At 41.4% G+C, this 144,179-nt stretch overlaps 2 protein-coding genes and 1 non-coding gene across 19 annotated transcripts; 1 reads left to right on the top strand and 2 right to left on the bottom strand.

The window, feature by feature from the left end:
* Positions 1-51,181: 51,181 nt before the first annotated feature.
* LOC131250442 (small nucleolar RNA R71) lies at positions 51,182-51,288 on the bottom strand. Its single transcript, XR_009173369.1, has one exon. It is a non-coding gene; the product is annotated as a small nucleolar RNA R71 (small nucleolar RNA).
* Positions 51,289-65,417: 14,129 nt separating this feature from the next.
* LOC131248734 (pentatricopeptide repeat-containing protein At4g01570) lies at positions 65,418-104,451 on the top strand. Of its 12 annotated transcripts, XM_058249160.1 has the most exons (6): positions 65,418-68,553; positions 85,341-85,431; positions 102,526-102,586; positions 102,688-102,752; positions 103,879-103,996; positions 104,099-104,451. In XM_058249160.1, exon 1 carries the CDS (start codon positions 65,582-65,584, stop codon positions 67,943-67,945), a length of 2,364 nt encoding a protein of 787 aa, XP_058105143.1. In that variant the 5' UTR covers positions 65,418-65,581; the 3' UTR covers positions 67,946-68,553; positions 85,341-85,431; positions 102,526-102,586; positions 102,688-102,752; positions 103,879-103,996; positions 104,099-104,451. The 12 variants fall into 12 exon arrangements, with proteins under 12 accessions (XP_058105143.1, XP_058105140.1, XP_058105142.1 ...); XM_058249157.1 differs by lacking the exons at positions 102,526-102,586; positions 102,688-102,752 and adding an exon at positions 85,610-85,728 and having other exon boundaries at positions 85,307-85,431; XM_058249159.1 differs by having other exon boundaries at positions 85,307-85,431; positions 102,526-102,752.
* Positions 104,452-109,822: 5,371 nt separating this feature from the next.
* On the bottom strand, positions 109,823-126,132 carry LOC131248735 (protein MOS2-like). Of its 6 annotated transcripts, none has more exons than XM_058249172.1 (3): positions 124,466-126,131; positions 111,144-111,254; positions 109,823-110,068 (listed from the first exon to the last, which is right to left on the bottom strand). In XM_058249172.1, the coding sequence occupies exons 1-2, from the start codon at positions 125,917-125,919 to the stop codon at positions 111,251-111,253; spliced, it is 1,458 nt and encodes a 485-aa protein (XP_058105155.1). In that variant the 5' UTR covers positions 125,920-126,131; the 3' UTR covers positions 109,823-110,068; positions 111,144-111,250. The 6 variants fall into 6 exon arrangements, with proteins under 6 accessions (XP_058105155.1, XP_058105152.1, XP_058105149.1 ...); XM_058249169.1 differs by having other exon boundaries at positions 124,363-126,131; XM_058249166.1 differs by lacking the exon at positions 111,144-111,254 and having other exon boundaries at positions 124,466-126,132.
* Between the last annotated feature and the right edge of the window lie 18,047 nt (positions 126,133-144,179).

Raw genomic sequence — 144,179 nt, forward strand, 5'->3', positions numbered from 1 at the left:
GGACATTTGCTTCTAGCTACGAATTTAAGCTGTAGCAAATTAGCTATGGGTTATATCTGTAGCCAAAAACTAGAATGGTCTATAGTGGAGGCACTTGGTCCTTCAGATTTTCAAGGGTTGTTGGGGGCGTGTTGGACACCACGTGATGTGAAAGGAATGATGGCACGGAGATTTGCCAAGATCTCTAGGGATTTTTCCAAGTGGGGTCCACGCCACATGTACACACATCATTATGTGTGCCCATCTGAACTTATACAAGGGCACATAACTCCTAAACCGGGTATCGCAATTGGGTGTGCCGCGCGACGTTGGAATCACAGCGCCCGTGTAGAGGTGTAGGTCTTGGGTCGTTGTGGTATTAAAACAAGGTCACGATTGGTGCTCGCCAATTTGGTCTGTCTAGGGTATGTTAGCACCAAAAACCAAGTGCACAAATGGTCTTACAGGAATACGGGTCTTACAAAGACAATGTTGCAAAGTGGCAGCTAGGGTTGCTCAACAACGAGGTGGGTGGTGTCGGTGCTGAGAGTGAGGATGGCGCGATGGCTAGGGCTTTCAACATTGTTGCTCTAGAGATGCGGCTATTGTTTTTTGGGTTGGGCCTTGGGCGTATTTCCTGCCACTATTTTGGGGCCTCTTTGTTTTGGATGGTCTTGGTTTGGGCCAGTTTGTAGAGTTATGGCTTGGGTTAGCAAACCCTCAGTTTAGGTCCATATTTGTTGGCTCGACTAACGTCCAATGCTTGTATGGACACTTCGTACCTTGGTGATATTTGAAACTTTCTTTTGAATTTCTCTGCTCCTTTAACAAGGGCTGGAATCACCAGTCATGGCCTCTTTATAATATGAAACATAAAGGAGGGAATATCAAGACTAAGCAAAAAGGGTCTACAAACCAACAAGTTTGTTCAAAAGGAGATTATCACAAAAGAGTTTGGTGTTCATACATTCATTATGAGGCTGCTCATCTACTAAGTTTTACCTATTTGTTGGTGATAGAGAAAACATATAGTTCAACAACATGCAACATAAGAATGTCAATAAAAGACAAAAGTGATTAAAAATATACATGCACAGTGTCTCTGCTCAACGAAGAAGGAGGAGACGAAAGATATGAAACGTATCAGTGGCGTTCATACCCATTACAAACTTATTCAAAACAATGGCACGGTTTTTTTTCCTGATGAGTTCGAGACATATATATTTGAGGGAACATGAGGGTATAGACACCTCTATGGTTCTCATGAGCACGATGATGGAGAACCATCACATTGGCTGCCAAGCATAATTTCTCCATTATTAAAATAGGATTCAAAATGAAATTACATTCCCATCTCTCATTTCAATTGATTATCAAGTAGTAAAAACACCCGAAAGGAAGGTGTGTTTCTCGCCTTCCAAACAACGACACAGTGCAATAATTACTTCAAAGCATTTATGGTGGAAATTTTGAATCCAAACACTATCTAAGACTAAAAGAATAAACATGAAAATGTATAAATTATGGATCTTAAAAATACCTCCACACTAGTGGTTAAAAGACTATGATCAAAGGGGTTCGGCCTATCTACCTCTTCTCGGGAGCGAGGCCAAAGCCGACTAAATAAGCCTAGGGAAGCACATGCAAATGTAGCTGAACCAACCCAAAGATGAATGGAGGTAGATTCGCCTCCTCATCAAACAGGGCTTGATATGCTATCCATTGGGGCAAACCAAGCGCTTGCACGAAGGAAGAAGCTCCTCATCTTCACGCTTCCTGGTGCGCGGGGGAAGAGTGGGGATGGGTGATGGAAGGTCTTCCCATCACCGGAGTCGCTATCCGGGTTGAATCCAAAGCCCTCGGAGAAGAGAGATCTCTCAAACTGTTGGTGATCAAACAAGGAATTTAGGTTCCATAAGTTCGAAGACACTGTAGCTACAGCAGGGCAGGAAAACTGCAGGTGAAATAACTAGCTGACTACAGCGGGTAGTCGATGCTCCACCGAGCTATAACAACCTCCTGTTGGGACGTCCATGTCTAATCCAAGTGGTGTCTTCAGCTACTGACACGAAAAAGTATGACTTCCCAACTTCTAGAGATCACTATCACACACAACTATGTCTTACTCATTGAACCCGGAGAACGCACGGATTGAATGGAAGCAATCCAATCCTTTGTTTGGATTGATTGGAGGGGTTCTAGTGAAATGTCGAGTATTCCAGCGCCCAACAAAGACCAACAAGGACCCTTAATCACTGTCGAAAGCCTGGCTAAGGCGCACTAGCCCTTGGGAATAGGGTGCAAGGAGGCTATCCATAAAGATAGAAGCATCGGAAAGGGAGAGGATTAATACCAGTTGGCGAGTGTAGTAGCAAAAACTGACGACGCCGATGACGACTCTTTGGTATCACGTGCTGAGTATACATGTGATAACCGGCACCCCTGCACCAATATGAAGAGCTACGTAGATGAGAAGAGAGCAGCAAAATTTATTTGTTCTAATTCAGTTTGCTCCAGAATAATTGAAATCCATAGTTGGTCTTATCCATTAAATTAATGCCTTCAAAGCAACAATAAAAAGAGATAGTAATTAGCTGCCCTAACTCAATAGAGTGTAATCTGAATAGCGAAATAAACAGATTGTCTATGCATTAATAATAGAGATTTCATACTATAATCTTAAATGCATACCTTGTAGGGAAGACACTCACGATGCCGTGATGTCGCCGAGAGGTGATGCTTGGTCTTCCACACCTTACACCCTTAGGGCGTGTTTGATTTTCCAATTCCCTGGGAAATGCCCCCGTAAATGGTAATAATTATTTCCCTCTGTAATTGCCGCACCCTTCCCCATATTTGATTTGACGACCTACTTTTTCGGTGTAAATACGGAGAATACTGTAAAATATTTGTGGGTCCCACCATGATGCATATCATATATCCACATCGTTCATCCATTATGTCAGATGAATTTATGATATAAGCCAAAAAATGAGGCATATCCAAAGCTCAAGTGGACCATGCCACAGAAAAATGTGAATCAAATACTTACCGTTAAAAACTTCCTAGGGCCACTGTTTCTTTTGGTATGGGCCAGTTGAGTGTTAGATCTACCTCATTTTTTATCTCATGTCTCAAAATGATGTGGTAAAATGGTTGGACAGAACAGATATGTCATATACATAAAGGTGGGTCCAAAATTTAAACTACTTCTTTTGAACCGGTTTCTAAGACATAAATTCCCATGAATATTCAAACAGGTGAAACGATGGTAATTATCCATTTCCAAGGTATTTACACCTACACCTAAAAATCAAATGGGCCCTTAGGAAAACCTCTCAATGGGACTAGGGTTTTCTATCTATGTGGGTGAGGGGACCAAGACATATATTTATAGGAAATGGGTCCATAGAAACTTACCCATCATGCTTCTCCCATCTGAAGTCTCCACACTGTAAATTTCCATATCCATCTTAATAACTGCATATAGGGACCACAGTTCAAGTGTCCCACCTCAAACTTATCTATAATGATCACAACTATAGTGAGGCCCACCGAATTGCTCAATCTGAATAATCCAACGATCATATCAAAATTGATGATCACATGTGGCCCACCTAATAAGAGTCTTACATTGTCCCATTTAGGCTACACTAATATTTGAAAGAACTCTTTGGCTTATGAAAAAGCGAACTCAGTTGAGCTTTATCCAACTTCTAGATCAGTTCCCTATTTTGGTCAAGAACTCTTTGGATTTCTCGGTGTTGGGCATGACACCCTGCATGGTCTTATAGATCAAGTTCTTTATGATCTTGAGACACATCTTATCTAACTTGATTAAAGCCCAATTGTAATGTGCTTTATCTGATTATTTACCAGAGTCAGAGGGTTTTAGAGGCTCTGCTTCCTCCATGACAAGATTTAAGTCTTTGTAACTAAGGACTATTTTAAAAGACGACTTTCATTTAGCATAGTTGTTGTAATAGATGTCTTAAATTGAGTATGTTTTTAGGCCTGTCGATGCAATCGACAGACTATTCAATGTCACCTTCAATGAAATCGAACAGTGCTCAATCCCACTGAGATTTTTTGAATTTTCTCTAGTTGGTCACTTACCTATCTGGGCACTTTTTAAATGCCATCAAAGAGTGTTCGATTACACCTTCAATGACATCAAACATGGCCCGATACAATCGAGATATTTTAGAAAATTGGGTTTTGTCTTTGGACTATTTGGGTGTTAGTTCGATGCCATCGAACTGATCAGCATAGGTTTTCGCAAAGTTGCGAATTTGCGGGATTTGTTTTCTTTTCTGATTGGGTTTCCTCCAAAGGCTATATATTGGAGTGCAATTGAAATTAGAAGGGCAAGCAAGTATTCTAGGGTTTCCAAATCATCCAAGGGTTTCAAAGGGCGTAGCAAGAGTGAGATTCGAGGTCGTTTGAATCGGGTAAGCTTTATACTTTCGCTTTGTGCTGTAAAATTTTTTCGAAAGGGTTTTTCCATGTTAAAACGATGTGTTCTTCTCCCTTTTTGCTTGGTGTTTTTGGATTGTTATCCTTAATTCATCTCTGTGTGCATCCGCGGTTCCCCCAACAAGTGGTATCAGAGCTAACATTATGGCACAGGCTTGAATGTAAAGGATTAACATCAATGGGAAACGCTAAGTATGCTATTGAGAAGATAGGAGCAAAGTTGGTAGGGTATGTGGATTTAGACTTTATAGGCAGTATGGATTCCAGAAAGTTGACTTCGTTTGTGCTAATGGGTGGAGTGATCAATTGGATGTTGAAGCTTCAGTCTATGGTGGCTCTTTCCACGACCGAATCTAAGTATAAGGCAGTGACAGAACTGTTCAAGGAAGGTGTTTGATTGAGAGGCATGATAAATGTGTTGGTGCTTCAACAGGAAGCCATGTCGATTAATTGTGACATTGAGAGCGCTATCAATTTGGCTAAAAAATTTATTTATCACTCCTGTACTAAACACATTGATGTTCGTCACCATTTTATCCAACAGGTGCTTGAGGAAGGAGGTGTGACTTTAGAGAAGATTCACACCAGCATGAATCCAGTGGACATGCTCACCAAGGTGGTTCCTACAGATAAGTTCAAGTTCTGTGCAACTTGTCTAAGCTTGGCGATGGCATAAAAGGAAGATGGAGTGCGCATGAGAAATAATGATGGAGTTATAATGCGAGGCAGAGATAAGTGAAAAGGACAAGATGCTACAAGTTTGATGATTGAAGACATGGTGGAGATTGTTGTAATAGATGTCTTAAATCGAGTCTGTTTTTGGGCCTGTCGATGTAATCAACAAATTGTTCGATGACATCAAATAGTGCTCACTCCAATCAAGATTTTTTGAATTTTCTCCAGTTGGTCATTGACCTATCCAGTCACTTTTTCAATGTCATCGAAGGGTATTTGATTGCACCTTCGATGACATCGAACATGGCTCAATGCAATCGAGATATTTTAAAAAATTGATTTGTCTCTGGACTGTTTGGGTGTTAGTTCGATGCCATCGACCTGGCTTCGATGCTATCAAAGGATAAGTTTCGATGACATCGAAGGGCGTTCGATGTCATCGAACTGATCGACGTAAATTTTCGCAGGGTTAAGAATTTGTTGGATTTGTTTCCGTTTCTGATTGGGTTTCCTCCAAAGGCTATCTATTGGGGTGCAATCGAAATTGGGAGGGCATGCAAGTGTTCTAGGGTTTCCAAGGGTGTAGCAAGGGTGAGATTCGAGGTTATTCGAATCGGGTAAGCTCTATACTTTGTAATTATGCTTTCATAGTGATCATCTGTCGCTCTGTGACGTAGTTTTTTCCCGAAAGGGTTTTTTCATGTTAAATTGTTGTGTTCTTCTCCCTTTTGCTTAGTGCTTTTGGATTGTTATCCTTGATTCATCTTTGTGTGCTTCCGCGGTTATCCCAACAATAATTTCACCTAGTAAGTAAAGGTATAACACTAAATTGGATCGGAATGTTGAAAAGATTCATAACTGGACATACTAAGCATAAAACTCACATTGATGAATAAACATGTCCCATTTAACATTACATAAACATAAACCTCAAACATCATGTATGTAGTCACATTTGATTAATTGAAGCCTTTAATCAAATGGCCCAGAATGATGATGGGTCATAATCATCAAATTCTAGTAAGAGCCGGCATATCATCGTAATTCTTTTTTTGGACAAAATCGCGACACATAGGAAGTTCTCATGAACATGAAGTTGATTAATGCTAGTGAAATAAATTTAAGAAACCCGTTGTCACGCCCTGAACTCAGAAACCGGGCTCACAAAATTCCCGATTGCCGAATCCGGCGCCGACAGCCTCCGTAGTACCCCATACTCGGATCCCGGCACCATTCACCAGGTTCCAATCCTGGGATCCTACAAGGAGGATTTATAATTATCAGTCTGATTCATAATGAGCATAACCAAAAGCATAACCCACAAATAATAACCACAAGAACACCACCACAAAATCCACTATGATAAAAAACTTTTGAGTACAAGGCGTCTGAAAGGGGAAAAATACAAGATAATACAAAAGACAGAAACTCCAAAGCTCGTCTGCACGCTCCTGCTACTACTATGCTATGGCTATGTCCTAGCATCACCTGCACGCATTAATCATGCATAAGCTTATAGGAAGCTTAGAGGGTGGTGTAAGTGTATGCGCAATATAAGTGTGCTAGAACACAAGGTCAGAGAAATGCAGAATCATGGTGATGAGTATATGAATGCAATCAGCTGTACCAAGGCTATGCGGTGCAAGATATGAATGACATCGACCATAACACGGCCATGCGATGCGAGATGCAACTCAAGCATGCCAATCCTCAACATGTATCAGTACAGTTCTCATTCTGGATAATCACCGGGGTTCAATACACTCCAAATGGCACTGTCGCTCTCCTAGCCGCACAGTCCAAGTGAGCGTAAGAAACCTCACTATCCGCCTGGCCAATAGTCTGCCAATACCTATCCGGCACGTCGATAGCGGACCCATTCGCGAGCTAGTCAAACTCAGCCTAGTATTGCCCCCTACCCTCGGGCGAGTAAGGCCACACTCCTTTCCAACCAACCACGACACAGTGAGAGACGCGGCCTCCTGATATTTGGCCCTCATACGCACATATATCCACTCGGTCTCGACGTTGGAGCCATTCTCTGGTACCATTGGGTTTAGGAATTTTCACCCAGGGACATCTATGGCGCCCGTATGCTAGAACCAAATATTTCTGATATCCAATCCTGCCATCCACGATGTGTCTGTGGAGGCTATGGCCCTGATGTCGCTAGGGCATACAGTAACTACAATCACACAAATGCAAGTGCATGAATCACCCTGCCAAACATGCAACAATCTTACGCGTATCGAGCGCTCATGTGGGGTGACCCTGCCTATCAGGGAGCCCATAAACGGTCCACCCAAAGGCATATGCTATGATCGGTCACTCCTCACATCAGGCATACATATGATGCGAATGATCATGAATCATGGATCTATACTAAACATGTATAAAGAGATGGGCTCTGTGTATAACGGAGATGGGCCTAAACGGCCTACTTACCACAAGTATGGGCCTATCAGTGGCCCTTAGGGAGAGTTATAATGCAGACATTTAACCAACATTATCCATTCAATGTGGACGTCAAACCAGCATTGCTCCCAAGGCGTGGCCCGTTATGAATGTCAATACATATGCTATAATGGAGTCACACTACAAGGGACATTATGTACGTCCTATTGAGCCTTGACCCATGGGCCTCTAATACATCAAATGGCCTCATACATGGGTCTCACATATACATATCAAGGTGGGCTTCAATGACGGGCCACAAATGCATCAACATGGACCTAGTCGTATGGGCCTTGCATACATCACAATGGGCCTCATAATATGGGCCTTATACAAATCAAGGTGGGCCTTGTATGTATCAAGGTGGGCCTCAATGGGCGGCCCACAAACATACCAAGATGGGCCTTATCACATGGCATTAAAATATTTTCCAAATGATTGGACGGTCTGGATGAAACACATGCATCATGGTGGGGCCCACACTAATGGAGGGTGTGGAATACATACTTAAGTGGGTCCCAAGTGGGCCTACCATAATGTTTATTTTCCATTCGTCCCATTAACAAGGTAACTCAGACCTGGGGCCCAACCTGGGCCCATTGAAATGTTTATTTTCCACTCAACTTGAGCCCACTGTGATGTTTATTTTCCATACAACCTGTTGATAGGGTCGTGTGGACCATGGGAGGGTAGGGCCCACAGTGATGTTTGTTGCCACCCAAACGGACAAGGGTCACGTGGACCATGGGCCCACCGTGATATTCATCTGTCATCCAATCTGTTTATAAGGTAACGTGGACCAGGGCCCATGGCAATGTTTATTTGCCATTTAAACGGTTGATGAGGCCACCCAATCTGGGGCCCACCGTGATGTGGTCCACAGATCCAGCCCACCCATTATGTGTGTCCCACTGGACTAACGGTCCAGACCGAATTTCAGCAACATCCAAAGCTTAGGTAGGCCCCACCAAGTGATTTAATATGTTTTGGCATGTCTTCATATGATTTTAAATGGTATGGCCCACCTGAGTTCCGTATACTGCTGATTTTTGGGATGGACGGCTGGTCCGTGGGGACCCATCAAATGCACGGTGCTGATGGGCGAAACACATTAAGGTGGGGCCCACAGTTGAGCCGTGAGGGCCCTGCTCGGTCCGTCCGTCAGGCAGTCCAGCGCAGGCGCTACCTGCGCCTTCTGTCAGTGGCAGCATTTGTTGCTGCTGCTGTTTTTTTTTTTTTTTGAAATATGGTTTTTCTGTAGTTTTTCACAGGTGGGGCCCGCATCAGCAAGATCCACACCAGCCATTGGCCCCTGTAGCTCGATACAAATCTATCGAGACCAATATTGAATAGTTTTCTGATGTACAGCAACATCGAGGTGTATTTCAATGGTAAGAAACTTGTTCGCTATCCTATGGCCCACCATAAGTTCAAATTGATATCATTTTTTGGCTCAATGCCTAAAATGATCTGAGGAAGAGGATGGATGGCCTGGATTATATAAAAACATTAAGGTGGGGCCTGCATGGGTGGTCCACCCAAAAGCAACCTTCCTTTCCCTTTTTTTCTTTCTTTTACACACCCACGTCAGTGTACACACTCTACTGTTTGCCAACTTCTAGCATCCAGGGACGCTGGACGACTTTCATAAACACATCATTGTGGTGGGTCCCATATGGACGTGGCCCACCAACATATATACATATACATATAATATATATCTTATATTATATATATATATATAATACATATTATATTATATATACTATATATATATATATATATTATATAAAATATAACATATAGAAGGAAGGATGTATTGGACCCATCCAAACAGTGGATGGTGTGGGTCATCACCTACAATAGGGTGGGCCACACCGTCTGATGTAGATGGATGGGTAGATATAACACATATTGGTGGGATCCACACCATCACAAAGAAAGAGAGAGAGAGATAAAGAGAGAGATATACGGTGAGATAGAGGAACCCCGCCACTATGGGCCCTCTTGATTTAAATCACATACATCCAAATGGGTCCTACCAACAAGTGGGCCCTAAAATTTAAAATAATGGTAAATCACCCACCTCGTTGGCCTCCTTCTTGATCTCTTAGACTCCAATGCTCCTTGCCATTGCCTTGGACGGTGGATGATGGGAGATTAATGGTGTGGATGAGAGATGAGAGGGTGGACCACACTTGGGAGGGAGAGGGAAGCTTGGACGTGTGAATTTTTTTTTGCTTGGAAGAAATGAGGGAGAGAGAGAAGTGATGGGTGATATGAGGTGATGGAGTGGTGGGTGTAATTAATGAAGCATGGGTTGGTTTGAAAAATGGGTAAAAGAGGGATGGGTGAAGAGAGAGAGAGTTGACTTTGTGGAGAAAGAGGGATGGGTGAAGAGAGAGAGAGTTGACTTTGTGGAGAAAGAGGGATGGGTTGTTGTACTTGGGTAAGGGATGCATTTATGGTTGATTGATGGGACTAATTGTAGAGATTCCCTCGAAATCCGCAACGAGCGGTGTTTCTTCGAAATAAACGCAAATCGACATCTTCTAGCCTGGGTATCGATTCGGTGCGCAAGTCACGACATTGAAACCGCGACGACGATGCGGTCGCCAAGATATAGGTTTTGGTTCAAGCCGACATCGGTGTGCGGGACCTAGCTTAGGATCTCATGCAAACGTCGGATACAGTACGAAGGTTACTAGAATTCGACCGGAAGGACCGTGGAAGCTAACGAAATGGTACGGACTGGGACACAGGTCTTACACCCATCATCTTTGGGTGAAATGAATATCTCAAATTTATATCACAATCACCAATCACTTCACCCTGCTCGCATCTTGCCAAATGATGATACTTTTTTGTTCTGACCACCACCCGTAATGGACATGAACGCAACTGAATGCAATCACATAATGGAGAGTCACTAAACTCCATGTATAGAAATCTAGAAACAAAGATATTTGCTGATTGAGGTCACTTTGGTGGCTAACACAACCAACTCCAATCCCTGCTCCCAAACTCAAGGATTGTTACATGGTCCTGCCCTCAACAAACCATTCTATAAAAGTTTTGATTCGGCCAAAAATGCGGGTGATGTTGATCACTAATAAACTAAAACATTATTAACTAAATGTTTGTTGGATTTTCACTTAATGATCAATCATGAATATCAACTTAGAATAATAGGTAATGTGTCAGGCCTACGTCCTAGTGAGCATTTTATTTCTTAGGATCCCGCGATCCACCCCGTCAAATTTGGCCAACTTGTGACCAGTAGAAAGAATTTGCACGCGACCCTAAGTCACATCCTGTAAACCTGAGTCAACTCAACCCAAGACTTATGCCATTGCGACCGCACCGTCGCCGCTGTTCTGACGCCGCGTCTCATGCGCCAATCCGACGCTTAGATCATAACATGTGGACCGCGCATTATAATGGTCATGGACTGCATGTTGCGGGACCCACCTATCCCAGATGTCACGCTTCCCTAGCAAGTAATTATGATGGTGACATCATCCTAGCCTACCTAGGGTAGGATATGATGTCACCCTAGCCCATGATTACTTACAAGCAATGATTCCTTTCTCTTCCCCATGACTTACACAAGTCATGATTGCCTTACAACAATCATTTCCTCTCTCTCTCCTTCATCTCTCGCTTTCCCTCTTTCATTCTCTCATTCTCTATTGCTAGAGAATGCTTGGACGTCCCAAGCTATCCCAAAATCTAGCCCCTTACATGGTCCTATACCCCCTCATCCAACCATTCAAAGACAATCCCAACCATTGAAACATCTTCCTTGGCCCACTAAGATCCCATTGGTGGAAGAAGGAGCTTGAGATTTGAAGGTGGGTGCTCTCTAGGGTTAAATCTTACTCTCTCCTTACATCTCCTATATATATATATATATATATATATATATATATGATCATGGCCCATCTGATGTGCTCAGCACATCCAGACCGCCCAACAGGGTGGGACGTCCTTACTGTCCAATTTTCTGGACGCGGGCTGACCCACCTTACTGCCCTGTCTTGCATGCAATGGTCTAATGCATGTGGACCTCGGTCTAAGTGTGTGGCGCCCATCTAGGTGGCCCAATCCTAATGTACATGGTGATATTTATTCTTTTCCAGCAAGCTTATGGCTTAGAATTGGACAGCAACATGTTGTTGTCCATATTTTTCTCCAGGCCCATTTGATGTTTGTAGAGGGGTTTGACTATGATTTTACCTAGGATTTATGTGCTGGGATGATGTATGTGGACCCCACCTTGATGATCATTAGCACCAGGCTCCCCTGATCTGTGTATTTTATATCCTGATCGTCCATCTATGGGCCCAACCATGCTGACCGTCCAGTAGGGCTATCCCGCCTAGACGGTCAATTTTGGGTAGAGAAAATGCAAAGATCAACTGATCTAAGACCTTGGAGGGCCACCCACGTGGACCCCATCCATGTGGCCCGCTTGATGTATGACAGTGGGTCCCACGTGTTGACATCAGTAAGTTCTGTGGTCTGATCACGAGGTATGTGTTATACCCAGCCATCCGTCCATTTGGATGGACATGGGACCCACCCCACGCATGCTACACGTGTAGGGGTGGGGCCCACCTTAATGTATGTATTGTATATTTACACCGTCCATCTCTGAATGGTGCCATGTGGGGCCAACCATGATGTATGGGTCTTATCCACACCTTCCAGCACTCTGGACGGTGGGACCCACCTCTATGTATGTGTTGTATATTCATGCCATCCTTCTATAGGGCCCACCCTGCACGTGTACGGGTCCGGCTCACTTTGATGTATGTATTGTATATTCACACTGTCCATCCTTGGACGATGGTGCGTGGGCCCACCATATTGTACGTGTTTTATCCAAGTTGTCCATTTGGTGGAGCCGATCTGAATTGTGCAGGCCCACCATGATAAATTTGTGATCCAATTGATGCATGTTTTGGCCTCAGCCATCTAGCCCTTGAATGTCTAGATTGACTGGACTACTGCTGGCCCAAAAAGTCTAGCAGCAGGCCCACCTCCTTGTATGATATACACCACCATGTTGAACAGAATTTGGGCCCCTTTAATGCCTTGTTAGGCCCACCTTTCATCTGATTGTACAAGGGCCAAATTACCCAGATTTTCTGGATGTTTAATGGGCTAGATGGGTTGAACATCCAACCTTAGAATTCTCATAGTGAGGTGATATCCATCCATTATGGTGGACTATATGGGCTAATTTGTAAACCACTATGTTGAGTATATTGTACACTTGGCTGAGCTATATTTTTAGAGCCTATGGGCTACTCAAAGAGGCCCACCATGTTGGATATGCTAGACATAGCCTACCTCAACATTTTTCTAGGCTCTAGGCTGCCCCATGTGGCCTACCTTGATGAATGTGGGCTATGGGCTGACCCAAGAGGCCCAATATAGTGAAGCCCATTTATTTTTCAGTCATTATGAGGGTTATGGGTTGCTTCATTAGGCCCTTGTATGAGGCCCATTGTGAAGTATATTAGGACCTTGTGTGAGGCCCATTGTGATGCATATGAGGCCCTTGTACGAGGTCATGGGCCCCACTACATGTTTACCTCTATGTGGACCACTCCTTGGTAGCAATGTTGGTTGAATGTCCATAATGAATGGGCAATGAATGTCCACATTATTACCTTCCCTTAGGCCCATTGTTAGGCCTATTCTCATCCTTATCTAATTGGGTTGACCCAAATCATTGGGCCCCATTGATATTTGCATGATCCTTCTATTCGTAATATTGGGTTAACCCAAAATATTTGGTCCCTATTGGTTGCTAGTAGGATTATTTTAATCTTGGAATCCATCTAGGACTTATTTGGGGCCCCTAGGCAATCTAGCGGGCTATATGATAGTATGAAGAAGGAAGCCCATTTCGGATCCTTAGGAATATAGGTAGGCCACCTAGGCCCAACCTTGATATGAGGAGAGTACAACATCACCATAGACGGAGGGATCTGTGCTATCAGATTTGGTATATCCACTATTGAGGATCGATCTTCGTGTTATGATTAGATTTGTTGTCCTTTTATGGACCCCGCCTTGTGTATAGACCGATTATCGATACCGATTATGAGTATGTGATAGCATAGGACCATGATACATGCCCATACACATCATCTGTATGCTTGTTATAAGGAGTGACTGATCATAGAATTATGTCATTGGGCAAGTTGTTTATGAGACTCTCTGATAGATGGAGTTGTCTCACATAAGCGCACGGTACACACAGGATTGATGCATGACTGGATTGTATGACTCATGCATCTTGCATTGTGTGATATGGTTACTATGTACCTTAGTGGCATCAGGGTTATGACCTCCACAGGCATACTACGGATGGAAGGATTTGATACCAAAAATACTTAGTTCTAAACACTGGGGTGCAATGATGTCCTTGGCTAAAAGTTCCTGAACCCTTATAGTACCAAGAGGATGCTCCAACATCGAGACTGGGTGGATGCACAAGCGCACGAGGGTCGTATACTAGTAGGCCGCGTCTCCCATTGCGTCGTTGTTGGTCAGAAGGGGGTGTGACCTTACTCGCCAGAGTGAGGGGGCAATATCTAGGTCGAGTTTGACCAACTTGAGGAATGGGTCCACTATCGAAGAGTCGGGCCCGATATTGGCAGGCAGATAGTGAGGTCTCTTCCACTTACCCAGTAATGCATTCGGATAGGGCGACAAGTTAGCGTAGAGTGTACTAGACCCCAATGATTATCCATAGTAAGAACTGTGCTGATATATGATGCTTCAGAGATGAGATGGATTGATATGTGATTCAGATGAGGATTGATATACTTGAGTTGCATCTCACATCACATGGCCTTGGTATGGCCGATAGCATTCATGCCTTGTATCACATCATAGCCTTGGTATGACCGATAGCATTCATGCCTTGTATCGCATCATAGCCTTGGTATGGCCGATAGCATTCATGCCTTGCATCCCATAGCCTTAGTACGGCTGATAACATTCACGGACTTACCAGTATTTCTGCATTACTCTAATATTGCATACTTGCGTTTCTACCTTGCGCACACACTTTCACCACCCTCTAAGCTTTCTATAAGCTTATGCATGATAGATGCGTGTAGGTGATGCTAGGACGCAGTCATAGCTAAGCAGGAGCAGGAGCGTACAACCAAGCATTTTGGAGTTTCAATCTTATCATTGTATTTCCCTTATATATTGTACTTTAAAGATTTTGATTATAATGGATTTTATGATGGTGTTTTTATTATTGTTCATGTGTTATGCTTATGGTTATGCTTATTATGAAATAAATTTATATTGAAAATCCTCCTTATAGGATCCCAGGATCAGAACCTGGTATATGGGTGCCTGGAGCCGAGAATGGGGTACTACGGAGGCTATCGGCGCCGAATTCAACGATAAGAAATTTTGTAAGCCTGGTTTCCGAGTTTAGGGCTTAACATAATGGCCCTATTTCGAGCTAAACCAGAACTCAATAATATATAACCATCATTACTAAATTACTTGGTCTGTCTAATAAGTAAAAATCACCAACTATTAATTTATTTAAGTTTTACTCATATCCAAAAGATGGCCATAATATAATTAATAGTTAAGAGCATCCTATATGAATAATAAGCCCAAATAACTAAAGCAGGTCCTAAAAGATCCAAGAAAAAAACAACAACAAATCTAAGGCTAGGCCTAAAAAGAACATCAAGTAGCCATTTGAAATTGGGCTTTGATCAATAGGGTGTGGACAAATAACTCGACTCACGAAAAATTCTTCAAGCAACCCGAATTGGGCCTAATTCCAACATAAAAACAAGCCAAATCCTATTTGAAGTGGGCCCTGGTAGGCCCAAAATTAGGCTACAATAGGTAGGAAAATAGCCCACCAACATATGCAACAAATCTAGGCCCAAAATTAATTAAAGAAGCCCATAGCCCAATTCATCACTTGGCCCAAATGAACAACAAACAAGCTATAAGATTGGGCTTCAATTCAACATGGTATGGGCCCAAGATTTGGCTCTTAGTAACTCAACATTTAGGCACAATGCAGGATCCTAAAATTAGCATCAAACAGGTCTAAGTCAAGGCCCAAATTTGACCTGAAAACTGTGAAATTGTGTAGATGATCTAACATGATACCACGACATGTCAAAGCTTGCGGAGTCTAAAATTATGGCTAAGTCCTAGGGGGGTGAATAAGACCACTTAAAATTATTTACCAATTAATTCGACTAAGTGAATCCAAGTGCATAGACTAGAGATACAACTAATTGAGCCAAGAATTTTAAGGGGTGAGATATGAAATATCAATTATGTTTACTACAAATTAAGTACCTAACATACACTCTAATCATGCATCATATAAATTTAACAAATATAAAGCTAAGCAATAATAGAAATGCATCCACATAAACAATTGTAAACACAATGATGTATAGTGGTTCACTTAAGTACCTACTCCACTCCTAGCGGACGCACTCAAACTTGAGTATATCAAATTTCACTATCTCAATGGTTTTTCATAGGTTCAACAAAAACCTTTACAATAATTTTCAACAAGTTCACCACAAACTTACACATACACACAAGTGACAGTAGTTGTCCTACACAAGGACCTACATATACATACCCATGTTGTGGAACACATACACCCATGTCGGGGGCTCCCTTAAAGACTTAATTGGTTTTTTATAGGCACACCAATAACCTATGCCATCCTACACAAGAACTACACGCACTCACTGTGTCGGTGGAACATGTGCACACCCATGTTGGTGACGGTCCTACATAAGGACCTAATCAAGTTTGAGTCACAACCTCTATACTCTATACCCAATCCTAATACTCAATTCTATACAGGGAATGAGTATATAATGAACTCTAAATTAAAATCTTACACGTTTAGATTGAACCCTGTTGATTCACCTTTCTAGAAATGCTTCTTCACACTTGAATCGGCCTCTCTTATGCTTCCCCGAACTTTTATGTCAATTTTTTCGACTTTAAACGATTGGCTCCTTACTTTGATCTTCCTATTGAGAGTGCCAAAGAACGGAAGATAGTTGGTTAAATCTCCTATAACTAATAACTTAATTGGTTCTAATTTGGGGATTCACCTAAATGGGCATTCTAGAGGATGATATATATGAGGATTTACCTATGGGGTTGTTGTCTAATCTCTAGAGAATGCAAGATATCAAGTTCATCTTCAAATGGAGCTTGAAATGCTCATTGGAGTGATGAATCACAAGGAAGATGACTTGGATCTCTTTGGAATAGAGCCTAGGAGTGATGGGAATGAGTGGGATACACTAGGATCTCTAAAATACCAAATTTAATCAAATTTAGCTAAGGCCTGAGTGCCCATTTTATAAGAAAAAGGATTGTAACAGATATAAAATGGCTAGCTTTGATTGATCGAACGATTCATCGATCGATCAAAGGTTCATTGAATTTGTTTAGATTGCTTGCTGAACTGTTTCGACCATTTTTGATGGGACCTTCAATCAATCAACCATGGTCCTTCGATTGATTTATTAGGGTCTTTTGATCGATTGAATCCGATCAATGGACTGTCAATTCAATTGACAATTCTTAAAAAGTTATTTTTTGGTTTTTCGATTTTCTGATTTCCAACAATTCTAAACCCTTATGAGCCTAACTTATAATGTTCATTTAAAGGCTAAGGCTTGGGATGATCAAACAAGGATTTACCAATGGGAGAATGATCATCTAGAGGTAGTTTGTTTTAAAAAAGGGTCTAGGGCTAAGGTTGCCAAGGCATCTCAATTTATCTATTATCTTCAGGCCTTGATGCTTCAAGTCTTTGAGTCTTTGCTCTTCAATGGCTTCCAATGGAGGCTCAAATGACTCAAGACACCCTATCACATGTCATTGACAAATCGAGCCACTTACAAATTGGTCCTTTAAATGGGTCGTGGATGGGCTAGAAATAGGCCTAGATCGCACTGAAAATAGGTCCAAAACTCGACCCATTCAAATATTTCAAATGGGCCCATCACCAAGCCCAGAATGAACAACAAACATTCACTAAGATTGGGCATGAGATCTACTAAAAGCTAAAACCTATCAATCTTAGAAAACATGCACAAAAATTGGGCCTTTAGTTTAACTTGCAACAGGCCCAAAATCATTGATCTGTCAATATAAATTGGCCCAATCTCGACTGATAGGACTGTCTAGTGAATTTGATGTGCGGAAAATGGCCCATGAATAATAGACCCTATTAGATGGATGCTCCCAATTAATACATCACTCAACCACATGGCTCTCCCATATTCTAGTTCCACTCACATTACCGTATCATTTTCACCACCTTTCTTTGAGGTTTGATACAATACATTCCATATTGGTATGGGATACTTAAATAACTTATTTTACACAATTATGTTCATCTGATCCATGGCAATTAATGCAACAATGAAAAATAAAAACATTTATGAATTTAATAAATTTCAAATATTTTTGTTTTTCACGTACCTACTTACATTAACTTTTCATTAAGCTACGTCATTATTCAAGTTAATTGTTATAACTATCTCTTCTGTTAGTTCTCTAAATTTCAGTGGATTAAGTGTGATCTTTTCATAAGTGACAGAAATGGCCACCATTTGTACGGATTGAACAAAATAATTGGTAACACCATTTGATTTTCATATGTGTGGATTAGCATGGATGTTAGCTCACATTAAAATATAGCAAAAGCATGCACTAAGGCTTATGAATATGGTATGTGGTTTAGCACTTGTTGAGACCTAAATATTGTATATTTATCCATTCAATTACATTAGCTTTCCTTAAATTCAAGTGTTAATCCGACATAATTATGTATGTTTTCATCATGTGAGGTGGTTCTGGACCTAAAGATGAATATGCACTTAAAAGGATAGATTAAAAGCTCAAAAGAAGATAATGAAGAATTAGATATTTGGAGGTCATTAATGAAGAATTCACATTCCAAAGATCCAAGAAAATCAAGTTCAAAGAATGGAAAAAAAACTGGCAAAATCACAAGTCTAATAATAAAATAAACAGACTATTCGGTCCTACCTAAGGCCGATTCGATCCGACTGGTAGTGCGCAAAACAGTCTAGTAAGAAATTGTGATTTTCAGAATTAATTCGTCTCAATACTTCGGTGCGACCAAAGCCAACTTCGGTCCCACCCAAGAAAGCTTAGGTAAGACCTAGCACAGATTCTGCAAATATTTTTCAGATGAAATTTGGTGTGACCGAAGCGTACTGAATTGTGAAAGTTTGAAGTCAGTTTCAAGTTGGTATGAACTTTTACTATTTAAAGGAGTTTTCTTAGTTATTTTATAGACGAATTAGATCTTGGGAGAGAGACCAATGGGTGGCAGAGTCTCTACGAAGTTGTTCTTCTTCTTCAACTTCTCAATTCTAGTTTGTTTTTCTTTTATTTTTCATATACGATATTAGCCATGTTAGGTTAATATCTTAACTAATGTTAAAGGATAAAGCTTATAATTCATTACATTATTTAGTTTATTTGATTTAGCAAATAGTGGTTGGAATTTGATATTAAATTAAATAGATTTGGATTTTACCTTAAAGTCTTGTGTTGTTTCATCTTTATTCCATTTGTTGACTTTGGGCACATTAGATGCTTAAAAGTGCAATTACGATGCTTGATTAGGAAAGAAATCAATATGTAAAATTCCTTAATCTATTGTAGACTCTAGGCACAATGGATGCATGAATTTCCTACGATTGATGTCTGAATGCTTCATGAGAGAATTGTTCAATTGAATTCATATTCTAATATTGTTTATAATTGGTTTAACCGCTCTATCTTCTGATTGGATAAAATAAGACTTCGATTCCAATTGAGTTATAATTGTTGAATCAATAAAATATATATTGTGATTGCTATAAGTGGATTGATGGATCCTTGGTCCTTTTTCTTCTTATTTAAAACCATTTTTATTTCGCTGGATTAAAAACCCAGACAAACCATTAGACTTATATTAGTTTTATGCCATGTTCCCCATTCCCTGTGGATTTGACCTCGGTCTTACCAAGTAAAGCTACATCACAGCTCTATACTTGGGGTTCGTGAATAAGTTTTTGACGTTGTTGTCAAGGAGTGGCATTAAACACAATTAGTTTTAGGTTTTCTAGGTTTAATTTTTGTTTTAGGTTAGATTTTTCTATTTTTCTGAAAATTTCTAACATTAGGTTTTTCTTAGAATTTTCTAAATTGCAGAATTTTTTTAGCGTTTATTATTTTGTTTTAGATTTTCTAACATTACTAACATTATTTATTATTTTTGTTTTATAAAATCTCCACTCTAATTCCTCTCTTCTGGTAACATCCTTCCTTACTCTATCTATTTGCTTTTCTTATTTCTGGAGAATTTTTCTGTAGAATTTGTTATTAGGGTTTCATCATGTTCATGCAAGAGTGGACACGTGAATACTCTAATCAACTTCTAAAAGATGAGAGATTCATTGAAGGGTTGTTAGATGATTATAATCGGAAACGCCATACGTCTTATAAATTAAATGAATCTATGATCGAGAACCGACCATGATATAATGATCCATAGGTTAAGAAATCACCATGTGAATATAGGAAGGAGAACAATTATCATCCACCGTTTAAGAAGGCAATGCGTCATTATTATATGGATGGTAACGCTTACCAATAGCCATCAAATACTCCCACATATGACCCGTATGAATTCAATTAGTGGAAACATCAGAGCTTAAATTGGAGAAGTGAACTAAACATGCATTCTAATGAATATCCCCTTAGATCCACTATTTATGAGATTGAACCAGAAAGAATTCAAGAGGATTCACTTCAGACAATCATGGATGGTCAAAAACAATTCAACCAACACATCATGCAATCATTCGAAGACATTAGAACATCATTACAGTTGCTTGAATCCTCCATTCAAGAAATTCAATCACACCCTATTGATGAGGAAGATGCTAGTTTAGCACAGCCTTAACCCAATCTAGAAACACAATGCGAAGAGAGTAATCCCAACTTGCTTCTGCAGTATATTGAATTTGAGAATGAGGAGTTGGATTATGATCATGAGTTTATGGTCCAGTTTTTCCTAGAGTTGATCTTAATTATAATTCAAGTTAATGATCAAAAAGCACGGGTACTTTTCAAATATAGTGATGTCAATCTACTCCACCCACATGACACGCTTGACCTCAATGTGGAGAATGAGTCCCTTTCAACTAAATGTCCCAACTCTTTAGAAGTTTGCATAGCACACTTTAGGATTCTAATGATAATATGATAAAAGACATAGTGAATGCCTTGCAAGACAATACCTTAGTAGTTGATACTGATTGGGGGAATTATTATTTTAAAATGCCTCTTTCCACAGATCCAGAATGTTTACCATTATAGCTAAAGGAGCTGAAATTTAAACCAAAGTTTAAAAGTTCAAAATTTGTAGAGACTAGATTGCCTAATAATAAGTTTTCATAATTTCACCTAATTGTAGTCTCTAATTCACAGTGATATACTAACATTGAAAATTTTTCTACCATAGGTGAATATTATCCACTTTGGATACCTCAGGTGATTAAACAAAGATTTTATACTGAGGTTCATAAATTTTTCTGGACAACCATGCTTTAGGACATCCAAGCCTACTGCAAAGTAGCCTTTTGAATGATCTTTTTTAGAAGCATATTGAGAAATCTATTGAGATACCGGCCAAAGGAGGAAAACATCTATCAAGAATGAGTAGTTTTTTCTTACTTTCCTAGTTTATGATTAAGAATTTATTACTTTCTTATGATTAGCTTGATTTATATTAGTATAGTTTAGTTGCTGATACATTTTTTTAATAGGAACTTCGCACTTGCTTATCTATCTATCACCTTTCAGGTACTTTTCATCTACTCCTCTTTATTTTTATTGCTCTAAATATTGCCCTTATTGTATATGTTTATGCATTGAGGACAATGTAGAATTTAGGTTGGAGGTAGGTTTCCTACGGAAGTTCTTTAAATTTGTGCTGAATTTTTAAAAATTTTGAGCTATAATTTTTTTTTTTCAAATTTTTTTTATGAATGTAAGTGATTTTGAAATTAATCCAATTATTTACTCTTTGATTTTTAGTTATTTGATAGATTTTAAAGAAATTTAAGTTTGAAGTTTTTAATTTTTGAATTAGAAGTTTTTAAACATTGATTGAGTCATAATTTCACATATCACATCTAGCTTATACACTAAAATTTAAGTTTGATATTGAATTGTTAACTTGATGATTATTAAGAATGATAGGAACCAAACCTGGGGAATTTATTTATCTTGTTCAATGAAAAGATGTGAGATCGGACCCGAGGTCGCATGTGTGTATGTATGTGTGTGAGTATGCATCTCGTTCATTTTGGTCTCGCGGTCCTACCGGTCAAATTTCGGCGACCCGCGACCTTCGGGTAGTGTTTGTGATCATCCTTAAGTTCGGTCACACAGACCCAACTCGAATCGACCTGAGATCTATGCCATTGCGTCCGCATCGTCGTCGTGATTCTAACGCCGCGTCTCATGTATGATTCCGACATGTGCATCTTGAGATATCAACCACACTATTATTAGCCACACATCATGCATGTGAGACCCACCTAGGCCCTTACACATTTTTCAAGAGTGGGCCCAATGTAGCACTCTATCCTTAGCAATCTACGCTACTTTTCCATTATGCCTACTTCCCTAGCTAGCAATGATGGATTTCTTAAAAAGAAAACCCATCATTTCTTTCCTCTTATCTATGTTATCTCCCTCTTCCTAAGCAACCTTCTCCCAAGAAGCAATCATTTCTTTGCTAGAAACTCTCCCTCTCTCTCTCTCCTCCCTCATTTTTCTCATTCCTCTCCTCTCATGGTGGAAAACATCCAGCCCCTTCTCCCCTCTTTTCTAACCCATTTTCTTCCCCATTTCCACTCCATCTCACTATCATAACTCCATCTTGACCATAGGATCATAACCCTTAGAGCTTGAGGTTCTTAATGATGGAAGGAGCTTGAAGATCCAAGAGGTGGATGCTTCTTTATCGTGTAAATCTAATTTTTATAGTGTAGATCCCTTTTTTTTCTTCATGAAGGGAGTGTAGGACCCACCAATCAATGGTGGAGATCCCACACGTCCCCATAGGTGTGGCCAAATGGCCCACCCTATGCATGCATGTCCCATGCATGGAGCTTTCCTTTATGGACCCCATCATGGTGGATCCTTTGATTTCCTTACATGATGAGGTCATATAGACCTTAGGATCATTGTGGGAATGGCATCCCCACCATCAATTTTTTTTTTTGCCATGCATGTGTGAGGTTCATATTGTAGATGTATATTGATGTATGATGTGTGGTTGGATTACTCTTGGGAGGGCTCAATAGTGGCAGAGCTCTTCCCTACGGACGGATTGCCCTTCTTTCTCTTTTTCTCCCTTATTTTCATCCCTAATCATGGTGTGTGGCCCACCTTGTGGGCTAACAAAAATCCAGCCACCCAAACAAGGGAGGATGCCCATGGCATCCCACCCTATGACATGTGGCCCCAAAATCCAACTAATTGGGGAACATGCAAAGGTATTTTAGATGGTGGGATGGGTTGGATATTTATGGGGCCCACTAGTGTGGTCCATCCTCTAATTTCCTGGGATTAAATCCCATTTAATTACTATTTAAAAATATTTTATTCCAATGTATTGTTGTTGTCCAGAAACTGTCTGGACAGATTTTTGGGCCACCTTGGGGCCTGATTTCTTGTAATTTGGTGGAAGATTGATACAAATTAATATGTGATTCTTATATCTGCATGACCCACCTACAACCATACCAAATTTCAGCCAGAATGGGCCCCATTTGGGCATCCAAAAGGGTGGGCCAACATAATGGACTGCCAGAAATTTCTGTTGTGCAGTCCAGCAGCATAGTCCTTTAAAAACTAAAATTTTAAAATACTTTTAATGATCATGGGCCATCTTTATGGGTTACACCTTATTGCAGGCTTGATGAGGGACCTTGGGTCCAAATTTTAGGAATTTTGGAGGTCCAGAACCCACCTATTTGGATGGCCCAAATTCAGGATAGCAACATGTATGTTGCAGAAATTTTTCTAACCTTGCTGCCTTCTTTGCAAATGTGGAATTTATTGGGCCTAGCCCATTGGAGACTTTATGCATGTTTGTAGGACCCATATCATAATGTTCTAGAGGGCCATGGGGCCTAGATTGTGGGCCCATGTATGTGGACCAGCGGGCCATGATGGACGTCCAGCTGGTAGATGCCCATCATGGGCTGACCGCCCATGGTCAAGCCCACCATGATGTATGTTGTTCCTTCATGCCGTCCTCCCATTTTGTGGGGCCCATATGTGTGTGGTCCACCCTAGGTGGACGTCCCATGTGTGGGGCCCACTTGGGATGTGAGGAGCCCACTTTAGTGTATGGTCAAGGTCGTCCATAGCCTTGGACGTCCCACCCTTGGGACGTCCTTGCTTGGGTTGATGGGCCTGCTTTCCGACGGCATGGCCCGCTGGATATATGAGTTGTACATTTCCCCTTCTCATCTAGTGGGACCCACAGTGATGTGTGTGGGTCATCAAAAATTAAATATACTATAAATTAAATTATTTACTGAAATCCAACAAACCCAGAAGGCGGGTGAGCTGGAAATTCAGTAATGGGCCCAATGTTGCTACCCATAAATGTTGTTTGTGGGGCAGCATGGCCACCAGATTTAAGGGTGATTTAATCATTTATCTTCCCTCTTTCCTTCAATATTTTTGGGTGTAATTAGTGCTCATCTGAGGCCCACCCAAGATGGTCTTTTATTAGATCATGGTATGTGGTTAATTGACTAGTTCCTTCGGCTTTTGGACTAGAACCTTCTAAGTAGGCACATTGAATTTTGAGCCTATAGTCTTCTACCTATTGTAATGGGTTTATGGGATATAATATGTAAGTAGTTGGGCCCATGGCTGCCCACCAAATTAACCCTATACTTGGGCTATGATGTGAGGCCCAACTCACTTGTACTAAGTGTAAAATTGCCCATGTGGTTGAACTACTGAGCTGCCCATAAGGCCCACCACAATATGTGGATTTATGACCTTCATGGTTGGGCCCAAACCTTGCTTGAGGGCCCACCATATTGCTTATGAGTTGGGCCTTGTGTATAGCCCATTAGGTCATATATTACTTAGGCCTTAGACCTTACTTTTTATTTGTAGCGGGCTACCTTTTGGGACCCAATTGAGGTTAGATGTCCTCCTTGGTGGCCCTAAGGTAGGCCCATAAGGCTCTTATAGGTGGTTGAAGGCCCACCTTGGACCTGGTTAGGACCGTTCCTCCATTAAGACTTTATGACTCTCTTAGCCTGTGGGTCACCCCAAAGTGTTGGGCCCCCACTAGAGGACTTCACTTCTCCTTAGAGTATCTGTCTATGTATCTGGACCCTGTCCTGCCTTGGGAAGGAGGAATGTATTCTACAGGTAGCGCACTTCCATCATTATGACCCATATGCATCATCTGTATGAATTGATTGCATTGTATGGTGGTCTTAGAGGGATGAAGTTTCTCCCCTCGTGCACATTGAGTGCCTGAAGCTTGTACATGATCTGTATGTGTGACTCATGCATTGGCATCACATTTCATGATGATAACGCCCTTGCTTTATCAAGGCTTCACCTCCACAAGGATATTCATGGATGGATGAATGGATGTGTGGACACCGGAAATGATACTTAAGCATACCGGGTGCATAGGATGCCCATGGGTGAAATTCTCAAAACTTTCATGGTACCAAGGGATTGCCCCAACGCCATGATCGAGTGAAAACTATGAGCGCACAAGGGTCTTATACCGTTAGGCCGCGACTCTCACTGTCGTGTAGTCGGTTGGGTAAGGATGTGGCCTTATCCGCGTGTGAGGGAGAGCATTATTAGGCTGAGTCTGACCAGGTCGTGAAATGGGTCCGCTGTCATTAAGCCTTGTTGGTGATTGGCTATCCACAGGCGGGTAGTGAGGTCTCTTACGCTCGTTTAACTGTGTGGGTCTATAGAGCGGCAGTCATTCCGTAGTGTAATGGACCCCGATGGTTTCCTTATGATTGGAAATATACTTGATATGTGGATTGGTTATGAGCACTGGCATTACTTTGCATCGCATTCACACCGGCTGCATAAGCCCTTTCATGCATTGCCTTGGTATGGCGCCCAGTACTCATTGCATCGTATTCATGATAAGCCTTGGTAAGGCCAGTGATATTGTGATTGAGCATGTTTCCCTTCTTGTACCTCCTTCTATTCTTCTGTGCACCATTGTCATGCACTTTCACCACCCTCTAAGCTTCCATAAGCTTATGAACGATTGATGCGTGCAGGTGACCCTAGGCAGGCGTCGTAGCAGCGGAGACTTGGAGTAGAGTTGAGCTTGAGGACTCCAGTGTTGCTGACTTTTCTCTCCTTTTTCTATTATCTTATGTATGTCCTTTTGGACCTTATGAAGCTTGTAAAAGTTCAAATTCTTAGTAGATTTTGTGGTATGTGCCTTATTATTCTCAGATATACTTGTTGTGATCTTGGGTATGCTCGTATTGAAAATGATTACATTGTTATGGAAACCCTCCTTGTAAGATCCCAGGATCGGAACCTGCCTCAGGAGCCGAAAATGGGGTACTACGGAGGCTGTTGCGGCCAGAACCGGCCATCGGGTTCCTTGTGAGTCCGGTTACCGAGTCTAGGGCGTGAAAAAAGAAAGAAAAAAAAATAGAGAAGTAATACCCAACTAAAAAAATAATTGTCATCGAAAAGGGCTAACTATTAAAGTTACACAAAAGGACTATAAAGAAGAAAAAAAAAGAAAAAAAAAAGTGAAAATAGTGTGAAAGCCATCGATGGAAAAATTAAAATTTGGATGAGTAGAATGTTGAACTGTAGGGCAAGTTTTGGTTATCCTAAATGTTCTTTTGATTATTAATGATATCATAAAAGTAGAAGATTGAACTTTTGGTTGTAATAAGTCTAGACTTCACTATGCATGTAACACCCCGGATTTTCGCTATTTTGGGATTTACCAAAAATCTTTTAAATATTTTTTTAATAACTAGCCACATCATCACTTACAGACCATTGACGCTCGAGGTGAGCTTATATGCGGCTGGTACCGATAAAGAACCATACAAATGAAATTGATCAACCGTAGAAAACCAATGAATCCAACCGATCGCTTAAGCATTGAGTTTAGCCCTATAATTTATTCACATAGGGCCCAAATCTAACCAACCTACCACTGATTAATCAAGATAATCGTAACTAAATTAAAGATATACTCAAAGCCAAGTCAGATTAAACCCAGATCTTGACTAATGGACCAAATCAACCCAGTTACTATTTTAGCCTGAAACCGATAATTTAGAGTGATCATGACCGAATCACCACTTTTGCTAATTTCGAATACGTCATACTGTGAACTTAGTTAATCCATACCTCAACAACTGCGCTTAAAAAATCTCCCTACCCAATTTATTCCAGAAATACCCTGATTACCCGAATAAGATCTCTACTGCTCGTTAGTGGGCCACTAGTCCCAAAATTATAGAGTAATGTCCATCCCACTGGGCTTTTGGTCCATCACGGGTGATGGAATTAAACAATGCCTGGAAACAGACGATCTGCGCCATCCTGTCGGCACTTATAAAATGCAACTCTCCCAAGTATTGGCCAAAAATCTGAATTTTAAAACAAATGGCCCCGCCACTTAGGATAATAAATTAGGACATTTTAGCCGTCGGATTTCACCCAAATTTGCACCATAGGTTGAAGATATTTCCCTACACTCATCCGCTAAATTTGACCCCCGATCGAGAAACAGTGACTGTTGATCGCAAATCGGATCATTGCGGCAAAACCCCGCATCTGTTTACTGTCAAACTTTACCCAGCCTTTCATCGGGCCAAGGGATACCTGTTCCATAAATTAAATGGGCTAGGGGGTCATCAGAGTGGCCTCAATAGCTAGAAATGGGCCCTACATGGCCATTAAAGGCACTTTATGAAACTTAGGGCAAAAGGATTTAATTTCTGGATATTTAATGCCCAAACCCCTCTCATTTCCACCATTTCCAGCAGCTAAAATTTGGGGGAGAGAGAGAGAGAGAGAGAGAGAGAGAGAGGGAGGGTGGAGGAAGGAAGGCGTTTGGTGCTTGGGGATTGGAATTCCCCGCACCCACGTCCTTGTAATTCCGAAAATTCCATTCCTAACGCCATAGAACCAAGCCACGCCCAACCTAAGGTAAGATTTAGACTTCAAACCATCTCCCTTAGCAAATCAGCCACATGTATGTGCCTAACCGTCATGTTTATGCAATGCAGGGCCTCGGCACGTCGAGTTTGCAGACCCGGCGACGCTAGGACGATCTCAGCGACTTTCGGTCAACAATAGGTGCGGATCATTACCTTTAGGTGGCCGATTATCATTCCTAGTGTAGGTCTAGTAAATGTATATGGTGTATTGCTATTGCATGTTGTTGAAATTTCCTTGGGAGTGCATGAATGGGACAATAGACTAAGGATTTCTCAAATTTGTAGAGAAGGGGGTTTGAGCCCCTAATACCCCAACATATGAATTATTGATTGCATGTTCTTATAGGGTATAAGCAATTGATTTTCTCCAAATATTACTGATTTGGGATGAATCACTGTTGCATGTCAAATGTGCTAGAAGAGAAGGCATGAATTGTTGACAACTTGCTGATTTATTGAATTTCTTATACTTGATCCTCTACATGTAACTAGATTGCACGATTTGTGTTGACTCATGAAAGATCGAACTGTTGTATATTGGTGCATGGCTATCCTTATGGCTGTTTGTGTTAGAACATATTGAATGGGATTCATATGGTTTAGCTGAATTTAGTGTATTATTGTCCATGTATTTGAATTACTGATTTATGTTTGCATTGTATGACTTATTCCTGAAATCGATGATACGTGTTGTTTACTAGTGCATAGACCTTTATGGATTGGCCGGTTAATTGAATCATTTGGACAACCTTCCGTTGGACCTACCTTCAAGTAAATCTAGCCTGATCAGTTAATGTATGGATCGGTGGTTGTAGTTGGACTACACGAGATATTGTTCTCAAGCCGTTCAAATTATAGTGTGACTTATGGGGGCATTTTGACTCACAATCAGCCATCCTCATGTGTTAACCATGCTTGCACGCCTATGTAAGAACCCGAGATACCCTGAAACCTTTACGCTCACTGTTAACTATAATATTTAGCCCATAAGACTCATGAGCAGGGGATGGTGGTATGGGACACTATGCCCGTGCTATCAGCATACGCTAGGGTGACGAGCCTCTCCGTAGTGACCAATAAGCACCAAGACTCGTGAGCTGGGGATGATAATATGGGACATTGTGCCCATGTTATTGGCCTATGCTGGGGTGACGACCTCCCCATAGTGACCGCGAGCTGGACTTGAAAGTCCTAATTGACTTCTATAAGCTTAAGAGCTATGGGATTATTGAAACCCATGAGGGCTAAGGATCGCGAGAGCCAATTGGCCATGGCCCTGAGCCGTGTGATCAGGTTAGGACAACGTTTTACTAAGGGTATTACGGTTTTCCTAACCTGCTGGATGAATGAACCTAATTAATCAACTTAACTAACATAATCCATAACATTGCATTGCTTACTTTGGCAATTAGGGAGTCGAGGTCGCACTGAGGGAGTGTTGGTCATTCACGATCATTAGATGTTGTTGCTCGAGGGAGTGTTGGTGGAAAGAGGCATGCATGATATCATAAACCATGTATTTCATTAACAAGAGTATTTACGAATCTATGATGTATGTTAATTGCTAAATCTATTCTATGCATGATTATTTGTAGTGTCTATTGCTATTGGTACCATTGAGTTTATCACTCACTCCTACTCTGGGACAATGTTCTAAAATACCAACTAGAATCTGGCATAGATGCAGGAACACTGGAGCGGAACGCGTTAGAAGATGCTGGTGTGGACGACGAAGAGGAGCAGACATACTATCAAACTTTCGGTGATTTCTTCTAGTTTATGTTTGGATGGTCGTGGGACATGAGCCAGGGCCCTAGTCGTTTTGGGATATTTATCTGGGTGGGTCTAGTTCCCGATTGAATTTTCTTGGTACTGTATTTTGGATATCTTACATGTTTAGCAGCCCGCATTTATATTTTTATGATATTCTCATGCCTATGGTTTACTTAACTCATTGTTTATGAATAAACCTAAATACATTGGAATCTGAATCCCATTAGGGCACACATGGCACCTGAGAATTCGAGAGCCGAATTCCTACTCGGCCCCTGAAAATCTAGGGCGTTATAATGCACCCATGAAAATCAATGTTTAAAATTTTTCTAATTATAGGATTAATGCTTTGAATTTAATTAGGACATTTACAATGTGCTAGAGTTTAGGAGAAAATAATACTTAACATTAATGTATTTTAATTTATATAATCTGGATTATTTTTAGAACTGTTTGAGTTTATGGAAATTTGATCATTTACTTTCAAAATATCTATCATATGTTTTGCTTGGTACTAGAAAAATGCTAATTGGGAGGTGTGTTGAGACTTAAATATTGCATATTTATCCCTTCAATTATAATGTTTTCATCATAAGAGGTGGTTTTGGACATAAAGATGAATTTGTGCTTAAAATGATGGATTTAGAGCTCAAAAGAAGATAATCAAGAATTGAAGGTTTAGAGGTCATTAATGAAAAATTGAAGAATTAACATGTCAAAGATCTAAGAAAATTAAGTACAAAGGATGGAGAAAAGACTGACAAAATCACAAGTCCAACAATAGAATAAACAAATTGTATGGTCCCACCTAAGGTCGGTTCAGTCCAACTGAAAGTGCACAAAACATTCTAGTAAGAAATTGTGATTTTCAAAATTAATTTGAATCAACACTTTAGCCCTACCGAAGCCAACTTTGGTCCTACCTAAGAAAACTTAGGTGAGACCTAAGACAGATTTCACAAAACATTCCAGCAAAAAAATTATGATTTTCAGAATTAATTTTTCTCGACACTTTAGGCCGACAGAAAGCAACTTCGGTCCCACCTAAGAAAGCTTAAGTGGGACCTAAGACAGATTCTATAGATATTTTTCGGATGAGATTTGGAATGACTGAAGGTAACTACGGTGCGACCGAAGCATACTGAATCATGAAAGTTTGAAGTCAGTTTCAAGTCGGTGTGAACTTTTACTACTTAAAGGAGTTTTCTTAGTTGTTTTAGAGACAAATTAGAACCTGGAAGAGAGACCAATGGGTGGCGGAGTCTATATGAAGTCGTTCTTCTTCTTTGACTTCTCAATTCAAGTTTTATCTTTCTTATGTTTTACTTCTATGATATTAGCTATATTAGGCTAATCTCTAAGCTAAGGTTAAGGGATTAAGCTTGTAGTTCATTATATTATTTAGTTTATTTTATTCAACAAATAGTGATGGGAATTATGATATTAGATTGAATAGATTTGAATTTTACTTTAAAGTCTTTATGTTGTTTCATCTTTGAATCATTGTCGACTCCAAGCACATTGGATGCTTGAAAGTGCAATTACAATGCTTGATTAGCAAAGGAATCAATATGTAAAATTCATTGATCTATTGTAGACTCCAGGCACAATGAATGCTTGAATTCCCTACGATTGATGTCTGAATGCTTCATGAGAGAATTGTTCAATTGAATTCATATTCTAATATTGTTTATGATTAGTTTAATCACTCTATCTTCCGATTGGATAGGATAGGACTTCGATTTCAATTGAGTTATAATAAATGAATCAGTAAAATAGATATTATGATTGCTATAAGTGGATTCCTGGATCCTTGGTCCTTTTTTTCTTATTTAAAACTTTTTTTATCTCGCTGGATTAAAAACTTAGACAAATGGTAGACTTAGATTAGTTCTAGTCTGTGTTCCCTACGATGGGGTTTTCCTCCTCAATTCAAAGGAGAAATTGGGCAGCATGGTGTAAATCGAATGTGTTTTACCGTGCTGCTCGACCGGTCGAGTGAGCTGCTCGACCGGTCGAGGTTGGTACTCGACCAGTCGAGTGGTGCTCAACTCAAAGTCCAACGAGCTTTTGGTTTGGAAATTCCGAGGTGCTCAACCAGTCGAGAGAGGTGCTTGACCGGTCGAGTGGGCTGCTTGACCAATTGAGGACCCTGCTCGACTAGTTAAGGTTACGTAAATTCATGTCTGGATTTTGTGCGGACTGCGTAAATTTGAGGCGATTTTCTCAAAGGTGTGAAAGGGAGTTGCCTAAACTATAAATAAGGGTCCCTAAGGCTTTTCTAGGGGATGCAAGAGAGTTTCCTAAAACTTTGCAAGGGTTTACTAAAGGGTTTAGGACTATCAAAGGTGAGAGAGAGAGAGAGAGGAAACTTATGGAAGGGAGGTTCTGCTCGTAGAGGTGATCTACTGTGCACTCGACATCTCAGTGCTTCTACGTCCTCGTTATTAGTGAGATCTCTCCATTTTTTCTTTATTCTCTTATTATTTATCCACTCCTGTACGAGTAAAGAAGGTTTGATCCAAGCGGTGTGTACTTGAGATTGGTTTGAGATTGGTTGTAACGTTCTACTTCATAGTGGATTGTTGATCTGGACGAGGTCCCGTAGTTTTTACCTCTTTGAGGATTTTCCACATAAAAATCTCTTGTGTCGTGTGGTTTATGCTTCGATTTAGTTCATTACTTTATTATCCCATAATTCTAGGGTTTTTAGGAGGTTAGATCCTAAGATTTTGTGTAACAGCCCCCAACAAAGTGGTATAAGAGCGTCCAGTTTTATTAAACGGAGTGGGATTGGTTTTGAATTATGGAAGGTGGCTCATCAAGGATGATCTGTCTCAATGGTTCTAACTGGACCATATGGAAGGCTAAGATGGAGGACTTATTTTATTCCAAGGACTTATATGTTCCAATCTTAGGCATATCAGCAAAGTCAAAGGATATGACAGATGATGATTGGAAGAAATTAGACTGGAAGGCATGGGGTTTATTAGACAATGGTTGGACGATTCTGTATTTCACCATGTGTCTACGGAGACCTCAGCCGCTAGCCTATGGCTATAACTGCAAGGGCTGTATGAGAGGAAGACAGCCGCCAATAAAATTTTTTTGATAAGACGACTTATGAATCTCAAGTTCAAAGATGGTGGTTCTGTGGCTGAGCACATGAATGAAGTCAACAATATATTAAACTAGCTCTCCACTATGAAGATGGTCCTGGACGATGAATTATAGGCTTTACTATTGCTTAGCTCATTGCCTGATAGTCAGGAGACATTAGTGGTGTCTTTAAGTAACTCCGTGCCAGACGGAAAGGTGTCCATAGAACAGGTAACTAGTTGTCTCTTTAATGAGGAGACAAGGAGGAAGTCTCAGGGGTCTACTCAGTAAGAGGCCCTTGTGACACAAGAACAGGGGAGAGGAAAGAACAGAAAGAGCAAGAAGGCCCGAGATAAATCAAGAGACAAGTCGAGTATCAGGAAGGATGTTAAATGTTAGAATTGTGGCAAGAAGGGCCACTATAAGCATGAATGTCTTAAGAAGAAAAACAACAAGAAAGGAAAAGGAAAGGAGAATGGAGATGAATCAGATTTCATTGTGGTCGCTTCAAATGGCGACGTTGTAGTTATTCTTTCAGCAGATCATGATGTTTGTCTCATGGCTACGAGTCAGGACACCGACTGGGTGATAGATTCGGGAGCCTCTTTTCATGCGACTCCACGCACGGATTTCTTCATAAGCTACAAGTCAGGTGACTTCAGGACCGTGAAGATGGAAAATTCTGGCATATCGAAGATCGTAGGGGTCAGTGATATTTATGTGAAGACCGATGTAGGCTGTACATTGGTTCTCAGAGATGTAAGGCATATCCTAGACCTTCGCCTCAACTTGATGTCGACGAGAATGTTTGATAATGATGGCTATGAAAGCCAATTTGTTTGTGGGCGCTGGAAGCTCATCAAGGGTTCATTGATCGCAGCTAAAAGGAAGAAGTATTATACCCTGTACAAGGCAAGTGTCAGTGTGTGCAAGGGTGGGTTGAACGCAACGGAAGATTCAGCTATTGACATGTGAGACAGGCATCTAGGCCACATAAGTTAAAAGGGGCTTCAGCTACTAGCAAAGAAGCGGCTCCTTCCAGACATGACAGGTATTGTAAGACCTGTATCCTAGCCTGTACTATTCTGTAGGCTCCCACAGTCCTCACCATAGAATTCCAGTGACCCACGACGCATAGATAGCATTTGCGCGTGACCCTGAGTCGTATCCCGTATTCCAGAGTTGGCTCAACCTAAGACTTATACCCTAACGACCGCGCCGTCACCGCGGTTCCGATGCCCCATCTTGCGCAGCGAGGCGATACCTGAGTCAGGAGATGTGGGCCCGCGTTCAGTTTAAGGAAAACGCCACACATCTCAACTTTTGAAATTGTTCCCATGGAGCTCTAGCATGCATTGGCGGAAGAAGGAAGAGGAGATCAAAGGTAGGTGTTCATAGCATTTGATCTCGATTCTTGATTTAGGGCCCACTTATGGTGGGACCCATCTTAATGTATGCATTGGATAGAGAGGGGCCCATAGTGGCGGGGTCCCTCCCCTTCTCACATTTATCTCTCTCTCTCTTAATGTGTGGCCCACCAATGATGCATGCGTTTCATCCATGCTGTGGGGCCAATCGTGATGTTTATGCCTTGCATCTGCACCGTCCAGAGATCTGGACGGTGGAAACCCATCTAGATGTATGTGTTGTATTTATACACCATCCATCCACGCTGATGTGGACCCCACTGTGATGTACGGGTTTCATCTATTCCATCCATACCATCCAACCATTTGAAAGATCATTTTATGGCATTGGATCGAGGCAGATCTAAATTTTCTGTGGGACCCACCTTTCATGTATATGTTTCATATCCAAACCGTCCATTTACGGGTCCCACCAGCAGCATACAATTGTTGTAGTGACATCAGGAAGTCCTGTGGGTCCCACATGGATTTATATCCAGACCGTCCATCAATGTATGTCGTATCCAGACCATCCATCAATGGACGTCCAGAGACTGGACGTTTGATTAAAAAAAGAGAGAGAGAGAGAGAAAAATATAATAATAATAATAATCTATTGTATATATACATATATGGGATGGTGGGCCCCACGTGGGAACCCACCTTGCTATATGTAACATGTATCCTCACCGTCCATGTGCTCTAGATGGTGGGACCTCTATCTTGGACGTGTGAAATCCAAATCGTCCGTCCATTTCGTCTTGTGGGCCACACGTGTGGACCCCACCATGAGGTATGTCGTCTATCTATGCCGTCCATCTCTATGGGGCCCGCTGATGCTTGTGTTGCATCCAAACCGTCCATCCAATTGGCAAGCTCGTCTTACAGCCTGAGACTAAAAATAAGACAGATCTAGTTATCAAGTGGACCACACTGCCAAGAACAGTGGAGATTGAACGTCCACCATTGAAACCCTTTTTGGGTGCATAGAAGTTTTGGATCAAAATGATATTTGTTTTTCCTCTTAATCCTGGTCTTTGTGACCTTATGATCAGGTTGGACAGAAAATAAAATGGTGGGCCCATGAATTTAAACGGTGAAAATCATTATCTCCACTGTTATCGTGGTATGACCCAGATGATCTTCTAATGGGATTTATTTTTGGTAATACTCTAAAATAACCTTTAATTGAAATGTGGGCCTTGCCTTGATGTGATCTATGTTGGGCCTATATGAGAGGCCCTTTATAATGTATTTGAGGCCCACATGATGCGGCCCGATATGATGTATTTGAAGCCCACATGATGCGGCCCAATATGATGTATTTGAGGCCCACATGATGTGGCCCGATATGATGTATATGAGGCCCGTCTTAATGCATTTGTGGCCTATAAATGAGACTCAGATGGCGAGGCCCAATGTGATGTATGAGGGACCCATGGGTTGTGGCCCATTGTGATGTATTTTCAGCCCATTTGGTAAGGCCCATTGTGATATATTTTCGGCCCATTCGGTAAGGCCCATTGTGATATATTTTCAGCCCATGTATGCAGCCCATTGCGATGTGTATGGTGATGTATATAAGTGGCTCATTATGATGTAATGGTAGCCCGTGTATGAGGCCCATTGTGATGTATTTCTTGCCCATGTGATGCGGCCCATGTGATGTGTATCAGGCCCATGAGATGCGGCCCATTGCAATGTGTAAGGCTCATGTGATACGGCCCGTTGTAATGTATTTGTGGCCCATTTGGTAAGGCCCATTGAGACGTATTTTCAGCCCATATGTCGTGGCCCATTATAACGTATTTCTGGCCCATGTGAGGTAGCCCATTGTAATGCATATTAGGCCCATGTGAGTGGCCCATGGTGATGTGTATTAGGTCCATGTGATGTAGTTTTGATCATTTAGTAGGGCCCATTGTGGTGTATTCATGGCCTTTGAATTAGGCCCACGTGCACAGCCCACCTGTTGTGTATTTATGACCCTTTTTTATAAGGCCCATTGAGTTGTATTCGAGGCCCATGTGATTCGACCCATCATAATGCATATTAGGCCCATTTGAGCAGCCCATCTTGATGAGAATTAGGCCCATGTGTAGGGCCCACCTATTATGTATTTGAAGCCCATGGGTTATGGCCCATTGTGATGTATTCGAGGCCCATGGGCAAGGCCCGTTGTGATGTATTCGAGGCCCATGGGCAAGGCCTGATGTGATGTATTTATGACCCATGTGCCAAGGCCCATTATGATATATTTCTGGCCCATAGATGCGGCCCATTGTAATGTATTTTTGGCCCATATGATGAGGCCCATTGTGATGTATTTTCGGCCCATGGATGAGGCCCATTGTGATGTGTATTAGGCCCTTATGTAAGGCCATGGGCCCACTATATGTTTGGCTCATGTGGACCACTCCTTGAGAGCAATGTTGGTTAAATGTCCACATTGATGGGCAATGATAGTTAAATGTCCACATTGTGACCTTCCTTTAGGCCCTTTGATAGGCCAATTCTGATTGTCGAGACCGATTTCGATTGTCGAGGCCGATTTCGATTATCGAGGACGATTTCGATTATCGAGGTCAATTCCGATTGTTGAGGTTGATTCCGATTATCGAGGTCGATTTCGATTACCGAAACCGATTGCGATTATCGAGGCCAATTTCGATTGTCGAGGTCGATTTTGATTATCGAGGCTGATTCCGATTATCGAGCCTGATTCTAATTGTCGAGGCCGATTCCGATTTTGATTGTCGAGGCCAATTCTAATTATCGAAGCCGATTGTCGAGGCCGATTTCGATTGTCAAGGCTGATTATCGATGTCGATTATTAGTGCCAGTTGTCGATACCGATTATGAGTATGTGACAGCATAGCATCATGATACATGCCCATACGTATCATCTGCATGTTTGTTATGAGATATGGTTGACTATTACATATGTCATTGGGCAGGTTATTATGGGACTCCCTGATAGGTGGAGTTGCCCTACACGAGCGCTCAGTATGTGCAAGATTGATGCATGGATAGATTGTGTGACTCATGCATCTTGCATTGTGTGATGTAAGCCCTAGCGACATCAGGGTCATAGCCTCCACAGGCATGTCATGGATGGCCAAATAGAACATCAAAAATGTTTGGTTTGAGCACATGGGTACTTTGGATGTCCGTGGGTGAAAGTCCCTAAACTCTCGTGGCTAGGAGATGCTCTAACGTCTAGACCGAGTGGATATACATGAGCGTCCGAGTACCGAAAACCTGTGGGCCGCGTCTCCCACTGTGTCGTGATCAGTTGGAAGGGGGTGTGGCCTTATCCGCCCGATTTGTAGTGGGCAAAACTAGTCTGAGTTTGACTAGCTCATAAATAGGTCCGCAATCATCGTGCTAAGTAGATATTGGCTGACTACTGGCCAGGCGGATAGTAAGGTCTCTTCCACTCACCTTGTTCCACGCGATGGGGCGGCATTCTGGTCTGGAGTGTACTAAACCCCAGTGATGATCTCAGAGATGTATAGTATTGATACGTGGACTTATTGAGCAGGAGTTGCATACTCATTCATTCACTCATTATCCACTCAAGCTGGTGGTGCGCAATTAATTGTTGTGTACCTTCGCATGAGCAGGATTTTGGATGGGCACCCGACTAACCTGAGATCAGGAGTCTACTACATTGAGTCTGGCTATCCAAATTTAGGTATGGGACTAGTTTGGAAAGAAGTCTCTTGTGATAGACCACATAGCTTGTGATACTATATACTATCATCCTGACTTCACTCCAGCTTTGTCATTTCATTCGCACCACATATTGCATTGCACCTTCAGCATCTGATATTTGGCTCACTATGTCTCCACATTGCATAGCTGATCTACCTTGCTTCCTCAGTATATGATATTGGCTTATTATGTTTTTACATCGCATACCCCTGATATGGCCGTTAGCATTCATGTCTTACATCGCATAGCCTTGGTACAGCTAATAGCATTCATGGACTTACCAGTGTATTTCCGTTTACTCTAATATCGTATGATTCATGACCTTGCCAGTATTTTTGGTGTTGTATGATTTATGGCATTATATTTGTATGCTTAGCACTTGTCTTACGCACACACTTTCACCACCCTCTAAGCTTTCTATAAGCTTATGCACGATAGATGTGTGCACATGGCATTAAATCGCAACAGCGTTGAGCTTGGAGCATGCAATAGACTTCTGGAGCTTTGATTTCAATATATGTATTTTCCTTTCAGCATTTTATTCAAATGTTTATATTAGTGGATATGTGATGATGATGTTGCCTTTGTGATTTTGGTAAACTTGTGGTTATGATTATTATGAGTTAAATGTACATTGAAAAAAAAATCTTCCTTGTAGGATCCCAAGATCGGAATCTGGCATATGGACGATGGGAGCCGAGAATGGGGTACTGCGGAGGCTGTCGGTACCAGATTTAGTGATTGGAAATTTTGTGAGCCCGATTTTCGAGTTTGGGGCATGACAGGTATACCTCTCAAAACCTGTATTGATTGTTTATCAGGAAAACAACATAGAGTTTTATTCGTTAAATCTACTTCTTATGTTAATAAAGTGCATGCATTAGATTTGGTTTATTCTAATGTTTGTGGTCCTATAAGGACAAAAACCTTGGGTGGGGCATTATATTTTCTCACTTTTATAGATGATGCATCTAGGAGGGTTTGGGTTTTTGCTTTAAAATCAAGGACGAGGTCTTTGGTGTGTTTAAATTGTTTCATGCTATGGTCGAGAGAGAGATAGGTAGATCATTGAAGTGCATTGGCACTAATAATGGTGGTGAATACATTGATGACTTTCATGAGTATTGTAAGTCCCTGGGTATATGGCATGAACAGATGGTTCCTAAGACCCCCCAGCATAATGGCATGGCTGAACGAATGAATCGCACCATTGTAAAGAGAATCAGATGCATGTTATCCCATGCGAAGTTGCCCAAGATGTTATGGGGAGAAGCAATGCACACAGTGGTGTATTTGATAAACAGGTCTCCATCAGTCCCGGTGAATGGAGAAGTACCTAAGATTATGTGGACTGGACAGGATACATCATACGGTCATCTCAGGGTGTTTGGATGCAGGACATCCGTTCACGTACCAAAGGACAAGAGGTCCAATCTCAATTTAAAGGTCAGGCAATGTGTGTTCTTGGGGTACGGTGATGAAAAGTTCGGTTACAGATTATGGGATCCGACCGAGAAGAAGCTCGTCAGGAGCAGAGATGTGGTATTCTTTAAAGATTAATGTATAAATGACATTTGTAAGCTAGAGAAGAACCAGCCTAGTTCAGGTGAGCTAAAGGAAATGGATCTGGTTATTCCTCCTGTGGTGCCTGATGACGGGGGAGTACAGCAAGGTGCAGAGGACAAGGAAATTCCTACAGAAGATGGACTGGGGGAGCAACCCCCACTTGATCCACCTGTTGAGCCATAAGTGAGGAGGTCATCCAGGGATAGACAGCCGCCAAGAGGTACTCGTCGTATGAGTACAGTATGCTCACTGATGGGGGAGAGGCGGAAGACTATATATTCTGAGGCCCTAGCCGACGAGCATAAGGAGGAGTAGTTGAAAACTATGCAAGAGGAGATTAAATCCTTGCATAAGAACTACACCTATGATATGGTGAAATTGCCTAAGGGTAAGAAAGTTTTGAGCAACAAGTGGGTGTTCAGAAAGAAGATTGACCAGAAGAATTCACAAATGAGGTTCAAGGCCAGACTTGTGGTGAAAGGGTTGTCAGAGGAAAGGTATAGACTTCGAGGAGATATTCTCACCAATGGTAAAGATAACATCCATACGGGTGTTGCTTGGGTTGGCGGCTAGCATGGATCTGGAGATATAATAATTAGATGTTAAAACTATCTTTCTCCATAATGACCTAGAAGAAGAGATCTACATGCATCAACAAGAGGGGTTCGAAGTCAAAGGCAAAAGAGCATATGGTGTGTGGGCTGAGGAAGAGCTTGTATGGGCTGAAACAAGCTCGAAGGTAATGGTACAAGAAGTTCGATTCATTCATGTTAAAGGATAGGTATGACAAAACGGAGTCAGACCACTATGTGTTCATGCGCAAGTTCTCAGATGGTGATTTCTTAGCTCTGCTGTTATACGTTGATGACATGCTCATCATGGGAAAAGATATCAAGAAGATTGACAAGCTAAAACAGGAGTTGGGCAAGTCATTCGCGATGAAAGACTTCGGCCTAACTAAGCAGATCCTAGGAATGGAGATAACCCGTGACAGAAGCAGAAGGAAGCTTTGACTATCACAAGAGTGGTATATTGAGAAAGTCCTAGAGCGGTTCAATATGAATGCAGCGAAGTCGGTCAGTACTCCATTGGATGGTCACTTCATATTGAGCAACAAGAAGTGTCCCAAGACAAAGACAGAGATGGATGAGATGCAGAAGATACCCTACGCATCAATAGTAGGAAGTTTAATATATGTTATGGTGTGTACGCGCCCAGACATAGTATATGCGGTTGGTGTTGTCAACCGGTATCTTGCCAATCTTGGTAAAGAGCATTGCGCAGCAGTGAAATAGATACTGCAGTATCTAAAAGGCTCATCTAGGTTGAGCCTATGCTATATGGTGATGGAAAACCTATGTTAGAGGGTTACACAGATGCAGGTATGGAAGATGACATAAACAGCAGGAAGTCTACATCGGGGTTCATGTTCACGTTTACAAGGGGAGCGGTCTCTTGGCAGAGCAAGCTATAAAATGTCATAGCATTGTCGACGACAAAGGCCGAGTACACTGTGGTCACAGAGGCATGTAAAGAGATGCTTTGGATGAAGATGTTCCTACAGGAACTTAGCGTGAAGCAAGAGCAGCATGTGGTCTATTGCGATAGTCAAAGTGCTATACACTAGAGCAAGAATCCAAGTTAGCACTCCAAGTCGAAGAACATAGAGATTCGGTATCACTGGATCAGAGATACTTTAGAACAGAAGGTGTTACAACTTAAGAAGGTCCACACGGACGATAATGGGTCAAACATGATGACCAAGTCCTTACTCAAGGGCAAGTTTGAGGTTTGTATAAATCGGGCTGGCTTGAAGAAGGCGAATTCCTCCTAAGTCAGAAAGGGAGAGATTTGATGGAGTTTTTCTCCTCAGTTCAGAGGAGAGATTAGGCAGCATGGTGTAAATCAGATGGGTTTTATCGTGCTGCTTGACCGGTCGAGTAGGCTGCTCGACCGGTCGAGGGTGATGGTCAACCAATGTCACGCGCCAAACTCAAAAAATGGGCTCACAAAATTTTTGATCACCGAATCTGGAGTCAACAACCTCCATAGTACCCCATTCTCGGCTCCCAACACCTATACGCCAGATTCCGATCCTGGGATCCTACAATAAGGATTTTCAGTATGAATTTTTTTTATAATGGAGCATAACCACAAGCATAACTAAGTCACAAAACAACATCATCATCACATATCCACTAATATAAATATTTGAGTACAATACTGAAAGGGAAATACATATGTTAAAATCACAACTCCAGAAGACCGCTGCACGCTCCAAGCTCAACGCTGCTGCAACCTAATGCCACCTGCACGCATCTATCATGCATAAGCTTATAGAAAGCTTAGAGGGTGGTGGAAGTGTGTGTAAGGTAAGTACTAAGTATATAATATCAGAGTAATGCGGAAGTATGCGGGTAAGTCCATGAATGCTATCAACTATACCAAAACTATGTAATGCAAGGCATGAATGCTATCGGCCATACCAAGGCCATGCGATGCGAGGCCTATGTAGCCAAATGTCATATGCGAGATGCAAAGTAAGCGTGCCAATACTCATCAAGTACACATCAGTACAGTTCCTCTCTGGATATCACCGAGGTCTAATACACTTCACACTGACCGCCTCCTCTCTAGCTGCACAGCCGAGCAAGTGGAAGAGACCACACTATCCGCCTGACCAGTAGTCTGCCAATACCTACTCGGCTCGTCGATAGCGGACTCATTTGCGAGCTGGTCAAACTCAGCCTAGCTTATAGCCCCCTCTCTCGAGTGGATAAGGCCACACCCCCTTCCAATCGACCACGACACAGTGGGAGATGTGGCTTACTGGTATTCAACACTCGGGCGTTCGTGTATCCACTCGGGCTAGACGTTGGAGCAACTCCTAGTACCAAAAAGGTTCTGAGATTTTCACCCAAGGACATCCTAAGTGCCCATAATGCTGGAGCCAATATTTTCGGTGTCCCATACGACCATCCACGATGTGCCTGTGGAGGCCACGACCCCGATGTCACTAGGGCATGCAGTGATCACGACACACAATGCGAAATGCATGAGTCACACCGTCAGTCATGCAGCAATCTTGCACGTACCACGCGCTCATGTGGGGCACTCCGTCTCATAAGGAGTCCCGTAAATGTCTCAGCCCAACGGCTTATGCTATGATCAAACATTCCTCATATCAAGCATACATATGATGCATATAGGCATGAATCATAGAGCTACACTAAGCATGTTATAAAGTAATGGACTAACCTTACAATGCAGATGAGCCTAGACTGCCTACACATAACAAGTATGGGCCTATCACTAGGCCCTAGGGAGAGATACAATGCGGAAATTTAACCAACATTATCCTTACAATGTGGACGTCAAACCAACATTGCTCCCAAGGCACGACCCACCATAAAGGTCAACACATACGCCACAGTGGAATCACATTCAACCGGCCTTAGGTACATCCCATTGGGCCTCGACCCATGGGCCTCCAATACGTCAAATGGGCCTCACAACATGGGCCTCATGTATATCAAGGTGGGCCTCAACAACAGGCCACAAATGCATCAAGATGGGCATAAACACATGGGCCTCATGTATATATTAAGGTGGGCCTCAACAATGGGCCACAAATGCATCAAGATGGGCCTAAACACATGGGCCTCAACCCATGGGCCCCAAATACATCACAATGGGCCTCGTATATATCAAAGTGGGCCTCAACAACGGGCCACAAATACATCGAATGGGCCTCATAACATGGACCTTACATTCATATCAAGGTGGGCCTCAACAACGGCCTCATACACATCAAGGTGGGCCTCAACAACGGGCCATAAATATGGGCCACAAATACATCAAGATGGCCTAATCACATGGGCCTTATGTATATCAGATGGGTCACACCAATTGGGCCCCATATGTACATTAATGGGCCACAACCAAATAAGAGTGGTGATAATGGTTTACACCATTAAAATTCCTAAGGTCCACCATAATATATATTTCCCATCTAAACTATTCATAAATTAACATAATGATAGATGAAGTGGAAACAATATCAGCTTAATAGGGAACTACTATGACCCTTAGAAATTTTGAACGGTGGACGTCATTGTCCATTACTTAAAATGGTGGGGTCCACTTGAACTTTAGATCTGACTTATTTTTAGTCTCAAGCCTGTTAAGACAAGCTTGCCAAATGGTGGATGGTTTGGATGCAACACAGGCATCATGGTGGGGTCCACATGAACTATAGATCTAACTCATTCTTTAGCTCATGCCATAAAATGAGCTTTCAAATGGCTAGACAGTTTGGATGCAGCACATGCATCATGGTGGGTCCCACCGTCCAAGTGTGGACGGTACGGATAAAACATATAAATCATGGTGGCTTGCCACCGTCCACTGCTGTGGACGGTGAGGGTAGAACACATACATCATAGTGAGCTCCACCGTCCACTGCTGTGGACGGTGAGGGTAGAACACATACATCTTGGGGTCCCATGTGGGGCCCACCGTAATATTTATCTACCATCCAAATAGTCCATAAGGTCACGCAGACCTGGATGCTAAGGAAAAATAAATTTCGTAATGATCCAAAACTTCTGTGAACCTAAAATGGGTTTCAAGGGCAAACGGTTCACCTCACTGTTTCCGATGACGTGGGCCACCTAAGCTTTAGATGTGGCTGATCTTTGGAGGGGGCCCACTTCTGGGAGTTGCCCACCTAATGAACGGGTTGGATAACGAATAAACATCATGGTGGGGCCCACGGTTGGGACCGTGGGTCCCTACCCGTTTCACGGTGACACCAGCAGCAGCAGGCGCTGCACCTATATTTTTTTTATTTTTTTATTTTTTTGAAATCTCATTTTTTCGAGGTTTTTCGTACATGGGGCCCACTTCGGAAGAGTCTACCCCGCCCATTGGTTTTACAGCCCATAACAAATCCATCAAGCCCAATGTTGGGCATCTTTCGGCGTATAGAAAATTTTGAGTGAATTTAAACGGTGAAAATCACTGTTTGCTAAGGTACGATCCACCAGTTAGTCGGATCAGTTTCATTTTTCAGCTCAACGCCTACTACAGGCTGAGGAATGGAATAGACGGCATAGATTGAATACATACATCAAGGTGGGGCCTGCACGAGCGGTCCACCCTAAAACCCAAAAATCTCTTCTTCTTTTTATGTTTTGTTCAGCTAACGTCCAGCGTCCCTGGACGTTGGACGGTTTTGGGCAAACGGCTTTACAAAGTGGGCCCTGCTCAGGTGGGCCACCAAATGATGGATGGTGTGAACACAACACATATGTAAAGTGGGCCCCACCCACAGATGGCTTGGACCAAATACATGCTTCATGGTGGGGTCCATCCAGGTGGACCACACGGCCACGTTATCACACAAGAAGAAATGAAAAAGAGAGGGAGAGAGAGAGAGAGAGAGAGAGAGAGAAAGGGAGTGAGACACGTGTGATGGAGGGCTCCGCCACTATGAGCCCTCCCTTGCAAGCAATCATACATCAAGTGGGTCCCATTACACGTGGGCTCATTAAATCGAAAATCAACGGTGGAGATCCTTTCTCCACCAAATGTAAGGTCTAGATGACCCTATCCATACAAGAAAAATAAACATCATGATAGGGTCTATGGAGAATGGCCCCATCATGGAATGATCATGAGGATCAAGGTGGGTCATTGGCCATACCTAGGGTCCAAAGTGAGATCCATACCATCAATCGATAGGCCTCACTTGACCCTTATCAAAAAATTAAAATCTAAGCCTATAAAAGCACCCACCGTTCGATCTTCTTGGTCCGTTGGAAGATCTCCTTGTGCTTCACTTTGATGGTGAAAGATGAGGTTTGAATGACTAGGATGATGGATCTAGGGAGAGGAAGTGGGCCACACAAACTCACTTTTCTCTCATGGAAGAGCTTGGACGTGAGCCTCTTCTCTTGCTTAGAATTTGTGAAGAGAAAGAGAGAGAGAGAGAGAGAGAGAGAGAGAGAGAGAGGATGTAAGGAGAGAGAGTGATGGGTGATGGAGTGATGGATGTGAGGTGAGTGATGGGTTGACCTTGGTGGTTGCTTAACTTATGGAGAAAGAAAGCATGGGTGCTCTTGTACTTGACATGAGATGATTGATTGATTGATTTGAGTGATTGATTGATGGGACATGTTGTAGAGATTCTCTTAATATTACAAACGTACGGTGTTTCTTCGAAATAAACGTCGGCCCACATCTCCTGGCCAGGGTATCGAATCGGTGTGTAAGACGCACCGTTGGAACCGCGGCGACGGTGCGGTCGCAATGGTACAAGTCTTGGATGAAGCTGACTTAAATCTAAAGGATACGACTTAGGGTCGTGCATAAACATTGATTATTAGTCACGGATTGCCAGAATTCACCGGGAAGGATCGCGGGAGTCGACGGAACAGTACGGACTAGGATATGGGTCTTACAACCAGTCGAGTGGCGGTTGACTCAAAGTCCAGCGAGCTTTTGGTTTAAAAATTTCGATCTGCTCAACCAGTTGAGGGAAGTGCTCGACCGATCGAGTAGGCCGCTCGACCGGTCGAGGACCCTGCTCGACTAGTCGTGGTTACGCATATTCATATCCGGATTTTGTACGGACTGCATAAATTTGAGGCAGTTTTCTCAGAGGTGCGAAAGAGAGTTGCCTAAACTATAAATAAGGGTCCCTAGGACTTTTCTAGGAGATGCAAGAGAGTTTCCTAAAGCTTTGTAAGGGTTTGCTAAAGAATTTAGGGCTATCAAAGGTGTGAGAGAGAAAAAAAAAAAAGGAAGCTTGTGGAAGGGAGGTTCTGCTCATAGAGGTGATCTACTGTGCACTTGACATCTCAACGCTTCTACGTCCTCGTTATCAGTGAGATCTCTCCATTTTTTTCTTTATTCTCTTATTGTTTATCCGCTCCTGAGTAAGTGAAAAAGGTTTGATCCAAGCGGTGTATGCTTGAGATTGGTTGTAACATTCTACTTCATATTGGATTGTTGATCTGGACGAGGTCCCGTGATTTTTACTTCTTTAAGGGATTTCCACATAAAAATCTCTTGTGTCGTGTGGTTTATGCTTGGATTTATTTCATTGCTTTATTATCTCATAATTCTGGTGTTTTTGGAAAGCTAGATCCTAAGGTTTTGTGCAACGGCCCCCAACACCCTATTCCCTTTGGATTCGACCTCATTCTCACCGAGTAAAACTACATCACAACCCTGCATTTGGGGTTCGTGAACAGCACTCTTTCCATAATATACTTGGAATGAAAGAATGCTCTAAGACTATCCATATGGTCCCAATATGGTAGATGCCAAAAGGTTTAAAATATTGAATTGTTAGAGCCACGTAAACCATGAACTTGGAAGAGTCGAAACAGTTTACAATCAACGTTCATCATGGAAAAGTGATGGATAGGATTATTTGACAGGCTTAGTGTTAAAAAAGGTGGGTCATCAATGATATAGACCACTAGGAGAAAGCTCCTGATTGATATGTGCTCCCTTTGACTATATTGCTAGGAGAGAGGGCTTACCATACTATGTTTCTATCATCTCTACCATACTATACCAAACTATTATATGGTTTTGGTAGAAAGAAATGATTAGGTGCTACCCCATGTACCGGGCTTACTCTATAGCAAGCATACACATGAAGTTGGGGTACCTGGTGGGCAATTTTGTCATTTATGAAAAAAAAAACTTAATTTCATATAAACGCGAAGGGTGAAGATACCCCGCTCGATTTTATCATTTTTTATGTTTTTTATGAAATGCTAAATCATTAAGGTGGTATTTGCATCTTAGTACCTTTGGTGGGCATTTTTATCATTTCTGAAAAAAGCACGCTTAATTTCATGAAAACAAGAGGGGTAAAGAAAACCCTCTCGATTTTATCATTTTTGAAATTTTTATGAAATGCAGGTTCATTAACGTAGTATTTACATCTCGGTACTTGATGGACATTTTTTGTCATTTAAGAAAAAAAAAAAAGGCATACTTAATAGAATCTAGAGGGGTGAACAAACCCTATTGGATTTTATCAATTGTGAAATCTTTTATGAGATGCCAGCTTACTGATGTGGTATTTACATCTCGGTACTATTGGGGATTTTTTTTTCCATTAATGAAAAAAGCACACTACTATTGGGTATTTTTTTCATTACTGAAAAAAGCACACATAATTTCATGTGACTGAGAGGGGTGAAAAAACCCCTCACCATTTTATCATTTTTTGAATTTTATATGAAACGACAGCTCATTAGTGTGATATTAACATCTTGGTCCCTGGTGGCATTTTTTTGTTTATTAAAAAAAAATAAAAATTAAAAAAAAAAAAAGAAACAAAAAAAAAGCACACATAATTTCATGGAATTGAAAGGGGTGAAAACACCTCTCTCGATTTTATCATTTTGGAATTTTTATAAAAATACCAGCTCGTTAATATGATTATGTACATCGTTGATGTAAATAAGTATTGAGATATAAATACCACATTAATGAGGTGACTTATCAAACAATTAATGGTCAATTTGCATTTGGATTAACTATAGAAGAAGAAATAATGGATAGCTTTGTCTCATGTTTTAATTTCAAAATATTGGCCATCGATCTTCCTACTAGTATATTTACCAGTATGTTGGTAGACCTGATAATTCATCACCCTACCACATGTATTGCAAAAATGGGTAGCATCTTCCCTTCTCATAAAAACTGAAACCTCAGGTGATATTTGATACTCTGACAGTGTTTAATCACATGATACACAAGCATTTAGAAAAAAATTTAACTCATTTAAGTTGACTAAAATTTAGAACCTACTCCTATTTCCTTAGGTCTAAGGATAAGATTTATGGAACAATTCTTACCCTCATTTATGGACACTTATTTGTTGAAATAAGACCATTGAATAATTTACAAGTTTAACTGTCCAATATATCTATCAATCTGAAGTTAGATACTCAAATTAAAACAAAATTTAGTGTACAATACATCTAAACTGGGATCCATAATTTGAACAAGTTACTGATGTGCCACATGGATAATTTGCAAGTGCCTATTTTTGTCCATCACATTTTGCCAAAGTATCAGAGCTTTTGTCAACAACCAAGTGTGAACGAGTACTTGTTGAGGGTCAAATATTGCATACCAGACCCATTTATTGCATGGATTTACAAGCATGATGCCGTTTGATAACCTGATTTAATTGTATTTGTGACGCAGAGTGTATCTACAAGCATGAACTGAAAAAGGGTGCTTAAACCATGGATTTGACGCTCTGATGACACCCAAGGAAGGGAAGAAACGTGAGGAAAACGGGAAGGAAGAAAAAAAAGAAAAAAAAAGGGTGAGGCTCGGTTTTGTTTTAGGCCGTGAGAGGAGCAGCTACGGCTGCTGCTGCTGTGCACGGTTGGGAAGAGTTCTGCACGTCAGGGAGTTCTTTTTGCTGCCGCTGCACGTCAGGGAAAGGAAAAGAAAAGAAGGGCTGGCACGTGAGAGAGGTTGGACGGCTGATTGGAGGAAGGACGGAAGAAAAGAAGACAAGAAGAGAAGATGAGAGAGAAAAGATAAGAAATTTTTCTTTATTTTTCTTCTCTTTTTCATTTTCTTTTTCTTTCTATTTGTTTTGGGTTTAGGCCAATCATGAGTGGCTAAACCTCTTAGCTGGGGCTAAGAGGTGAAGCCTGTAGCGAGATGGGAGATACTATTTCATGCGTTTAATATAAATTTCTGAACTGAATTTAATTTTAAGTGATTATTAAAGGAATATTTTCTTAGTCTTTAATGGTCTGTTGTGACTGAAATTACAATGGGTTTGCAATGGCTTTGAATATTTCTTTCCCCCTTTTTTTATGTTTATGAAGTCAGGAAGCCATGTTGTTTACCATTGTTCCATGGGCATGGTAGGATGACAGTACCCTTCCTGATCTTCAGACATTGTTGATTGGTTGGTAATTAGTTTAATCCTGTTGTTTGCTTTGTCTCCTGGGCATGGTTAGATGATGGAATCCATTCTAATTCATATACCTTTCATCTCTTGAGAACCAAATCAAGTAAGTTCAGTTCGAATTCCATAATCCTTGATGCAGGCAAAAGATCTCCCTGATCTCTACAAGTGGATCCTCTGAATCCCTAGTTTCCCTTCTCTGAATTCCTTAAGTTTTAGATAATTATTCCGCAATTATTCCTTAAATTTACAATTGAGTTTGATTACATCTTAGGCTAGTTCTATTTCTACCTAGTTTCAGGAAACGTACAGGTATCAGTCCCTGTGGATTCGACCTCGGTCTTACCGAGTTTATTACTACATCACAACCCTGCACTTGGGGAGTGAACAAGTTTTTGGCGCCGTTGCCGGGGACTGACGGTTACGTTTTTCTGAAATTAATTAGTTTTAGAATTAAGTTAGGATTAGGATTTTACTTACTTTAGGATAGAAGTTTTTATTTTATTTTATTCTATTTTTAGAACTTAACTTGTTTCTTGTTTTATAGGATCTGGACATAAGTTTCTAAATTGGTAATTCCTTCCTAATCTCTCTACTTTTTCATATTTTTAGAATTAGGGTTTAAATTTTAGAAATTTTCTAATTCTAGTATCCTCCCTTCTGTAGGAAATAGTTTATTTTTAGAATTTAGGTTATTTCTTTCCCTTCTTAGAAATTAACTTTCTATTTTTGTATTATTTTAGTAACTTTCTAATTCTGACACTTTTAGAATCTAATTTTGTTTCTTAATTTATTTTTAGAATTCTTTAGAAACTAACCTTCCTATTTTGTAGGCCTTTAAGATAGAAATCTCTAATTCGGTACACTCCTTCCCTACTTTCTATTTTTCAATTCTCTTTTTAGTAATCTACTTTCTAGTTTAGGATTCTCTTAATTTATTTTAGAAATTTTCACTTTCTTTTAGGAATTCTTTCTTTTAGAAGCTAGTTCACTTCTATCTTTCTTTTAAAGAATTGTTCTTCTCTTTTTAGAATCTAACTTATTTTATTTTGCAGGTTTTAACTCAGGACTCCAATTTGGTAATTTCTTTCCAACTCTCTCTTTCTTGCTAGATTTTCCTAGGGTTAAGTTTTTAATTGAGGGCTACGAGTGTTTTCATGACCAAGTGGGCCTGTGACGACACTCGACGTCTCTTGACTGAAGGAGGATTGGTTGAGGGGTTGACTATCCATCGCAGGACTAGACACCGCTCGAAATCCCCTGAGTTAATTGAGGTTATGGCTGAAGACCAACCTCCTCCACTTCCACCCAGGGTGGAGGATACCCAAGATGAGAATGAGGTGCAACAGGCACCCCCGCCTCGTACTTTACGAGATTATCTACAACCGGCGGGAGTGAGTACGCCCTCATGCATGATTTTTCCTGAAAACACAGGACAAATGGACATCAAGCCAGGAGTTATCCAACTCCTTCCCAAATTCCATGGACTTGAATCAGAGAGTCCATATTTACATTTGAAAGAGTTCGATGAGATTATAGCTACATTATGTTTTCCTAATGTATCTGAGGATACAATTAGGCTGAAACTCTTTCCTTTTTCCTTAAAAGAGAAAGCTAAGACGTGGTTACATTCACTGCGTCCTAGATCCATTGGCACATGGAACGATATGCAGAGGGAATTCATAAAAAAATTCTTCCCACATCATAAAACGATTACCCTCAGAAAAGCGATCATGAACTTTGCCCAAAAGGAAGATGAAACATTCTTTCAATGTTGGGAAAGGTTTAAAGATTTGGTCAGTTCATGCCCACAACACGGATTTGAAACGTAGCGCATTACAAATTTTTTCTATGATGGACTGACATCTTCCATGCGCCAAATGGTCGAGACAATGTCTAATGGAGAGTTCATTAATAAAGATATCGACGAGGTATGGGACTACCTCGATAGTTTGGCTGAAAAAACACAATCTTGGGACTATTACCCAAAGTCGAACACCACGTCTAGGCCGACTCAATTAAAGGAGAAAGGTGGATTATATCTCTTGAAAGAAGAGGATGATCTCAAGTGTAAAGTGACTACGCTCATAAGGAAAGTTGAGGAAAGAAGGATAAGGTCAATGAAATTGTTTGCGGCATCTGTGATTGCAACATTCACACAACTGAAAACTGTCCTACAATACCTGCCTTTCGAGGAGTGTTGAATGAACAAGCCAATGCCGTAAATAACTATCAAAGACCTTTTACTGGACCTAACTCCAACACATACAATCCTGGCTGAAAAAATCATCCAAACTTTAGTTGGAGGAATGGACAAACGGCGACTCCTCCAGGTTTCTTTAATCAAAATCCAAATCAAGTGAAACCTCAAGAGGAACCGGTTCAAAATCCCATACAAGAGCTGGCTCAAGCAATGCGAGGAATTACAGATTTTATGCAAAAGATAGATTCTCGTATGACGGTTATAGAAAAGGGGATGCTTCCTGCACAACCTCTCCCCAATCCTAAACCGCAGTACGAGAGTAATGATCCTAGCTCTTCAAATCAGATGGGGCATGCTAAATCCATCACCACTCTTAGGAGTGGTAAGATCATCGATAAAACTCTTCCGACTAGGCCCGAAAAGCCTCAAGAACCAGAAGAGGACAACAATGATGGATCTAGTGATGCCCCACAAAAAGTAGAACCGGAACTTCTAGAGAAGCCAGTTGCTCCATTCCCCCAACGGTTGGTTTCACCAAAACCTCTCTCTAACTCTCAGGATATCCTAGAGGTATTGAAACAGGTGAAAGTCAACATTCCTCTACTTGATGTCGTTAAACAGATACCTTCATATGCCAAATTCCTGAAAGACTTATGCACGACCAAAAGACGGAAAATTATTCAAAAGAAAATCTTCTTAACTGAGAAAGTGAGTGCCATCCTGAAGCAAGACGTGCCACAGAAATTCAAGGATCCCGGTAGCCCAACCATATCATGTGTAATCGGGAACCATCGAATTGATCACGCACTTCTTGACTTAGGAGCGAGCGTCAATCTGATTCCCTACTCGGTATATAAACAGTTAGGTTTGGGTGAATTAAAACCCACCCTAACCACACTACAACTTGCTGATCGCTCTGTTCGTGTACCAAGAGGGATAATTGAGGATGTGTTAGTCCAGGTCGATAGATTTTACTACCCTGTAGATTTTATCATCCTGGACACCGAACCCATCAATAACATGAGCACTCAGATTCCCGTCATTCTTGGTCGCCCATTCCTTGCCACGTCAAATGCAATTATCAATTGCAGGAATGGTATCATGACTATGTCTTTTGGAAATTTGACATTGGAGTCAAACATTTTTTTCAATAACGGCAGCAACGCAGAGGATGATGACGATTTCCACGACATTAACATGATTGACTCTTTCGTGGAAGATACGACACCTCTGACATTATCCTCCGACTATCTAGAGACATGCCTGGCCCACTCCCATGATTTTGATGATGACATGATTAGGGAGACGTGTGCCTTGCTTGATACCGCACCGGTACTTGAAGTTAACCGATGGAGGCCACAATTTGAAGAATTACCACAAACTGATGTAGTGTCTCTACCGTCTAACCTCAAGCCGCCGAAGCTTGACCTAAAACCTTTGCCCTCTTATTTGAAATATGCCTATTTAGGTCAAGATGAGACATACCCGGTGGTGATCTCTGCCCACCTGGAGAAAGAACAGGAGAGTATGCTTATATCTACTCTCATTGAGCATAAAGGAGCCCTGGGATGGACGATAGCGGACCTCAAGGGAATCGATCCCTCGATTTGTACTCACCACATATATCTTGAGGATAATGCAAAAACCGCTCGGCAACCACAACGTAGACTAAATCCAAACATGAAGGAAGTGGTTAAGGCCGAGGTTCTTAAGCTATTAGACGTGGGTATTATATACCCTATATCTGATAGTCAATGGGTGAGTCCAACTCAAGTGGTCCCTAAGAAGTCCGGAATCACCATCGTAGCCAATGCTAATAATGAACTCGTGCCAACTAGAGTCACTACTGGTTGGAGAATGTGCATTGACTACAGGAAGTTGAATACCGTCACGAGGAAAGACCACTTTCCTTTACCATTCATTGATCAGATCCTGGAAAAGTTAGCTGGTCATTCCTATTATAGTTTCCTTAACGGGTATTCGGGCTACAACCAGATAGAGATAGCCCCTGAAGACTAGGAAAAGACCACATTTACATGTCCCTACGGCACCTTTGCCTATCGAAGGATGCCATTCGGACTATGTAATGCCCCTGCCACCTTTCAGCGATGTATGCTTAGTATCTTTTCTGATATGGTAGGGCAATATCTAGAGGTCTTTATGGACGACTTCTCTGTTTATGGTCCATCTTTCAGCAAGTGCTTGGAAAGTCTTAAATGTGTGCTGAAAAGATGTGAAGAAAAGAACTTGGTACTTAATTGGGAGAAGTGTCATTTCATGGTTCAAAAGGGAATTGTCCTTGGGCATATCATCTCGTCCAAAGGAATCGAGGTAGATAAGGCAAAAATCGATCTTATCTCTAACCTACCTCCACCCAAGAACATCAGAGACGTGCGATCCTTCTTAGGACACGCAGGATTTTACAGGCGATTCATAAAGGACTTTAGTCTTCTCTCTCGTCCTTTATGTAATCTTCTTCAAAAGGATGCTCCGTACGAGTGGACTGAGCAGTGCCAGGAAGCTTTCACCAAGCTTAAGGGCACGTTAACCACTGCACCTATCATGCAGCCACCCGACTGGAGCCTTCCTTTTGAGCTTATGTGCGACGCTTCTGATTATGCTCTTGGAGCGGTCCTAGGCCAGAGAAAAGATAAGCGGCCCTACGTCATTCATTACGCAAGTAGAACTTTAAATTATCCAGGTGAACTACTCGACTACGGAAAAGGAACTTTTAGCTGTAGTGTTCGCCTTGGACAAATTTAGGTCCTACTTGATCGGATCCAAGATCATTATCTACACAGATCATGCGGCACTTAAGTATCTTCTTTCTAAGAATGATTCTAAGCCCCGCTTGATACGATGGATCCTTCTACTCCAAGAATTCGATTTGGAAATTAAAGATAAAAAGGGAGTAGAAAACGTTGTGGCCGATCACCTTTCTCGCCTTAATACCTCGATTCCCTTGAGACAACCCATATCAATGACATGTTCCCTGAGGAACAATTGTTTAGAGTCTCCCATTCACCTTGGTTCGCTAATATTGCTAATTTTCTATACCAACACATTGGACTGCGCAAGATAAGAAGAAATTCTTTACCAAGGTGTGCAACTTTTTTTGGGACGATCCATATTTATTTAAATATTTCCCAGATTAAATCTTAAGGAGATGTATGCCAGACGATGAGCATTAAAGCGTCATCTCCTTCTACTCTCAGGCTGTGGTGGTCACTTTTCGCTAAAAAGACCACGGCCAAGATTCTGCGTGTGGCTTTCTTGGCCCACTATGTTTAGGGACACTCATGAGTTTTGCAAAGCTTGTGAGTGTTATCAGAAATTGGGAGCATTGTCCCGTCGAAATATGATGCCTTTGAATCCCATCCTCATCATTGAAGCATTTGATTGCTGGGGCATCGATTTCATGGGACCATTCCCCCAATCATTTGGAAATCTGTATATTTTGCTCGCCGTGGATTATGTCACTAAATGGGTCGAAGCGATTCCGTGTCGAAAGAATGACCATCGCACGGTCATTAAATTCCTAAAAGAAAACATCCTTTCTCGATTCGGAACGCCTCGAGCCATCATTAGTGATGGGGGCTCACACTTTTGTAATAGACCATTCGAGAGCTTAATGAAGAAATACGGTATCTCTCATAAGGTGAGCACCCCATACCATCCACAGACAAGTGGGCAAGCCGAGATTTCTAATAGGGAAATTAAACACATCTTGGAGAAGACGGTCAACCCTGATCGTAAGGATTGGTCAATCCGATTGACCAATGCCTTATGGGCATACCGTACTGCATTCAAAACTCCTATTGGAATGTCTCCCTTTAGACTTGTCTATGGGAAAGCTTGTCACTTGCCTGTGGAGCTGGAACATAAAGCGTACTGGGCGATCAAGAATCTAAATTTCAATCTGGACAACGCTGGCTCGCTACGCAAACTTCAATTGAATGAATTTGAAGAAATCCGGAATGATGCGTATGATAATTCGAGAATTTACAAGGACAAGATGAAAGCATTTCATGACCAACACATTTCGCGAAAATCATTCGCGCCTGGTCAGAAGGTCCTTTTGTACAATTCTCGATTACATCTCTTTCCGGGTAAGCTTCGATCTCGTTGGACCGGTCCTTATATTGTTGTCACTGTTTTTCCGCATGGGGCCGTTGAGATAAGAGATCCCGACAATGGCAAGGAGTTTAAAGTCAATGGACATCGATTGAAACCATTTGTCGAGAAATTTGATTCAGAGGACATGTCCATGCCTCTGACTGATCCTATTTACCAGGATTAATCTCCTAGTCTGATGGAGGTATAGGTAAGTTTCCTGTTTTCTTAGGACTAGGGTAGTTGCTTTATTTGTCTGGCTGAAGACGGTAAACTTAGCGCTCCTGGGAGGCAACCCAGTTCTTCATTTCATGTCATTTTTATCATTAGTCAGTTCAATGTTTGTGGGTAACATTACTGCAAACCCTCACGAGACTACAACTCGTCCACTAGGGGTAACCTAGGGGTTTAAAGGCTTGTTGCATACGCTAAATGCAATCGAGAGCACCTACGAAAGTGGTATAGGTAGGATTTTATTTTGTGTTACTTTTGTTAGTTTCTCTCTTGTACTGACCCCCTTTTACGTAAATAGCTATGGAAAGCCTCTTGATTCTTTCAGGTATTATCTTCCCATCACTTCTCATTTACTTGTTTTGTCTCATGTGCATTGGATGCTTATTTCTTTTACATTGAGGACAATGTAGATTTTTGGTTGGGGGTGGGAGATTAGGTTTCCTAATCAGTGTTTCCTTGGTCTTGAGCAAGTTTCCTTGGTCTTGAGCAAAAGTTGTGAAAATTTTTGAATTTTTTTCAGGCTTTCTGATGAATTCGAAGTGATTTTGACGGCCATCTAGGGCACTTAGAATTTCAAGATGCGTAATGTTGGTACTTCATGACTCTTGGATTCAGTTATCTATTAAATTTCACAGCTAAGTTTGAATTGTTAATCCATTATTAGAATTTGTACACATTGATTGAGTCATGAATTCGCAGGACACATCTCGCGTGCATATTAAGGTTTCAGTTCGATATTGAAGGATTAACTTGGTAATCACTAAACATGAAAGGAACCAACTTGAAAAATTGAAAAGATTGGGCGAACAGTCTTTACCATAGGTTTGCTCCCTATAGGTGAGGATTCGATTCCCCATGGATGATATGTGAAAAAAATATATATATAATTTTGGGTGTACAGTCTTCATCATAGGTTTGCTCCCTTTAGGTGAGGATTTGATTCCCCTTCTTGACATTACGTTTAATGGAAAAGTCAAAAATTAAACGATAATGTGTGAGGCAAGTTCTGGTTATCGTGAATTCTCTTATTGGTTACCAATGATATCCTTAAATAGAGAAGTGAATTTTAAAGTTTCGAGATTAGACTATGCATCCATAGATCTCAATGGTTAGAATTTTTCTAATTAATGGATTAATATTTGAGCTTGATTTTGAAGTACCGTGAGTTCGATTCTAGGAGAAAGTAATGCCAACGTTCATGAATCTTAGAATTCGAATATCTGAATTGTTTTTCATAAATCTCTTGAGTTTGTAGAAATTATCCTGTAATTCTCAATTTATTTTTCGCATACTTTGCTCGGGACTAGCAAAATGCTGGTTGGGGGTTGTGTTGAGGGTCAAATATTGCATACCAGACCCATTTATTGCATGGATTTACAAGCATGATGCCGTTTGATAACCTGATTTAATTGTATTTGTGACGCAGAGTGTATCTACAAGCATGAACTGAAAAAGGGTGCTTAAACCATGGATTTGACGCTCTGATGACACCCAAGGAAGGGAAGAAACGTGAGGAAAACGGGAAGGAAGAAAAAAAGAAAAAAAAAGGTGAGGCTCGGTTTTGTTTTAGGCCGTGAGAGGAGCAGCTACGGCTGCTGCTGCTGTGCACGGTTGGGAAGAGTTCTGCACGTCAGGGAGTTCTTTTTGCTGCCGCTGCACGTCAGGGAAAGGAAAAGAAAAGAAGGGCTGGCACGTGAGAGAGGTTGGACGGCTGATTGGAGGAAGGACGGAAGAAAAGAAGACAAGAAGAGAAGATGAGAGAGAAAAGATAAGAAATTTTTCTTTATTTTTCTTCTCTTTTTCATTTTCTTTTTCTTTCTATTTGTTTTGGGTTTAGGCCAATCATGAGTGGCTAAACCTCTTAGCTGGGGCTAAGAGGTGAAGCCTGTAGCGAGATGGGAGATACTATTTCATGCGTTTAATATAAATTTCTGAACTGAATTTAATTTTAAGTGATTATTAAAGGAATATTTTCTTAGTCTTTAATGGTCTGTTGTGACTGAAATTACAATGGGTTTGCAATGGCTTTGAATATTTCTTTCCCCCTTTTTTTATGTTTATGAAGTCAGGAAGCCATGTTGTTTACCATTGTTCCATGGACATGGTAGGATGACAGTACCCTTCCTGATCTTCAAACATTGTTGATTGGTTGGTAATTAGTTTAATCCTGTTGTTTGCTTTGTCTCCTGGGCATGGTTAGATGATGGAATCCATTCTAATTCATATACCTTTCATCTCTTAAGAACCAAATCAAGTAAGTTCAGTTCGAATTCCATAATCCTTGATGCAGGCAAAAGATCTCCCTAATCTCTACAAGTGGATCCTCTGAATCCCTAGTTTCCCTTCTCTGAATTCCTTAAGTTTTAGATAATTATTCCGCAATTATTCCTTAAATTTACAATTGAGTTTGATTACATCTTAGGCTAGTTCTATTTCTACCTAGTTTCAGGAAACGTACAGGTATCAGTCCCTGTGGATTCGACCTCGGTCTTACCGAGTTTATTACTACATCACAACCCTGCACTTGGGGAGTGAACAGTACTGCGTGAGGGCATGCAAACAACTAACCAAGCACCCCTTCTCTTATGCAAAACATCAAGATAAATGGATTCCTCAATAGCAGGACATTCCAAGACTCATGTGAGCTTTGCTACGTGAATTTAGAGGCTTTAGACATGATTTTACACCGTTCTTGTTATGTGGCCCGCATAAGTTGTGGATTGGACTGACTGTATTCTGTTTCATGTGGTGTGGTATACCTAAGTTGTGATGCACCTTATGGAGGGAATGGGTGGATTTGATGCATGTCTGTTGCAGGTAGCACCAGTTAGCACTGGTCCAAATACAGTTTCTCCTGTGCATAAGTTGGATGTTGATTGCGTATTTAGCTAACTCAATATGCTATAGCCAACTGAGTAAATTCTGTAGAGCCCACTGTGCGTATCCGTCTTATCAATGCCATCCATTTATGATGCAGGGAAGGACATGATGAGGTCGATCATGAATTTCTCTGGACTCTTCATAGATATTTCTCGAGTCCACAAGGGAAGAAAATAGAAATAATTTCTAATAATTCAAAATAAATTAATTGATGATAAAAAAAAAAGAAATTACAATCCTCTAAATAGTGAACTCAAACCTATAAAGAATTTTAGAATCAAACTCCAACTCAAACTCACTAAAAAATGTGACTTATTATAAATAGTAAACCTACTATTTATACTCTTTATAGAAGTCATGATTTCTATTAGACTTCATGGTTTTAGGCCAAAAATAGTAAGTGTCCAGTTTGGCCTAGCCATATTATTCTCCTAATTTTTCTAAGCCCTTTTCATGTTGGGCACGACTCCTAAAGCTTAAAGGATCAAGAGTTGTGATTGAACTAAAATTTACTAAAAATAGTAAAAATGAAATTAAAAAGGACTTCGACCGTCGATATGATAGAATCTCATAAATTCGGCGTAGGCAACCCAACAAAGTGGGGTTGGTTGACTAAATTAGTTTCTCCTAGCCCAAAATCATATATGGTACGTTGAAAAACCTATTCCGGTTTGCGAGATGTGGCTATTTTACAGTCCTGATCACTTCCACCTCCGATCGGGCCTTCTCTGGTCCATCTTGGTCATGAAAGTGTCCGCAACTCTCTCTTTATCAGTCCCCTCTACTTCAAAACAACTCGTCCTTGAGTTCTCGTCTCGCTTTGGTTTATGATACTTAGTTAGGTCCATGACGTTGGAAGTGCGAGAAATCCCCATGTCATCCAAAAGATCAACAACGTAAGCGTTGTCATTGATCTTTCAGAGGATCGGTACCGGTCCAATATTCTTATTCTTCAAGATGTTGTAAGTCCCGGTCGGAGATCTATCCTTGTGTAGATGAACCATAACATGGTCGCCCACCTTAAACACCTTTTGTCGTCGATGCCTGTTAGCTTGCTCCTTGTACTTGTCATTCGAGGCATGCAACTTAGCTTGCACATCCGCATGAATGCCCATGATTCGGTCTAACATATATTTTGTTGTAATGATCATGCTCGGGAGTTTGGGTAAGGGGACCAAGTCAAGTGTGTGGCGGGGCACTCAACCATAAACAATCTAGAATGGGAACTTCCCTGTTGAGCGGTTCACTATGTTGTTAAATGCAAACTCCACTTGAGACAAGGCTAAATCCCACCACTTTGGTTTGTCACCTGAAATATATCAAAGGAGGTTTCCCAACTTGCAATCACAATTTCAGTTTACCCCTTGATCTGTGGGTGGCAGGCACTGTTGAACTGAAGTTGTGTACCGAATCGATTCCGTAAAGCCCGCTAGAAGTGGCTAATAAACTTCATGTCACGATTAAAAGTGATGGTCTTAGGAACCTTGTATAGTCACACGACTTATCTAAAAAATAAATTCGCCACGTGTGTTGCATCGAGGGTCTTCTTACATGGGATAAAGTGTGTCATCTTTGAAAAATGATCTACTACCATGAACACTGAATCTATGCCGCACTGTGTTAATGGGAGACCAAGTATGAAGTCCATAAATAAGTCCTCCCAATGGCCGTTAGACACAGGTATTGAGGTGTAGAGGCCCGTATTATGAGATTGTCCCTTGGAGGTATGACAAACATGACAATGGTGCACTGCTTTACCCATGTTACGTACTAATTGTAGCCAATAATACCTCTCCTTAATAAGAGCCCATGTCTTGTCTTGCCCAAGGTATCCACCAAGGTTACCTCCATGTAGTTCTTGAATAATCCGCTTCCTCAGAGAACTTTGGGGGATGCATAGTTGATTCCTTTTGAAGAGAAAATTGTCTAGCATATGTAGGTCACTGGGATGACCTTTTTAGCACATCATCCATGCATCCTTGAAGTCCTTGTCCTTAGCATATAGCTCTTTGAGATAGTCAAAGCGGACTACCTCATTGCTCATTGTAACAAGTAGTGATACATGGTGGTTAAATACATCAACCACTTTATTCTGCTACCTTGACTTGTGCTTCAGAACAAATGTGAATTCCTGCAAAAAGGTAACTCATCTAGTATGCACACGATTCACGTTAGCCTGGCTATCAATAAACTTTAAGGCTTAATGGTCAGGGTAGAGAACAATCTCTCTTTGAATCAGATAATGTTGTCAGTGTCGCAGCGCCTAGACCGTTACGTACAGCTCAAGTTCATATGTCAATCACTTCTTTCTGGCTTCCCTAAGCTTCTCGCTGTAGAAGGCTATCGGTTTGCCTTCTTGTGATAAAACTCTTTCAATTCCGACATAAGAGGCATCACACTCAACATCAAACAACCTGTTGAAATTGGGAAGAACTAAGACTGGTGTTGTGGACAATCGATGCTTGATTCAGTAAAGCTCTTGTCAGCCTCATCGGTTTATTAAAATAAACATTTTTCATGCAATCTGTAATAGGTGCAACTATGGTGTTGAAATTCCTCGTGAATCAATTATAGAAGGTCACCAACCCATGGAAACTTCATGAATGTTTGTCAAGATCGGTCATTCCCTGATGACTTGCACCTTTTTATTATCCACGCAGATGCCCCTGGATGTCATAACAAATCCTAAGAACAATAGGCTGTCTATTAAAAAACTGCACTTCTTTAAGTTGATGTACAATTTGTTAACTGATAGGACTTATAGCACCTGCCTGAGATGTTACATGTGCTCCGTCTCACCCTAGCTATATATCATGATGTCATCAAAGTATACTATCATAAACCGGCCAATTAACAGCTTCAACACTTGATTCATCAGACGCATAAAAGTTCATAGTGCGTTCGATAGACCGAAGGGCCTGACCAGTCACTTATACAACCCTTCTTTGATCTTAAATGTCATTTTCCACTCATCACCGGGCCGGATACGATTATGATGGTACCCGCTCCTCAGATTTAGCTTGGAGAACACCTTGACACCTTCTAGCATATATAGCACGTCGTCAAACCGCGGTATTGGGAATTAATATTTAATAGTAATCTTGTTAATTGCTTAGTTGTCGACACACATGCATCAGCTCCCATCCTTTTTAGGCTTTAATAACGCTGGCACAATACATGGGCTCATGCTCTCTCTCAAAAGACCCTTACTGATCAATTTCTCCACTTGCCCCTAAAGTATCTTACACTTTTTCGGACTCATCTAATAGTGAGGGTGGTTGGGCAAGCTAGCCTCAAGGACAATGTATATGTGATGTTGGATGTCCCGCATGAGGGGCAATCCATCGAGTAAATCTTTGGACCACATTTCCTTGAATTCGTTCAACAATTACCTTAAATTTGGAGGAATGTCTAAGAGCTCCGATCTATCGCCCTTTACCACCATGGCATACACCTCGCCGATTTCCTTAAATTCCTCCACAAATTTTCAAATAGTCAAGAGGGAGGTCCCCTCCACTTTAGAAGCTTTGGGGTGGTTCTCTAGTGCCATCGGGGTATGGATCATCTTACGACCATCCTTGAAGAAGACATAAATGTTGTCTCATTCCCGAGGGGTCGCATCACGGTCTAATTGTCATGGTCGACCGAGTAACATATGACATTCTTCCATGTCGACCACATTGCAAAGCACTTGATTTTTATAGTTTCTAACAATTGGAAATGAGATAGTGCATTGTTCGGTTACTTAGGTCCCGTTCATCTTCTTTATCCAGCCAAATGAGTACGGTGAAGGATGCTTTATCATAGGTAGTCATAAATTGTCCACTATCACCTTCGAGATGATGTTCTCGCTACTATCATTGTCTATGATTACATGACAGATCTTGATGTTAATGGTACACTGCGTACAAAATATATTGTGTCGTTGCGGGTGCACCTCCTTCCTTCAAGTGTACAATAATCGCCTCACGACCAAGGATGCGCCATAATCCTCGGCCAACTATTCTTCGTCACCAGCTCCTTCCTCAACGGCTTGTTCATCTTCATTAAATTCAGGGCATTCTTCCACTGCATCACCTTCGGTGCCACGTTTGTTAATGGTCAAGTGGGTTGCGAGGCGTTGAGGGTAGATGTTCGATAAGTGGCTCGATTGGCCACAGCGGTAACAATTGTTCGACCTTAGCCAACCATAATAATTTGGAATCCTACTCGGACTTACTGCTATGTGTGCTGCATGTTGAGGCCTAGATGGACCGCTCCTCATGTCACAGTTCGCGATTGTAAGAGGTTGAGAGCGTCCTCCGAATGGTTCCTTTCTTTTAGCAAGCATGGAATCCTGCTTGAGCCCTGTCATGGGGGGCCGAGTCGAAGGATAAGGCCAAGTAGGGACTCTTGTAACTTGCATTTCTGCTATACCTGCCAACTGAACCGCTTCATCCATGGTCCCAACCGGGTGCATATGAAATCGGTCCTGAATTATTGATCGTAAACCGCCTAGGAACCATGCTACCTTATGTTATTCAGTATTTGACACGTCATTCCGTGTTACCAACCACTTGAATTCTTTGGCGTAATCTATGTCAGTTCGATTCCCTCGTCAGCAATTTTGGTATTGTTGGATCAATACTCGATCGTAATCACTGGGGATGAATCGTGATCGAAGAAGACGTCTCATCCATGGCCATGATCGGATGAGTGCCTTGTTCTGTCGGGCACATGAGAGTTGTAATTGCTCCCACCATGTAGAAGCATCATATTTAAATTTGAATGTTACTAATTTCACTTTTTATGTTCCGGCACATCCATGTAATCAAAATATCGTTCTACTTCAACTAACCAGTCGATGAAATCGTATATATGTAATAAGCCATTAAAACTGAGAAGTTTGACCTTACCTCGATAGTCTCTTTCAGCATGATCTAATTCAGTGCCTCCATGGAGCTGTTGTCGAGCAAAACCGCCATCAAGGCCCTCGTCGCTAGAGCTCGACTTATCTAAGGTAGGCCTTCGATTCATCTCTGGAAATGCTTTACGGACATCAGGGTTACGGAAATTAGGGTGATGTCGTACATTGATCACGGGTGGCTGAGCATCGCCTTAGGCTCGGGGCTGATTTAGTGCATCCATAATACGGTGAGGGTTGCTTGCAGCCCTTGTATGGTCAACCGACTCTCCTAGTGGAAAACTTCCATTCTTCTCAATAGATAACGAATCCTTAGATCACTATCCACGGGATTTTGGTCTATTCCTTCGTTATTTGTCATCGGCCTAAGGAGAATCCTCGCTCTAATACTAATTGACACAAAGAAGGATGTGATGAGGTCGATCACCGTCTTCCTCAAGGATAACTACTCTGAATCAATGGAGTTTCTCTGAACTCCTTATAGATATTTCTCGAGTCTAAAAGGGAAGAAAATAGAAAATAATTTCTAATAATTCGAAATAAATTGATTGATGATAAAATAAAATAAAATTACAATCCTTTAAATAGTGAACTCAAACTTAGGAAGAAGTTTCAGAATCAAACTCCCTAAAAAAACGGGACTTGCTATAAATAGTAAACTTACTATTTATAGACGGTCATGATTTCTACTAGACTTCATGGTTTTTGTTTTCGGCCAAAAATAGTAAGTGTCAAATTTGGCCTAGTCATGTTATTCTCCTAATTTTTCGAAGCCCTTTCATGTTGGGCAGGACTCTTAAAGCTCAAAGGATCAAGAGTTGTGATCAAACTAAAACTTACTATAAATAGTAAAAATGAAATTAAAAAGAACTTTGGACTATTGATCCAATGGAATCTCGCAAATTTTGTGTTGGCAACCTGGCATGGCAGGTTGGTTGGCTAAAGTAGCTTCTCCTACCCTGAAATTACATATGATACGTCGAAAAACTCATTCCAATTTGTGAGATACTATTGTTTTATGGTCCTAGCAGTCCTGATAACTTTCTGCCTCTAATCAGGCCTTCTCTATTCCATCTTGGCCATGAAAGTGTCCACAACCCTCTCTACATTAGTTTATTTTTCTACATCATTTTAAGATATTAGTCCAAAATTAAAATATATCCAAAACTCAAGTGGACCATACCACGGGAAACAGCAGAAACAGCAGGGATAATGACATCCACCATCAATTTGTTTTTTATCTTATTTTAGGCCATGAGACTAAAATTAAAGCATATCCAAAGCTCAAGTAGAGCACAACATAGTAAACAGTGTGGAGATAATAACATCCACCATTGAAACCCTTCTTAGATCCCACGGTGCCAACTTGTTGGTAAGGTCACACAGACATGAACGAAGGTAAAACACAAAAATCAGCTTGATGCAAAACTTTCGTGGTGTCAACAAGTTTTGAATGGTAGGTGTTTGATTCACACTTTTCCATTGGTATGGTCCACCTGGGCTTCGCTTCGATTTTAGGCTCATGTCCCTTAAATGAGCTGGTAAAACGGATGGACGGCGTAGAGAAGACGCTTAACATCACAGTGGTCCGCACAGAATTTACTCAGCAGTACGCAATCCGCTTCCTTCGAAAGACAAATCAACCTCCAGTGTTAAGGGACATGAGCTCAAATCACGCACCCCGCTTCCTTTCTCCCGCCCAAAAATTACTCTTGATTAGATGGGTCCACCATCTCTTCCATGGCCCATCATCACTCTCCTATGTGATCTCCTCCAAACAAAATGATACCCCACCTCTTCAGAAAATCCCCATCTTCTCCTCCGTCCACCACCCACCTGTCAAACGTCCTCCTCGTTGCCTCCGTCTCCAAAGCCCTTTCCGTCTCCGGCACCCGATCCCTCGATTCCACTCCAATCTCTCTCTCCCAATCTCTCGTACTCCAAATCCTCCGTCGTTCCTCGCTCGATCCCTCAAAGAAGATCGAATTTTTCAAATGGGCTTCTCTCAGGCATTCTTACAAACACTCGGCAGACACTTACTCGCAGATCTTCCGCACCATCTGCCGCGCCGGCCGGCTCGACGAGGTCTCTTCCCTCTTGCATCTGATGAAGGACGACGGCGTTGTGGTCGATTCTGCTACGTTCAAGCTCCTCCTTGATGCATTTATCCGGTCGGGGAAGTTCGACTCTGCTTTAGATATTCTCGATGAGATGGAAGAGTTGGGTGCTACTTTGAATCCCCACATGTATAATTCTGTTATTGTGGCTCTGGTTAAGAAAAACCAAGTGGGCCTCGCGCTTTCAATATTTTATAAGCTTCTAGAATCTTCAAATGCTGGTGGAGATGCCGCTCTTGATTGTGTCGCTTGCAATGAGCTGCTTGTTGCTCTTCGGAAAGCCGAGATGAGGGATGAATTCAAAAGGGTTTATCTGAAATTGCGTGAAAAAGGGTTTGGGTTCGATACATGGAATTACAATATCTGTATTCATGCATTTGGGTGTTGGGGGGATTTGGGTTTCGCGCTACAACTCTTCAAAGAGATGAAGGAGAAGGGTCCATCGTCCAGCCCAGATTTATGCACTTACAATTCTTTGATCCGCGTGCTTTGTTTGGTGGGAAAGGTGGGTGATGCACTGATTGTTTGGGAGGAACTGAAAGGGTCTGGTCATGAGCCCGATGCATTTTCTTATAGGATCTTGATCCAAGGGTGTTGCAAGTCATATAGGGTGGAGGATGCAATGCGCATTTTTAGAGAAATGCAGTTTAATGGATTTCGTCCAGATACCATCGTTTATAATTCTTTACTCGATGGTCTGCTCAAGGTGAGGAGATTGACGGATGCTTGTCAGCTGTTTGAGAAAATGGTTCAGGATGGTGTGAGGGCGTCATGTTGGTCATACAACATTCTGATTGATGGGTTGTTTAGAAATGGAAGGGCTGCAGCTGGGTATACTATGTTCTGTGATTTGAAGAAGAAAGGACAGTTTGTAGATGCTATAACTTACAGCATTGTTGTATTGCATCTTTGTAGGGAGCGTCGGCTGGAGGCTGCACTTGAATTGGTTGAAGAAATGGAGGTCAGAGGATTTGTTGTTGATCTTGTTACAATAACGTCTCTTTTGGTCAGGCTCCATAGGGAAGGTAGGTGGGATTGGGCTGAGCGTCTTATGAAGCATGTCAGGGATAGTAGTCTGGTGCCGAATGTACTTAGATGGAAAGCTGACATGGATGCTTCGATGAGAGATCCTCAGGATAGGAGAAAGGATTTTATGCCACTGTTCCCATCTGAAGGTGGCCTTGGCGAGATTATGAGTTTGGTAGATTCAACCACAGATTTGGGGGCAGCCAATGAGCACAGTTCAGATAGCGGAGCTCAAGATGAGGCGAATTCTCTTGCTGGGTGGTCATCATCTCCGTACATGGATCAACTGGCTAATGAAGTTCAGTCAATCAGCCGCTCTCGATTATTTTCGGTGTCAAGAGGGAAGAGGGTGCAGGGAGTAGGAGCCAAATCTTTCAATGTCGATATGGTCAATACGTACATGTCAATCTTTCTTGCAAAAGGGAAATTGAGCATAGCTTGCAAGTTGTTTGAGATCTTTACAGAAATGGGCAGTGACCCAGTAAGTTACACATACAATTCATTGATGAGTTCTTTTGTCAAGAAAGGTTATTTCAGAGAGGCATGGGGAGTTCTACGTGAGATGGGAGAGAAACTTTGTCCAGCAGATATTGCGACGTACAATGTGATAATTCAAGGCTTGGGAAGGATGGGTGAAGCTGATCTTGCAAGCACTGTTCTTGATCAATTGTTGAAGAAAGGTGGTTATCTAGACATTGTGATGTACAATACACTGATTCATGCATTGGGTAAGGCAGGCCGGATAGATGAAGCTAACAAGCTGTTCAAACAAATGACTGGCAGCGGGATCAATCCAGATGTTGTAACTTTTAATACACTCATTGAAGTTCATAGCAAGGCGGGCAAAGTGAAAGAAGCATACAAGTTTTTGAAAATGATGTTAGATGCAGGCTGCCCTCCTAATCATGTCACTGACACTATTCTGGATTATCTAGAGAAAGAGATTGAGAAACTGAGATACCAAAAGGCGTCGATTAAGCGGAACAAAGAGGATCTTCCTTAGAATATTTAAGGATGATGTTAGAAAATGGAATATTTGCAGCCATAACATGGCCCACAAGATCTTTGCATGATGGGTATGTGGAAGATGAATGGTCTATACTGCTTTGAACATGGATGCACCACATTGACAAAGGAACTGTGTGTCCACCAGCCAGAGTAGACAATGGGTCTGACCTATGGAATGGAGCATTTAGCACTACGCTATCATTTTGCAGTGAATTTTGTGGAATGGAGCATTTAGCACACCCACCATCCACTTTTGCAAGATGTACTAAATGGTTCCTTCACAAATTGCACAAGGGTAGGGGGCTTCATTCCATTCCATTCTCAATCTGGATACATCCAAATCGGCCCTTCTAAATGAGTCTGTAGCAAATGCTCAGAGCTAGTAATTCATTGAGGAGAACAGGTGGTTTGATAAAGAAATAGCTGATATGATGGCATTTAGACTGGATATAGCCTATAGTGCAGCTTGTCACGGCCAAGGTGCTTCCCCAGCGTAGACTGTGCGGCACTCTTCTCGCAGTTCCGTCGTGAACAAGTCAGCCTTCTCCAAGTGCACTCCCCATGAGCTACCAAAGCTCACTGGAATGCAAGAGAGACACAAATGTATGGACGAAAACTTTGTTTTTCACTAAAGCTAGAACTTCTCGATTACTTCATAAATGAGGGCCTCTCATCCTCAACTCTAGAACTTACATGTGTGGCTAGGATTGTGCCACATGGCACTCATCCAATGGCCAATCGTGCCACATGACACACATCCAATGGCTAAGAACTGAAGTAGTTACAGCTCCCAAATGCAAAATATAACAAGAAATAAAGAGTTGACATAAGCAAGATATGTAAAATACCAACTTACTAGTGTTGATTTCACGTCCCAACAGGCTCTACCAACAAGGTTCACACCATAAAACTAACCTGAGAACTTTTTTAAATAATATGCAAGGCATTATAAAGATCTTTTCTTTTTTCCTTTTCCAGCAAGAGTTACATATAGACAGAAAATTAGAATCTGAACCCATTAAACAATGAACCTGGATGGTTTATGCATAATGCATCTAGACAATTAAGCACAACAAACCTGGACACTTTGAATAATGAACTTGGGTATTTAAACATAATAAACTTGGACACTTTATTTTAGACAATGAATCTAAACACAATGAACCTAAACACTTTATTCTAAACAACAAATCTAAACACTTCGAACTTTAATTACATAATAAAATACATAATACACTTTTCTAAAATATCTTCTTTGAATAATGATTCAATCATGGGTATGTTTGTGGCTCCACTACGCGGATCATCTACTAATCCTGTCTTCCATTCTCAAATCTAACTCTTTTGAGCCTTCTTGTTGTTTTCAAAATGATCCAAGAGCTTTTCCGCTAATGACATCACTCGATCTGTCCTGTCATCTGTCTCCTCTTCTTGAGAAGAACTACCTCGAGTTTCCTTCATCCTCCTCTCCCACTTCAACAGTTGATTGTTCTCCGTTGTAGGGCGTGAGCAGTGTTTCAAATAGTGCCCGTAGCGTAGTGGTAATGTACGCTACGTAGCGTCCCAAATAGCGTAAATCCCTTGTAGTGTACGTTGTAGGGGTCGTAGCGTACGCTACAGCTACGTAGTGTAAGCTACAATGTATTTTTTTACTTCTTTTTTTTAATTATTTTTTTCATGTTTTCTTTGTTTCTAATGTTGAGGAATGTGACACTTGTATTATACTTGATACTTTCAACCTATGGGATTTTTATTTCTTTTCATAATTGTGACTTGTGGTTTCAATTAGACATTATTAATTAAAGTGGTTTGCTTAAAAAGTTGTTGATGTGATAATTATTTGATTTGGCTTATATATGTGGATTGGCTTTTGATAAATGATAACTAATAACTTTTTTAAACATGCTTATAATTGATAAAATGAATCATCTTTTAGGCATTTTTATATTTTTTTCCTTTTTTTTTTTCACTATCTATTATATTTGTCCTATTTTTAAATTAAAAAATAGAAGTATCGTGTAGCTTATGCTACACGTTACATGTTTACGCTACACGCTATAAAGGGCTGAGTGCTACGCATCATGCTACCACTATTTAAAACACTAGGCGTGAGATCTTATATGCTGATTGTTGAAAACATTGGAAGTCTTCATGTGATCAGGCAACTTTGCCTTGTAGGCATTATCATTGATCTTCTTTAGAATACCATAAAAACTGATCTTCTTCGCTTTAAGCTTGTTATAAGCACCTAGGGGGAACCTCTCTTATCAAAGAAAGACCCAAACCAAGTCCCCCTCTTAAAAAATCAATGACTTGCGGCTACGACCTGCAGCTTCCTTGTGTTGTTAGCTTGCAATCGTGTTCACACTTTATCATGCATTGCTTGAATGTTCCAAGCCATCTCTTTGGCAGCCTCATTCACCATTCTGGGCTTTTGGATTGGTACAAGGTCTGAAACATTAGTTGGATTGACCCCATACACAATCTCAAAAGGGTTCATTTGCGTGAACCTGTTGTGTGAGCCGTTGTAAGCGAATTCTGCATGAGGCAGCATGAGGTCCCAGTGTCTCAGACGATGGCCCACTAAACTATGAAGCAAGTTGCCCAAGCTTCTATCAACAACTTCAGTTGTCCATCCGTATGTGGGCGATAGGCAATATTGAAGCGCATGTCTGTCCCCAATCTCCTCCACAAAGTGTGCCAAAAGTGGCCCACGAATCTAGTGTCTCTGTCAAAAGTAATGGTCTTTGGTAGACCACGCAATTGAACCACCTCCCGTAAAACAAAGGTTGGCTACGTATAAAGCATCTAAAGTCTTCTCATAGGGGATGAAGTGTGTCATCTTAGAGGACTTGCCAACAACCAAAAAAACATTGTCTATACCTCCTTAGGTTCATAGAAGACCCAACCGAAATTCACGCCGACATCCTCCCATGGTGCTTTAAGAACAAGGAGTGGAGTATAAAGGCCAGTATTCTGAGCTTGACCTTTGGCCATCTGGCAAATATGACAACGTTCCATGAATCAAGTTACATCCTAACGCAATCTGGGCAAAAAATATTGTTCCACCAAAGCCATTGTCTTGTCACAACCAAAGTGGCCTGACAAAGCACCTACATGCAGCTCCATAATGATCCGCACACGGAGGGAGAAATTTTGGACACATAGTTGTGCACCGCTGAATAGAAACTCATCTCATATAAGATATTCTCCCAATTGTCCCTGCTGCACATCTGACCAAATCTCTCCGAAGTCTGGATCTTCTTGATACACGTCGTGGAATGTATTAAATCCAATTACGCGCACCCATAAAGTAGCCAATGATGCCACCTTCCAACTTAATGCATTAACCACCTTATTGTGTGTACCAGACTTGTTCTTCAAAGAGAATGTAAGTTCCTGCAAATAAGAAATTCACTTGTTGTTCCTACGGTTCATTTTATAATGGCCAGTTATATATTTCAACGCCTCATAAGCGGAGTACAAGACAAACTCCCGCCAAATCAGATAATGTCGCCAATGCCATGGGGCCTGGACAATGACGTAAAACTCGATATCATAAGTGGAATACTAAGTCCTAGCTCCATTGAGCTTCTTGTTAAGATGTGGAGCCACATCTGGGACCGTCCTAAACCGATCGTGAGCCCCACTCGACCGGTCGTAGGGTCCGGCTCGACTCAAAGTCCAGCGAGCAATGTTTTTTATCCCGAGGTGTTCGATTGGTCGTGGCCCATTCACGACCGGTCGTGGGGTCCTCTCGACCGGTCGTGCAAGCTGCACGACCAGTCGAGGTTACGCAGATTCGTTCCACGATTTTGCGCGAATTTCATGTCGCAAGTCCTTTCGCAACTGGGATGCGGAAAGGGGAGTTTCCTAAACTATAAACAGGGGTTCCCAAGGTTTTTCATAGAGAGAAAAAGTAAGGAAAAATTATTCTAAGGTGTGGGCAAAGGGTTTTCTATGTGCTTTCAAGGGAGAGGTTAGTATATTGCTTTGTAATCTTCGTTCTTCATAGTGGAAGTTTGCATCTGTGGTTTTTTACCCTAGTTTGGGGTTTTTCCACGTATATCTTGTCTTGTGGTTTGTTTTGAATGCTTTGATCTATTTCTAGTTTATATTTCTTCCTGTTTATCGTTTGTGGGGGAGGCCTGAGATTGGATCTAGGCTCACTGCGTTGTTGGCGTGCTGCGCAACACTTCTCGCTAAAATATGAAATACGCCGACATGCGATGCATTTGTATCTACTTGAAATACCTTTTTGAAATCCGGTAGTGTCAAACTAGAGCTTCCAACAATTTCTCCTTAATCACACCGAAGCTATGAGCCGCTTTATTTGTCCAAACGAACGGACCCTGCTTAATACAATTTGTTATTGATGCCATGATAGTGCTGAAATTTCTTAGGAATCGTGATAGAAAGATGTCAACCCATGGAAACTCCACACTTCCTGTACGCTAGAAGGGGTAGACCATTCTTGGACAACCATCACCTTCTCGCTATCAACCATAATTCCAGCCGTTGACACCACATAACCTAAGAATATCACCTGACCGGTCATAAAACTGCATTTCTTAATATTAGCATACATTTCTGCACCCCTTAGAACCTTACACACTTCCGCCAATCATAAAGCCTTTCATGCGTCTTAATATTAGCATACATTTCTGGCAATCATAAAGCCTTTCATGTGTCTTAAACATTGTTTTCCATTCATCTCCTAGGAGGATTCTAATCTGGTGATAAACCACTTCTCTGATCTATCTTAGAGAATAACGTTGTGCCAATCAATATATCCGGCATGTTATCTAACCGTAGAATTGAGAATTTATATTTTATTGTAATCTTATTAATGGCCCTACTATCCATGTACGTTTTCCACGATTCGTCCTTCTTAGGTGTTAAGAGCGCCGAAACGACATAGGGGCTCATGCTCTCTCTTATATTATCACGATCCATTAACTCCCCAACCAATCGATTAAGCTCCTAGACTCATTTGGTAGGTTGGTCTATTGGGCAAATTAACCCTTAGGAGAAGATCAATATGGTGTTGTATGTCTGCATAAGTGGCAATCCAGCTCGCAAGTCATTAGTAAAAACATCTGCAAATTCCCTCATCATAGGCTTCATTACATCTGACACTTCTATAGTACTCATCATATCTTTCCCAACCACACTAAATATTATCCCGCTTTCTTCTTTCTCCACTATAAACTATGTCATGGAGAGGAAATTCTAGTCCCCCAATAGGTTGGGTTATGTATCTTCTCCAGTAGGATCCAATACAACTTACACATAATCCTTCCAAAAAGTGAAAGTGTTCTAGTCATGATGTATAGCACTCCGGTCAAACTGCCATGACCTACCCAACAAAATGTGCATACGTCCATCGAGGCAACGTCGCACCACATGTTGTCATGGTAATTTCCTCCAATCGAAAATGAAGTGCATGGATTGAAATTGTTGCCTCATTATAAGGAGGATTGTAACGCCCTGAAAATCGGGGGTCGAGCAGAAGCTCAGCTCCCGAGTTCCAACGCATCACTTATGCAACATAGATAATGATGATTGAATGTTGTTCATATTAGTGCATTAAACATGAGTGTGATTATACCAAAACAGCATATCATACTCCAGAGACAGTTAACTTTCACAAGCAGAAGACTGTGATAAATATATAAAATATATAAACTGTTGTAAGTCTCTAAAGTGTGAACATGATTCCAGGTTAAATATATACATGTATACTCCAAAAATGAACAAAATGAAGATACATGGGTGCTCCAAAGGTGCAAAATAACAAGTGTAATGGCATTTAATCAGCATCCCTGTAACCCCGTCGATCAGAACATGGTCTACATAGACCCGCCTGATAGCTGCATATAGGAGAAACCCTCATCATCATAAAAGTCTGGCTCCGCTTCGCAAACATCGTCATCATCTGAAATTAAAACAGGGTTTGGTTGGTGTTTAAAACACCGTCCCAGAACATGGGAGTGAGTGATCAACTCAGTGGAGATATAAGGCAAAGGTTAGCATGTTATCAATTCAATCACGCAGTAATGATAAAGCAATACAAACAAGCATCCCTAAGTACTCTGGTTAATGCAATCATGATATGTATTAATGATGCATGCCCTCGCCTGCACTCCCTTTGCGAACTTCATCTAACGGTCGCGGCATGCACTCCTTCCTCTGTGCTTAACTCTAATGCCAAAGGCACATGCAGTGCGATGTTATGAGCGTGATTACCGAGTTCTTATTAGTCCTTTTTCATACAGCAGGGTTGGGAAGCTAAGGTACCACCCTTTATATCATATACCCAAACATTGATCCATTTAGGGTCGTCAATCCTGGCAGTCACATACGATAGGCAAGTTCAGGTCACTACCACCAATGTCCTACCAACTGGCAGTCTATTTTCAAAGGCTCGTCACCAACTCGACTGGGGACCACAGCTAAGCTGCGCCGGGGTAGGCCTATTTCATACTCGAGGTCATTCCACTAACGCCCTACCAACTGACAGTTTATTTTCGAAGGCTCGTCACCAACCCGACTGGGACCACAGCCAGGCTGCGCTAGTGTAGGCCGACAGCTTGAATATAGTGTCTCATACTACCATATTCGGCTCACGAGTTTGGGTTGCTCACTGGTCACTACGGGGAGCGTCGCCCTAGCGTAGGTCGACAGCATGACCACAGTGTCCCATACCACCTTGCCCGGCTCATGAGTCTTAGTGGATCGAGATACCAAGGTTAAATAGGTTTTGCACTGGTAAGTTGGTACCTTAGATTCAAATAGTAGCGTCCATACATGGTGAACATACATCGAGTCAATCGGGTTACTTGACGAGCTCGACTAGTACGCGTGTACGTTGAGCCGATCGACATGGAGCGCGTAAGCACTCCATGTGGCCTAACCACAGCCGACAAGCAGCGTACGACTCGGATTCATCGGGCATGTCTGCCGTGGCTAAGTAGTATGACCACCTATCGTAAACCATTACCGATTGCCTGGACTACGTCGTAACCTCAATCACATTCCAAACAATAACATTCACATTAAGCCAAACAACATGTGAAAACTGAACTCAGATATAAATCTTACTTGAGTAATTTAACAAACACAGACTATACATATTATCGTACACAGACATTTCATCCATACAGCACATAGTCGTAAGATAGGTTATATAAAGGATACTATAACCGTAGTTAAGGGAATTGAGAATCCTATCTCAACACCCTTATTACATATATTTAAACAAACATTTCCTCATTCAGGCATTTTATCAAACACTTAGCCTACACATATTACACACATGTAATAGACTAGTTACAACATACATCCCGGCAAGCCCCTTTTACAAAAGAGTTGCCACATACACAACAAGCATATATCTATAGCTAATAATCATGACAAGCACAAATTCAAATTCCATATTCATTCAGATATATCAAGAAACACGTAGAATACACTATATTCAACATAGTTCATATATATGTGTAAAGTGCGGGAAATATCGTATCTAACCATGTGATAGCATTCAAGTCAGTCATAAATCATTAGCTGACATTAAAATCCTTGAAAATCGTAACCTAAACATTTATAGTCCGCACCTTTCGCCAGTAAACTCGCAACGAACTTAGTTCATTCTCTAATTTGTCGTCTACGGCACAACGACATCCTAAAGTATGAAATAGGTTAGCTAATTCATCATTCACTCTATTTGAAACCCTAAAACAGATTAGGGTTAGGTTTTCTTACCCAAAAATGGTGTCAAAATCGCCGGTATAGCGATACAAATGTGGTGGTTAAGCACGTAGAGTGATGGGATTGAATCCCAAGAAGAAACGTCGACTCTCTCTCTCACCTGCTCTCTCTTTCCTTCTCTTTTCTCTCTTCTCTCTCTTAGGGTTTTTCAAATTCGTATGGAATGAGAGAGAGAGGGGGTTTAAGACCCTTATATAGGCTCAAACGTGAGCTCAATTGCCCCAGGGCCATGGTATACTTAAGTTATAGCTAAAACCCATCTGTTTCAGCTCAGCGGAGCACTTCTGGAGGCCCCTTTTCTGCGTGCGGTCGAACTTAAGCTCCCTGACATTGGATCTAGGTCGAGTTAAGTTTTCGATCCGATCGGGTTTACAGATCGACCGTGGCGGACCAATTTCAATTCAACGGTCACTGATACTCGATCAGGGCCATAAGTACACTGACATGTGTTGAAAATTTTCCCTGATCCAAGGGTGTAATTAGGTTAGATTCTGACGGTCTGAATCCTTAGATTTGGCCTACAAGAGAAACGACTCAATTCACTTAAGTCCTAGTTCATTTTCTAAAGATATTCACGTTTCTCACACACTTCACTCCGGGCTCAAGTTGTGCATTTTTGGATACTATTAGGACTTGACTTCTGAGGTGGTTGTCAAGGCCAAGAATGCGGTCCTAACTGTATGGTTTAGCAGTAATCGGACTGTCGATGCACGGTCCAGGTCTGATACGGAGTTTCAAGGTGTTCCCGAGAGCAAACAGGTTTAGATATTGATTCTAGATTTCAGGGTAATGTAGCGTTCATGATTCTACAATTTTTGGGTCTTACCGATCTTATTTAACACAATTAGTGCTAATTTCACAAGAAATCTGGCTTAGCACTTAGCTATTTCTCGTCTAATTTCTAAAGGATTTGGTCTTTAGTGATTTCTGCCTGAGGTGGTACTCGGGTCTTTGTACGGATTTTTCGAGACATTACAAGGATCATCCAAATCATCACCATCATCGTTCAATGTCAAGTTCTCGCACCACATGTTGTCATGGTACTTTCCTCCAATAAATGAAGTGCATGGGTTGAAATTGTTGCCTCATTACCTTTTTTAAACCAAGAAAGGCAATATGGCATAGGATGCGTCTCTATACGTAGGAATTTGAAGCTTTTCAATCACCTCTTGGGTCATGATATTCTTACAGCTGCCTTCATTAATTATCATGTTGCAACGTCCATTAACTGTGCATTGAGTATAAAAGACACTTGTGGATAACCAGTCATCATCCTTCAAAGCCTTAGGTGCTAACAGATTCTTCCGGGCTACAAGTGACTAACTTCTTTTTTTTTTTTTTTTGGTTAGCTTGTTAGTACACCCACTGTTAGTTCACACTTCACTGTTAGCCACCCCCACTAGGGATCGATACCAAGACCTCAGTGTTGAAACGAGGTATCTTTCACTTAGTCTACCACTCGATTCAAGTGACTAACTTGAATCGACATAAATAATGTCATTTGCATCTTCCACTCCCACTTCCTTATCATAAAGAGGATCATCCAAGTCATCACCATCTGTTGCCACATCATCGTCGTCGTTCATGTGTGAAGTTCTTGCAATGTTTACCCCCCCTCTTTCTACATTTGGATGAAATATGCCCCACACCTTTGCATTTAAAACAATGGATAACAACCTTGCTTTTTCCCTTTATCATCGATCTCAGTGCGATGTTGACCTCCAGAAGTCACGCTGTTGGTCCCAGGTTGAGCTTGTTTGACCCTAGTGTGTTGTCCCACACCTTTGGTCCTGTTGCCCTTGCCAACCAACCCCTTATCTGTCTAGTAACTCAACAACCTAGGCCTTCTAAAAGTCCTTTTTTAAAACTTTTCAATAGCTAATGTGTGTTGGTAAGCCTTCGTAATTGTCCACAATGGATGGACAGCCAAAGCTTCTTGCATAGCCAGCTTTAACTTATAAAGATAATGTGCGACCAACTGCTCTTCGTCTTTTCTCACATCATTCCTTGCAACCAAGTAGTGAAATTCTTCCATGTAAGCATCAACACTTCAATCTCCTCGATGTAGAGATTGAGGTCGATGATGTAAAGCTTGCACATAATTCGATGGAAAAAAAATACCCCTTCATGTTATGCTCCATCTTGCCTCATGAAGTGATCGGATCTTTGACCATCCGAAGTCTTGATTTTTGAAGTGGTTCCCATCATGCGGATGCACGACCTTTCAGCTTACTGGTGACCAACTTCATACTTTTATGATCGGCCAACTCTTTGTATTAAAAAAATCTTCTCCACAACATTCAACCAATCCAAAAACTCTTCCCCTTTCATATTACTGCTATACTACGAGATGTTTAATTTAACATCCAATTCTCTTCCTCTCTCCTCTTAGATATACCTCCGCTCTATGATCCAAGGTCTTCTTACTAATGATTTATCATAAAACTCATTATAAAAGTTTCCTACCTCCAATTCATCATTAAAATCTTCATGATAAATCAACAGTTCTATGTGCTCAAGGCATTAGGTTAAGATCTTCACCTCTTTAACTCCTGTATGTCCACATCACGAGGGTCGGGTAGATTGGGATTGGCTTCTCCTTCATCATGTCTACCTCTACCTCTTGATTTGTGAAAAAGCATTCTAATGAGAGAATCGATCTAAACCTTCTTGGATCAAGATCGGGAAGCTTTGATACCAAACTAACGCAATCACAACTCCCAAATACAAAATATAACAAGAAATAAAGAGTTAACATAAGCAAGATAAGTAAAATATCACCTTATAGGTGTTGATTTCATGTCCTAACAAGCTTTACCAATAAATGTCACACCAGAAAACCAAGTGGAGAACTTTTTAAATAACACACAAGGACTTACAGAGGTCTTCTCTTTTTTTCCTTTTCAACAAGAGTTACACACTTATAGGCAAAAAACTAGAATTTGGACCCTTTATACAATGAATTTAGGCGGTTTATGTATAATGAATATTGACAATTAAGCATAATGAACCTGAACACTTCAAATAATGAATCTATACATTTTAAGCATAATGAACCTGAACGCTTAAGTATAATGAACCTTGACACTTTATTTCAAACAATGAATCTAGACATAGTAAATCTAAACACTTTATTCTAAACAACGAACCTAACACTTTGAACATCAATTACTCAATAAAATACCTAATACACTTTCCTAAAATATCTTCCTTGAATAATGATCCAATCACGGGTATGTTTGTGGTTCCCCCATGTAGATCACCCACCAATCCAGCTTTCCAATCTCAAATTAGACTCTTTCAACTTTCTTTCTGTAATGACCTTAGAAATTTTGTGCTAATCTTTCCTTGGTAGTTGTTTTTCGGGTAATTAGCGCTATACTCGATTGCTTGTGAAATTTGCATTAATCACCTTAAATTGTATCTGCATGACTCAAAACTTGTAGATTAGTTAGCGTTATGTTACTCTGAAATCTGGGATCCATCGCTAAATCCAGTTGTTCTGGGGAATTTTTGGAAGTTCTGGATCGGACCTGGACCGCGCATCGAAAGTCCGATAACGATGATCTTAGGCTGTTGCAGTCACCATGTTGGGCTTGACCATCACCTCAAAAATCAAGTCCATGTGATGTTCTGGGTCGATTTGTTTGAGTTCGGAGTGAAGAGTGTGAGAACGGTTGGAAATTTATTAAGCTTTTATGAAATCTGAGTCGTGTCGCTTGCGCGATGATTTTAAGCAATCTGACCGTTGGATTCTGACCCAATTTCACCCTCTGATCAGGGAAGGTGGCCCAGGCATGTCCTTGTTCTTGTGGACCTGATCGAGATTTAGTGACCGTTGAATTGAGTGTGGTCTGCCACGGCTGATCTGAAGATCCGGTCGGTACGAAAACTCAGCTCGACCTAGATCCATGGTCAGTGAGCTTAAGTCCAACCTTTCGTGGTTATAGGCCCACCGGAAGTATTTCGTCGGATCATGTGAGGCAGGTTTTGGTTATACCCTAAGTATACCTTGGCCCTGGGGTTATTTTCATAAATGTTAGGCCTATTTATAATCCTTGAAACCCTAGCTCTCTTTTCCATACGAATTTTCTCTAACCCTACCTAAGAAAGAGAGTGGAAAAGAAAGAGAAAGTGAGAGAGAAGTTGGTGAATCATCTTAGATTCTTTCCGGTTCTTCTTCATCCTTGAACCTTCACTTTGAATCGTTATTCTGACGATTCTGAGTTCATCTTTGGGTAAGTTAACCTAACCCTAACCTTAACCTGTGTTAGAGCTTAGAATAGTCTTAGTGTTGTTGTATCTCATTTCTATTCTTGCTTTAGGGTATTCTATCGCCGTTGCCGAAGACAACTCGTCTGAAATCAATTCGGTGTTCTTTTCTAGCTTAAGGTGCGGACTTTAAGTGTATAGGTTATGGTTTTCAAGGCTTTCAATGCCAGTGAATGATTTATTCTTGTTATGGATGAGATTTCACATGCCAAATGTTATGTTTATTTTGCGTTCCTGATATGCATGTGTTATATTAAGATTTGTGCATTCTATGTGTATGTATAAAGTACCGTATGCGTATAAAATATGCACTTGTGTTTGCCATGATTATTTGTCATGTATGTATGTTAGATGTATGTATGACAACTCCTTGGTAAAAGGAATTGTCCAAATGCTTGTTTTTCAACATACGTCATATATGTTGTACTATGTATTCTAAGTGTTTGTAGAAATGTCTGAATGATCTAAAGTGTGATGTTTCAACCTAGTATGGGCGTTAAGAAGCGATTCTCAACTCTCCCACCAGTGTATATGATTTCCTTCATGTAAGTTACATTCCTTGTTGTTTAAGTTCAAGCACTACTTATGCTTATATTTATGATTAAGTTGATATTCTTCAAATACTTGAATGCCACATGATTTGAGTTGTTGTTCCTTTACTGTTCTGCAATTCAATCCGAATATCTGTTGTAGTGTAATGTGTGTGGGACTATGCATTAGTCCAGAAAATCGGTAATCGACCTTAAGGTTGTGGCTGAGATTGCTTTCGCCACAACGGACGTGATTAGACGAACCCAAGTCGTATTAGAGTTGTCGGCAGTGGTTTGGCCACGCGGAGTGCTTGCGCACTCTATATCATTCAACCCAACGTGCACTCTGCTAGTCGAGTTCGTCAAGTAACCCGATTGTCCGATGTATGTTCACCATGTATTGGACGCTACTGTTTGAATCTAGGGTACCGAACTTACCAATGAAATCCTATTAACCATGGTACCTTGATCCGCTAAGACTCATGAGCCGAACATGGTGGTATGGGACACCGTGGTCGAGCTGTCAGCCTACGCTGGGGTGACGAGCCTCCCCGTGGTGACCAATGAGCAACTAAACTCATGAGCCGATTATGGTGGTATGGGACACTATATTCGTGCTGTCGACCTACATTGATTGGTGATGAGCCCTTTGTAGTGACTTCGAGCATGCCTGGATACCGCATTGAGGTGACGAGCCTTGATGTAGTAACGAAGGTATGATAGGCGTGCATTGATTGGTTACAAGCCCTTTGCTATGACCTAAAACCATATAATCGTATGAGATATCTAGGACTGACGACCCTAAAATGGATCACTGTTTGGATGGTGATATGAGGAAGGTATCTTAGCTTCCCAATCCTGCTGTATGAAAAGGACTAATAACAACTTGGTAATCATATTCATGCACCGCATTTGCATGTGCTTTGTAGATGTGGCGCACTTTGAGGTGGTGTCATGCATAACGTAAGATGAAGACGCTGAGGGTGTACGCGTGAGGGCACGCATCATTCTGCATACATCCTTGCATTAACAAGAGTACTTAGGACTTGTTTAATTGTTCTGCTTTATCATTACTGCTTGATTGAACTGATAACATGTTAACCTGTGCTTTATTGTTCCACTGAGTTAATCACTCACTCCCACGTTCTGGGGCGGTGTTAAACACCCACCAGACTCTGTCTTAGGTTCTGATGTTGCAGATGTTGATGCGACTTCTTAGGTAGAGCGGGAGATGGATGATGATGAGGCTGCTTTCTCTTATATGCAGTTTTCAGACGGGTTCTAGCGAGCCTTGTTCTGATGCGCGGGATTTTGAGATTATTTTTGGGAATTAAATGATGTAACTTGATACTTGTAATTTTGATAGTAACACTTACATTACAACCTGGTATGTATATGTACTTCAGGGATTTGCACTTGTACACATATATTTCTATAAGTCTTCCGCTTGCTTTCTTCACTTGTCCCTGAATTATATCTGTGTTTTGGCTTAATATATTCCATGTTTTATGCACTAATACAGACAACATACATCCATCATCAAATATGTTGCATAAGTGATGTTTTGGAACTCGGGAGCTGAGTTATGCTCAACCCCCGAATTTCAGGGCGTTACACTTTCCATTTTCAAAATAATCCAAGAACTTCTCCACTAATGCCATCATTCAATCTGTCTTTTTTTTTTTTTTTTGCCATCATTCAACCTGTCTCATCATCACGAACTCTTTAGAACATTTCTAAAGACTCCACTAGAATTCTTTAGAAACTTCTTGAGATCTCTACATAGCTCTAGTCCTCTCCACACAACTCCGAAACTTTTTACAATTCTCCACACTTATGTACAAAACCTCTCTAATGTACAAATCAAGCATATATTTGGTTGAGTCCATGACTTAGGTCCATTTGAATGATTGGTCCATGACAAAGGCTTGGATTCTCCTTTGTCCAATAACATAATAGATCATGTTATGATTTAATATTGAGGACTTCAAATTCTTCCTATGTAAAGAATGCTTGTAGGGACTTTAAATACTTTTTGACATTGATCTAAAACCCCAAAGTTCTCTATTCTTTTCTTGAGATTATAGAAAAGGTTATAGTGAGCATGAAAAGTTCTCTTGTTGACATTGATCTAAAATCCCAAATTCTTCCCATATATGAAAAGTTCTCTTTCTTCTTCTTCGGTTTTTTTTTTTGGTTGAAAGATAACAAAGATTTTATTAAAAGAGCATGAGAGGCTTGAAGCAATTACAACCCAGATAAGAATGACCAAGCACTTTGGTCAAACTCCTTAATACATGAAACTGACCCTATTACATCCATCCTCATCCTCTTATAAACGTCCGCGTCGATCCCATTTTTGTTTTGAAAGCATAAATTATTTTTCTCCACCCAAATAACCCAAATTACGGCCATCAAAACTAATCTCCATACTACTTCGTCTTTGTTCCAGATCCCTCCCCCTTCCCAAGCTAGAAAGAGGCTCACAATGGACTTGGCATTACCCAAGACATTCCAAAGAATGCCGGGAACTTCTTCCCCCACCTTCCAGATGAATGGGCAATGGATGAATAAGTGATTCCCCATTTTTGGCCCCTTAGGGCGTGTTTGGGCGGTGGGATTAGAAGGGATTAGGTGGGATGGGATTCAAAAAACATAATTATTACCCATGGAAGGGATTGTCCCCTGTTGCGTGGGATAAGATTAATTCCATGCTTTGTTAGTAATATGGTGGTACATTGAACGGATATACCCACCATCATTTGAAATTACTGAGAATAACACACATGTTATATCTAAACCGTTCATTTGTTTTGTAACCTCATTTTATGGCATGAGCCTACAAATGAGGCAGATCCAAAACTTATGTGGCACCAAAGAAGTTTTCAACGGTAAGTATTCAATCCCCATTGCTTTCTATGGTGGGGTCTACTTGAGCTTTAGATTTACCTGATTTTTTGGCCCATGCTCTAAAATAATCTCGAAAAATGGGTGGACAGTGTGGATATAGCCCACACATCATGGTGGGACCTATACAACTTGCTAACATTGGGTGAAATTGGCACAGGACCCAATACAATTCCATCTGCAGCTTTTCCATTCTTCCCAAACATGGAGTGGAATTGGCACAGGACCAATGCAATTCCATCCCACCTAATCCCTTCTACTCCCACTGCCCAAACACGCACAACACAGCAATTGAGGATCACTAGAGATCTGTTTTTGAAGGTTATGGTCCAGATGAAAGTCAAAAGAACTCTAGCTCATATCGACTGTGATGATTCTATTTCGACCCACCAACCAAGCAAATGCCACCACTTTGGTAGTAGGACCAGAAGAAACTGATCTTTACTCTCTTCCACGAGAGGATGTTGCAACAACTTGTAGAATGATCGGATCGAGAACTGCAGCAAGTTCCCCAAGGACCACACCATGGAGTCCCTCTCACCCGAGAATGGTTTGAGACATTGAAGCCATTCCAAGAGCCGAACAAGATCCTCCACTTCCTCATCCAATAAATTTGTCCGACACTGGGGAGCCCAAATCACATCATCACCGACAATTGAGAAGCAGTGGTTAATGGTCACATCCGAATTTGAGGCAATTCTTGCTAACCTTGGGAAGATGGACTAGAGCAATCTTTCTCAATCCACAAATCCTTCAAGAAGTGGATCCTATTCCCATCACCGATTAATCAACTCCACAATCCATCTTGCATGTTTGCCGTCAAATGTTATTCTACATTTAGCAGAACCAGACTGTATCATGTAGGTGTGGATGTCAAAAATGGCATGGATGCGGGTACTCATGCTTCCCAGTTCCAAAAAGGAGGGTATGTGGATACAACTATTTTTATTTGTTTTTAGGTCATTTTACAGGGCTTTTAGAAGTTTAAACTTGAGTACTTTTAGAAGCAAAAAAGAGTATGAATAATCTAAGGGCAGTGCAGTGTGGGCGAGTGGTTAGGGATGACCAAGGCAGATTAGTTTTTCTTTTCTCAGGTCCACTGTGTTTTTGAAGCAGTGCCCTTTAGGCTTCAGGAACTTGACTCATTGCCTAATGTCTGGTCATTGTCGTTTAGGCTTCAGGAACTCTTTGTATGTTGTTGATTTTAAGAAAAATATGCTTAGTAGCGATGCACTAACCAATGCCAAGCCTGGGTAAAGGAGGGTTTGTGTCATGTGGCCGCCCTGTCTCCAAACTTCTACCAATTGATCTTGAGAATTCCACTTTTTAACCTTGTGATTGGAGAAACATGAATTTTAAAGCTGACCCCAAATAGTTGGTTCAAGGCCATGATGATGATGACAGCAGCAGTGGCATGATGATCAAAGAAAATTAAAAGGTCAAACTGCTGTTCACAAGTTCTGATCCTGTATTCCATGCTTGGATGAAGCCAATATAGGCTTGTTATCATTTCATGGTTAGAAATGGGAGAAGAAACCAAATGCATATTTAAGGGACAAACAAGCTTCTCTATTTGAGAGCGTAAGCCGTTGTCAGTCTCTGAGGAGCACAATCTGTTGCATGGTGGTACATGTGTTTCATCATAAATGGGCATCTGGTTGGCCATTGTCATCTTTTTCTTGCAAATCATTGGCATTTTATTCTTTAGTGAAAACTGAAGGCATTCCTGTAACTTTTGCCTTAGCCACTTTAACCAGTGGTCATAGATGGCACTCATGAATTATATATTGAATTTTGACTAACCTACCAGAATGTCCATCAGGTGCTTTGCTCATAAAAAGCCACCTACTTATACGTGTATTGCTTGGTTGTTGCAGCTCTTCTTTAGGATCTCATTTACCATTCTTTCAGGGGAGGTAGTAGCTATCCTTGCCAAGGCACAAGCAACTACAAAAGGAGTTCTTCGCTATCAAACTCCATCGAAGCAAGTGGAGATCTTGAGGTGAGATATTTCCTTGTAGTTGATTGTGCGTGAGAAAGGTTAACATAAATCAATGAACTTGTTGTGTCCTATTCCATAATCCATTCTTAGTTGCATAAACATGAACTACTCTTAACTTCACCATTGTACATGATCCTTCAGTCTTATCTAGACATAACAAATTTTGGGATTTTTGAAGTGTTGGCAGTTGGACATTTAAGGGGGTCTCTCTTATTGATGCTCCGCAATGTGTGGGCACTTTAAAACAAAAGAAAATCTAGGTGTCAACACATATGTTTAGGTGTCTAGCATATAAAGGTAAAGAACTACTTCCAACATTTTCCCTGTTTCTTTTGTTGCAAAGCGTTGATAAAAACTCAAAGAAAAACCCTAACCAAGAAGTCAAAGTCTCCTCCTATCCCCTCTCCTTTATGAAGATGCCAATGCTTGTCCATTGCTTGCTTCATTGTTTTTGTGCTTCTTCCATCCCAAGTCTACTAGTGCTACTACTCCCTGCTACTTGAAGAGGTTGGTTCTCTCCCTCTCTCTTATTCCTTTTTTTTCGTTTAGTTTCCTCTTTGTTTTACTCTTTTTTTTTTTCCATGCTCCCAAGAATTTTCTCTTTTAATCTTCTCTATTCTTTGTTTCCTCTCTCTCTCTCTCTCTCTCTCTCTCTCTCTCTCTCTCTCCTTCTTTTTGTTGTTGAAAATGCTCATACCAAGATGCTGGGTTTTTTTTTTTTTCCTTCACATCAAAGCAAGATCACTTTTACCAAGTTGTGTTTCAAACTAAATCGTCTCAAGCAAGATTTGAAGAAGTGGAACAAAAGTCTGTACCTTGATAGGGAGAAGGAAACGGAATCCCTCTTATCTGATCTGCGTCAGATTGATTCTATGGCAGAGGGGACTCCGATGTCTCCTGACATTATGTCCCGCAGGATTCACATAATTCAGGAATTGGCAAACAGGGCGTTGGAGAAGGAGATTTCTTGGAAATAGAAGGCTCGTATCAGCTAGTTGAAAGAAGGTGATCATAATACTAGATTTTTCCACAATATGGCAAGTATTCACGCTTCCTCCAACAGGCTTAGCTCCCTTATAGTGGATGGGGTCCGGATTGATAACAGAAAGGCCATCACGGATGAAGTTGTTTCTTATTTCTCCAATCAGTTCGCTGCAGAAAATTGGCAGAGGCTGCTCCTGGACGATTTGCACTTTGAAGGTCTCTCGGAAGAAGACGCGAATCTGCTTGAAGCCCCTTTCTCTTTGGAAGAGGTTAAGCAAGCCATTGACAGCATGGCAGGTGTCACGCCCCAAACTCGAAAATCGGGCTCACAAAATTCCTGATTGCCGAATCCGGCGCCGACAGCCTCCATAGAACCCCATTCTCGACTCCCAGCGCCCATTCGCCAGGTTCCGATCCTGGGATGCTACGAGGAGAATTTTTAACATCAGTTTGATTCGTGATAAGCATAACCAAAGGCATAACTCACAAACAACAACCAAAAACTCCATCACATTTCCACTATGATAAAAAACTTTACAAGTACAATGAGCATAAAGGGAAATACAATGATAATGAACAAAACTCCAAAATACTTTGCCACGTGATCAAGCCTCGGTGCTGCTGCAATTCAACGTCACCTGCACGCAACGGTTGTGCATAAGCTTATAGAAAGCTTAGAGGGTGGTGAAAGTGTGTGCTCAAGGTGGTAATGCAGTTATGCAGTATCAGAGTAATGCGGAACATGCCGATGAAAGCCAAGGATACCATTAGCCGTACCAAGGCCATGCGGTGCAAAGCATGAATGATGTCTGCCATACCAAGGCCATGCAATGCGAAATGCAACTCAAGCATACAAATCCTTATCTAAGTCCACATATCAATACAGCTCAAAATCTACACTCGAAGCCAGATTGCCTCCCCATCGAGCGCAATAAGGTGAGTGGAAAAGACCTCACTATCCGCCTGCCAATATCGGGCTCGGCTCGTCAATAGCGGAACTATTCCTCGAGCTGGTCAGACTCAGCCTAGCATTGCCCCCTCCTCTCGAGCGGGTAAGGCCGCACCCCCTCCCAACCGACCACGACACAGTGGAAAGCGCAACCGTCTGGTAATCGGCACTCGACGCTCATGCACCCACTCGGTCTAGACGTTAGAGCAACCTCTTGGTACCATAAGGGTTTAGGGACTTTCACCCAGGGATATCTATAGCACCCCATGTAGAACAATATTTTCGGTATCCAATCCTGCCAACCACGATACATCTGTGGAGGTTACGGCCCTGATGTCGTTAGGGCATACCGTAACCATATTACACAATGCGAATGCATGAATCACACTATCCAGTCATACAGCAATCCTGCGCGTATCGTGCGCTCATGTAGGGCAACACCTCCTATCCGGGAGCCCTTAAACAATCTGCCCGAAGGCATATGCGATGATCAGTCATTTCTCATATCAAGCATACGTATGATGCATATGATCATGAATCATGGAACTAAACATGTTATATGGGATGGATGATGTTTATAACGAAGATGGGCCTAGACGGCCTACACATAACACGTACGAGCCTAACAATGGGCCCTAGGGAAAGTCATAATGCAGACATTTAACCAACACTATACTTGCAATGTGGACCTCGAACCACCATTGCTCCCAAGGCATAGCCCGACATAAACATCATTACATAAACTATGTTGGGATTGCATATTGCAATGAACCTTAGGTATATCCCATTGGGCCTTCAATACATCAAATGGGCTGTATCATATGGGCCTCATATTCATCAAGTGGGCCACATCAATGGGCCGCACCAATGGGCCTTATGTGCATTGCAATGGGCCATAACCCATGGGCCTTAGAATGCATCAAATGGGCCTAATCTCATGGGTCTTGCGTATACCAAATGGGCCACACCAATTGGGCCCCATATGTACATCAAATGGTCCTCAACCCATAGGCCCCAATACACCTTAATGGGCCTTAACCCATGCCGAGGTGGGGTCCACTTGGACTATGGATCTGGCTCATTCTATATATCCATGCCATAAAATAACCCTTTTAAAATGGATGGACAGATTGGATGCAGCACCTACCTCATGGTGGGGGGTCCATATGAAGGCCAACCATCACATATTTTATATATACATATTATAATATAATATATATATATATATATATGTATGTATGTATGTATGTATGTATATATGCACACCCACCGTCCCACACGTGGGGGATGGGTCCCACCGTCCAGTGTAGGCGGTGCGGATAGAACACATCCTGGTGGGGTCCAACCGAGTGGGCCAAGCGTGGCCAGGCGTGGATGAAACACACTACAGGTGGGTTCCACCGTCCACAGCCGTGGACGGCAGGAAAAAAAAACACATACATCACTGTGGGCTGGACGTGGGGCCCATCATAATGTTTACATACCATCCAATCCATTGATAAGGTCCCGCAAACCCAAATGAACAAGAAGAACAAATCTCAGCTGGATCCAAAACTTCTGTGGCCCAGAAAAGGGGTTCCAAGGGCAAACGTTTAATTCCACTGTTTCCGGCGGTGTGGGCCACCTGAGCTCTAGATCAGGCTGATTTTTGGAGTGGGCCCACTTCAGGGAGTGGCCCACCCAATGAACGGGTTAGATGACAGGTATGCATCATGGCGGGGCCCACGGCTGGGGCCGTGGGTTGCTGCCGTCTGCCCGGAGCAGGCGCTGCCTGCGCCTCTGACACAACAGTGTCGGTTGCTGTGTTGTTATTTTTATTTTTATTTTTATTTTTCAGTTTTTCTATGGATTTCACAAGTGGGGTCCACATCTGGGGAATCCACTTCGTCCAATAGCCCTCCATGGCTCTAGACAAGCAAAACAAGCCCAATATTGGGCATATTTCGGCGTATAAACAATCACGGAAGGTTTCAATGGTGAAAACCACCATTTGGTATGGTATGGCCTGCCAGGACCTCAGGTTGACACCATTTTTCGGTTCAACGCCTAAAAGGAGGTTGGGAACGGAATGGACGACGTGGATTGAAGACATACATCAAGGTGGGGCCAAAATAAGTGGGCCTCCCCCATTGGCTTGGAACCAAGCTAATATTTGTGTTTTCCAACAAACGTCCAGCGTCCCTGGACACTGGACTTAGCAAATACATTAGAGGTGGGCCCTGCTTAGGTGGGCCACCTCATGGAGGATGGTGTGGATACTACACACACAAAGTGGGCCCCACTTGTAGATGGTTTGGATAGAATACATGCCTCATGGTGGGGTTCATTTAAGTGGGCCATACAATCATGTTATGATCACACATAAAAAAAATGAAATAGAGAGGGAGAGAGAGAGATAGAGAGTGGGACCCGCGTGATGGAGGGACCCCGGCACTATGGGCCCTCCCTTGCACTAAATCATACATCAAGTGGGTCCCATTACACATAGGCCCATTAAATCAAAATCCAACGGTGGAGATCCCTTCTCCACTAAATTAGACGGTCTAGATGACCCTAAATATGCAAGGAAAATAAACATCATGATGGGGTCCATGGAGAATGGCCCCATCATGGAATGATCATGATGATCCAAGTGGGCCATCGGCCACATCTTAGGGTTCAAAGTGAGATCCCAACCATTGATCGGTTGGCCTCACTTGACCCATCTTAAAAACATTAAAACTACCCTATCAAAGCACCCACCGCTTGATCTTCTTGCTCCCTTGGCTTCCTTAGCTCCTTGTGCTTCTCTTTGATGGAGGAAGATGAGAAATGGATGGCTAGGATGGGAGATCTAGGGATGGAAAGGTGGGCCACACTTGTAGCTTGGAAGAGTTGGAGAGGCTCATACGTATGGATTTTTTTCTTGCTTTTGGGAGAGTTTGAAAATGAGAGAGAGACTTGTAAAGGGAGAGAGAGGGATAGGTGATGGATGTGTTGATGTGGTGAGTGATGGGTGTGAGAGGCTTTTTGACTTTTGTGGCTAATGGTGTAAGAGAAGTATAGCTTATGAAGAACTTTTTGACTTTGGGGCTTGCTTGGGAAAGGGTGAAAGGTGATGTGTACTTGACATGATGGGATGGATTGATTGATTGATTGAGGTGACATCTCGTAGAGATTCTCTCGGGTTTTGCAACGCGCGGCGTTTTCCTCCCACCGAACGCTGGCCCACATCTCCCGACCAGGGTATCGCCTCGGCGGGCGAGTCGTGGCATTGGAACCGCGGTGACGGCGCGGTTGCTATGGTAAAGGTCTTGGGTTGAGTCGACTGGGGTTGACGGCATATGAATCAGGGTCACGCACAAATACCGGTTAAGGGCCGAAGGTTGCCGGAATTCGACCGGGAAGACCGCAGAAGTCTAAGGAACGGTACGGTCTAGGATACGGGGCTTATAGCAGGGGACAAGGCTCCTGGGCCAGATGGTTTTCCTATTCTGTTTTTTCAGCATTTCTCGGAGTTAGTTCGCGATGATGTGCTAAGTTTTCTTGTTGGTTTCTATGGCAATGGAAAGATCTCTAAAAGCTTCATCGCCTCGTTCATTGCTCTTATTCCTAAAGTCCCTGGTGCTGCCTCTTTGAAGGAATTCAGGCCGATTAGCTTGTTGGGTAGCCCTTATAAAATCCTAGCAAAAATCCTTGCTATTCGGTTAAGTCGGGTGATGGATAGGATCATCTCTGGAAGTCAATGTGCGTTCATCGCCGGTAGACAGATAGTGGACGCTGCCCTTATCGCGAATGAATGTTTGGATTCTGCCTCCTCTTCCGAAACAAAGTCAGTCATGTGCAAGCTAGACATTGAAAAGGCGTACGATCATGTCGATTGGTCATTTCTGCTCTAGATTATGAAGCGTATGGGTTTTGGGTTGAAGTGGTGTCTCTGGATCAAGGAATGCATAGGGTCGGCTTCCTTCTCGGTGCTTTTAAATGACTCTCCTAAAGGCTTTTTTCAAAGCTCGAGGGGGCTTAGGCAGGTAGATCCCTTCTCCCCTTTTTTGTTTCTCATCATTATGGAATCTCTCTCTAAGATGCTCCACAGAGGTCAGTTGGAAGGCGTGGTGAGTGGTATAAGGATTAAAGGGATGAGGAATCCGATTTCGATAATCCAGTATGTTGATGATTCCCTTCTTTTCTCGGAAGCCGAGGTTGACAAGGTGTTTAATTTGCATACCGCCATTCGCTGCTTCGAGGCAGTTTTTGGTCTAAGAATAAATCTGGATAAATCTTATATGTTCGGCATCAATCTGAACAGTGATGAGCTTGCGGTCCTATCTGGCCACTTTGGATGTGCTCCAGCCTCTCTTCCCTGCTCGTTCGTCGGTCTTCCCCTTTGTATTGGAAGGCCTCCTAAACGAATGTGGGAGAAAGTGGTTTCCAGGGTTGAGAAATTACTGGCTAGATGGAAGTGTCGGTACCTATCTCTTGGAGGCTGCCTACCCTTAATCAAAGCTTCCCTCTCCAACCTTCCTATTTTTTTTATGTCGCTCCTCAAATGCCCCAGCTCGGTGTTGGCGTCCATCGAAAAATGCAGGCGCGATTTTCCCTGGCACGGAAATGACGGTGGCAATAAATTTCATCTCCTCAAATGGAAGGATGTTTGTAGGCGGACTCTAGACAGAGGATCTGGTTTAAGGGATCTAAAGTCTATGAACCAGGCTTTATTAGGCAAATGGATCTGGAGATGGGGGAGGGAAAGGGGCAGATTCTGGAATGTTGTTGTTAAGCATAAATATGGGGAATCCATCGGGGGCTGGTGGACTGAATAGTCTTCCACTTATAGGGCTTCTGCTATTTGGAAGGACATTCTTAAAACCAAAAGAGAGGTCCTAAGCGGCATCTGCTTCGACCTTGGCGACGGGGCAAACATTCAGTTTTGGGAAGACAATTGGGTGGGGGGTTGTACCCTCAAAGTCAGATTTCCTCACATATTCTCTCTCGTCCCTGCCAAATCTGTTTTTGTGAAGGACTGTTATGAGATAGTGGGCAATAGTGTTGTGTGGAACATTGCCTGCAGGCGCAATCTTCAAGACTGGGAGGTTAACGAATTCGCTAAGTTGCTGGATTGTATTTCTTTGAGCATCCCCTCCAGTTCATCTTCTGACAGGTTGGTTTGGATCCATTGCAACGGCAGATTCTCGGTTTCCTCTCTGTATTCTCTCATCTCTTCCTCCATATCTCAAAATCAGGCCAGAGGGGTTGGTTTTCTTTGGAAATATGCGGTTCCTCCCAGAGTTACGGTCTTTGGCTAGTTAGTGGGGCATAGGAAAATCCTGACCATTGACAATCTTCAAAAAAGAGGGATGCCTATTCCTAACATCTGCTTGTGCTGTATGCGCCACGAGGAATCAGTGGATCACCTGGTAGATCACTGCTCTTTTATTTCCCAGATTTGGGCCAAATTCTTAGGCTGTTTCAACATCAGTTTCTGCTTCCCCGAGAAGGTGGACCTTCTCTTGCAAGCATGGCACGGGGTCTACATCGGCAAAGTTAAAACCAAGATTTGGAGGATGTCTATGCTTGCTATTTGGTGGCTCGTTTGGGAGGAACGTAACAATAGATGCTTCAGAGATGAAGCCCATTCCGCTCAATTCGTTGCTTCCAAGGCCAAGAAGGCCCTGATTGAGTGGGCTTCTCAGGTTGAAGTGCTGAAGGGTGCTGATTTGCGGTTTTTAGGGTCCTGACCTGAGTTTGGTTGATCTGCTATCTAGCAGATCTTCTTTCTCAGTTTGCTTTGTCATGTTTTGGCTTTCTGTTTTGCTGCTTGGTTGTTTTTTCTTTCTGTTTTTCTTTCTTTTATGTTTCTGTTTTCTCAGTTGATGCATTTTCAGTTCATCTTTCAAAAAAAAAGAAAAAGCAAGATCACTTTTATTGTTGAAAATGGCCACAAGTTGCTGGTTTTTATTTTTATTTTTACACCAAGGCCAGGGGGGTCTCACTTGATTTATTTTTGTTTGAAGTTTAGTGGCAAGTGGGTTGACAAATGCCCCTTTCATCTATTGTTGACAATCATTCAAAAACAGTAATGGTTGTTATGTAATAGGTTGTGATGGTCAAAAAAATTTCTAGAGGAAAAATGTATCGACCACATATTGGTTTCACATCGGCCTGTTACGGGCCTTTTTTCCCCCCTTCAAATAAGGTGTTGTCCCGGTATCACTTAACAGGCACCCCTGTTGCCATGCCATTACATTATGGCCATTACAGCCATAACAGAACCACTTTTTGTTTTTAATATCATTTTTAAAAAATTTCATAATAAATGCCTTTTATCTCTCTCTCTCTCTCTCTCTCTCTCTCTCTCTCTCTCTCAATGTAGATGGTAGAGGATCAATTTATTCTTGTTCTTTTTTCTTTTTTCTTTTCTTTTCATGGAATCATGCCAAGTGTCCCACTTTAGTTTTTCTCCTAGGACTTTAGGACAAGTGGTCCCTTTTTTTTTTCTCGTCTTTTTTTCATGGCATTTCTCTTGCTTTTCTGTAGTTCGTCATGCAAGATCTATCCCTTTATTATATGCTTTATTAAATGTAAGTGGGGCCCGTCTTTCAAGATTCAAACCATTGTGATGGCCCGCTATAACTGGCCTATGCAAGTGAGGCTCTTTATTATTTGCTTTAACCTTCTGTTTACTAGCCACTAAGTAAATGGTTGAGATTTTCCCATCTAGGAGATTTTTTGGGCATGCCTGTATAGCCACTAGCCCATGAATAATAATAAGACCAATCATTTTAACCGTTTGGATAACATATTTTGATTGGTGATTGTAGAAATTGAGAAGTAAGAAAATGACCTATTAATCTTTATTGTTCCTTCTTTATGTAATTTTTCAGAAGAATGTCTAATTCCTAGAGGAAAGGAGTAGAAAAAAAAAGTTTAAAAAGGAAAAAGGAATATGTGAACCTGGAGGGGTTCAGTGGAAAATCATGGAAGGCTACTAGGGGGAGGTAGAAGTTGTAGCCTTCTTTATAAGTTATGCAATTCCACTTTCAAAGTAAACTATTGGAGTGTGAAGAGGCGTTTGTTGATGTTTGCAAATCGTGGTGTGAAAGTTTGTCTACATGTGGATGTTGAATTGTTAAAATTTTCTAAGAAATTGAATGATGCATCAGAAACAACGAAAACCATGAAAAAAGTAAACAGTACCAATAGCATATAGTTACCATTGCCAAATCCTTAGGAGCATGAGAAGAAACGAAGAGGGGATGGTAAGCTGTCTAAATTTTTCAATACAAAAGTTATGAGTTAGATCACTTAATTGATCTTACATTTTATGCAAGTGGGTTGTCCTTCAACTTGATTAGATTTCCTTATTTTAGAAAAAAAATGATCAAGCATGCATGTGACAACCAACTCAAAGGGTACATACCACGAACTTAACAACAGCTTAAGAACCATCTTACTTCAAGCCAAGAAAGCAAATGTGGATGGATGGATCAAATAAAAAGAGGAGCCTCATTAACTTTATTGCCATGTTGGAGATTGAACCTGTTTTTTTTTTTTAAATATATTGATGGTAAACTATGCATAATACAGGGGAAGACTGTTTTTGGAAGTAATTTCAGAAGTCAGGTCCGAATGGTTTAGTATATAACTGATAATGCTGCCGTATGTAGCACTGCAGGAATGATAGTTGAAGTGAAGCATTCGACAATCTTTTGGACGCCTTGTGTAGTACGTACATTGAATTTGGCATTATAAACTATTTGCTCTCCAGTGAGGAGATGTCTAAAACATATGAGCAATTTAAGTGGATTGGACTAATTTACAATGATGTTAGATTAATCAGGAATTTTGTTGTACATCAAAGCTCCACCACCACAATTTATAGCAAGTATTCAAAATTGAAAGTTCTTGGACTGACAGACAAGATTTGCTTCCACATTAATCTTTGTGAAGAGAATACAATGTTATCAAATTCACGATATTAATCGTACGATTCATATCGCATCACATGGGTGTACAATTTGAATCTTACATCCAAATCGCACATCCTAAATAATCGTGCGAATCGTATGATAATAGTATCGAATCGTAAGATAAATGTAGATTGCATAAAGGGGCCAAAAAATACATAAAAAATCAATTTATTTTTTTTTTTTTAGTTCAATTTCTTCCTTTTCTTTGTACCCTTTTGCTCATAAAATATGAAAAAAGGCTCTCCTAACAAAAATGTCTTCTTCTTTTTTTCTTTTGAGAGAGAGAGAGAGAGAGAGAGAGAGAGAGAGAGGAGATTTGGGGATTTTGATTACAAAGAAATCAAATATCTTTTGATTCACAATGGAATCAAATGCCATTTTTTCTAACATGATTCTATACTCAAGAAAGGTACAAAACAAAATTTTTAAGGTCTTGTATGTTTTTTATGGTAAATTTTCAAAAGACAACAAAAGAAAACAAAGGGAAAAGGCAAGAATCCTTTACTATCATGATATGTATACCATATAAATTTTCTCAATTGATAATATCATGATATGTATAACTTTTTTGGTACATGTTGATGGTATATGCATATGATTGATGTGTTTTTAATCTTTTATGATTTACTTATATCTTTTCATGTCTTATATATATTTTTAAGGTAAATTCATGTTGATTGTAAATTTTTAAGGACTCTCGTATGTTTTTTATGGCAAATTTTTCAAAAGACAACAAAGGGAAAAGGCAAGAATCCTTTACTATCATGATATATATACCATCTATTATTCATGACACATGATTCAATGTTATCATGCAACATGGAGATTATAAAAGAGTCCATAAAGTAATTCAATTAACAAAAGATGCTAATCCACCAAGTAATTAAGAGTAAACAATAGGAAATAAAATCTGATTTAGCCTAAATTACATGCCCGCATACTAAGAAATCACATAAATCAATTAAAACTAGGCTCGATGGAAGGATAAAACTTCCAGTTTAGCATAGGCACGTTTCATACTCATGAGATAAATTTGTAGGTTTTATGATTAGGGTTAGAAAGGGAAAAATCTGAAATTTGAAGAATTAGGGTTCATGGGAATTGAGAAATTTGGAATTGAGGTTTTTTTTTTAGAAATTAGGAAAAATCTAGGAAAGTTGGGGAGTTTAGGTTTACCGTTAGGGTTTTGGGAATGGAAGAAATGGGTTTTGATATAAGGATAATGAAAAGCCAAAAGGGGCTAGGTGGGATTCACGCATGTGACTGTACGGTCACACATGTGGCGTGGGAGGATGGGTTTAGGTCGGTTAGGGTTTAGATTGTGTATGGGTATTAGAAAGTTGGGTTTGGGAGAAGACAGATTTGGGATTGGAGAATTAAGAATCTGAAGAAAATACCTGGATGGAGAAGGAAAAAAGAAGATGGTGTGAGGATAGATGGAGACCTCACACCTCCGTTGATGAAGATTAGCCTCGCACCAATCTTCCTTCCAAATCGCATGGAAGTATCTTCAAATTACATGAAGATGGGAGAAGAAAGTAAGAGCTTTATATATATATATATATATATATATATATATATATATATATATATATATATATATATATATATATATATATATATATTAAAAAAAAAAAAATTAAATCACAAAATCCAATGAGGGTTGGATCTTTACCCCATTGTGCTTTTATTATTAAAAATTCAGCATAAAAATAAGAAAACTAAAACAGTTATTATCAATCCCAACCATCAAATAAATCATAAAAATAACAAAAAATATAAAGAAAACGAGATCAGAGTCCAAGGGGCCCAGATCTAAAAGATCTGGTGGCCCGATGGCTTGATCGACAAGATCCAATGGTCGGATCGACATGAAATAGCAATCCTGACTAAAATAATCTCATAAGCAGTTCACATTCATCATCCCAAGGTGAGGTCTTCCTAATACACGTCCAATGCATGTGGGGTCTTCAAAACGGCCCGGCGAGCCCCATCTGGAACTCGTCTCCCATCCACAAAGAAAGTTGCGCTAATGTAGGTGGTCGTCTCCATCTCTGGTACATCCGAGTAGGTCCTCTGATGTCCCCATCACTATACATTTTCTCAATTGATAATATCATGATATGTATAACTTTTTTTGTACATGTTGATGGTAAATGCATGATTGATGTGTTTTTAATCTTTTATGATTTACTTATATCTTTTCATGTCTTGTATATATTTTTTGTAAATAAAAAAAAAATCTTATGATTTATGATACGATTTGCGATTCGATACAATTCAACCCCTCTTATGATTTGCGACACGGTAATGATTTTGACAACATTGAGAGAATATTTCAAGTGAAACCAGCTTTAGAGCGAATGGTATTGGATGATATTTGAGATTCTATGGAGAGGAAGATGCTCAATAGGCCCGGAAAATAAAAGAGCTTGTGGTTAATGACTTGTGGTGGGAGCAAGTGGAATACTCGCTATATTTCATTAAACCCATTGTTTCCATTCTTAATGTCACTGATGTTAATGCGCCTATGCTTCATCTAGTTGGGACAATGATTTAAGAAGTGTGGAAAAGATATTCTTGCTTGAGAAAAAGAGAAAATGTTGAAAGACGAAAGTAAATTCTATAATAAGGTGCATGAAGTTTTAGTTTAGAGATGGGATAAGAGTAACACTCCACTCCATTGTTTGGTCCATTATCTTAATCCTAAACACTTAGTGATGAATGTTAGGAGAGGGGGTGGGTTGTGCATCTCCAAATCCCCACAGTAGCCTTCCATTATTTCCAATGAATTACCACAAAGGTCCTCCAAGTTCACATCCATTATTTTCGTTTGAACTTCTTCTACTACTCATTTCACCTCGAGAGTTATATATTTTTCTAAAAAATTACATAAAAGAAGAACAAATAATAAAAAGACTAATAGTCATTGGCTTCTCAGTTTATGTAAATATCAAGTAAATCTCATGGTTCCAACAATCCAAACTGTTGCAATGATTGGTCTCATTGTTCATCGGCTGGTAACCCATGTAGGCAAGCCAAAAAAAAAAAAAATCGCCTAAATGAAAAAATCTCAATAATTTATTTAGTGGCCAATAAACAAAAGATAATAGGGGCCCCACTTGCATGGGGCAATCATAAATAAGGGACCATCGAATTGGTTTGAATTCTTGAATGATTGGCCCACTTGCATGTAATAAAATATATAATAAAGGGATAAATCTTGCATGATGAAGTAAAAGAAAAAAAAAAAAAAAAAAGCAATAGAAATGTCATCGGAAGAAGACGAGATAAAAGAAATGGGCTATTTGTTAAGGAGAAAAAAAGAAAAAGAACAAGTGAGACACTTAGTATGATTCTATGAAAAGAAAAGAAAAGAAAAAGAAAAAGAAATGACCATTTGCCATTTGCATTGAGAGGGAAGGCATATATTGTGAAACAAAATAAAGCATCGACAATAGACAAAAGAGAGCTTTTGTCAACCCACTAACCATTGAAGTTAGAAAAACACAAACCAACTGGGACCCCTTGGCCTTGATGTGGGAATAAAATAAAAACTAGCAACTTGTGATCATTTTCAATTGTAAAAATTAACTTTTCCTTTATGTGAAAATATGAAAAAAATAAAAATAATAATTATTATTATTATAACTTGGTGCAACCATTTTCAATGGCAATAAGTAATCAAGAGAGAAAGATACCCAACTTTTGGGAAAAAGACGGTATTCTAGCAAAAAAAGTGAGAAATAACAAAACCCCAAGAATAGAGGAGATTAAAAGGGAAAAATGTAGGGAATATGGAAAAAAAAAAAAGAAGAGAGAAACAAAAAGGAGATTTAAAAACCAAAAAGAGTAAGAGAGATAACTAACCTCTCGAAGTAGTAATGGGGTAGCACCGACAAATTTGAGATAGGAGAATCACCCATAGTGATGGAGCAACAACAAAGAAGCAGCAATGTCTTCATAAAGGAGAAAGGATGGGACAAGAATCTGATTTCTTGGTCGAGGTTTTTTCTTTTGGACTTTTATTAACCTTTCACATGTTAGACAACCTCAACACCCGTGTCCGACACCCATATATATATATATATATATATATATATATATATATATATGGAATTGTCCACACATTGTGATGAGGACATTACGTCATGTACACCCTTGTGTACATATCAGAGGACGAGGCAGGCCGCACCGATTTTCCTATGGCTAGGCGAGTATCCGTGATCATGCTAAAGACCCCATGTGCATGTGCAAGCATCTAGAAGACCCCAATACACTGAGAAGATGCACATGGGTTGCTTTATGTAGTGATCCAGACCGTTGGATCGGAGCGACATGACGATCGAGCCGTTGGATTACATGATGGGGCCATTGATTGTGGATCATCCATACTAGTTTTCTTAAATTTTATCATCTTTTAGGATTTAGTTTTGTTTATGTTATGTTTAGACACCATTAGTGTTTCTATTTGATTTTAGTTGGATGAGGGCTATTTTTGTCAAGTTTCGCAAAACAGGGTTTTTATTGTAATTTTTGAACTTTCTTGAAGCTATAAAAGAGGGTGGGCGTGTGAACCTCTCCCTCACTAGATTTTGTGATTCAAAAAGAAGAAGAGAGAAAAGCTCTTGCTTACTTCTTCCATCTTCATGCGATTTGAAGATACTTCCATGCAATTTGGAAGGGAGATTGGTGCGAAGCTAATCTTCATCAATGGAGGTGTGAGGTCTCCATATATTCCCACATCATCTTCTCTTTTCTCCCCTATCCAGGTATTTCCTTTAGGTTCTTCACTCTCCAATCCTAGATCTTCGTCTTCTCCCAAACCCAACTTTCTCATACTCATCCACAATCCAAACCCTAACCGACCTAAACCCATCCACCCCACGCCACACGTGTGGCTATACGGCCACACGTGTGAATCCCACCTTGCCCCTTTTTGGTTTCCCATCATCGTTTTATCAAAACCCCTTTCTTCCATCCCCGAAACCCTAACTCTAAACCTAAAATTTCTATTTTTCCTACTTTCTCAAATTACCCAAATTCTAATTTTCACCCTAGGTTGTATTAGGTTTTCTATTTTGAAATAGATTATACCTTATGCTAATTAGATGTCCCCACATCCATTAGATTCTAGTTTCTTTTTATTTAGTGATATTGTGTTACAACGTTGGTAGCTTAGGCTAGGATTATGCATGATGTTCTTTTGATTTTCATGATATTTGTGACGAGTATAGCGATTTTTGTGTTTTTTTTTGTTAAATATCTTAATTCAGCTACGTGATCTCTTATTTGGTTCATGCATCGGTCCTGCATCACATTGTGTGGGATGTCAATAAGAGAGACACCTTAAAAATGTGCTTTCTAAGATGTTTTGGTGACATCATCATAACGCGGCATCTGTATGTGTCAAGCTATGTCATGCTGTTTTGGGGGCATTTCGGAAGTGTCCAGCCATGCCAACAATTCAGAAGTCCCAAAAACTGTTGTGCCTTGGAAACACTGGTTATGGGTGACATAACAGGCACATTGATAGTCTATATCACATCAATTGAGAGTTTTGATGAATGAGGATGCGATTGCTCTGTAAGTCTAAAAGACTAGGTCGTAGTTGAAACTAAGAGGATGTTTATGGCAACCTTTTGGAACTTTTGCAGAGGGGAGCCTGTTGGAATGGCAAACTTTGTCGAGTGGCCTCACATTCTTGGTGAACAAGGGCGAAGCTGTCCTCTTTTTGGAAGAAGACTGGATTGGGAGTTGTCCCTTGGTGGTCAAATTTCGTAGGCTATATCGGCTGGTTCAAGGGAGACTCTCTGTGAAGGACTGTCTGGAGACTTTAGGAGACAGCTTGGAACATTATTCTGAGAAGAAACCTGAATGACGAAGAATTAGAGAAATTACAATCTCTTGTGCACATGCTAAGCAAGGTTTTGCCTCATGCCTCTTGAGGTGGATGACTGAATCTGGAAATGGGAATCATCAGACCAATTCTCAGTCCAGTCCTTCACTTCTCAGTCAATCACAAGGCCCAATTTGCTGCCCATATATGGAAATTGCCAATTCCCCTGACAATTTTTGCTTTTATGTGGATAGCAACCAAACAGAAAATCTTACCAGCAGACAAAATTGCGGCTTCATGGGTTGCTTGATGTGCAGAGCAAATGAAGAATGCTGTTCCCATTTGCTTCTTCATTGCCCAGTTGCCGCCTCAGTTTGGAACTTCTTCCTCTCTGAGTTCAACACAGAGTGGGCCTTAGGTGCCTTCCTTGAAGATGAATTTATGAGCTGGAGTGTTATTAGCCCCCCCAAGCTGTTACAGGAAAAACCATTTTCCTGTAACAGCCCTTGCAGCCCCGTAATGTGTAATGGTACCCGTTACTGTTATGTTACAGCCATTACGTAACTGTTTTTTGCATACCTTTTGGTATGATTAATGGAATAGTTCATTCTATTTTGTCCTTTGAACGAGCATTGATGTCTTCAAGGTCCCATCACATTGATAATCTGTCAAATTTGCATGTTTGGACAGTGTGCACAATGCACATTGGCCAGAGGCACTGGACCTGTTTGTACATACATACATGGGATGCATGTGAACTTTCACATGCAGCCCCATCTTTCCTGCCAATGTGTCATGTTTGTTGAACAGCAGAGCCATGCAAAAGGTGGGCCAAGCAATGAAGATCACAAGGGATGAAAGTCAGGCTCATCTACTCATTAGGTGGGCTACACCAATACATTGAATACAGAGAGATGATCACATGCAGCATGGGATGTGTTATGTTATGAACTTTCACAAGCAGCACCGTGTTTCCGCCAACGTGTCATGTGTTGTGGACCTCTGAGCCATGCAAGCAAAAAGGTGGGCATTCATGGAGATCACCTGGATGAAAAAATCAGGCTGATGTACTTGTTAGGTGGACCACACCAATACATTTAGTCAAATCATTGCTTGTCCAATGATTTTTATCAGGCTGGTGACTTCAGTATGTGAGCTATTATGGAAATAGCTTAGTGGCCTTGTTTCCAGAATCCTCTGATATTCAGGGCCCCCCTTGGTGAACAAAAAGCATCTGAATTTATTATTATTATTATTATTATTATTTTTAATGGTTTCCTGATTGTAGATGTCAAGAAAATGATATTTTCAGTTTCATTTATTTTTAACATTAATCTTCTTCTTCTTCTTCTTCTTCTTTTGTTGATATTAAGAGTTGGGCTCAAACCTAAGACCTCAATGTTGAAATGCACCGTCTACCACTGAATTTTGCTAGTATGTTCCAACAGTAGTGTGATTCTTTCCTGATTCTTTCAAACTGTTTCTAATGCGCCCTGGACTTTCTGCTGCTTCCTGCCATCTATTGGGCAAAATAGGATCGGTTACCTTTTTGGAGCTATGATGCTAGGATTCTTCAAAAACGCTGGAGTTTGTGAGTCAGGTACTTCTATACTTGGATAAGAGATCCCCCCCTCTTTGAGACTTGATATTTAGATCCATGATGATTTTGAACTCTTGTGCTGCTGTTATGGTCCTTGATAGAGTAGAATGGCAGAAAAGGATTCATGTAACCGACCCAATTAGTTTGGATAAGGCTTTGATGATGATGGTGAGCTGTTGCTATAAATAACTTTTAGTGAACCCTACCAATTGGCTGAAAAATTCAATTTGTGATAACCGTTACAAAAGTATTTTAACATGATTATGAGCTGTAACCAATCCTTGCCGAAACCTTGGGATATGCCAAACCGCCACTTTCCGTTCCAGATACTTGAACCCCCAATCGGGTAGCATAGCCTTGGAGGATATTGTTGTTGTTGTTGTTTTTTTTTTTTTTTTTTCCTAATTATGATACTTAAATTTTATTTTCTATGTTGAATTGTATTTTAGTATGTTCTGAATCCAGATAAACCTTTATGAGAATTGGGGAATGTTCGAATAGAATCGAGTGTATGCTAATTAGGTAATACGATCAAGCTGTTTTGGGGCCCACGGTTAGTGTGTATGCAATCCAATCTGTCCAAGGGTAGATTGAATCATCAGGTGGGGCAGTCCCAAAAATCAGGTTGATCCAATAGCCAGATGGGTCACACTTAGAGAACAATGCACAGCAACCTGAAAATTCCGAGTTCCACAATGATGTGTGTATGGCATCCAAAATGTTGAGGAAGATCACCCAACCCAAAAATCTGGCCAATCCAATCATCAGGTGGATCACATCATGGAAAAACAAAAGGAGAACTGCACAAAAACCTCCAAATTCATGTGGTGTGGCCTAGCTGATGATTGGATGAGCCTGATTTCAGAGCCGTGCCATTTTCCCGATGGGGCGCACTTGATGCTAGTCTTGGATGTGAAACACATCATGGTGGGCCCACACACAAGTCGATCATATGGTACAGTCGACCCTGTGTTAACGTTCTCCATGCAAATTTGGGCTAATAGTGGTGCTAGGGCTGCAGCTTTGATAGCATTTGCAGTGAGTCACTCAAACCAAGAAAGTAGACTGGATGTTTTCTAATTTTTGGACACCATTCTCATATTATAACATCATTTCTAATTTCTAGAGACATACCAGTTGCTTTCAATTGCAATAGAGCTAAAGGTTGCGGTGAATTTCCATGGGCAATGAGTTTAAGGATCACCTAGCAATACATCCAAGCATTCAACAAAATTGCCAAGGAGGTGATTAATATCTAGTGGGCCACAAACCTGCTTAAAGTTGAAGCATTCAATTTGGGTTATAAGGCTGATATCATTGTCTTTCTTTTTTCTGTTTCTTTACAGGTCACACCACTGTTGCTCCCTAGCATTGCTGCCAATCCTGCTAGCATGATGGCTCTGGCTTCAACAATTTACAGAAGCAATGCTCCAACAACTGCCCATACACCCCCCCCCCCCCAAAGGAAATCTCCCAATCTGGGCCTTCGGATGGAAGAAAAGGCAATGGCCCACTGGACAAGCTAAAGATGGAAGCCCTGATGCCACGGTTGCTGCATCTACTGTAACCTTTCCAGTCGAACCAGTTTTCTCTCTGCAGAGCCCCAAGAACCAAAATTAATACTGTCCATACAAGGATCTCAAAATTGCACAATTCATTTTTTTAAAGGTATTATTTTCTCGGCAGAGCTCTGAAATCATGACAGTTTTGATACCTACAGTAATAAAGGAATATGGACATTTTTTTATTTTTTTATTTTTGTGTATGTAGCTGGTAAGACCTTTTCTTTGTGTAGTTCACTAATGCAGCATCTCATGTTGACTGGTCTTTGTATTTTTTTATGTATGCTGATTCCATATGCATGTGAGAGCCCTGCCCATTCACCTGCAGTCACAGGTACCGATGTGGAACACCTGTCAGATTGAGCCTTCCATCCGGTGTTCTAAACCATTTAGATCTTCTGGCCTAAAATCAGGCCATTTCACTCACACCTCAGCTAGGCCACAGCATAGGAAACAACCCATCTGAGGAGTGAAATGGAACAGCATGATTTTTTAGGTAGAATATCTAAGCGTTGTTTCCAACCAGATAGAAAGCTCGGATCTCAGTGTTATGTTGCAAGGCGTGCATGCATGCTTTGGTGTGGATTGGCAGGGCTCCATACGACTTGTGGAGTTAGCTAAAGCTGTTGTAGTTGAGAAGATAAATTTGGATTGGATATCACCCGTGGTGCAAGTGTCTTTCTTTGAATCAGTGTAAATCACCTGAAGTGCAGTGAATGGAAAGAGGAGAGCAGTAGTACATCAAACTCCCCACTTAAGTCAGGACTGTAACCCAAAATTAACAGGGTAGCTCCTAGTTGGAATTCAACCATTTTAATCCAACTCTAAAATCAGGGATGATCGAAGAATGCATTGTGGATATTGCTGGCAGATCTTGTTTCCGGGACCATACACCAGAGAAAACCTCAGTGACAGCTTGCGAGTCTGCAAATGACTGTGATCTGCCTTGAATTTGATTTGGGTTGTTGGCGTTTTCGGTTTTCTTCAATTGAATAAGGTAAACAATGGTGTGTGGATTCTCCATTGAACAATAACAGAAATACATGATTGTTTATGAAGTATTTATAGAAGTTTTGATACTTACTTTGAAATGACTGTTATTGGGGGTGGGTGGGAACTTCCCATGAGGTTTAGCTGTGTGGGCCCCACCGTCATGTGTGTCGAACATCAACACTGTGGATTTGATGAGTCCCCTTTAAGTTATGGGATATACCAAAAATCAGCCGTATATAGAACTCAGGGGGGCCATATCATCTAAAACCATGGGAAGATATGCCTAAAACTAATAAAAGTACTTGGTGGGGCTCACCTGAGTTTTGGATGCGGCTTAAACTTGTTCTGACCCCTCATCCAAGTGGGACACACACAATGGGTGGTCTGGATTTGTGAACCACATTTCGGTGGGCCCAATAAATGATTATGAATGTTTTAATGAGAGGCTTACCCTTCTCAACTGTTGTATGTGGTGTGGCCCACTCATCTCATAGATTGACTTGATTTTTAAGTCTGTGGCCCACCATTGAATGGTGCATCTAAGTGATGGGGTAGATTTTCAACACACATCACAGTGGTGCCCACACAGCTTGACCTCATAGTACCATTTCCCATTATGAGAGCCGGATGATCTTTACTATCTGAATTTAGAGCACATGTACAATTCATCCAGTCCGATTCCCTGGGCCATGGTCTATCCACGATGGTCCCATTATTATAAAGTTGTGCCATGTGTACATCTAAGATGAGTTTCCATATGGTAACACTTGGCCAAGACTCACACTGGTGATTGAATCTCTTTTAAAGAAAAGTTGTTTCTTTCCTTTGACACTTTCCCAACTAAAAAGGAGTTTTTTTTTTTTTTTTCCTCTTGAGATTTTTATGAGAAAAATTTCTCATAAATCCCCAGTTTCACCTAAGGATTCCTTCACAGGCTGGGCTTTCTGTAAAAAGTAAAATAAGTCTGAACATTTTGTGGCCTCCATGGTATGTCTGGCATCATAATAATCAGGCAATCACATGGGCCAAAAATATTCCGGATTGCAGCACCAGAAGGGCTGCGGATGTATTTTGATATTTTTAATGACCAATTTTTTTTTTGTTGTTCTGAATATCATATCATGGTAAATTTAATAAATTGGATAGCATAACAATCCCTCCCACCTGAGGCTGCCAACAGGCACAGCCTGCGGTCAGCTTGGCCCCAGATTTTGAACAACTAAGACGGCCACATTCAAAATTTTGATCTTGGATGCACATTCAAAAGAATCTAGGGTTTTTTACCAGAAATTTTCTCATGAATTCCATATTTACCAAAGAATTACTCTATGAATCAAAATACCTAGGTATTGCTTTTTTTATAAGGTACTGAAATACCCTCAATTATTGTTTTTCTAATAAAGTAGGCAAACATGGTATGTGTATTACATTCGACCTATCAAAAGCATACATACACCTATCCATGATAACCGCACTAACCAAAAATCTAGAACAAAAACATCAGATTTTGGTCGCACTTGGATGCATCCGGATGACCAGAATCCACCTGCACTGAATCTAGAATCAACTACGATTCCCCTAAACCAAATATAAATAAATTGTCCCAAAACCCACCTACCTCACAAGACCCTTTTCTTTTCTTTTTTTATATGCCAATGAAACAGCTCATCGTCAACAGGTTCTATAGGCAGTCCTAACTGAAAGATTGGCTAGATCTCTGTTTCCCATCCATCGGAAAAGAATGGGGAAGAACAGGAACGGGAAAACCTCAAGACACATGAGGAACATTAGAATTTGGGAGCTCCAGATGTGAACAAAACCCATAAATAATATGAATTCAGTGATTAGAGAGGGGGGAAGAGGGAATTAGAGAGTCTGAACACTAACAAACAGCTCAAGATGTGAATTACAGGAACGATTCCTATTCAGTGAAGATGGTAGACGTGTTAAGAAACTAGAGATTGTGATTTGTGATGGATCGGTGACAATCAAATAACTGAAAGAGGGAGTTAAAAACTGAGGAACATGTAATTAAATAAATAAATAAATATCCTTCCAAAAACATACACAACAATCACCACGAATTGCCTGGAATGTGTGCCATCTTTAGGAAAATGCCCTTCTAATGGGCAAAGTCCTCTGAGCGTTCCGGTGGGGGTCTTCAGTAACCCAGTAAGTGAAGGCAGTCATGTGAGCTTTGATTTTAGTCCCCAATACACCCCGAATGTTTTCTCTTAGCTGCATGTTCCATTTTTAATTGACCAAAATAACCCTTTCAAATGACCATAGTAGACCATGAATATGTTTATATAATTGCATTTCCTAATGGAATTGCATGGCCAATTCAGATAATTGCATTTCCAATTGAGATTGCACTGACATGGGAAACCGAGGGTGACTTGGGCCAATTCACAAGCAAAAAGAGGAAATGTGAAATCAATCTAAGAAAAGTACCTTCCATGAAATAGCAAAATCTAGTAAAAATATAATCAACATTTGTCACATTGTGCCAAATAAAGATGGACCCAAGGATTCACAAAATTTGAGAAGACTAGTGGGAAACTTTCGTTGGATCATTATTTGGCAGCGTAGACACTGAGGGACTTATGGGGATTTCAGTTTTTTGGGACGTTTCGTAGCAAGGATTTTGATTCCTCCAAAATCCCTCCAAAGATCTGCTTTTGCATTCCCACCTCAAAGCTAATTTGCAAAATCCTCTTGATTACACAGGTTTCAAGATCCACTGGAATCCAATGGATTTTTAAATCCATGCTGCCAAACGACCCGAACTGGAAATTCAACAAAAAAGGATTCTTGTGATACCGGTAAGAATTTCTTCATCATGATTTGCTGCCTGGCACATGACTGAATAGAATTGAAATATAAGCACAGGGAGAGTGAACAACGTGTACATGTAAAAAAGTGCGCCTAGTGGATTGGGACTCTTCCCTGAGCATTTGCTTTGCAGAATGCTATGTAACAAAGATATTCCATTTTCTAAAAGAACAAAAAAATTACCACATCTGACGAGCATAAGGAGATCCATGAAAGCGAATTCAACTATTAGGGAAAAATCATTACTTTATTCTTTCCTTCTTGTATTTTAGCAGTGCTCATATATATGTGTGTGTATATATATATATATATATATATATATATATATATATATACTGGTAATCATTTATGTATGTAAAGAATTATAAATAAATGTGTTGCAGAGACACACACCTATAATTGTAATTCCTTTTTCTTTTTTAATTGAGATACGCATTTTTGTCCAAACCATAGAGGTAAGGTGTGTAGATATTGGAAATTTATTAGACCCTACTAACATAGAAAGCTAGGAATGACGATTAATTCTAACCACAGTGACCCAATGGTTTTCTTTCCTCCATGTTTGCTCTGTCAAACATGCTAACTTGGGATGAGTAGCACATCCAGCCTGTGAACAATGTGAGCCTCGCTGTGAAGATCACCTGGCACTCAGGCCAGTCCAACCATCATAGCATCACAAATGGTACTACTGAATACAGACCATCGGCAAGTTTTCCAAATTGTCCATTATTTTCAAACAGAGTTGGGCTACCCGATTAGTGGAGCAACATGATTTTTACATGGGATCATCCACACCTGAAGTCCACCTTATTCATGGATCATATATCCCACTCATGTCCCATTTTGGCAAATCTGAAATGCATAATAAGAGTTCGTAAATCCTGGAGCTAGGCTGCTAGCATTGCAGCACTGCATGTGTCAAGAAATAACAATGTATCTGAGTTAAGAAACAATTCCATTTTGAGTTTAGTTTCAATCTCACTTCTTGGTACCAACTTGGATTAAGAATACTATACGCTAGAGTCCCATCTTTTTTAACCTTCAGTTTTCATTACATCTCTCGTTAGTCTGCAATAATCTTTGATTTCATTATTCTACACTAGAAAAAAAAAAAAAATTTGCGATTTTTCTAAGGATTCTTTCAATCAACAACAATATTTGTTCTAATTGGTTGCTTAAAACCTCAGAAATCACAAAATCAAATGAAAAAACAGAAATTCTACCTGCAAAAGGACTTGAAAACAGAAATGCTCATTATGGCGATCTGGTGGGCGGTTTGGAAAGAAAGAAATGACCGATGCTTCAATAACAAATCGTCTACGTAGAGTGGTGGGGGCTTCAGCCAAAAAAATGGTGTTAGAATGGGCTGCAAATGTTAACGATATTAGTAGCGCTGATCTTTCTTTTCTAGGTCGCTAGGAGTCTCCTGCCATCTCAGCAGCTTGGCTCCTTTTCTTTCTTTCTTTTGTATTGTTTTTCTCCTTTTAATGATATTCTGGTCGTTGCTTTTAAAAAATTTAAAAAAAAAAAAAAGAAAAAAAAAAAGAAAAAAGGACTTAAAACCAGAAATTTCAGATATCAATCCATACATATAAAACAATGAATTCTCCATCAAAAGCCCGCCAAATGAATCAAATCGTTTTATTTCAGAAAAGAATCTCTCAGAGAGAGCGCGAAGACTGCACTCCAATCTATTTGAGGACAGTCATCATAAGTAAAAGCAACCACACCTCAGTTCCACGTAGAGCTGACTACAATTTCCAAAAGTCTACTTTCATCCAAATTAGTATAGCCGATACCATCATGGAATATAACACAAGTGTCTTGATAGACGGAATGGTGCATGCAGGACAGAGTAATTACCTCTGAAAAATATGTGGGCTCCCAACTCTAGTGGCAGCAGTTACTTTGAGATGTGTCACACTCCTGTACATGGTGAAAAATAAAAGCAAGAGCCTATCAGTCTTGCATTCTTAGATAATTTCTTCCACAGCAATGAAGTAGGGAACCGGCTTACAAATTGAAAGACAAGAAAATGCAGCATAAATAGAACAGTTGATGCCGGAAGAACAACCATCGTATTAAATTTCAGTAAAACAGCACGAAGAACAGGGTGCTAACTGCTGGAAAACATACAGAGAGATGCTGCCAGATGTGGAAAGTTTTCATGCCATTTTCTGCAGTCCAGTTTGTAATGGCAGGCTCAGTTTAGCTACTGACGCTAATCACAAAACCCCGTAGTAAGAAATTTTGAAGGGAGGTAAGAGCTTCTGTCTTACAGGTAGAAAAACACTACTTTGAAAACACCATTGATCAAAAGCTCCAATTAACGGTTCGGGTCCCCAAAAGAAAGAAAAAAACAAAAGGAAAAGAAAAGGGAAAAACACATCAATAAATCAGCATCAAAATGGGCAAATGCAAAAATCCAGTTTAGTAAGCTTTTTATTAAGGATTGCCAAGACCATCATAGAGTTGGTGACCACTGCCTCTCTTTTTTCTTTTTTTTAATGAAAGGTAACAATATTTTATAAGAAAAGGCCAAAGAAGATCTAACAAATTACAACAACAAATGCCAATACAAAAGGGGGGGGGGGGGGGGAGCCTCTAAACATAAAGCCCAGCCTATTACATCCAACTTTGCCCTTCCAAAGGCATCCGACACAAACCTACTTCGATTTGATTATTCCTTTCCCCCTAAAGAGTCCACATACTTGCTAAAAGAGCTACCCTCCAAATCACTTGTCCTTTTTTCCCCTCCCAATTCCTCCCCCATGCGATGATAAGAGAAGGCCATCAATAGATCCCGGCATGACCTACACCACTTCGGAGGCATCAAAGAACCTTCCCCACACCTCAATTCCACCTTGATAATTTCTTTCTACCTTTTCAATTACCTTATCCCAAAGCCAAAGATGCTTTGCAAGTTTGCCTAAACTTAGAGTGAGGCTAAGATACAAGGATGGGAAAAGATCTGGAGCGACACCCGAATGTCTCCGCTAACCTTGCTATCTCCTTAGAAATATGGCCACCCAACATCTCACTTTTTAGAATGTTAACCTTCAATCCCGGCACCACTTTGAAGCATCTATCTTCCTCAAGTTATCCACCTTATCTGCATATGCGTCGTAGAATAAGGTAGTATCAATGGAAAACTAGAGATAAGAAATCTGGAACTCTGCATTCTACACCCTAAACCCAATGTTTAAATAGCGCGTAGCGTATTGCATAGCGTTCACTCCCCTGATACTTCTATTTTTTATATTAAAAATATATAAAATATATATGAAAAATAGTAAGAATAAATATGAAAAAATAAAAATAAAAATGAAAATGCCTACACAATGTATAGTGGTGACCCACATGATGGATTGAAGAGTTAGATTCTATGCCACACACACGTCACAGTGGACGCCACGCGTGTGGACCATGGCATAGAACACCACATTGGACGCCACGCATGTGGGTCATGGCATAGAACACCACAGTGGACCCCAGGCACGTGGCCCAAGTGATGGTTAGATGGGTCAAATACATGCCGGTATCCCATATCAGTATCGGTTGGCGTAATGGTGCCCTCCGATACCGATACGGATACGGGGGTGTAACGGCGATACGAGGGCGTAACGACCCGTAACGGTGCAATTTTTTTTTTTTTTTTTTTGCAAAAAATATATGAAAAAATATGGATTAAATCCGAAATATTCTAAGCATTCCAAATATGCATTCATTTATAAATTGAAACATATTTATGGTGGTGTAACGGTCTACTCTTTGGTGAGAAGTTGTATCGGACTGTCTAATGAATTTATGAACCAGATAACCTGAATTTGACTACAAAATTCATATATTTAATTTTCTAAATATATAATTTATATACTTAACAATTTGATATCATTTCTCCCAATAGTTCTTTAAAAAAATGAAATTAACTTCAGGTAAATGGCGTTGCCAATTTGGGGCTGACTTGGAGGACTAATCCATGCCCCAAATCAACCTCAAATTCATGCAATTTATTGGCATTGTCCCACTAATGAATTGGTGGACATTTATTGGATAGTGAATCATGAAAAAAAAATAATCAAAAGGCCCTATTTTAAAAAATAAGCGTCCACAAATTAACAATTAAAACTATTCAAACAATTTGATTTTGACAATATGAGTTAGCAACTACAGTTCATAATTTAATTGGTAAATTTTAAATTAATACATGTCTTGTGTACAATTTTTTAAGGGCCTGAATTAGGCGGGACTCGGATTGTGAAGTGTAGCACACGAGTTTCAAAGTTTTTTGGGCCCCACCGTGATGAATGTGTTATATCCACACCATCCATCCATTTTGCCAAATAATTTTAGGGCATGAGCCCAAAAATGAGGCAGATCCAAAGCTCAGGTGGACTGCACCATAAGAAACAACAATAATTAAACGTCCACCATTAGAAATTTAGTGAGGGCTACAAAAGTTTTAGATCAAGCTGACATGTGTGTTTTCCCTTCATCCACGTCAGTGTGACCCAATTAACAAGTTAGATGGAAAATAAACATTACAGCGGACCAGTGTAACAAAACGGTGCAAGTGCATTGTTCAGCGTGCACCGCAGAATACAAAAAAATAAAAATAAATAAATAAATAAAATAAGTGTGTAGCTGTTTCACAGCCACGCAGTCCATTCCGTTTTCGATGCCGAAAATGAAAAAGAAGAGAGAGGGAAACCAAAAAGAAAAGAGGGAAAGAAGAGAGAGAGAGAGAGAGAGAGAGAGAGAGAGAGAGAGAAGAAGAAGGAGAAGAAGAAGAATCAACAGCTGCAGCCCGAGAAGAAGAAGAGGAAGAAGAACAAGGAGGAGGAGGAGGAGGAGAAGAAAAGAAAGAAAAAAAAAAACGGTATGTTTTTTTTTCCTTTTTTTCGTATTTTCTTTAGGTCGTAACGGCCCGTTTTGACCCTGTATAGCGTAATGGTGTCGACCATTACCGTTACGTATCAGCCGATACGACCATATCGTAACGGATTCGGGACACCCTGATTACATACCACAACATGCCCCACACACATCTTTGTTATATATATATATATATATATATCCATAATAACCGGCCTCCTAAAAAAAATGAAAAAAAAAAAACATAAATTTTCAGCATAAATAAAAAGAAAAGTCGTTAAGAAAGATTAAGGGGCCAAAACATACCTTGAATAGAGATTCAGTCAATCGAAATTTGATTTTTTTGAGCTATGTGCCCGTACAGCTGTGAAAAGGGAGAAACTTGATTTTTCCGTTGTTTGGGCTTCAATACTCTTGAAAATACAACAATCAAATGTTCTTGCAAGGCCAATTCAACACTAGAAGTTACGTCTTTAAAGGGCCTTTCGATCGAGAGAATCGAAGATGTTCATGGATCGGGAGTTGTGGCAAGTGCAACAAGTGCAGCTTTGAGATAGGGCTCTCAAAAGAAAGCCCTATTTCAAAACCTTTTGACTTAAAATCTATTTCTTAAAATATGAGTCTCCCACCATATATTGAGAGGAAAAAACTCTCAGCCGTACATTTGGAGGCCCATTTCTGAATGGTTTATATTGTAGAAAAGGGTGAGTACATATTTATAGCCACTGCATTGCCACGTGTGTGAAGGATGGTCTAGATAGCTCTACATGTTGCCACGTGTGAGAAGTATGGGTCACCACCATTTTAAAACAAATTGTTAACTCACAAAATAAAATATATCTTTTATTTTAAGGAAAATGGAGTAGTGCTCTTGAGGCGTATGCAATACACGCTGCGTAGTGTACACAACAACCCCTGTAGTGTACCCTACAGGGGAAATGCACTAAGTAGCATTTGTGGTACGCTACGCTACGTAGCGTACGCTGCACGCTACACTACAACACTATTCACAACATTGAAACCCGCTAATGAGGCCCATTGATAAACATATATCCAGCATCTCACTAAGAGCTTCCACAACTACCTCGAACAAGATGGGAGAGAGTGAATCCCCCTGCCAAAGACCTCTTAAAGACTGAAGAAATTTTTAGGAGACCTGTAGACTACCAAGAAGAACTTGGCCGATCGAATATACCCTTGAATCCACTCCCCCCATTTCAACCCATAGCTAAATTGTCCCAACATATGCTTAAGATAATCCCAATCTACACAACCATATATTTTCCCAATGTCCAACTTGCAACAACGTCATTCTTTCCTTCTCTAAGACATGAGTCGATGCATTTGTTAGCAATTAATGCATTATCCAAAATTTGACTTCCAGCCCCAAATGCGCCTTAAACTTTGGATGTAACACCTGCTAGAACCGCTCAAATGGATGCCAACATTTTAGCTAAAATTTTGTTAGGGCCCCCAATAAGGCTAATAGGCTTAAAATCACTAAGACAATCAACCCCTTCTTTTTAGGAATAATTGCTACAATAGATGCATTCAACTTCGTTGATAAGTGCCCCCTTTTTGAAGAACTCAATGATAAAGCTTACCTAATCATTGGCAAACTGGAGATGAGAAATCTATATCTTCATCTGCATCTTGCATCATAGAATAGGATAGTATCATCGGTAAATTGGAGATGAAAAATCTAGAACTCCGTGTTTCACACCTTGAACCTGCTAATGAGGCCCATTGATAAACCCGCATCGATCTCAATATGAGCTTTCGCAACCACCACTAACAAGAAGGGAGAGAGTGGATCCCCTTGCCAAAGACCTCTCGAAGACTTGAATAAACAACACCCGTTTACTAACATGGAGAACTTGGCCAATTGAATACACTCTTGGATCCACTTGCCCAATTTCTACCCACAACCCAATTGTCCTAGCATATAGTCGAGAAAATGCCAATCTACATGATCATATGCTTTCACAATGTCCAACTTGCAAACAACACCCTTCTATCCTTCTCTATGACATTAGTAAACACATTCGTGAGCAATTAACACATTATCTAGAATTTGTCTTTTGGCCACAAATGCACCTTGGACTTTGGATATAACACCTGCTAGAACCACTCAAATGGATACCAGGATTTTAGCTGAAATCTTGTAAGGGCCCCTAATAAGGCTAATAGGCCTAAAATCACACCTAAAGCTTGCATGTTGTTGAACTATAATGGAGTTCCACCACTACTTCACCAACTTAGAGAAGCCTCCACTTCTAGCCATAACAACTCAAACCTAAACGACCTCAATCCCCAATCATCCTCCTCCATCTCCAAAACTATTGCACAGTGATCATATGTAAGCCTCATAAGTCCTCTTTGCCGAACAAGAGGGAACCTCTCTACCCAGATAGCCGATACCAAAAACATGTCTAATTTGGATTTAGGAGCCCTCTCTTGCCCATTTTTCCAAGTAAACATCTCCACGAGATTGTTCCTGAAAACCCAATTCAAAAAGTCTCTTATAATGTGCATAATGCGGCCTCCATTCAGTCTCTCAAAGGTAAATTTTACGACATTAAAAACTCTCCTAATGCACCATGGAAGTTGCCACCTACAACAAGAAGAGTCTAGTTCCACCCAAAACATAGATTGTTGGCAAGATCTTGCCCATATGTAGCTATGAATACCCATTTGAAGCCCGTAACCACATCCCTTAGGAGCACCGAAATAGAAAATTGACCTCCCCACCACTCCTTTCCCACACACTTGTCTCCCAAATAACCATTATTCCTCTTGCAACTCTCGTTGCATCCAAGGCCACTCAATCTTTATTCCTTCATCCCCATAAGGAATCAATAGTTTTTTTTTTATCAATCAATTGGGATTTGGTTTCCTAAAATGTGACCAACCAAGCTTTATGATATTTGCAGAAGTCTTTAATCTGATATCTCTTTTACATACACTCCAATGCCCTCAATTCCAACTGATTAGCTTCATCGATGCACCACCCTAGACCTTTTTCCTCTCTTCGCACCTCTGGAAGAAGCTCCCACTCTATAGTTTATAGAAGACCCCGGACCTGCTAACTTTCTTTGCCCTTATGAGATTTCTAAATTTGCCTCTATTTAACAGCTTAAGATTTCTCAGCTCATCACTCTTCCATAGACTGAAACAGAAGTAATGAAATCCTCTTCACAATCACTTAAGTACACTCCAACCATCATGCCGACGTGACTGTTTGTCTCCCTTATCCAATGCATGCCCAAGGCCATAGACATATGACCCGCTTCCTCCCTTGTTGTTGGACAGTTCTCACGCACAAATACCAATCCCAGTCGTTTCGCTGGTGTCGATAGTCGGTTATAGTGGTGGAATGTCTAGCGCCTCCACCAACATCCTGCCGCTGGAGAACGCCTCCGACATGAATAGATCTTCATTCTTCTTCCCATCTAGATTGATTTCCTAATGCATGGGTATTTTCACACAGGGCTCGAGTGGGGTGGCCTGTGGGATGTGGGGGCACATTCGAGGTGGGCAGCTTGCGGAACCCATGGATTTGGGGCCCATGTGAGGCGGAACCCATATGATTTTGGCCCATGAGGGGGTAGAACTAATGGATTTGGAGCCCACGAGGAGGATTCGACTGAGGACCTAACCCATGGATGTGGGGCCTAGGCTATGAGATAAAGGGATTAATTTGACATGCTCTATCAGTTCGAGCTTTTAGAGAAAGTGGTTAATTGTCCTGCATCAAATTGGTATCAGAGCGGGAGGTCTCGTGTTCGAGACTCCTCACCAGGAGTGATTAATGCAGGGGCGGTTTTACACTGGGCTCCAGTGGGGTGGGCTTGTAGGATGCGGGAGCACACTTAGGGTGGGTGGCCCGCAAAACCCATGGATTTAGGGCCCGTGTGAGGCAGGTGGCTCGTGTGAGGCGGAACCCATGTGATTTGGGGTCCACGAGGAGGTGAAACCCATGGATTCGAGGCCCACGAGGGTTCGACCGAGGACCTAGCCCATGAATATGGGGCCTGGGCTATGAGATAAATGGATTAATTCACCATGTTCTATCAGTTAGAGCTTTTAGAGCAAGTGGATAATTGTCCTGTATCATTTCCCCTTCTCATGCCACCAGAACTAGGGCCATCTCCACCATATCTCCTTCATGCAATGCATTGCCACCCCCCTTCCCCTCTCCAAATATGAGAAGCCCAACTCTATCCGAAGTCATCTCATGTTGTTGATTGTCTCCTCAGGATGCCACAGGAGAGTGGAGACTTTGTTGTAAGGGCATTGTTACACCGGGCTCGAGTGGGGTTGCCTATGGGCTGCGGGGGCACGCTCGGGGTGGGTGGCCCGTGTGAGGTGGGTGGCTGATGTGAGATGGAGCACATGTGATTTGGGGCCCACGATAGGGCAGAACCCATGGATTTGGGGACCCACTAGGAGGGTTCAACTAAGGACCTAACCTATGGATGTAGAGCCTAGGCTATGAGATGAAGGGATTAATTCATCATGATCTATCAATTCGAGCTTTTACAACAAGTGGTTAATTGTCCTGCATCAGCCAACTCCAACCCTTAAACTAGTCCCCGCTTTGCCACTCCACGCCCATTGCCTTGAGTTGAAAAGAGGAATAAACTACTATTGCAAATAGATGGGATGGTCACTCACGCGTGCGATGACTTAAGGACTTGGCCACTCGAGCATCTTGCTTATAAGACTTTGCACAAATAGAGGGATCCTCATGTGCAAGACGGTTAGAACACTTCGCATGTGGAAAATGATGGACTTGCAAGACAATTGAAATAGTCACTATCAAGGAAACATGACTGCCCCTCTAGGACAAGCACTCAACTACCCCCTTTGTTGCAACCTACATAACACACATAGCCCAAGCTTCCCTTGCAACCTCGCCAAACCGAACATGTGGCCACCTCTCCTTGATTGTTCCTAGACGCATCACACAAAATAAGTGTGTGATCAATAGATTGGAGTTGAGAGAATCACCTCCGGTCTTGCAAGATCAAAGCCTCTCACAAGACCCAAGGTCTCTTGGGGGTCAAGAAACTCAAGCTTTCAACCACAATGATGAATAGAAGAAGGGATAGTGGGTCCTCTTGTTGAAGACCTCTAGAATTAGAAAGAAGCCCTGCGAGGAACCATTGATCAAAATTGAAAAGGATGTCATATTGATGCATTCCTGTATCCAAGTCATCTATTTCTTCTTTGGAGATAGCATGGCAAAAACTCCCACCATCGTGATCATGAGCTTTTTCGGTTTTTCCATTATCTACTTTACATTGCATCCCAGCTTCCTTGCTCCTCCTTATGGAGTCGATGGTCTCATTTGCCACTAAGATGCCATATAGAATTTGCATCTTCTTAACGAAAGCCCCATAAAAAAGAGAAATGACTATCTAAGATCCCCCCTTAACCTCACTAATAGATTTTTCGCTAAGATCTTGTAGACCCCACCAATCAAATTTAACAACCTAAAGCCCCTTTGATCTGGAGCATTCTCAATCTTAGGTATAAGGGTGATGAAGGTCACACTAAGACCCTTACTCAAAATCAACCGATCGTGAAATTCTCTCATAAAGCATATGGTATCTCCTTTGATAATCTACCAATGAACTTGGAAAGAAAGCAATGAAAAAAGCCATCCAAGCCCAAAGCCTCAGTCACCATAAGTCATCTTTTTGTGTAAAGGCTGCAATAAGAACTCACATTTTCATCTCTAACTCAGGCAAGATCCTCTAACAAGGTATCATGGACACATTTTATGGATATGGTTCAACTTTCGTCTCCCATTCATGATCTTCTAAAAACTCACAACAGGACTGAATCTAATTCAGCAGTCTCTACTCTTTGTTCCTAGAGATTAAAAGACAATGGTTTCATGGAATATTAGAAGCTATAATCTTCTAATGTGCCATTGTAACACCCTGTACTTTTCAATTCTCGGGTGTTACCATGTAACCTAACTTAGGATGAATATAGACCAGCTTAAGCGAAGATTCACGTGCTTTCAATCTAAATCCGACTATTGAAAGTAGTTCCCATTCACTTACTAAGCTACCCATCCAATATTTCTCAAGGAGGACCACCACATCATTAGAAAAGCCTATTCTTAGGACTTCAATTTCATTGATAAACAAATCTAACCGACCATCCCAGATAACAAGATCCACCGTTTATTGTGTCCACCATGCCCTACTGATCCAATCATCACCTAATCATAGAATTTGACCACCTGGTTATGAAAAACAACTCCTAAGAACCCATCTAGATACGAGAAACTCTAATAGCCATTGATGGTCAGATCTGAATGCAATCTAGTCATTGGACCGACGAGAACCCAAAATCAAATGCCAAGACCTAAAAGTATGGCCCACATGAATCTTTGATCAGCGACACATATGATCCCCTGCCCTAACCTGCCTTACTAAACGAATGGGCGGATCAGATTTACTAAAATACCTCTGTGCGTCCTACGAACCACTACTCAAACATGAAACCATCAAGTATGGCCCACCTAAGCAGTGACTCTACCGAATCTTTGGTCTAATGCCCTATGGGGACTATTTAAATTGAATGGACGGAATGGATTTCCCACAAACATCACTGTGGACCCCACCCTAGAGGTGTGTGCACCAACGGTGCATTAGACCGGGGAAACTGGTCAAACCGGGTTTGACCTGTGCCTAGCCGAAAGAGGCAAAGGCCTCTTCCACTTTTCTCCCGCCAGTGCCGTTTTAAATGGACAATGTTCGTTTTGATCCCACTGTGGCCCACCATCATGATTCTTCTGGACGATCTAATCCGTCCATCGTGTGCACAGTGTAGGTCCGACCAAAACCTATCCCTTTCTACATGTTGGCGCACGTGTGCATGCACACGATCTTCGACCCAAACAAGGTTTGCGCTCGGTTGTTTTCCGAAAGCAAAAGTTCCCGCTTCTCCCTGCCACGTTGGCGATCCGTGTGAGGGAGATCCGTGCAACCTCAGCCTTCCATTTGGTTGGATCTTAACCGTCCTAGCTAGGGCTTCTCTCCCAGTAGAAAACGGCAAAAACAACGGACGGTTTCTACATTACCAGCTGTATCGGGAAGTTGTTGCGAAATAAAGTAATCCCAACCATTTAGTTTTGATCCTATGGGGATCTAGGGTTTTCTATAAGAAGAGGAGGATCGAGCAGCAGCAGTCCTCCATCTCTTACAACAGCCTGAAAGAAAATCAGCCTATTTGTTCTCCCTCCAAACCCATTGAGAAAATGTCCTCGAAACTTCGATTTCCTACATCCGCAAGCCCCGTTGCATCCCTAGGGACCATCCCATGCTGTCGGATTGAAGGAGGAGCAGTGGGAGGAAATCCGCCATTAGTACCTGTGTCTTCTTCCCCGCCATTCTACTGCACTAGGTCGTCGCAGTTCGAGTCCGTTTAGACCCAGTTATGTTTGGACTCGCTATTGGACGTCCTTGGAGAAGAAAGAAAGAGAAGAAAGGGAAGGAGAAAGAAAGAAGAAGAAATAGACAGAAGGAGAAGAGAAGGTTCGGCCATCCATCTGTTGCTATTGCAACAAGTCGAGTTAACTCGTCTCCTCTCACAGAAGCTGACTCAATAATCACCGAGTCCTTGTTGGCTCTGGAAGTCGAACTTCAGTCTCGACTCACTAGCAACCATGGGTCCTTAAGCCAGGTTGTGAATGAAGCCGAATTCCGTCAGCAAGTCTCCACCGCGTCGAGTTAGTGAGGCAACTCGGTCCGAGTTGGGACTAGTTCGAGTGCTACTGGAGTTCTAGTAGGAAGAGAGAGAGTGAGAGAAAAGAGGAAGAACGGAAGGAAGAAAAAAGAAAGAAAGAGGGAGAAGGAGAGAAACGAGAGAGAGAGGGAGGAGACCGAGTCAACTCGGCTGGAATCGAGTCCAACTGGGTCGGGTTATGCTTGGTCTTGGTCCAGGCCTGGCTAGAGTTCCAGCAAGGGGGGAGAGAGAGAGAGAGAGAGAGAGAGAGAGAGAGAGAGAGAGAGAGAGTGAAGGTTGAGTAAACTCGCTACCATGTTGCTGGTTACCGAGTCTAGATCAAGCCCAAGTTCGAGATGGGTTCTAGGTTGCCAATTGGGTGGCTAAACGAGTAAAGAATAAGAGGAAGATAAAGTTGGAGGGAGAAAAGCATAGAGAGAAGAGGAGAGGGTAAAGGGAACTCGGCTTTCGTCAAGTGAGTTGGGGGCTTGACTCGCTACCGAGTCATGGGTCAAGCCTAGAATTGAGTCAAGCGTGTCTAGTGTCCACTTCTGGACTTCCAGAAGATGGGGAGGAAATAGGATGAAGAAGGGAAGAAAAAAATGAAGAGAGACGAATTGCGATCAAATCACAATCATGTTGACTCGGTTGAGTCATACGTGGGTTGTCAATTCGAATCGAGGTCGAGTCAAGTTATAAATCGGATTGACGTAGTTGATTGAGGATTCAAATCTAAGGGCACGCACACTTCCTAGCAACATTGTAAGAGACTCAAAATATAAGGTGATGAATCTTTCCCCTTGAGCTTTCCTTTTCCATGTTAGCGTGAGTAATAGTTTAGCTTTTATTTCAGTTGATAATTATCTCTAATTCATGATTACTTGTGTTAGTTACTGAATCTGATTATTAAAACTATATGCTTAACTTTTATCTCGTATGAACATCTATATGTTGTACTTGTATATCTTTCCATGCTTGTGAATTGCTTGTGAAACTCGAATTGCTACATCTATCAGTGGAAAACTCCACTTATATATGTACATCCAGACTTGGGATGTAACTTAATTGATCGTGATTATAATGGACCCTCACCTAGTGGCTACTTTGATTGATGGATTAAATGAAACGTTGATATGGGCTTACCATCCATGGATTGTTGTGCCTATGTGTTTTTTTTTTTCTAATCGATATTTGCCATTGCGGCCCTGATTATTGCATATTTTCCCTAAGCGGCTTGATGGATTATTTTGTGTGACCATGCGATGGCAAATCCCACTTGTTAGATTGTGATTGGTCACTGGTTGAAGAGGATGCCATTAAACATCCTAATGATGGAGTCTCATAAGCCGGTGATGGTGGAATGAGACATTATGCCTGAGCTGTCGGCCTATGCTGGGTGACGAGCCCCTCATAATGACCTTTGAGCTTTCCTAAATCGGTTGTTTACAAATTGAAATAATAATGGCTGGGATTAATCATGCATTCATGGCACTTGCATTCTGAATGGATTGACTGTTTAAAAGGTTCATTTTCTTATTTTGGATGAGTCGACTATTTGAAAGGCCCATCCCTATGCATGAATGAGTCGACTGTTTGAAAGGCCCATTCATTGCTTAAGTGAGCCGACTGTTTGAAAGGCCCATTATCTTACTTGAGTGGGTCGACTGTTTAAAAGACTCATTCATTGCTTAAGTAAGCCGACTGTTTGAAAGGCCCACTATCGTACTTGAGCGGGTCAACTGTTTGAAAGACCTTTTCCTTTGCAAGTTAAATGAGTTGACTGTTTGAAAGACCCATTCTCTTGCCCGAATGTACTGACTGTTTGAAAAGTTCATTTCCCTATTAGGGATGAGCTGACTGTTTGAATGGCCCATCCTCATGCATGAGTGAGCCGACTGTTTGAAAGGCCCACTATCTTACTTGAGCGGGTCAACTGTTTGAAAGATCCGTTCCTTTGCAAGTTGAATGAGTGGACTATTTGAAAGACTCATTCTCTCGCCTGAATGGACTGACTGTTTGAATGAGCTGACTGTTTGAAAGGCACATTCTTGCTTAAGTGAGCCAATTGTTTAAAAGGCCCGCTATTTTACTTGAGCGGGTCGACTGTTTGAAAGACTCGTTCCCTTGTAAGTTGAATGAGTTGGCTGTTTGAAAGGCCCATTCTCTTACATGAATGGACTAACTGTTTGAAAGATCCATTCATTTGGCCAACTGGATGTGCATTCCCAGTTGATGTGCATTCATGCATCCATGCACTTAACTAAGATCGCATCATGGATTGTTTTGGATGTTTTCTTGTTTAAAACTATGCTTAACTAATGCGGCAATGTGTAATCTTGAGGGGAATTCACACTGAGCTGGCCACTCATCCATCAAATATATAACTGTACAGGTAGCGCAGGTAGTCTATATGATAATCATGTTCAGGTTGATGAGTAGGTTGATGAGTAGGGTACAAAGTCTATTCAAGAGTTGCTACGTGATCTTGCAATTCAAGACCAGTTGCAATTTATCTTCTTCCATGTATTAAATCAATTCTTTTTGTAATTTTGATTAATGAGACATTGGTTTGTATAAGCCTTCGGGTATCCACTGGAATAATTGAATTTATGCATTTGGATTCCCTTTTATGCTTGACTTGTTCTATTCCGCTAAACTGCAAACTCTGAGAAAGAAAAAGAAATATATATATATATATATGAAATTTGGCTACCTTTAAAGATTAACACTCAGGTTTTCGAAAAATGAGTCGTATACTCGGGTTTCGAAGATCGGGGCGTTACAATCATGAAATTCCATTTGCATGAGAGTAGAGCACAAGTTGTAATCATGAATCCCACCTATGTTAGTAAAATGGTCAATTGTATAAATAGATAAATGATGCCACACAGAGATCTACTGAATCACATTTGGAAGGAGATCCTATCCATCTAGGACTAACACCCATGTTTATACCATACACATGGCATGTGTATTATGATCCAAACATTCATCAAAGGCCCCATAAATGAACTAAAGAAAAAACATTAAAAATAAAAATGCATTGATGATCCCAGACATGTAAAAAAAGGTTGTACAAAAAAATCACTGGTCAGATTTTAGTGATTTGGCGCACCACTTTTTAAATGGTTGTGTTAGTTTGATCACTATGACGTTTGCCCAATGCCACACTCATGGTTCTCCACAATGAATGGATGGTGCATATCACCATAATCAAATGACACATATATGGTACAAAAAGTACAAGGACAAAAGACTGGATCTCTTGCCATCATATTCATTGCAATGACAGCTAATCATCTCAATCTCCAAGGAACATTTCTAAGGGTCTAGCATTTCCTAGCATTTCTAAGGGTCGGGCATTTCCTACTCATTGTATTCAATACAAAAATTGCATTCAACATATTTTATGATTTCTTAAGGTACAATCATTTTCACCTGAAGGACAGGACTAAATCCCACAATATACAAAAAGAAGAAATCACATGCACGATATATTAAAGCATTACTAGAACAGTTCATTGACACAATGACTTAGGATCTCTTTTTAAGCATTTAGAAAACCCATCTCATCAACACTAACAATCACTTTAAATTACCTTTAGTTCGAAGACATCCCTATTTAAGAATGCTAAGTCGGTAATTAAAAGTCAGCATCCACAAGATATTCAATAACCGATATAACTCGGATCTCCAACATACTCAGCGATTTGCTCGAGGCGCACTTTGAACAGTGCATGGCTATCAGCATCCCGAATAACCCCCATCTCTTTCTCCATATCCCTCTCCATCAAGGTCCCATAAACGCCCTTGTGCTTCCCAGACAGAACAAGAACTGGGCCCCCACGCTTTGGAAGAGCTGTCTCCAGCATCTCCTGCTCAATACCTTGGATCAGTTCCCTGCTCTCGTCCATGGATATGTCACATGTTGTTGGTCCCACGACATCCATAACCTCGCCCTTCTTCAAGTACAGCTTCCCCCCTTTAAAATCCTTGCTAATTATCCTAACTCGAATGTGGCTGGTGAGCCAAGAAAATGGGGCCTGGTCATCTTCCCTACGGCCACTACTATCTCTACTACTCAACTTTGGCACCTTATCATCACGTTTTGATTCATCCACTCTCCTTCTATCCTTCTTTTCTCTATACCCACAATTCAAAGAATCCCTTCTCTCATCGTTTTTCTTGTCATGAATCTTTAATTCTTGCAATCTCCTCAAGCACTTCTCTTCTTCCACTGAACCCAACTCTGCAACCTGCTTTAAACCGACACTGACTTCCTCTCCACTCTTCGAGAGCTTCAAAACCACTTTTGAAGATTCGGAATCACTCCCCGGCATCTCCACCACCTTCCCCTTCAAACCCACATGCCGACCATCAACAACCCTCACAACCTTCCCGACAAAGACTCCCTTTGGCTCCCTCGGCACGAGCTTCTCATCGATCCCAACAACATGCCGGGTCCGCCCATCCGGCCCTTTGGGCGCTACGAGGGGGGGTTCCGGCGGGCGCCCATCACCCCGCTTCCGCTTTGTATCATGAAATTCAGGCACAAACCCCAGCCCTTCCGTCCCGGCACGCCGCACGTACTGCACAACCTTCACATCGTCTTTAGAGTTCCGTCCGATGCCCTTTCCTTCTTTCCATCCATAACCGGCAAGAAGCGCCGTGCCAAATCCCTCGACAGGGACATCATCAAACTCGGCAAAGCCACGGTCATCAGGCATATTCTCCATATCCGCCTTGTATTTCTGGAGAACAATGTCCTCGACGGAATTGGGTGCGTTGGAGTCGATGTGATCGGTGGGTTTCTTGTCGGTAATTTCTTCCTTGCTTCTGAGATTCAAGCCGTAGGAGACATTGGATTGGGCAGCGGGGTCAGCGATGGAGGGGTCTTCAAGCTCGAATCGGAGATCGGCGTCGGCAGTGGAGTCGGGGACAAGGTTTCGCATCTTCTTGAGGGGATTGAAGGTATTGGGCTTAGGAGGGATGATGATGTCGGGATTGGGGGCCGCTAGGGTTTTGGAGGAGTCGAATTCGGTGAGGTATTCGCGGTGGGATTGGGGATCATCGGATTTCTCTTGGTGGAAGCTGTTGGAAGGTTTTGAAGATATTGAGGGCTTGGGCTTCGAAGGGATTGAGAATGAGAGTTTCATGGCTCTCTCTCTCTCTCTCTCTCTCTCTCTCTCTCTCTCAAAGAAAGAGGAAAAAAGAGAAGCTCTGGGGACGGGGATTGGGAACTAGTAGGGCAGAAAGAAACTAAACCCTAAAAATCTCTCTCTCAGTGTGTGTTGAGGCAGGAAGAGAAAGGAGGGGGTCGGCTTCGGATGCGCCGACGGGGATGGACGCGAATTTCATGCGAAAGCCTTTCGCAGGAAGTTCCTGGAAACTTAGGTGGGCCATCGTGATGTTTTTGAGAAATCCAGCCCGTCGATCCAATTTTTGAGATCATTTTACGACATGTGGCCAAAAAAATAACCGGATGCAATGCTCAAGTGGGCCGAAAACGTGACGACTAAAAGTCCACAGTTAAAATACTTGTGGGGCCACGGATGTTTTGAATCATGTTAATATTTGTGTTTTCTGTTCATCCCAGTGTAAATGACGTTATCAACGGTATAAATGGCACGCAAACATCCTGTTGACTCAGAGAGGTTTTAACGGTGGGAATTTCAATACCCGCCGAATTTCAATACCTACCATCTCCTTTCGTGCGGCCCATTTTAGTCGTTGAACCTATTCACTTTTTATCTCAAGTTCTAAAATTAAATTTAAAAAACGATAAATTGAGTGGATTTTCTTACCATCATCACGGTTGGGCTACACAAGTTTCCAGCGCAGGAACTGAATGCAAAAGGCTTTATAGGGAAATCCGCGTCAGGATTGCCTGCCAAGGAAACGGATTGGCTACCCCCGCCAATAGCTTATGGTCGGTGTTTTATGGGCCCCACTATGATGTATGTGTTTCATCCATGCCGTCCATCTATTTTTTTAGATCATTTTATTGTATAAGACAAAAACTGAGGTATATCCCTATCTCAAGAGGACACACTGTTGAATGAGCTTCAACTATTAAAAACTTTTTGAGGGCCATAAAAGTTTTGAATCAAGCTTATCTTTGTTTTTTATCCTTCATCTGGGTCTGTATCACCTAATTAACATATTGGATGTGAAATAAACAGTACAGTGGTCCTTAGGAGGATTTTAATGGTGGATATCCAATCACTATTGTTTTCCTGTGGTGTGGTCCACCTGAGATTTATATTCCTATCATTTTTTGGTATCAACCCCTAAAATGATCTATAAAAATGGATGAATGGCATGGATGAATCACATAGATTATGGTAAGGCCCATAGAGACCGACCACCAGCCACGGGCCGGTGGCAGGGGGTAGCCCATCCGTTCTTTGGCAGCGAGTTCCTATCCCGAGAAGCTTGGTGGGCCCGCCGCGTTGTTCGTGAGAAATCCACGAGCGCAAAAATGAGACAGACGGGAAACTGTGGGCAGGGAAACGCTTACCGTTGAACGTTTCAACGGTGGACGTTCAATCCTCACTGTTTAGTGTTGTGCAGCCCACTTTAGAGTTGGATATGCCTACTCTCGGGATCATGTCAAAGGATGGATATGGTGGATTTCTCATAAATATCACAGTAGGCCCAAACTAGCTTTTGAGACAGGAAGTTCAGGCAATCCACGTTCCGCGTCCCCGACCTCGGCAGCGACACCTTCGGTAGCCAGCTCGCTAGCTTTGTGGCCCACCACGATGTATACGTCTTATCCATGTCGTTCATCCATTTTTGCGGCTTATTTTAAGACATAAGCCCAAAAATAAGGCAGATTCAATCTCAGGTGGTCCATATCACATGAAACAATATTGATTCAACGCTCATCATTAAAAACATCCCAGAGCCCGTTGTTTATTTGCGATCAGACTGGTTGATTAGGTCATATGTACTTGCATTAACAGAAAACATAGATCTTAGAAACTTTCTAATAGTGGGTGTTCACCGTCACTTATTTTTTATAGTGTGTCCACGTGAGATTTGGATATGTTGATGCAGTTTTCTAGTTAGTCTTTCCTAGGCCTCCGTGAACCCGAATGGACAAAGGAGACCCTGACTTGTACAGGGGACCTTCCGATGCCTAAGTTAGATAGGGAATTTGGGTCTAATTGAGCAAAGGGTTTTAGGCTAGAGATTATGCGTACCTTTCACCATTAGAGGGACTCCTATTTATAAGTGAGGGGAGGCAGTGACTATGGGTGCACACGGGTTAGTTCGGTCCGATTCTGGGGTGAAATTGGAACCGAATTGTTCTTAACGGTTCTAGGATTTTTGGAACTGGAACCGGACCGTTAGCACCCTAGAACCGAACCGTTAAAATCGATTCGGTTCTAGATCGGTTCCACAGTTTTGGGCTTTTTATAATTTTGTCCAATTGCGAGAGAGAGAGAGAGGGGAGCAGTGAGAGAGAAAGAGAGAGAGGATTAGTGAGAGAGAGAGAGAGAGGACCTGCGAGAGAGATGGGCAGCCATAGCAGGTACTTAAGGTATTAGGTTTTTTTTTTTTTTTTTGAATAGTTTGGTTCCTGGTTCGATTCTGCAGTTCGGATCTACGGATCGATTCACGGTTCGGTTCTACATACCCCCAAACCGAGAACCAAACCGATGTAATCAGTTCTTTGATTTTTGGAACCGGAACTGAAATCGGTGCACTCTAGAACCAGACCAAATCGGACCGGTTCCAGTTCGGTTCCACAATTCTACCGGTTCGATGTGCACCCCTAGCGGTGACGCAGAGGGGATCTCCCTGTTTGGTAGGGTGTGTTGTAGTAGGATTTGGATCCTATACACATCGCGAGGATCTTCCAAGATTCTTGGCTAGGATCTCGGGCAGACTCGTACTGTGGTCGATTCCCTAGATCCTTAGCTAGGATCCTGGGTAGACACCATTGGGATTAGGTCGGAACTAGTAGAAGAAAGGTTGTGCCGACTTGGAGTTATGCCAACCTGAGTCCTTTGGTGAACAACAATCGAGTTCCTTTTGGCATAGGGTCGACCAGGGGTTCTTTTGTCCTACTAACGAGTTGATCGGGCTCGACCTAATCTCCAACTCTGTCTGGGGCCAAAGGTCGAACCTTTTAGTCATATTTGTTGTTGTCCGACCTGGTGAAGTGTACAAAGTCCCTACCTAACCTTATATCTTTGGTTGGCCCATTCTCCCTATAACAATAAGCCCCCTACTTCCGAGCTTGCGAAGCGGGCCCAAGAAGTAGGCGGGTTGATGTAGGTCAGGTCAGATTTTTCCTGTTATTAATGTGTGATAAAGCAGCATGTTGAGGAAATGAGGTGTATCTATAATCATGATACGTTGCTTTTGAGGTGGCACGTTGTGGCTCAAGGTTATGTACGCTGTCAAGACGCCCATTCAGCACTCGGCGTATGGGATAGTGACGCGTGGCCTGTCCTCGGTCGCAGAGCTATGCAGCGAGCGGTTGTGCTCCACGTGTCTAAGAGGGAATGTCGAGGAGCCATTTTTTTTGCGCATTGAATGTGAGCATTAAGTGCTCGTACGGGCGGGCCTACTATAAAAGGGGATGCCCTAGTATCGTCCAGGGCTATTTGCCTCCCTTTTCCTTTTGCTTCTTTTGTTGTGTTCGTCATCCTTCTCCGTCGTAGCCAATTTTTGATGAGATTTCAAGATCTCCTCCTTGATGAGCCTCACATTCATTTTTGTACTCCCCTCCCCTCCTTTGTCTCTTTTTCTTCTTTGGGATTTCAATTTCTAGTGGTTTTCTTGCCTGGAGAACATGTCTGCATCGCTTGACTAGTAGGAAGAGGCGTTCCGAGGTGGTGATGGTGCAGCAAATGAACTTCGCCCTATGTCGAACCCACCATCACCGTTGGTGGCGATGAACGACAGGGATTTCCAGGCATCCCATGAGTCGCGGATGGCAGATCGGTCCTCAGTTGAGCGACTAGAAGATGTAGGGGGGTTTCCTTAGTGATTGAAGAAATCAATGGGTCTTCGTCAGAGGAAGAGGAGAAAGGGCCGTTATGGTCCTTGTTGATAGAGGCCGACCTTACGTGGATCAGGTCGGGGTATCATATATCCGAGTCTATGGTACTCCAAGCTCCCACGCCGGGCGAGCTCCCCACCGACCCTGTAATGGAGAGGTGGCCATTTTTCAAGTCGCCCTCCAATACGGGTTGAGGCTTCCCCTGCAGCCCATCGTTAGGAAAGTTCTCGCATATTTGGGGTTAGCTCCCGGGCAGCTGATCCCTAACGCCTGGAGGGAATTGGTGGGGGTATTCATGCTTTAGTCTGAGCTCGACCAACCCGAGTTGACCGTGAATGAGTTTCTCCACTTGTACTAGGTAAAATCCAACCCTTTTCACGAGGGTTGGTACTATTTTTCCGCTTGGCTGAGGACTGGGTAAGGCCTTAATCACAAAAGTCCTTACCTCAAATAAGAATTGGAAGGGAAAGTGGTTTTGGGCGTCAGGAGATTGGGAGTCTCCAGGAATTTTCGGGTTGCACTCTTGGGTCTCGACCTCCTTCTCTAAGCCAGGTTGGTATATCTGAACTGCTTCTCCTTTTTCTTTTCTTTTTTTTTGCTTCATTTTCTGACTGTGGTCATTGTTGGCAGTTTTACCTAAGTATCCTGTAGGGGTGAGCAGGGAAGTTCATGCTCACATTGCTGAGGTGAGATTGATAGACACCGAGCTAAGGTCTTAGAGGCATCTCATCACACCCGAGCTGCTTCTCAAGTTAGGTCTTGTTCTATCCATAGCAGGTATAATGTCAAGGAGTAGTTGAAGGATCATCTCATTCTCACGTGTTGGCTAATCATTCCTTTTTGTTGTGTAGGGATGCCTGAGCAGAGGAGCCACAAACGCAGAGCCCCCTCCCTGGCTGAGGTCACTCAGAAGATGTAGAAACCGACCTCAAAGAAGAAGGGGGCGCCTGGCCCATCATCTTCCACTGATCGAGAAGTTGCGGATGCCGTCCTGACCATGATTTCTACTGTCTTTGTCTCTCGGGTGGTGGGGGTTGTGATAGGGGTGACCCTTGTTTCTGAAGGTCAGTCGTCTAAGGCACAGGGTGCCATGGAGATTAAGGCTTCGCCTTAAGTTCAAGGTCGAGCTGACGGGGGTGAGGGGTTGTCCAGGTCGGTACGTACCTCTATAAAGGGCCTTCTACCCTGGGTGGAATGGCACATTCCAGATGTCGAGTTCACCAGGATAATGGATATGCCTCCAGACGACGTCATGGGGCAGTTGGCAAAACTTTTCCTTAGGGTAAGTTTTCTTTCGTAATTTTTTTCGTCGTTTAGTGGTTTTCGTGTTCTTCTAATATGAGTTTAGTTTTAGTTTGCCCCTTCTCTCCTTAACGTCTGTCGCGAAATATTGCGTTGCAAGGCTGAGTATAAGGAGGCCGAGGTAGCATTGTTGCAGAAGGGCGTCAAGCCTAAGCAGCTTTGCTCCAAGAATGTCGTTCTTAGGTCTCAGGCGAAGGGGGTGAATGCCGCTCTGAAGGCTCAGGTGAAAGGGACGCTGACTGAGTTGGAGGTGTCCGAGAAGCTCCTATCTGAAGCTCTGTAGAGGGGTGCCCAATGGAAGTTCGATATGGGTGAGTTGAGGCGTGAGTACAACGTGAAGATGAAGGAGGCTCAGGCGGCTATTCCCGTGGCTCGAGCGGTTGTTGTGGAGGAGTATAAGGCTTCCAAAGAGTTCGCGGAGGATAGGGATGCTCTTTATGGACTCGGGTATGAGAAGTGCCTAGAAGACATCAAAGATGCGCATCTCGAGCTTGACCTCTCTGCTTTTGAGGTCGACCCTTCTGAAGACTCTTCTCCACCGACTGAGGACTCGCCTTCTGAGCAACCTCTTCCAGCAGAGCCCTAAACCTCCTTTCTTTTATGTATTTTTTTACCTTGGCTATATATTATTCTTATCACATTAATGAAAGGAAGTTTCTGTTGCAATGAATGTCGTACTTGAATTTTCTAAGTGGGTTAATTTAGGTTAGTCCATTGTTATTTGGCAGGTCGACCTTTTTGAATTGTGCTGGAGCTCGCACTTATTCCCTTCGCTTTTTGGAAAGTAGATTGGGTGAACTATACTAACTCCCTAGCAGAGGTTTGAATAGTTCGTTTCTAGGAGTACCGTTTTCCTTTGTTGTGGGTCATGTCGTTCAAGTAGTAGTGCTAGTTAGTGGTCTGACCTCTTCTTTAAGGGCGGGGCGACTGATCGGGGGTTGTTTCTCCCTTACACTAAGGGAAGTCCTCGAGACAGTCCATGTAAGGAATTTGACAAATGGTCTGACCTCTTTCTACAAGGGTCAGACTTGTACTAAGTAAACTTATGTAGGTCGGACGTTTGTAGACAAAAAAGTAGAGTAAAATTCCCCGACTTCGGGACTTTTATTGTAGGTTCTGAAAAAGGTGTAGATCTTGACATGACTTGTAGCTAATTGTAGATTTAAAACGACAAAAAAGTGGATTCCGCTCCCGAGCCTGGTCGACTTTTATGGGTAGTAGATCTTCAGGTGCTCGGCGTTTCGTGGATGTGGCAGGGGTCACCCCTCCATGTCTTCGAGCCGATATGCTCTTGGTTGGCTCATGTTTGTTACTTTGTAAGCTCCTTCCTAGTTCGGCCCCAGGTTACCTGAGCCGGGCTCCATCGTATTCTGGAAGGTCCTGTGGAGGACTAGATCTCCGGCCCGGAATCTTCTCGTCTATACCCTGGAATTATAAAACCGGGCGACCTGCAACCTTAAGTTGAGCTTGCTCCCTCCTTTCTTCGATCAGGTCGTGGTCAAGCATCATCTGCTCGGCGTTTTGACATTCATCGTAGGAGCGAATCCAAACAGTTGGGAGTCTGATCTTGACTGGGACTATGGCCTTAACGCCAAAGGTCAGGGAGAAGGGAGTTTCTCATGTGGTTGTTTGTGTGGTGGCTTAGTATGCCCAGAGGACGTTGATGAGCTCTTTTTCCTAGGCTCCTTTGGCTTTCTCAAGCTTGGTTCAAGGTAATTTTTTATGATTTTATTAACTGCTTCAACCTGTTCATTAGCCTAGGGGTGCCGAGGTGATGAGTAGACGTTTCGAATCCCAAAGTTCTCACACATACTTTGAAATCAATTGTTATCGAATTATTTCTCATTGTCCAAGATGATCGTATGGGGGATCCCATACCAACATATGATGTTCTTCCATACAAAATCAGTGATTTTTTGCTCAGTTATCTTGGCCAGGGGTTCGGCCTCGACCCACTTAGTGAAGTAGTCGACCACAATGACTGCAAACTTGGTTTGTCCCTTGCCAGTGGGTAAGGGATCGATGATATCGATCCCCCATTGGGCAAAGGGCTAGGGGTTGGTCATAGGGGTCAGTTGCTCAGGTGGCTGATAAGGCATTACAGCAAACAGCTGACACTTGTCGCATTTCTGAGTGTACTGCTTGGCATTTGCCTGGATGGTTGGATAGAAATATCATATCCATGCCGGATGACTTCGTGAGTGAGACACGGCTGCTGGAGTGGTTGCCATGAATGCCTTCGTGAATCTCTCTCAAGACATACTCAGCTTTGTCAAGTCGGAGGCATATGAGGTAATAGAGAGAAAAATTCCTTTTTATACAAGGTGTCCCCGATCATGGTGTACCGCCTCTAATTGACCTTCGGGTAGCTTACCCTCCTTGAGGTAATCAACTATTGGATCCATCCAGGTCGGTTCCAAATTTATCGAGAGGATCGTTCCTGGATCGGGTCCATTAATGCTCGGTTCGGTCAAGAACTCAATTTTGATCAGTTTCAGGATGTCGTCTTCAGCTGTTGTCGCTAGCTTTGCTAGCATGTTTGCCTTGGAGTTCTCTGACCTAAGGATTAGGCTGATATTGCACTTCGAGAATTTACCGATCAACTCTTAGGCATTTTGTAAGTAGGCCTTCATTCTCTCTTCTTTGGCTTAGTATTCACTAGCTATTTGGTTGACGACAAGTTGTGAGTCATCGTGAACCTCAAGGTATTGGGTTCCCATTATTGCTGCCAGCCTGAACTCAACCAATAACGCTTCATATTATGATGCGTTGTTCTATGTTTGGAATCTAAATCTCAAGGTATTGTATACAAGATTGGTTGGGACTCTCGGAGACTATCACGACCCCATTGCCTTTAGAATTGGATGAACCATCAACGTGCAGTGTCCATCTCAGCAGATTTGATCCAGCTATTCGATCTTTGGGATGGTCAAGCTAGGTGTTAAGACCGGTCTCTAGGTCGGCCTCACACATGAGTTTGAAAATGAAGTCGACAACTACTTGTCCTTTGATAGCGGTTCGGGGCCCATATTTGATGGTGAACTCATTAAGCTCGACTGACCATTTCGCGAGTTTTCCTAAAGCTTCAGGTTTTTGGAGTACCTGGTGGATAGGTTGGTTGGTTGGAACTATGATGGTATGGGCCTAGAAGTAAGGTTACGAGCAACAGGATGAGATGACTAGGGCTAGGACGAGTTTTTCGATGTCTAAGTACCTGGTCTCTGCCGGGACCAAAGCTTTGCTGGCATAATACACCGGTAGTTGCTTCCCTTCTTGTTCCCGGATGAGAGTCGCGCTGACTACGGCTGTGGAAACTACTAAGTATAGTAGGAGTGACTCTCCTTGCTCGGGCTTTGAGAGTATGGGCGGAGAGCCCATGTACTGCTTGAGTTTTTGAAAGGCGAGCTCGCACTCTTCCGTCCACTCTATCCTTTGTTTTCTTTTTAAAGACACCCCACCCTAGGTTGATAAGTTGATTGAGTTTGAACAGATGAATGGTTAACCCAAACCCAAATCCCTAGAAGCCTAAAATCCTAGGAGCCCTAATCCCAAACCTTAAATCCAACCCAATCAACCCAGTTAGCCTAACCCCAAACCCTCAGAACCTAAAACCATAGAGCCTTGAGTTAACGCGAGAAGTTAACCCACCCTGTTAACTCGCTGAGTCAACTCACCCAGCTAGCCTACTCAATCCAACAGTCTAGTCAACTCACCTATCTAAGCCCAAAGGCAAGCCCAATCGGAAAAATATGCAAAACCTCGAAGTAGAAAAATTCACAGCAGAGCCTCCACACGCTTGGAGGAGGCTACTTGCCAAAGCAGGGAGTCCAAATGGAGACCGACAACAATCATCTTGCCGCCGACCACGTGTCACTCTCCCTTCTTTAAGGTGACATCCCTCAAGCATGTTGGATCTCTCTTTTTCAGACCCTAAGTGTTCGGTTGATGTGTATTTACTTCGATGCCTATCTCCTTACCCATAATTCCCATTTTACCACTTCATCCAACCCATGAGATAATGCCATGTGGCAATCTCCAATCCTAACCCTTCAACCACCTTTTGCCTCTAAGATTACTAACAATTACAAAAAAAATTGGGCTTATAGGCTATAAATAGTCCCCTCCCATTCTCATTTCAAGCATCTAGTAGATTCAGAAAGCATCCATTCTTAGCCAAAATCCCTTAGTACCAGCCATCTATCCATCCCTCCACTAAAGAGAAGTGAGAGTGAGAAAAAGAGCCCAGCCCTGGTTTAGCCTAGTCTAGCCAAAGCCCAAGTCTCCTGAGCCATTTAAGTTCAAATCTGAACCACTCGATCTAACCTTGCAATACTACCGTTCAAGCTTTAATTAGTTTCATCAAAGCAGCGCATTAGCATTGTGCAATACTCATTCCCTTCTCAACTTCCTTGCTCCACATATACATCAATATTATATTACATTTCATCGTTTTCTCGCATATGATTGGCAGGCGTAGCTCTATGGGTTACTGAAATAATTGGAGCAGGTCCACCAAAAACCTTAGCTAGTTAGCCGTCGTTTTATCATAAGCATCAATATATTATCAAGCATCCCCTATATCACATTTCTACATACTTTGTACCCTGCACTCGATCGTTTCGAACGTATGCTCTACAGTTTACCAATATAATCGGATCCTACCTATCAAAAATTCAGATCGATCAATCACATTGTCATTGCATTGCATTATATTTTTTACACACGAGAACTACTTCTATTCCTTATAAATTAGTAAAATCTTGTGAAGTAAAGACTGTACACCTGTACGGGCAGAGTGGGTGCCTATCACCTCCCTTCTCTGTAATTGCAGTCCCTTATTCAGAATCTCTGGAACATAAACTCACGAGTCATCTTAGGGTTAAGAATCTTCAAGTTCTCAATCTAAGCATGTCTACAGGGTCTAACAGACTGTAGGATCATAATAATTGGTTAGTGGCGACTCTATTCAGATATAACATCCTTTTACCCACAAACGAAAGCCCTCGAGTGAGGTAACCAATGGAAGAGAGTTTACCTCCCGTCCCCCCAGGAAATCCTCCCTTCAGTGTCCACTCCTTTATATTTCTTAATTGAATAAAGATGAACACATTTAAAATTAAAGGCTAAAAACAATGCCAATTTTATTGATTTATAATTAATGCTCAATACAAGTGATAGAGAAACAAATAAATTAGAGAGATTAAATAAAAACGAGTGATAAATACCTAAACTGCCCATATAGACAAACAATCTAAGCGAATAGTTAGCATGATGTGACCAGGGTTTGATCTTCCAAGTAAGGACTTGATTGATCAGGATCCGACAATGGAAGGTTGCATATATTTATGATATTTTAAAGTATGCCCAGCAACAATGTTGAACAAAAGTAAAATGACTAAAACTAAACTAAACTAAAATAAAGATAGTGTTGCGCTGTGTAGATTGATTGTATTTGGCATGGGCCTGAAGCTTTTGATCGCGTTCTCCTTTTATACCTTTGGGAGGATGAAAAACCCTAAGTTTCCTTTCTGATGTAAGATCCTTAACAACCATGTTGTTTAATTGCACTCTTATCATCTTGCCTAGCTTAGAGATCTTTTGTAAAGAGGGAAGAGGGAGAGAAATATTTGACTGAATTGTAATTGATATCGTATTGAGCTTTACAAATAAATAGATGTACAATGAGCTGTGTATGGAAAAATATATTCTAAAAATAGTCTAATTACAGATTTTGTGCAAGTCTTGATTTTGTACATGTATGGTAAGAAATCTGTCAATACTCCCCCTCAAGTTGGCGCATGGAGGTCCGTAATGCCCAACTTGCGCGAAAAATGATGAAAAAGTTCATGTCCCAAAGCTTTGGTGAAGATATCGGCAACTTGCTCACTGGAAGAAGTGTTGACAGCTTTAAGGAGGCCCAAGCGAATTTTGTCGCGAATAATATAGCAATCAATCTCAATGTGTTTGGTATGATTATGAAACACGGGAATGTGGGCAACATATAGTGCAAATTGATTGTCATAATGTAGAGTGAATGACTCGGGATGAGAGACACCAAGATTAGTGAGAAGTTGTTTTAACCAAGTGAGTTCACAGGTTGTGATGGCCATGGCTCGATATTCAGCTTCAGCGGAAGAGTGAGCAACTGTATTATACTTCTTGGTGCGCCATGAGATCGGACTGGTGCCTAACTGAATAAAGTAGCTGGTGGTGGAGCGGCGGGTGGTAGGACAGCTGGCCCAATAAGAATCTATATAAGCTGTAACATGTGTACTGTTAGATGAATGAAAGAAGATGCCTTCGCTAGGGCAGCCTTTGATGTAACGGAGAACTCTAGTAGATGCAGTCATATGGGGTACTCGAGGAGTATGCATGAATTGACTGAGTGTGTTGACTGCATAAACAATGTCTGGTTTAGTGATGGTTAGATAGATGAGACGGCCAATAAGACGACAGTAAAGGCTAGGATCAGGGAGAAGGTCACCATCTTGAGTATTAAGCTTCAAATGTTGCTCCATAGGAAAAAGAGCAGTTCGTGCACCAAGTTGTCCATTGTCAGAGAGAATGTCGAGAGCATATTTGCGCTGATTAAGTAAGATGCCTTTGGGAGAGCGAGCAACTTCGAGTCCAAGAAAGTATTTCAAGGAACCAAGGTCCTTTGTCTTAAAGTGAGTGGAGAGAATTTTCTTAAAAAGCTTGATTTGAGAGATGTCGTTACCAGCAACCAGGATGTTATCAATGTAAACAAGGACAAGAGTGATGCTAGTGGAAGTGATGTGAATGAACCAAGAATGATCCGCTTGAGACTGATGAAAACCTACATTGAGAAGCACAAAGGTGAGTTTAAAAAACTACTTTCGGGAGGCTTGTTTGAGGCCATAGAGGGATTTTCTGAGGCGACAGACACGGGTCTCCCCTTAAGGACAATATCCAGGTGGTGGTATCATGTAGACTTCTTCATCAAGATCGTCGTGCAAGAAGGCATTGTTGACGTCAAGCTGATAAATAATCCAATTTTTGGTAGCTGCAACTGTCAGTAAGCATCGGACCGTGGTCATTTTAGCGACCGGAGCAAAAGTCTCATGGTAGTCAAGTCCTTCAACCTGAGTGTATCCTTTGACAACGAGCCGAGCTTTGTACCTCTCGATGGATCCGTCGGCTTTGATTTTTGTTTTGAAAATCCATTTGCGCCCAATGGGTTTCTTACCAAGAGGAAGAGGCTCAAGAGTCCAGGTGGAATTATCCTTTAAAGCACGAAGCTCAGCAGACATTGCCTTGCACCAGTAAGAGTGGTGGATAGCATCAGAATAGCATGGGGTGGGGTCAGTACAAGAGGTAAGAACAGTTAAATAAGTAATATGCGAGGGGAAAAATGGGAATATGAAAGAAAAACAAACAAAGGATGAGCAGTACCTGAAACCGATGAAGCAGGTGTAGATGTCGTGGGCTCCGCATGTAAGGTGTGACAGATATAGGCCTGAAGGTAGGCAGGTCGAGTAATGGTGTGGCGAGGGTGAGGAACTGGTAGAGATGTGTTTGATAAGGTCGTGGAGGTCAAGGAATTAGGAGAGTCAGGGGAGTTAGGAGGGTTAGGAGAGGACGGGGAATCAGGAGAAGGAGACATAATAGGTTCAGTGACGGGAAGAGGAATGATAAGAACGAGAAGGGAAGGAGTGTCCGGAAGATCTTGGAAAGGGAATGTTTGTTTGTGGAAGGTGACATCTCGAGAGTAGAAGATGGATTGAGTATTGAGGTTGTAGAGCTTGTCGGCTTTATGTGTGCTTGGGTAGCCAAGAAAGACACATTTAGTGGCATGGAGAGAAAATTTGTCGTGGTGAGCGCTGAGAGTTTGTGCATAACAAAGACATCCGAATACACGAAGATGATCATAGTTTGGAGGTTTATTGAATAGAATTTCAAAAGGTGATTTATTTTAGAGAGTGCGATTAGGGGTGCGGTTGATGAGGTAGGCTGCGGTGAGGACACAATCACCCTAAAAAGGTAGAGGTAAGTGTGCTTGAAAACGAAGACTGCAGGCAACATTTAGAAGGTGCCGGTGTTTCGACATAGGTAAGTTCATGAATGATGCTGTGATTGTGTATGTATGTTTGAAATTGATGGGAAAGAAATTCTTGTCCACTATCAGTTCTAATAATTTTGACTGTGGTGTTAAATTGATTGTGGACAAGAGCGAAGAAGTACGTTAAATGGGTGTAAGCCTTAGATTTAAAATGCATAAGATATACCCATGTGGTGCGAGAAAAATATCAACAATTGTGATAAAATAATGAGTTCCACATAAATATGCGCTGTGATAACCACCCCAAATATCACAGAAGATATGATTAAAACGAGAATCACTTTTATTGACATAATTGGAAAAAAAGGTAATCTTGTATGCTTAGAATGAGCACAAACATCACATTAAGAAAAAGTACAAGGAGAATTAAAAATACTGATAATAGTAAAACTGGAGGGATGTCCTAGGCGTTGATGCCATAGGGTCTTATTAGCAGTAGATTGAGCAGCAAAAATGACGGGAGGATCGGGGCGGTACACGTGGAGCCCGTTGCATAGATCACCCGCTCCAATCGGCTTTATCGATTAAGGGTCCTAAAATAAACAAGTGTTAGAGGAAAAAGAGATAACACAAGAATTATGAAGGGTAATTTGAGAAACTGAGAGTAAATTGAAGGCCAAAAGTGAAATATAGAAAACGTGTTTTAATTTGAGAGAAGGGGAGAGAATACATGAACCCAGCCCTTCGGCTGGGATATCTTGTCCTGTTGGAAGCCGAATGTGGTGAGGGGAGGTAAGGGGCTTCAAATTGGCAAAAACATCGCATTGGTGGCAGATGTGATGGCTCCCACCACTGTCCACCACCCAATGGAGGCGCCGATTGAAGGAGAAATCAGATGGTGAGAAGAGATTACCAGTGAAATTTGTAGGGGATGGATCATTTAGAGATTGCGACGGTGCGAGGAGGCTGAGCAACTTCTGATACAGCTCCGGTGACAATCCAGGGACCGGACTTGAAGTGGATGGAGTAAGAGAGACCAGATTCGCAGTCGACGGAGGTTGCCCTAAGATGGACGGCCACGATTTGTTGGTGCGAGGCTCTCGGCATGGAGGGTACCCGATGATGGTCCAGCAACGTTCATGAGTGTGGCCATCTTTGTCACATGCTGTGCACTTCAGAGGGGGTTGTGAGCGAGCAATGGTACGAGTAGCCATTGCCATCGTTTCGTAGGATGATGGTTGAAGGTTGAAGAGTCTCTGTTGTTCTTCTTGAAACAAGATTGACAAGACTTTTCTTATGGAGGGAAGTAGATCCATGGCCAGGGTTTGGGTGCGAAGAGGAGCAAAGGAATCATTGAGCCCGAGAAGAAATTGGAAAACACGTTCATCATCAACCTGTTTTTGCAGGTCTTTGAGGTCAGTTGTGGTTTGGAGATGGCTAAGTTCATCCCAAATCTGTTTGATTTGGTTGTAATAATCATGGACAGAATTTGTGGTTTGTTGCAGGGAGGAGAGGGCTCGTTTTAGGTGATAGATACGGACATTGTTTCCATGACAGAAACGGGAAGAGAGGTTGAGCTAGACATCGCAGGGATCTGTATGATATTCGAGGGAATTGGCGAGGGAAAGATTGATGGAGTTGAGGATCCAAGTAAGGACCATATCCTTCGTTTGATTCCACTGAGTGTATTCTGGTTTGGTCGGTTTAGGGGGTGTGAGGGTGCCGTCGACAAAACCAAGTTTGTTCTTGGCATTAAGGGCTCTTGTCATGGCTTTTTGCCATTTTGGGTAGTTGTCGCCTGTGAGAAGGCTATTGACAAGAATTAAACTAGGAGAATCTGAGGGGTGAAAAAGATAAGAGAAGGGGATGGGTGGGGTGTTGTTGTCGGCCATGGTAGAATGGGTTGATTTTTTTAGGCTCTGATACCACGTAAAGATGGAAGAAGGAGAGAAATATTTGACTGAATTGTAATTGATTTCGTATTGAGCTTTACAAATAAATAGATGTACAATGAGCTATGTATGGAAAAATATATTCTAAAAATAGTCTAATTACAGATTTTGTGCATGTATGGTAAGAAATCTGTCAATATCTTTGGACATCAAAAACCATTTTCAGATCTTTTGCTAACATGGTTGTGGAGATCCATGAATCTTATAAGATCAATCTCACTGCATCTAAATCGAGACCCAATCCATTGGTTCTTATATGATTAGATGTTAATCCAATTTTCAAATATTTGTAATTGCCATAAAAGTTTCGATCGTTTATAAGATCTCCCATTTTAGAAGAATTGTGCAAGACTGTTTACTAAGCATATCCGGATACGTGATAAAGATCTTTGCGTTAATAAGTCTTTTATAGACATAAACTACGCTGCCTTGATCACGCGTGTCATATAAATTAGGGCCATGTATCATTCTTCGTTTCATCTTTCCTGAAAATGGTGTGTACAATTCTGCACTTCTTTACTTTTGGCACGTGATGTGTCTTTGAACACGAATGGTGCAAAATATATCCTCAAGCATAAATACGATTTCATTACTATTAGAAGTGTAGTGCCTATTCATGTTGGCATCTTATTGGTCTTATGGAGTGTGAAAAATGGTTGTAAACATATAGCACTACCGAAAATGTGCATTGACGTGGATTTAGCAATGGCTATTTGATTTCAGTATTTATTTTTTATATTTTCTTTTTTTTTTTCTTTTTTTAAACTTTGAAATAGGACCATACAGCATCTTACTCTCAACCATCCATCCATTTGATAGCTAATAATTAGATGGTTAGGATTGTTGATCTGTGTCATTTTATACACATGATCCATCCACAGTGAGACCAGCAATTCGGATGTTATGGATGGTTTTACATAGGGCCACATGTGTGAGGTCAACGGTAGGGTAGAGCAGGAATAACAGCGATGTAGTGCATTTCTATGCAGCACATCATATGCGCATTGACACCTTTTATTGTGATTAATGGAAAAGTCCATACTATTTTAGTCCTTAAGCAGGCATTAATGTCTTCCAAGTCCCATTGTACGTAGATAAATCTGTCAAACGTGCATGATTGGACCTTTTTGTACATGCATATATGGGATGCGTGTGATCTTTCGGATGCAGCCCCATGTTTCCGCCAACGTGGCATGTGTTGTGGACCTCCCAGCCATGCAAGCAAAATGTGGCCATTCATGAAGACCTGGTATGAAAAATCAATCTGATTTACTTGTTAGGTGGGCCACACCAATACATTGAGTCAAATCATTGGCTGTCCCATGATTTTAATCAGAGAAACTGTGGGTTGTGAGATAGGCACTTCAATTTTATTTCTTTTTTGTATATTGAATTGTATTTTAGCATGTTGTGAGTCCAAATAAACCTTTTGGGGAATGTTCGCATGGAATTGAGTGTTATACAATCAAGTTGTTGTGGGGCCCACGTGCTGTGTATGCCATCAAAACTGTCAAGGTAGATCGAATCATCAGGTGGGGGCAGTCCCCAAAAACTAGCCAGATGGGTCACACTTAAAATTCCAAGTTTCACAATGATGTGTGTATGGTATCCAGCCTGCTGAGGAAGATCACCCAACCCAAAAAATCTGGCAAATCCAATCATCAGTTGGAACACTTCAAAGAAAAAAACAAAAGAAAAACCTCCCTGATTTCAGAGCCATGTCATTTTCATGGTGGGACACACACATCTCGGTAGGCCAATACACAAGTCGCAAGTCGATTGCATGCTGCATTCGACCCATGTTAACGTTCTCCATGCTATAGATTTTAGAGCGTGGACAATTCCCTTTAAAATGTCTACTTTCACGTCTGAGACGAGGTGAACATTGAGGAGCATCCGGTCTGATTCCTGGCCATGGTCTATCTACAATGGTCCCATTATTCTAAAGTTCTGCCATATGTACATCCAAGATGAGTTTCCACACGGTAACACTTGGTGACGACACACAATGGAGATTTATCTCTTCTTAGGGAGAGAGAAGTTAGATTCTTTCCTATGACACTCAACTTTTTTTTTTTTTTTTTTTTTAAGAATTTTATGAAAAACTTTTTTGGGATTGGTATGGTATGTGTATGACATACAGCCTGACAAATATTGACTCCAGATTATAATAATCATACCAAACCAAAAATATTCCTCTTTGCATTACCAGAAAGGTAGAAAGATTGCACATGCATTTTGATTTTTTAAAGGGTGCATGTTATTTTTATTTATTTTTATTTTATTTTTTATTTTTCTTATAGTGTAGCTCACTATATATTTAAAATATCCAAACTTCTTCTTCTAAATATCATGGCAGGTTATATTAATTGAACGGATTGGATATCATAAAAATATCACGTAACTCCATAATTCCTCATTTATAATTCCTCATTTTACCATTTTTTAAATAAATAAATAAAAAAAGTTCGCAGCTCACATGTCCACTCCCAGAGACATTATTTGGTAAATTCTTAATTTGCAAGGAATTTTACAGTAAAAAGCCAATCCCAGCTTGCTATCGACTTTTCAGATTTTGAACCACGCAGGCGAGGTCCATTCAAAAGTTTGATCTTGGATGTGGAAAGAATTTAGAAATTTTTACTAGAAAATACCTACCAAAGAATTACTCTCTGAATCAAAATACATTGGGCAGTACTTTTTGAAAAGGAAAGTTACTATGTATCCTCATGCATTGGTTTTCTTTAAAAAACGTAATAGAATAGCATTGTTTTTCGTTAAAAAATAATAGAAGTATAAAATTTTGGGGTGAACATACACACCATCTATGATAACAACCCTAACAAAAAATTCATTCTCATCGAATCACCAAATGAACTGTACTCAAATTTTGATATTTTCAAATGGTGTATATTATTTTTTATGGTGTGACCCGCCTTATGTTTAGATCAATCAAATTTCTTGTTATTCTAAACATCATGGTAGATTACAACTATTGGACAGGTTGGATATGATACAGATATAATGTGGGCACTACAATTCTTCATTTACCACTTTCTACAGGAAAAACAAAAGTATGTAATAAGAGCATTATGGTAATTTCTCAGCTTGAAAAGCACTTCC

This window comes from Magnolia sinica, chromosome 6, assembly GCF_029962835.1.
Source record: "Magnolia sinica isolate HGM2019 chromosome 6, MsV1, whole genome shotgun sequence".
Classification (NCBI taxonomy): Eukaryota; Viridiplantae; Streptophyta; class Magnoliopsida; order Magnoliales; family Magnoliaceae; genus Magnolia; species Magnolia sinica.

Bases quoted from the DNA above. Each gene is read 5' to 3' on its own strand.
- LOC131248734 (XM_058249157.1), top strand. From the start codon at position 65,582: ATGATACCCCACCTCTTCAGAAAATCCCCATCTTCTCCTCCGTCCACC.
- LOC131248735 (XM_058249166.1), bottom strand. From the start codon at position 125,919: ATGAAACTCTCATTCTCAATCCCTTCGAAGCCCAAGCCCTCAATATCT. The intron at 110,069-124,465 runs GTATGTTGGAGA...CACCATGTACAG, and splicing joins CGCCTCGAGCAAATCGCTGA to GAGTGTGACACATCTCAAAG.